Source organism: Ziziphus jujuba, chromosome 9, assembly GCF_031755915.1.
Source record: "Ziziphus jujuba cultivar Dongzao chromosome 9, ASM3175591v1".
Taxonomy (NCBI): Eukaryota; Viridiplantae; Streptophyta; class Magnoliopsida; order Rosales; family Rhamnaceae; genus Ziziphus; species Ziziphus jujuba.
In genome coordinates this window covers 9,008,108-9,152,286 of record NC_083387.1, presented here as the reverse complement: position 1 = coordinate 9,152,286, position 144,179 = coordinate 9,008,108, and the positions used below count along the sequence as shown (strand labels likewise).

At 30.9% G+C, this 144,179-nt stretch overlaps 9 protein-coding genes and 1 pseudogene across 35 annotated transcripts; 6 read left to right on the top strand and 4 right to left on the bottom strand.

Annotated features, from left to right (window-relative positions):
- The first annotated feature begins 49,238 nt into the window (after positions 1–49,238).
- LOC107405870 (uncharacterized) lies at positions 49,239–50,560 on the top strand. Its single transcript, XM_016012965.4, has one exon. The coding sequence runs from the start codon at positions 49,637–49,639 to the stop codon at positions 50,402–50,404; it is 768 nt and encodes a 255-aa protein (XP_015868451.3). The 5' UTR covers positions 49,239–49,636; the 3' UTR covers positions 50,405–50,560.
- Positions 50,561–57,385: 6,825 nt separating this feature from the next.
- Positions 57,386–60,267, top strand: LOC107405868 (S-adenosyl-L-methionine:benzoic acid/salicylic acid carboxyl methyltransferase 1). 2 transcript variants are annotated; one of them, XM_016012962.4, is made up of 4 exons: positions 57,386–57,578; positions 58,528–58,731; positions 59,014–59,277; positions 59,685–60,267. In XM_016012962.4, exons 1-4 carry the CDS (start codon positions 57,504–57,506, stop codon positions 60,042–60,044), a joined length of 903 nt encoding a protein of 300 aa, XP_015868448.3. In that variant the 5' UTR covers positions 57,386–57,503; the 3' UTR covers positions 60,045–60,267. The 2 variants fall into 2 exon arrangements, with proteins under 2 accessions (XP_015868448.3, XP_015868447.3); XM_016012961.4 differs by having other exon boundaries at positions 57,387–57,578; positions 58,330–58,731.
- A 4,445-nt stretch (positions 60,268–64,712) lies between these two features.
- LOC125424166 (probable jasmonic acid carboxyl methyltransferase 2) lies at positions 64,713–66,564 on the top strand (annotated as a pseudogene).
- A 15,348-nt stretch (positions 66,565–81,912) lies between these two features.
- On the top strand, positions 81,913–84,660 carry LOC107405871 (probable caffeine synthase MTL2). Its single transcript, XM_016012966.4, has 4 exons — positions 81,913–82,048; positions 82,161–82,568; positions 83,698–83,958; positions 84,049–84,660. The coding sequence occupies exons 1-4, from the start codon at positions 81,974–81,976 to the stop codon at positions 84,421–84,423; spliced, it is 1,119 nt and encodes a 372-aa protein (XP_015868452.1). The 5' UTR covers positions 81,913–81,973; the 3' UTR covers positions 84,424–84,660.
- A 4,905-nt stretch (positions 84,661–89,565) lies between these two features.
- Positions 89,566–92,117, top strand: LOC107408462 (AAA-ATPase At3g50940). Its single transcript, XM_016012968.4, has 2 exons — positions 89,566–90,934; positions 91,048–92,117. The coding sequence occupies exons 1-2, from the start codon at positions 89,744–89,746 to the stop codon at positions 91,423–91,425; spliced, it is 1,569 nt and encodes a 522-aa protein (XP_015868454.3). The 5' UTR covers positions 89,566–89,743; the 3' UTR covers positions 91,426–92,117.
- Positions 92,118–92,523: 406 nt separating this feature from the next.
- LOC107405872 (bifunctional dihydrofolate reductase-thymidylate synthase) lies at positions 92,524–97,470 on the bottom strand. The gene is made up of 12 exons (XM_048480939.2): positions 97,028–97,470; positions 95,912–96,358; positions 95,412–95,811; positions 95,262–95,306; positions 95,040–95,105; positions 94,603–94,664; positions 94,438–94,512; positions 94,184–94,349; positions 93,957–94,080; positions 93,324–93,430; positions 93,013–93,199; positions 92,524–92,568 (listed from the first exon to the last, which is right to left on the bottom strand). The coding sequence occupies exons 2-11, from the start codon at positions 96,334–96,336 to the stop codon at positions 93,089–93,091; spliced, it is 1,581 nt and encodes a 526-aa protein (XP_048336896.1). The 5' UTR covers positions 96,337–96,358; positions 97,028–97,470; the 3' UTR covers positions 92,524–92,568; positions 93,013–93,088.
- Positions 97,471–104,085: 6,615 nt separating this feature from the next.
- LOC107409593 (diaminopimelate decarboxylase 2, chloroplastic) lies at positions 104,086–108,453 on the bottom strand. The gene is made up of 8 exons (XM_048481617.2): positions 107,792–108,453; positions 107,400–107,574; positions 106,535–106,684; positions 106,074–106,235; positions 105,396–105,581; positions 104,995–105,117; positions 104,713–104,802; positions 104,086–104,370 (listed from the first exon to the last, which is right to left on the bottom strand). Exons 1-8 carry the CDS (start codon positions 108,280–108,282, stop codon positions 104,290–104,292), a joined length of 1,458 nt encoding a protein of 485 aa, XP_048337574.1. The 5' UTR covers positions 108,283–108,453; the 3' UTR covers positions 104,086–104,289.
- A 2,558-nt stretch (positions 108,454–111,011) lies between these two features.
- On the top strand, positions 111,012–115,541 carry LOC107426532 (phosphatidylinositol/phosphatidylcholine transfer protein SFH3). Its single transcript, XM_048481162.2, has 15 exons — positions 111,012–111,263; positions 111,499–111,670; positions 111,972–112,221; positions 112,332–112,431; positions 112,540–112,806; positions 113,064–113,141; positions 113,268–113,369; positions 113,469–113,518; positions 113,674–113,773; positions 113,874–113,954; positions 114,076–114,168; positions 114,335–114,446; positions 114,585–114,979; positions 115,073–115,147; positions 115,244–115,541. Exons 2-15 carry the CDS (start codon positions 111,625–111,627, stop codon positions 115,259–115,261), a joined length of 1,767 nt encoding a protein of 588 aa, XP_048337119.1. The 5' UTR covers positions 111,012–111,263; positions 111,499–111,624; the 3' UTR covers positions 115,262–115,541.
- Positions 115,542–116,489: 948 nt separating this feature from the next.
- Positions 116,490–123,656, bottom strand: LOC112490398 (phosphatidylinositol/phosphatidylcholine transfer protein SFH8). Of its 4 annotated transcripts, none has more exons than XM_048481160.2 (15): positions 123,413–123,656; positions 123,141–123,270; positions 122,084–122,387; positions 121,479–121,578; positions 121,136–121,402; positions 120,959–121,036; positions 120,749–120,850; positions 120,044–120,093; positions 119,774–119,873; positions 119,548–119,646; positions 119,334–119,450; positions 118,634–118,766; positions 117,853–118,256; positions 117,071–117,145; positions 116,490–116,763 (listed from the first exon to the last, which is right to left on the bottom strand). In XM_048481160.2, exons 2-15 carry the CDS (start codon positions 123,172–123,174, stop codon positions 116,743–116,745), a joined length of 1,884 nt encoding a protein of 627 aa, XP_048337117.2. In that variant the 5' UTR covers positions 123,175–123,270; positions 123,413–123,656; the 3' UTR covers positions 116,490–116,742. The 4 variants fall into 4 exon arrangements, with proteins under 4 accessions (XP_048337117.2, XP_048337118.2, XP_048337115.2 ...); XM_048481161.2 differs by having other exon boundaries at positions 119,334–119,447; XM_048481158.2 differs by having other exon boundaries at positions 117,853–118,262; positions 123,413–123,655.
- Positions 123,657–126,515: 2,859 nt separating this feature from the next.
- Positions 126,516–138,683, bottom strand: LOC107426769 (uncharacterized). 23 transcript variants are annotated; one of them, XM_060820252.1, is made up of 19 exons: positions 138,382–138,683; positions 133,662–133,751; positions 133,237–133,345; positions 132,721–133,139; positions 132,570–132,636; positions 132,359–132,492; positions 132,211–132,277; positions 131,734–132,116; positions 131,589–131,655; positions 131,203–131,504; positions 131,057–131,120; positions 130,643–130,965; positions 130,119–130,509; positions 129,936–130,036; positions 129,740–129,783; positions 128,803–128,998; positions 127,363–127,507; positions 127,112–127,251; positions 126,516–126,988 (listed from the first exon to the last, which is right to left on the bottom strand). In XM_060820252.1, exons 3-19 carry the CDS (start codon positions 133,280–133,282, stop codon positions 126,860–126,862), a joined length of 3,018 nt encoding a protein of 1,005 aa, XP_060676235.1. In that variant the 5' UTR covers positions 133,283–133,345; positions 133,662–133,751; positions 138,382–138,683; the 3' UTR covers positions 126,516–126,859. The 23 variants fall into 23 exon arrangements, 20 of the variants coding, with proteins under 20 accessions (XP_060676235.1, XP_060676236.1, XP_060676232.1 ...); XM_060820253.1 differs by having other exon boundaries at positions 133,665–133,751; XM_060820249.1 differs by lacking the exons at positions 133,662–133,751; positions 138,382–138,683 and adding exons at positions 134,297–134,358; positions 134,674–135,115.
- Positions 138,684–144,179: the final 5,496 nt, after the last annotated feature.

Sequence of the window (144,179 nt, the reverse complement as noted above, 5' to 3'; positions counted from 1 at the left end):
TAGGAGGAGAATCATAAGTAATATGGTGGGTAATGAGTCCAGTAAAAGACTTTGCCGCCGTTTTCTAATTGTGCAGTTCAATTTAGTCTTGGAAATGCAATTGAGGATGGTGATGAAGAAGTACAACCCCTTGACTTGTACACTGATCTAAATTTAAAAAAAAAAAAAAAAAAAAAAAAAACTAAAACGTGACCTATTTGTAACATTTTTATCTAATTTGCACTGGGTTGATTAATGGCTATTCATGCATTAATGTTAATTGTATTAGAGAGATAATTATGTATATTGGTATGTGTGCTGTTGATATACATTTTTTGATTCATTTAGGCTAATTTGTGGTAACTTTGACACATTGAGCTGAGAAAAATAACTTACGGTTTTAGGGTACTAGGCGTTCTAAATTTAGAAAATATTGAAGACCAAGTGTAGTTTTCAATTTCTTGACTAGTCAATGAACCTCTCACACTTGGAATGGGTTATCCATGTAGCAACTCTGTTTTTGCCAAGGTGGCCTTAGACGGAGGGTGAATGGGCTGTTTGGAAGATATAAAAATAATATAGATCCAAAAGTTTACTTAAAAAGATTTTTGACAGAATGTCTCAAGTAGTTCTACTTGTTTAATTTCACTCTCTACGTCAAATTAGGCCTAATAGAGTAATAGTAAAATCCACTTAAAATATAGAGTAATAGTAAAATCCACTTAAAATACACCCCAGCACCTGTCCAGGCCTGACCGAAATCTCCCCTCTTCCATATGTTAAAAAGTATAAAAACAGCTGGTTTTCTAAGCACTACAGTACATAATTCTTTTTTTTGGTAATATATATATATATATATTGAGAAAGAACTTGATTACATATATGAGAATGAAAATATATAATTTTGTACAGAAGGATAGAAGATAGTCTCATAAATTGAGAATTATTTACAGAAGTTATCTTTGCACGGGAATTTTAGGCCCAACTTCGTCTCCCTTACATATTATGAATTAGTTGTACTTGTTCTCAAGCTTTAGATCAGTAGTGAGGCCCATTTGTGTGTGTATATATATATATATCATCGTTATTATTTTATTTTTGAAAACTTTGATAACGATTTTTATTGGCTGCTTCAACAAAAAAAAAAAAAAAAGGTTTATAAAAATAAAAGAAAATGTTATTTCTCACAGTTGGCAACATATTATGTTAGTATTTCAGTAAATTATATATGTTTATATTATAGTAGTAATATGTGATAAATCCGGTAGCCAAAAAAAAAAAAAAAAAAAAAATCTCAAAAAAAGAAAAAAAGAAAATGTAAGATATCTTTTGTAAATCAATCGGTTTTTTTTTTTTTATCTAATTATGCATAATTTGTTTAGCTTAAATTTTTTTAGTCTTAGGATTTTTTATTTTTTATTTTATAAGCGTGATGTAACTACAAAGTTTAAGTAAGAAAAAAAAAACCATAAATATCAAAGTAAATATAATTTCAAATTGTGTTGGTTTTTTTATTTTAGTTTTTTTATTATTTTTTTTTTATAGTTATTTGAGAAGTTTAATAAATTTTAATTATAATTAATTAATATTTAACGTTAACAAATATTTGAGATAAACAAATTACAAATAATTTTTATATATATATATATATATAAGAATAAAAAAATAAACAATGGCTAATTTATCATATTACTGAATTCATTGATAACCTCTAAACGGTTTAATAGTGAAAATTATTATTAACTTAATGATGTTAGGATGTGTTTCAATGATTTAAACAGTTTCAGTTGCTCTTTTGCTGCTAGGGAGAGACAGATGAAGAAGCTCTTGCTAAATAATTTTTTCCAGTCTTGGAATAACGTAGGACCGGCTGGATTGGCCTCTGCAAAACATCTGGTCAGATTTATGCATTGAGTTTTCTAGTTGATAAAACTTTTGAGTTTTATTTACAAAAATAAATAATAATAATAATAATAATAATAAAGTAATAACCACTAAACCGCATAATATTTCTTGTTAATTCCTTACCACTTATAAGGAACGGGAGAGAAAATATAAATTAAAGCCTAATGTGCAATTGGCTTTCCTTTATTAAATTTAAATAGTTCCGAGGAGTCAAAAACAAATATATATAAACTCAAGCGGTTCTTTAATTAACTAGATCGAATGCTACATACTCAATTAAAGAATGTTAAAAAGATAACAAAAAAATGGTTTTGATTAAAGAATTAATACATGCCTGCCGGCCATAATTAATTTTGCATATAATTTCTCCATCCTTCACCATAAAACCCAGAAACATCATCAATGGCAGGCAAGGAAATTAAGCTCTTCCTCATGGTCTGTTCAACCCCCCATTGATGTTGTCCCAAAATAGCTTAGTTTTGGAATGTCGGAACACGAACAGAGATCAGACATTATGTGACCGAGACCTAGCTACTTGGCTTTCACAGTTACATCAGAATTTGCTGCCTTAGCGAAGTCCTTGATTAATTTTCTTGATCATCCGTTCAAACGAGAAGTGAGATCGATGAAAACATGTTCACTGCAAGGAATGGTAAGGACCTCCCACTGCATGATTATATCCAAATTCTTCTTGAGCTTTACTTAGCAAATCTTGGAATTCTGGATCCTTCAAGTACGAGATTGGAACCACAAACCTTTTCTTTTGGCTCTGGTCTCCTACATATACTCCACAGTAACCCTTTGGAACATCTCCTGGAATCACCCAAGAAGACCTTCTGAGGAATTGCTTTGCATGACTAACAGCAAGCAAACGAATACCCATTATTATTTGGTTCTCTAGATCTATAATAAGCTCTAACGAAGATAGATCACAAAGAGAAAGTATAAAAATGATGTCAAGTAAAACTTTGACGGAGTGAGAGGCTCATGTTATGTTGGTGAATAGTAATAGAGATAAACCAACCTCTGTTTCATAACTCTATCTACTTGCTTGTTTGTATTTTAAATATTACACGTGTATATAGATTTAGTTACTAGTTGCTTATCTTTAACAAATTATCTTGTACTGTAACGTGTATTTAAAGACTCCTTCTCATGAATGGAAAATAGCTTTCCACTGTTATTGCTTTTCTTCACAATATTCATTTCTGCTTTCTTTCATGGTATCAGAGCACTTGCTCTAAAGAGTTTTTTTTTTTTACGATTCTGTCTTCTGCGCATATATATATATATATATATATATATTTTTTTTTTTTTCCTTTGCTCTCATTTGCTATCATGGCTGATTCATCCTCCACCTCTGTAACCGATACCCAGAATTTTGATTTTGCCAATTTAGTTTTTCTCAATGTTGCTACTCAAGCACCTATTCGCCTTACCTCTGACAATTTTTTCACATGGAAAGCTCAGTGGGATGCTCTTCTCTATGGATATGCACTCACCGGTTATGTTGATGGTTCTTTAGTGTGTCCACCCTCCTCCTCTAATCTGGCTTATATGTATTGGACCCGTCAAGATCAACTTTTGTTTGGATCCTTATTGGCTTCCTTGTCCCGTGAGCTTGCTCCCATGGTTGCTACAGCCAAGACTTCCCGTGACCTTTGGAATAAACTCTCTGTCACCTATGCTAAACCATCAAGAGCACGCATTATCCGGCTCCGGGAGAGGCTTGTTAAACCTCAAGGATCTCGAAATATCACAAACTACATGTTTGATATTAAAGGGGCAGCAGATGAACTTGCTTTGCTTAATGCACCACTCAAAGATGAGGAAATAACCATCTATGTTATCAATGGTCTAAATTCTGATCTAAAAGAAATTTCTGCAGCTATTCGTTCAAGAGATACTGAAATTTCCTTTGAAGATCTACATGAGCGGCTGTTGGAATATGAGGCATACCTACATAAGACAGATTCTCAGATCCATGATGATTCCCTTGCTGTTGCTCATGTTGCCAACCGAAACATCAACTCTTCTAATTTTGGTCGTACTTTTTCCAAGAAACCAGGTACTAAGTCCTTCCACTCATCTTCCAATTATTCTCGCAGCAACCAATCCTTGGTTTCTTTTAGAAATTACCGTGGAAAATGTCAGTTTTGTGACCAGCTTGGTCATTCTGCAAAGTTTTGCCCTCAACTGAAGCAACAATGGACTCCCATGCATCAACAAGGTTTGCTTCCCACTCCAAAATTTGGTCCGAGGCCTCATGCTTTTTATTCAGCACCACCAGCTTCTCCGTCTCCCTCTCCAATTTCTTCTCAGTCATCTTGGTTGCTCGATTCTGGCGCTTCACATCATGTCACCAATGATCTACATAACCTGTCTTCTCACTCTGATTATGATGGTACTGACGAGATCATGGTTGGTAATGGTAATGGTTTAAAAATAACTCATGTTGGCTCCACTTATATTCCTGCTTCTAATCATTCCTTTCTTTTAAATGGTGTGCTATGTGTTCCAAACATGACACGGAACTTAATTTCTGTTTCAAAATTTTGCCAACAACATAATGCCAAAATAGAGTTCTCACCACATGATTTTGTTGTGAAGGATATCTCAACGGGGGTGACTCTACTTCAAGGACCAAATAATGGAGGGATATATGAGTGGCACTCTTCCATAGCACCTACTGCTTTGCAGCCTGTTTCATTCTCCAGTGTCAAGACTTCTAGTCAGAATTGGCATAGTCGTTTAGGACATCCTTCAAATAAAATTTTAAGTCATTTAATTTCTACTTTTTCATTACCAGTGTCCTCTGTCAACTCTTTTAATTGTAATCCCTGCAAATGCAATAAAGCTCATAAACTTCCCTTTCATGTTTCTTCTATGACTAGCTCCCAACCTTTACAACTAATCTACTCAGATGTTTGGGGTCCTGCACCCATACTGTCTATTGATGGGTACAAATATTATGTGATATTTGTTGACCATTACACTAAGTATGTCTGGTGGTTTCCAATGCAGCAAAAATCTGATGTTTCCTCTATTTTTCTCAAATTCAAAGCTAATGTTGAAAAATTTTTTCAAAAACAAATCATCTCTTTTTACTCTGATAATGGAGGTGAATTCATTAAACTTAAATCCTATTTTGAGAAATTTGGGATAACTCATTTTTTAGCACCTCCTTATACCCCAGAACATAATGGGTATGCAGAAAGACGTCATAGACATATTAGGGAGACTGGTTTAGCTTTACTATCTCAGGCAGGTTTGCCATTAAAATTTTGGACCTATAGTTTCCAAACAGCTGTCTATCTAATAAATAGATTGCCAACTCCAACTCTCAGTTTTCATTCTCCTTATGAAATTCTTTTTCGAAAATTGCCAAATTATCATCATTTGAAAATTTTTGGCTGTCTTTGTTATCCTTGGCTTAAACCTTATTCTAATCATAAATTAGAGCCTAAGTCTACACCATGTTTGTTTCTGGGATATCAAAAAAATCAAAGTGCCTATAAATGTTATGATTTTTCAAATGATAAATTTTTTATCTCTCGTCATGTTACCTTTGTGGAGTCTAACTTTCCATATAAACAATTTCCTTCTTCTCACCCGGTCACTATTGATGAGTCCTTGTCACCATGGAATACTTCTCCTCCCATCACGTGTTCCCCTCACAAAACAATTCCTTTTTCTTCCAATAGTTTCAACTCACCTAACCCACCTACCTCACCTACCCACCTACCCCATCACATGTCTTCCAATCCTATTCACACTTCTACTCCTAATTCAACACCATCACGTGAAATATCTCAAACTTCTCCTCCATCTAGTCACCCAACTCATCACATGTCTTCCACTCCTATTCACATTCCTACTCTTACTCCAACACTGTCACGTGAAATATCTCAAAATTCTTCTCTTCCTCATCCATATCCTGACAGCCCTCATATATCTGCTCCTTCTAATTTGCAGGAAGCAACGGTTCCCCCTCTTGATATCTCCTCCACATCACCTTCTTTTCAATGTGAGAACTCGCCACGGCCGGTCCAACAGTTGACAAATAGAACACATACTATGCGCACCAGATCCATGAATAACATCTTTAAGCCAAAATCATTTACCAACTTCTTTGCTGCCACTGCTAGTGATCATGAAACAGAACCACGATCGGTCGCTCAAGCTTTGAAGAGTGCCGAATGGACAAAGGCAATGTCCTCTGAATTTGATGCTTTAATTCAGAATGGTACTTGGGAGTTAGTACCCTCTCATCCGAAATATAATCTTGTTGGTAGCAAATGGGTGTTTCGAATTAAACGCAATCCTGATGGTTCAATAAATCGATACAAGGCTCGTTTGGTCGCGAAAGGGTACAATCAGAGACCGGGTATTGATTACTCTGAAACATTTAGCCCGGTCATTAAGCCAGCAACAATACGTCTGATCTTGTCCATTGCTTTGTCTAGAAATTGGTGTCTTCGACAGTTGGACATTAACAATGCTTTTCTTCACGGTCAGTTGAATGAAGAGGTCTATATGTCTCAACCTCAAGGCTTCATTGATCACAGTAAGCCATCTCATGTTTGCAAGTTGAAGAAAGCAATTTATGGCTTAAAACAGGCACCTCGGGCATGGTATATGGAGCTGAAATCGTTTCTTCTCTCCTATGGGTTTGTAAACTCTCTTTCAGACACCTCATTGTTCATCTTTAATAGTTCGGGTACGATAATTTATTTATTGATATATGTTGATGATATTATTTTAACGGGTAATAATGATCCTGCTCTTTCGGATTTCGTTCAAGCTCTATCAAATAAATTCTCTCTTAAGGACCTTGGCCCGTTGAATTATTTTTTGGGTGTTGAAGTTCATTCAACTCATTCTGGTCTCCTTCTCACTCAAACCAAATATATTGAAGATATACTTGAGTATACAGGTATGACTGAAGCTAAGGTTGTCACCACTCCAATGGCCTCCTCCACTAATCTTATGCTACAAGATGGCACAAACTTGACCAATGCTACCATGTATCGTCAAGTGGTCGGTCGTTTGCAGTATCTCTCTTTAACTAGACCCGATATTTCTTATTCTGTCAACAAGCTGTCTCAATTTATGCACAAGCCAACTGAGACTCATTGGGCAGCAGTTAAAAGGGTTCTTCGCTACCTTAAAGGTACAAGCAGTTATGGTCTTTTTCTTCGGCGTGGTTCTTCTCTTTCTCTTCATGCCTACAGTGATGCTGATTGGGCGGGTAACAAAGATGACAGTACCTCCACATCTGCTTTTGTTTTATTTCTTGGCTCTAATCCTATTTCTTGGATGTCTAAGAAACAAAGAACCGTGTCTCGATCTTCAACAGAAGCGGAGTATCGTTCTGTAGCAGCAACAACGTCTGAGTTATGCTGGCTTCGTTCCTTACTACATGAACTTCAAGTTTCTCTTCCAAGTATTCCCGTTATCTATTGTGATAATGTTGGTGCTACGTATATTTGTGTCAATCCTGTTCTTCATTCCAAGATGAAGCATGTCAAGGTAGATTTTCATTTTGTTCGTGAAAAAGTTACGAATGGTGAATTGCGAGTATGCCATGTGTCCAGCAAAGAACAGCTAGCTGATGCCCTCACAAAGCCGCTGTCCACGCAACGACTTCAATTTCTTAGACCCAAGCTTAGTGTTCTTTCCAATACCACCAGCTTGAGGGGGCATAATAGAGATAAACCAACCTCTGTTTCATAACTCTATCTACTTGCTTGTTTGTATTTTAAATATTACACGTGTATATAGATTTAGTTACTAGTTGCTTATCTTTAACAAATTATCTTGTACTGTAACGTGTATTTAAAGACTCCTTCTCATGAATGGAAAATAGCTTTCCACTGTTATTGCTTTTCTTCACAATATTCATTTCTGCTTTCTTTCAAATAGTGAGACTTATGTTGATCATGATGAGCAAACTAATAATATATATATATATATGGATTGGTATGTGGAAATGATATAGGATGTACGAAATTAACGTGTTCCGAATAGTGGTGAGTCAATGGGAAGAGATGATGAATTTTGAGGTAGGTTTCTAGAATTTGGATCATTAGCTGTTCACGAATCGGATTGAGCTTATCTTTCCAACTCATCATATATCAAGTAGCGCATAAGAGTTGATAGTGAGAAATATATCATGCCCTACATTTGTTGGAAATTATTTATCAAACTTTTTTTTTAACCATCATGAGCCCACTTGTAAGATATTTAAATTTTGTAAAAACCTCCATTTAAAAAAAAAAAAAAAAAAAAAAAAGCTTACCCCAAAGACAGATGTTTTTGCTTTGATATCTTAAGGATATATTTGCATATATATAAAAGGCACCGGCGCTGAAGCTGAAGCACCTGAAGCAGAAACCAGCGATTGATTTTATTTTATTTTCCATCTAAAGCTTGCAATAGTTGGAAGATGGGGTTTTGCATATGAGATTTCGGGATGTGAAACCGTGAGATAGAAGAGGAGAGGAGCCCAAAACTCATTGTTTCGTGAGGTTGAAGAGGAGAGGAGTTTTGGTATTCAAAACTTGCCATTTTATTTAAAAAGATATGTTTAGTTTATAGAATGATTGTTTCTATTGAAATGAGAATAGCTATTTATAAGAATAAAAAAAACTGAATGATGACTCTTATTTATATGTTTGGTAATAATAAAAAATTGAATCAAAATTTAAATTTTGCTATTTATTATTATTTTTGGTGATGATTAGCATCGTATATGTAAATTTTAAATGGGATATTTAATTCATTATTTTTATTCTAAAACTTTAAAAGTAAATTTAACCATTTAAATTATCATTTGACATATAGGTTATATCGGTGATAATTCATCAGTGGTGATAAATAGTATTTTTCTGAAAGTTTAACTTTTAAAAATATCAAATTTTGCTATAATTAATAAAGAACAAACTTTTATATTTATTTATATATTTTTTAAAATATGATAAACAACCTAAATTTAAATTTATCGTAAATATATAAGATATTTAAAGCTTAGTTAGATAAAAATATATGAATAACAATTTTAAGCTTTTAAAAAAGAATAACGAATTAAGCTTTTAAAAAGGAACAACTATTTCTTCAAGTGAGAGTTTGTTTATTCATTTAGAATAGCTATTTTTTTAATTGAAAATGTATCAAATATAGAAAAAATAAATACAATTTAAGCTTTTAAAAAAGAATAACTATTAAACTTTTAAAAATGAATAGCTATTTCTTCAAATAAAGGATTATTCTATTCCTTTAAAATAACTATTCTTTTAATTACAAATGTATCAAACATAGAAAAAATAAATATATTGGAATGACTATTCTATTTCCACATTCATTCTATACATTAAATATGTCCTAAGTAAAATGAAGCTAAAAAAGAGGAAAGAAAAACATTCTTTTCGTAAATTCCGGTTAGGCTGTGTTCTATAAGACAATGCACAATGCTTTTTATAGTACCGCCACATATATATTTATATATATATGTAAAATTATGGTGTGGACCGTCGGCATGTAGATCGTCCACATAGGTACAGCACCAAAGCTGATATTTAAAAAAAAAAAAAAACATCGGATTTGCTGTTAGGTACACAGAGCAAAGCCGATGCTTTTTCTTAAAAACGTCGGCTTTGGTACAGATCCACATGTAGACAGACCTCATCATAAAACTACTATATATATATATATATAGTCTCATTCTATTAAATTTAGCCACCCTAATTGTGTTGGCCAATTGCGTCCTATTACCAGTAACATACCGCATTATATATACATAAAGCTTAAAATTTACTAGTTAGATTAATAAAGGGAACAAAAGTTAACAAAGTAGATGTTAATTAATTTGCACCATATATCCCAACTTTAAAAATGATTACAAAGTAAAAACATTTGAAATTAGGAAAATTTGTAACACCTCATCCTGAAGTACATCGAAAATTTCTCAAGTTGACCGGGTTTGACCGTCGTTGACCGAGAATGGTCAAACTTTGACTTTTTGACTCTTCAAGAATTCTAGGTTGACCAAGGCATCGTTGCGAAGTACGCATCGACCCAAGTTCGTAGACTAGTAGCACGTCGAAATTGAAGCTATGGTTTGAAAGTTATGGGCAAAACAAGTGAAGATCCAAACTGTCCGAGGGTGCCGAAGTTGATTTTTTATTTTGTAAAATTGAATTTTGACTTATATATGGTTGTGAAGTAATCATTGATATGAGTTCATAGACTAGTGGCATGTCTAATTTGGACATTTCGTTGAAAAGTTATGGACCTGCAAAGTTTTTCAAATACCGTAATATTTTAATATTATTTTTGAATATGTGAACAGTGCGTATGCCATGTGTCAAAATCTGGCCAACCTGTGACTGTACAATGACACCCATGGGAGGCATTTTGATTGGGCGAATGGTTGTGTGGGGCATGTGAGGAGTTAGGTGGAGGAGAGAGAAAGAGGAGGGAGAAAGAGATGAAAGAGAGTCACCAACCGGCCACTGCCATATCTTCCATTATGGATGCCATTTTCGTACACGTGCCACCCCACCACCTCCGCCTCCTCATTTCAGGCCATCCCACCAAATTCCACAGCCAGTCGACTGCCGACGCGCTCAGATCGAGGCTTTTTCCCGCGGCGGCGCCGATTGCTTCAAACTTAGATTTCTCTCTCTTCCGGCATCCGTTTGCCTCACCACTGGCCCCATCCATTCACCCGTCTTCCAATCTACATTTCTTCCAAAAATATGGCCAGTGGCTATTGCACGTGCCGTCGGTAGTGATGGTTTTTCGTGATCACGGCGGCTAGTTGGAAAACTTAATTCCAGTGAGTTCCCGATCACACCGCCCACCTTTTCCCACTGATCCAAACCCCCTGAACCCAAATCCGAGGTCAGTTTCCTCCAATTCACGGTGGTTTGTGAGATCTAAGGACCTAAAGATTGAAACCTTCTCGGCGAGATCCGGCCACCTCAGGTCCGATCTCCGAAAGGTAAGGGTCAATCTTTAATCCTCATATTGTAAGCTTTGTTTGGGTATATTATTTGTGAATTTTGGTTAACGTTTGTGTTAAATTCTCCAGATAATCGTGTATAATTTATCTGAATAAGATATTAATTTATTTGATTTCGCGTAATATTGTTGTTCTAGGAGCATGTGTGAGTCGTAGGATTGATCCTATGGAGGATCTTAGTTGAATTGCATACTCGAGGTAAGTGACCACCTTCAAAATTATTTTGGGTTGATAAATTGTATATATTTTTGTGTTGATTATATATGTGGAAATTATATTTTATGTGTTAAATATTTAGTAAATTTATATTTGGAATTTTGATGCCAAAATTGAATGAATTATAATTATTTGTGCATTAATAAATATTTTGATTTCAAGAATTTTATGGATATGTGATTTGGTTAATCATTGTTAAATTTCATTGGTATTGCTGTTGGTAGCTGTTGGAAGGTATTGCTGCTGTTGTGTGTAAAAATAGTCAACAGGAAGAGTCACGGGTACAAAGAGGCAAGAGAATAAATAAAGAGATGTGTAAGTTTTTTTAATAAAAAAACAACATTGTTCAAAGGTCTCTTCAAACTATTATTTTCATCAAAGCTATCCCTCATCTCCCCTTTTGCAAACATATAAATGACATTTCTGCAACTGTGACTTTGAATTTGTTAAGGACTTGGCCAATATATATAAATGGGTTTGGCGTCTAATTTCTCCGACGAAGAGATTTGAAGCCTTCACGAACTGGATCTTCATTTTCCGACCAAAGCTTCTGTCGGTCCGGCAGATCTTCTGGCTTATTTCCTATGTTTGACGGTGACTATTATTTCTTCTTTAATTTCTCATCCCTTTTTCCTTTTTTTAACTATTATTGATTTAGCTTTTGGCTATTTTATGATTATGATCAATCAAGGTTTTCTTTTTATTGCTGTAGAACTTTATTTTATTTGAAAAAATTATCAATTGAACTGTAAATGGTTAAAAATTACTAGAGAAAGTAATTTGTGCTGCCAGAAATCTATAACTTGAAAAATAAAGTAAAAAATTGATGGGTTCTGTGTTTGAAGAGTATGTGTTTGTGAAATTGTCTTAGTGAACAAGGAAATGGATTTTAGTGTTTGTTGTGAATTGTTTTATTTGTCAACCAACAATTTAACAAACTACATGAACCATAATTGTAAACCAACCTGAGAACTGCCTCTTCCAATTTTCCGAGGGTCAAAGGACATTTGATTGTTATTATTACTCTTTTTCTTTCGACAAATTAAGCTCTACTCGGGAGCTAATTCAAATAGATACATATAAAGAAATTAGTAAAATAATCACTTTTTTTTTAAATTTTTTTTTATATATATAATTGGAAAAGATTATTAGTTTAAGACTTGAAGTAGCCAAAAAACTAGCTGCCTGATAATTTAGTGAATTGGGCAACAAGTTGACCCACTACACCAGATGCATCTAATATGAACACCTTTTCTCCTTTCTTAAGATTAAACTCCTTGGAGAATCCAACATGAGCAGACAAGCTGGGCATACCTATATATATACTAGTAATCCATAATGTATATTATATATTAATAGCTAATTGATTTGGAAAACTAAATAATTAATAATTAATGAATGGAAATGGAAGAAATTGAGCATGTACCAAGAATTTCAAGAATTCCAGCAAAGTAAGAAAGAGGCACATTAGTATGGTGGATCTTGATGAGGTTTTCAAGTCTCTTGATAAGGCTATATTCTTCCCACCTTGTTGTTCCCTGAAATAAGTCACCATCTTTGTAATCTGGATGTCCAGCATCCAACACTCTAGACACTTAGAACCCACTTAACAGCTGCATATGCATATATGTGCAATGATTAAGTAGTTTTCAATATTAATTAATATTATCAAAATTAAACTATTATGTCTCCAAATATATATGTGTATATATATATATGTAAAATAAATAATCGTAACATTATTGTTTAAATTTAATAATTGGTAATATATAGCTTGAACATGTAAGAAAGAAAATAAAAATAAAAATAGGTAAACATACAAAGGCAGGGGTATAATCTGGTCTTCCATCTGTTGGCTTTGCATGATAAGTCGCTGAAAGGGATTATAGGACAAGTAGAGGTTCTTCACAAGAACGTCAATGTAAGCATGTGGAAGCTTAAGCTTAAAGTAGCTTCAGAGGTCACATGCATATAATCTTACTTAGGAAACCCGCCCTCCATATAGTTCTTGAGAATCACTTGTTTATTTTTAACCTCTACCTTGCCGTCTTTCATTGTATTCTCTCTCTTAAAAGATTCACTGAATTGCATATGTATGCAACTTAGACAGCCTTGCGTTAGTTCATGGCCCACAGAAGCAATAATATATATGCGTGTAGTATGAATTCTCCTGTTATTATGTCCCCTATTGATGTCTCCATACTTATCTCCCCTGGTAAATGATATGTTATTTAAAACATTTTAAAATAAAATATTATTATTTATAATTATTGATGAATATTATCAATGAAACTATGAATATTATCAATGAAATTTTTGCTGATGTGTTAAAATGGTAATTGGTTATATTTAAATAAATTTTAACTTTTAAAAAAAATAAATCTTTACATGAAAAATTGAAACACCAATTAATAACTGAGACATTTACATAGATTCTACTAACCATATCCATTAGTGGTCAGAAATATCATTTTTCTTCAAAGCAAAAAGCAAAAAGCAAAAAGCAAAAAGAGTCTAACCTCGGTTAATTTCTTTCCATTCTCTGTTTGTTTGGCCAAGTGTAACTGCGGTTTGCTGTTATTACGCCAACTCCTTCTATCGAATCGCACCGCACTGCCGTGCCACCATGCCTTTCATCACAATCTATCATTGATGCACATAGATCTCACCAACCACGGTACGGATTTCGTTCGGGAAATTAACATGAAGGGACAGTACGGATTTCGTTCAGGAAATTAACAATAAAAATGTTGGGCCATTTCTAACATTTCTTTTATTTTTTGTCTTCTATGAAATTCAAACCGTCGGTTTGGTTTTAATCCGAATCATAATCATTCGAATGATGTTTATTTGGCTCAATCTGATCCCACTATCATTCATGAGAAGAATAAATTAGATTAAGCTAGCAATAAAATAATTCAACGACAATCAAATATTGGAGAAAAACATATATAATAAAAAATATATGTATATAATTCTTGTACTAGTGATATTATGGTGCAATATTAATGTACTATTCATAATTGAACATTTCATAATTATTTTATAAGGTTTTACAAAAACAAATAATTTTTTTGTAAGGTCGATTTAAAATCCACATGCTTTACATGCATTACTTTGAAGATGCACAAGGTTATAGAGTGCAAACACTATTTTGCTGAACTTTCCTATGATTATTCTGATTAAATGGATATAAAATCAGAAAGATAGAAGCTAGGTAACAGTAAATAGGGCACACATATGGTAGGAAAACTCTAGAGTCTGCACTTTGCTCTCGGTTGGTCATCTGGACACATATGGAATGCCCGACTCCTTGTTAATTGTCCGCCAATCGGATCATTCTGAAGTGTTGGTCAGATTGAAACTTTAATATTGCATCGAGTTTAGTTGGTTAATAGGCCTATTTAATTGATCATGTCATTTGGCCCTTTGACTTGTCACTCGAAACATATTTGGTTGGGCTTGTCAAATTGCAAGCTTCAGTATTAGCCTATTTATTCATGGTATACTCTTCCTATGTTTGACCGAATCATTAAGGTTTGACCGAAACGTTGAAGGTGGATGATCGGGAAAATTTTCTTAGTCTGATTCTTTTATGTTCCAAAAGGAACATAACTAATGGTAAAAAATACCCTAATAGTATTTTCTTTTTTTTCTTTTTTTCTGCTGCTTTTCCTTAGCCCCACCACATCCAATAGATTCGAGGTACGCTCTATTGGCATGGATTACATTATATATTATGAATGATTCTTACATGGATAATGTGGGGTTTTGATGACTAAAATAGATTAATGAGTTTGCTTTTCTAAATGTTCTTTGTATAGTATAGGTTTACAGGGATGAGTTTTTGCTTCTATTTTTGCTTCTGTTTTTTAAAGATGCTTTTTGAAAAATTTATTTTTATTTTCTTTAGTTAGATATACTTCTAAAAACTGAAGCATTCCAATATTTTTAAAAACTGTTTTTGAGTTTTAAAAAATATTTTTTATTTCTCAGAAATTATGCTACAGGACTTCAAAGATGAAATTAACAGCAAAGGTTTGCTATTAAAATAGTAGTAACGTGTGGTAAATCCGGTGGCGATTACTGCAATAAAAATGATAACCCAAAAAACAAAAAATTGTAAATATGATTACTGCCTCTCGTACTAGTGGACAAACAACACTCCTAAATATAATTGTTAATGGATAAAAACACAGCCACATAATATTTCCTGCCAATCGGCTGGCATCTATTTGCCTTAATTTCTTGATTAAAAAAATAACAGAAACAGAAATAAAAAGAGCTGATTCAATGGGTACTTTGCCTACTACCATAGAAAAAGTCCCTTACTTCCTTCAACTATTATGAATGTTATTATTATTTTTTTTTTTGGGTGATAAGGTTATTTGGGTTTTATATATAGCATATGAGTATATTAGTTTATTCGGGGGCAATATCTATATATGTGCTATATGATATAACCATATCATATGTATAATTAATTTTCAATTTTTTTTCTGGGTAAATTTTCTCCGTTTGCACTGTTATTCTTTGATATGCAAGGAACGAAGGAGAAATAGATGAAGATTTAAGCCTGATGTACAATTGGCTTTGCATTATTAAAAATTACAAAATTCTGAGGAGCCAAAATGGACAAATATATAAATGGCAACTAATCTCAAGCTCTTCTTCAATTAAATGGACCGACTGCTATATACTCATCAATTAAAGAATGTTAAAAAAATAACAAAAATTGGTTTCTAATTAAAGAATTAATACATGCCCGCTGGCCATATTTAATTTTGCATATAATATCTCCATCCTTCCTCATAAAACCCAGAAACATCATCAATGGCAAGCAAGGAAATTAAGCTCTTCCTCATGGTTTTTAACCCAGATCGATGTTGCCCCAAAATAGCTAGTTTTGGAATGTCCAAAGACGAACAGAGATCAGGCATTGTATGACCGAGACCTGTGGCGCTTTGCATTCATCGAACTGCTTTATCAAATTTCTTGATTAATTTTCTTGATCATCATCCGTTCAAACGAGAAGTGAGATTGATGAAAATATGTTCACTGCAAGGAATCGTTAGACCCCCCGTTGCATGATTATATCCAAATTCTTCTTGAGCTTTACTTAGCAAATCTTGGAATTCTGGATCCTTCAAGTACGAGATTGGAATCACAAACCTTTTCTTTTGGCTCTGATCTCCTATATAGACTCCAAAATAGCCCTTTGGAACATCTCCTGGAATCACCCAAGAAGGCCTTCTGAGGAATTGCTTTGCATGAAAAGCAGCAAGCAAACGAGTACCCATTATTAATTATTTGTTGGATATGAAATATCTCTAATAAGCTCTAAAAAAGATCACAAAGAAAAAGTATAAAAATGCTCTTAAGTAGTACTTTGAGGGAGTGAGAGGCTTATGTTTTCTTTGTGAAGAGTGAGAGGCTTGTGTTGATCATGATGAGCAAACCAATCATATATATATATATATATGGAAATGAGAGGATGATGTGAGTGATTGTGAGGAGATGATGAATTTCGAGGTAAGCTGCCAGAATTTGGATCATTAGCTGTTTAGGCATCTGATCAGATTGAGTTTATCTTTCCAACTCATCTTCAAGTAGTACAAGGGTCATGACAGTTCATACATAAAGGAGAAACATGTTATGGCCTACATTTGTCTATATCTCACTTTTTTTACACCATGATGAACCCACTTCCAAGATATTTAAATTTTGTGAAAGCCTCCTTTCCTTTTCTTTTTATTTTTTTTTTTAATTTTTTAATTTTTATATAAATAATAATAATATTAATAATTGCTGACTAATGACAAAGTTATTTTTCTTTCGACATGCTAAAGCATTCAAAGCAACTCTTCAAAATAGAAAAAATATATATTTTCTATGATAAAAAACATCTTTTGATATGAAGATTGAAGTTTTAAAAAGACTTTCCAATAAAATTTTTTTATTTATATTATTTTATAAATATTTATTGCTGTATTTATAACTTTTTTTTATTTTTATATGAATTATTTCTTAAATATTATATTAGTGGTATAGAAATATATACCACATTAAATTACATCAACATAATATTAAAATAAAAAATGGATTGAATTTTTTATATTTGGAGAGTCAAACTAACTTTTTATATTAAAAATGTTAAAATAGAAAATCCTTGAAACTCTTTTTTAAGACTTGACTTTTTAAAATAAGGAGCAAAATACATTTAAGAAATCTTTTAGAAATTGTCTAAAGATATATATATATATATATATACACGCACCCATATTGTAATAACCAATGTGGGTGGCATAAGAGGTACTGATTGACTATTTGATATCCAATATCATATATATGGAATATGGGATGATTTAAATGTAATTAACTTTTCTGAATAATTGATTTCAGAATTCAAAAGAACTTTACAGTTAAGCATTGTTCAATAATATGATGGATGACCTTTTGGAAAAGCACGACAATATCAACAAAAACAGTGACAAATCTAGCAATGCAGGCATGGCATTACACATATACATAATCCCTTTCTTCTAAGCGAAATTAACCATTTTACATTGGTTGATTGTGTGTTATTACCAAATATATACATAGAGTTTAAAATTTACTAGTTATATAATAAAAGAAACAAAAGTTCACAAAGTCGATGTTAAATAATTTGCACCATATACCCCAAATTTAAAGCTATTCAAAACATTTGAGATCAATTATATGTAAAATTTTCAAGGCCAGCATCTAACCTCAAGCGGATTTTTAATCGTGAAAGGACTACCATCTTTTTCATCTTAACTTGAGGAAGATCACATGGTTTTGTCTTCCTCACAATATTAAGATATTTAGTTTTGTGACAAAACGTGTATGGTTTTCACATCAAATGTATGCATGCCAGATTATAAATAATCCACTATCTGATTACCCATAAAAAATATAGCCCATTACATTTAATCACACGTTTTATAATATATATATATATATCTATATATAATGTTATAGACTTCAATTAAAAAATATATATATATATATATATATATACAATATTATTATATTATATTATATATATATATATTATGCTTTTTAAGTTGAAAATAAATAAGTTAATTCCTTTAAAACCATTAGATTACAAGACACATCAAATATATTTAATTGATCAAAATGATATCTTTTGAGACCCTCATCATTTTCTCAAGATATCTTTTTAAAAAGTTTAGTAATAGAATCTATAACTTTTTCAACCTACATACCTTCAACTTAAAAAGCACACAACCACTCCTATATATATTAAATAATTCTTTTATGAGTGAATATCTAATTTAATTAAATTAAAGATGTTTATATTGTAAAAGTTTAACCATTGAATAAAATAAATATTAATATTTAAATTCAAATTTAAAAATTTATAATTTAATAAATTCCAAATAATTGTATATAATAATATGATAGACATCCTTACACCTATATGCCTTGCATGAATTATATCATGGCCCAACAGAAGCTATAATATAGATGTAGCACATGTACCCTGAAAGCGTCCATGACCTGATAACATGGGCAAAAAGATTTACCACCTACCTACCCACCCAACATAGAGGGACTGTACGGTTTCACCAAAGAAAAAATATCGGGACGTACGGATGTTCGTTCAGGAAACAATAAACAAGTAGGTCACCACATTATGAGTTTATGTAATTTTTAGAGGGTCATCTGCATAAATATGAAAGTTTGATCAGATTTTAAAGAAAACATATGCACAGAGATAATATCTTTAGTATCTGATATATATATATATATATATATTAATATAAGACCTTAATCGAATACACCACGGATCAATCTGGTGCAGTTTTTCATTTCATCAATTTGGTCAACTATAGTACTCACTTTTGATAGGCACCACATCTCCAAAATCAGAGTTGATTATTATTCACGTTCCGTTGAGTAGCAGAACTTGTTGTCCATCTATACGTACGAGCACGTACTAGTGTTATAGCAGTCCGTGGATCAATGAGACTTTTTTTCTTTTTTGCTTTTAGCAATGATTTTTAGACTTGATCATAGAAGGACATGTAGTTTTAATATCTTATTGTAAGTGCTAAGACTGTTCTAGATATTATCATATTGAAATCAATGTTTCTACTACACAAACTTGTATGAGGTGGACAAATAATGACTTATATATACAATGACGTATCAGAATTGCTCTGTAGTTTGTATGGTGAGATGTCTTTATCTTATCTTTAAAAAGAGAATCCTCCACATGTACACGTATATATGCTTTTCATGCCCATCTTGCACTTTTTTTTTTTTTTTTTTTTTTTCACTCTCTTTTTAACTTTACAAACTATATGTTCCAAACACATAACTATACATCAACCTACTTAACAGGCTTTCAAGTGTTCTAAAAACAAAGTAAACCAACAAGGGATGCTAAGAGAGCTCTGTTTTTCTACAACACTTGCAAATCTGAAATTCCAAAGGAAAAGTCTGATTTTAGCAATTTTCTGAAAAAGAATATTGTTTTGACATAAGATGGACCAAGTTGATTATTAAAAATGCTGATATATATATATATATATTTTTTTTTTTTTGGGTATGCTTTTCAACAAGACTTTAACATGTAAATGGTGGGGTTTATGTTTCAAGTGGTATAGACTAACCACTCGCCTTCTGAAAATCAGTCGGGGAACGTAAACATGCGAATTGTACTACCTTCCATTATTGATCTTTAATTCTATTTTTATAATTATATACATACATTCATTCATTCATACATACATACATACATACATACATACATACATATATATATATATATATATATTCTTAAACTTAATCAAAGGACAACTTAGGTAGGTATTATCATCCTGCTTCTGTGGTTAGCTAGGAATATCACTAAACGGAGAATGCATAGGTATAAGACTGGTGTGAGTAATCTAATAATCAAAGGATCTCTAGCAATTTCTAAGCAATAAATAATGTCCCAAATTACCTACTTTTGTTTTTTTTTTTTTTTTTTTTTTTTTGTTTCTTTTTTGGGGTGAGAAGTGAGCAGAAAAAAAGAGATTCATTATGCCAATTTTGTATATGAAACACTGATGCTTGTTAGACTACTTTATGTTACAGCAAACAAGAATTGGATTGAGTTTTCCAATTGTGGGTCTGATCGATATTCCATGAACCAAGGAGGCTTTCATTAATCTCAGTATGATATCACTCTGTTAAGTTTTGTTTAGACAATAGTTCAAACTAGTCATTTTGTAGTTGTTACGAATTATTCTAGTAGCTTAATTATTCTGAAAACGGATTCTGAGTTGTGTTTGAATTGAACAGAGTACTCCTTAACCATGGCTTTCAAAGCTGAAGCTCAAGATTACAAGAAATGCGAGTCCAGAATTATTTATAATATTTTTAATTAAGAACCTCTATCTATAGTATGTAGTACAAAGAAATACCATGTACAAATGGACTGTACTGATAAATTGGTTCATTTGCAACTTCATGCTAATAATTTATTAATCTTCTTATGATTGATAAGATAATGTCCCTCGGAGTGGCCCAGTGAATATTATTGTAATTAAAAAGTTTAAAATTTAAAATGTACCACTTCATGGTTTACCAAATTAGACCTTGTTTACAAGGGCAGATCTATAAACTTTTCTAAGGATGGGCTAATTTATGAAGTAAAAGTTTTCGAGCACTATTTCTCAAATGTGCTAGATTTAAACACATAATTAATAGTCAAAAAGGAAAATCTCTGATTAAGGTTGTAAAATAGTAGAAATGCATATTTGATATGGACCCATTTTATTATTATTTATTTTATTTTATCAGTAGTGTTCCATGATACATATCATGTAGGGGTAGGTATCTTGTTATCATGATACATATGGTGTTCTGTGTTATGCGTTGGTAGTGGCAAGCTATATTGTAGTGTTTTTAAAATACGAGGTAGTTGTATTGGAGAGAGTTATTAATGAAGAAATATCCCAAACTCTATCTTGTCTTTTTCTCCTTCTTTCTTTCCTCTTCTCGTCCTTTTTATCTAGGAGAACCAGGTACATATCAATATTCTCATAATATTAGTAAAGTTCAAATCATAAGAAACAATAATGCCCAAAAATTTAATTATTTGTTACCAATAAGTATATATCCATATGTTACATATGTAACATTTTTTTTTTTTTTGGCTCCTGTGTTTGAAAACGATTAAAGTTCAATACTTTTAAGTGTATAACATATATATATACATATAACAAATACTACAATTTCTTTTTATTTTGACTAGCACTAGAGTAAAATTTTCTTTAATACTAAATGGTATAAGAGCAATATATTTACAATTAATAACAAATAAGGAAAATAAAAGAATCAGAGATTGTTAATTTTTTTTTTTTGGTTCATTTCACTATTTCTTTTATATTTCCTATTTCACAATTAGATGCATTATTATTATTGGATATTAGAAAGAAAAAAGGCATTTTAAACTTATTTTGTTAAAGTAACTAGTAGATATAAAAAATTTGTTAAAGTAACTATTAGATATAAAAAAACTGAGTAGTAAGGTTTTATATTACAAAAGAATGCCAATTGTCAATTTATGATTAGGTCGGTAACATACTTAAGTGAAAACAATGTAGTTTTAGCAAAATCATATTTAATTTGTGGAGTCCACAATTCAATAAAGTATACCTATCATGTACAAAATTAAGATATATATATATATATATATATATTTTTTTTCCAAATTTCACACATACTAGTAAAGGCGTTTCAGAAATTTTGGAGGGCCATTGCCACTACTGATGACAGGATCCACCTTGGAGATCCTTCCAGGATCTTCCAGGTTGTCCCATTTGGTAAAGTTTCACTGGACAATCCGTACATGATAACCAATGAAACCCTACTGTAAGACATGGACAACCCAACACATGCAATATCAATATACCTCAATATATAGATATAAACCACAACAGTACAAAGTCCACAACTATGGCCCACAATCAACCTATAGTATTACAAGCCATAGCTACACACATAAATACTATGGTCTCTATTGAGTCCCATAATTAAAACCAGAGCATTCTAAAAGTGTCAATAAAGTCTAGAAGTACAAATAAGTAATAAATAAGTCCAGAAGATAACAATAGATAAAGGAAGGATAAATACGGTTGATGTCGTGGAAGGAACAAAGCGATAAGCTGTGCGCGAAGTAGACTGCTACTAGCTGCATGGCCTAGGGGAACGAATTTAAAACACTAAAATGTGAGATAAGGAAATCTAGATGAGTGGTATAGTATAATATGAAAATAATAATTTATTTCTGCAAAAATCTTTCTCTCAAGACTTCTTGTTCCATTTTTTTGAAAAGTTTTCCGTTTAAAAGTCATTTCACAAAACCCAAACTTGTATCCCAATTCCATCTCATAAAAATTCGATGCTCAAAGGAACAAAATGAACGATCAATACAATATTACAAAATACCATGAATATGATGTAATTTACGAGCATAAAATTTTATAACCACAGTTCCACGAGATAAATATAAAAATGCAGAAATCACCATAATATTTGTAAATCAACAATATATTCAAACGTATATAATGTACCAAACTGTAAACCGTGATATATCCCCACCTCACGACCCTCAATATCCAAAAGGTATCGTGGAAATAGTAAACCGTCGGATAAACCCAACCTCAAGGTTCGTGGCAATAATATTCTATGGGCTGAGCCCAACCTCATGGTACCATGGCAATAATAACCTGTGGGATCATCCCAACCTCACGGTCCGTGACAATAATATCCAGTGGGCTGAACCCAACCTTATGGTACCTTGGCAAAACCCAACGCGCTATAATATAATATAATATAATACTGATCCAAGATATTGGCACTACATGGTACATCAATTTAAAAATAACCAATACAGTATACTTAAAACTTTCTTGTAAAATCATATATATTTTTCCCAAATGATATTATATCATAAATCATAATTTAATATTTAAATTCCACCGCTTATTTAAATATTTGAAAATTTTCAAATCATCATTTCATGCTAAAATCAGAAATACCATAGTGAAATATATTCACCATAAACTGATTTTAAGCACCTAAAAAATTTACAAAATATTTAAACATGCTTAAAATCATATAAATTTTCAATTTGTCTCTCAAATAAATTATTTTCCAAAATAATTTAAAATCTCAAATCAAATACCAGGATATTTAATTAACATAATCCACAAGTTCACTATGAACTCATCAAAATTAAAAATCAATAAAAATCTTATTAAAATCCATATAAAATGATAACTCATATAAGTGAAAATAGATATTATATATGTACAAAGCAATCCTTTCAATCAATTTGTATATACGTAAAATATTCAACCACACATATATATTATTCTATATACTCAAAACATTTTAAAAATAATAATCACTCACTGTACGGCAGATGCTCACTCCTGCTCCTCTGTAGGATCACCTCCAAGTTCAACTCGAGGACCTGTAATATACTAAAATATTCCTCAGGCTCTAAATAACTAAATCAAAGACACTTGTATGATCCAAATATCTTAATATAATTTATGCTACTATAAAATTATATAAATTGGACATCGAACAGTCCAATTATACCTCGAACCCTTAAGACCCAGTATCCAAAATCGGAGATTTTCATCCGAGCCTAATCTTTTGAAATTGAACCACCTAATGGGTCTTAATAATATCCAATTTCACTAATCCAACTCCAACTTTAACCAATTTGACCAATTTTGTCCAAACACAGTCCCAATTTATCCGAAAATTAACTAATTGACCCAAAAATAGAAAAATTATCAAACGACCTCCAAAATTTACAAACTTTATATTGACGGAAAGCCCAAGAGACAAGGAACCCACCAGTATGCTCAATTTGGTCCAAAGTTTCCTCTGATGGCTGGAAGACTCGGTTGAAGCTTCGGCCGAACTTCAAGTCGTCGTATCTCCTAAACGGTGAGGAATTTAGGAAAAATAACCACGAGAATGAGCTCAAAGGGGTCTACAATAGTGGAAAAGGTGTTTGGATTGGCCTAAAACGGTCAAAAATTGAGAAAATTCGATGACCCACCTCGCCTGCCGCTGAGGACTTCGCTGGCCCGATCTGGGGGTGTCCAGCCGCTTCTCGCCATGAAATTTCACGGCTGAGCCCACCTTTAAGTGACCTTTCTACTTGGATGGCACATGTAAGTGGTGGTTGAATGAAAATGGGCAAAATGGTGGTGACCCGGTTCGACAGTAAACGGGTTGAAACGATCCAGTTCGAACCCACAAGTCTGGGGGGAGAATATCTCTTGTTTTGGAGATGAAATGGGTATTTTGGGCTTATATAGAGCCTTGGGTCACTAACAGACAAAACTAGGGACTGGTTTAGACACCGATATAAAATTTATGCTTAAAACTTCTCATAACCATAACTTTGTATTTGTAACGTGGAATTTGACGTACTGCTAGTCTATGAACTCGTATCAACGAGATCTACACAATGGTACCTTAGTTAAACCAAAAATATTAACCATTGAAAAAGTCAATTTTAACTACCTGTTAAAAAGAATAATATTAATTGTAAGTTTAAAGTTATTGATCAAAACCAATAGGGGAAAAAAAAGAATAATATTAATTGTAAGTTCAAAGTTATTGATAAAATCCAATAGGAAAAAAAAAAAGATTTATCTGTTAGGACCCGTCCAAGATTTTTTACCGGAACCCTAGATAAGCCTTGATCCCAGGAAAATCCTACTGGACCCTCCAATGGAAAATCCGGTATAACCTCCCCTAAGGGTTGGACTTACCACAATTCTCTGCACTGAAAACACACTTCTATATATACTGCCTTATTCCTCCACCTTACTACAATTTAATTCCACAATAATCAGCACTTCAAATGAATAACAGAGAATCAGTGTATAATTAAATATATAAACGTCCAAAACAGTATATAAAGCTTTATCAAGATACAATTAAACATGAAATTTAATACAACAAAGGATAAAAGAAACAATACAAGATAGCGAAAAAAAGTAAGTAGGGCTCCTTGAACTTCAGCAACCAACAAGACATCAAACTCCCCTTCGGACGATCAACGTCTAGTAACCTGAATCTAGGGGAACATAATTTAAGAACATGAGATGCTAATCATTTCAGTGAGTGATCCTATCTACTATACAATTATAATAGCAATGATAGTCATAGTACACTTGAATAATTAAGAATAAATAAGCAATTAAACAATAAGTAATTGAAAATAATATTTTCTCTCAAAACCCTCACCATTCACTCCGTTGGAAAAGTTTCCCTTTTTAAAATATTTTCGCAAAACCCAATCTTTTATTGCCCCAAAAATCAAGGAATAATTAATTTAATAAATAATTAAATAATCTAAATACGAATAAAAGATAATAAAATAATTTAAAATACTTGCATTAAAGAAATATAACATAAAAGTGAATTTCAATATATAATTCGTAAAATTTAATTTAATAAATCAAAATAAACAATGTCAAAAATATAATTTAAATAATTACAAACAATCATGTATAATAAGCAGTAAAAATATTATAAAATTCATTTTGAAATATTCAACCAATCTATATAATAAAAATATGCAAGATGAATTTTAGAAACATTGATTTAAAATAAGTGACATAAAATATGAATAAATACATTTTAGAAAATATTAGATTGCAATAAGCAATAAAACAAAATTAAATACGTTTAATTTTAAACACGATTTTAAAACTTTAGGATTTGAAATTTATATATGAAAATAATACTTGACGCACCACAATATATACCAATGATGCCCTACGATACCCAGCGTCTTGAGCATCTTCCGGTGTGAGGTTAAAGAAAGAAACTTTCATACGGTCGCTTTGGCGTCCCGACAATGCCGCTGCTTAAACCGTCATCCCGGCCATGGAGGGGGGCGGCTTATGGCCAATATCAAACTTGCCTGCTCTCGGTCTGATGGCAACTCATGGAAAACATTATAACTTGTGCGCTTATCCACATATATAGCACAGAACACCAATACTGTATGAGTGCGTCTAAAACAAATAACCATACTATTTTAAAAATAACAATTTTTCCAAAACTCACCGTGAGAATTACACCATTTTTCAAATTCACAATCCTACATTTTTCAAATTCACAATCCTACATTTTTCTTTAATCCTCATCATAAATCCATCACTTTAAAATCTGTCAATTTCAAATCTATCCATTTAAATATAACAATTTTCAACACCATGAAAACCTGATCCATAAATAATAAAACATATAAATACGGATTTTGAACTCAATACTTTAATACAATTATTTTTCTCAAAATCTTAAAATCAATTCATATCAAAATCACATAAATTTCATATTTGCTTAAATCTACATAAGTAAATTTATTATACGAAATAAATTCCATAATATAAATTTAATAATAATCGATCATAATTTAAATCCATAACTTCTTTAAAACCAAATATATGAATTCCATGCAATATATGCTTAAATCAATAAACTTTTGGCATCATAAATTCAAAAATAAATTTAATAATAATTTAAAACATAATTTATTGAAAAATCCAAAATATAATTTTTGATGCAATACGTGCACTAAGTCAACATAAATCATCATCATAAGCTCAAATAACAATCTCTTAAATATTAAACATATATAGCACATTTTTCATAAATTCAATTAGCACCATATATATATATATATATATATATATATATATTTTCACAATCCCAAAATATAGTTCAGTGACATTACATTTATTAATTAATCATAATCTGACATTATAAATTTTAAATATCAATTCCTTTCAATATCAAACACATTTATTTTTCATAATTTCAAATAACACAAAATATATATTTTTAATAGTCCCCAAAATAGTTTTGAAGGTGGGTCACTCACCTCGAGCATGCAATTATACCAAGATCCTCCGTAGGATCAATTCTACAATTCACACGTGCTCTTAAAACATCAACAATATACAAACCGATTAAAATAATATTTTAATTGGATAAATTATACACATTTATCCGGAGGGTTTAATACAAACGTTAACCAAAATTCACAAATGAGGTGCCTATAGCAAGCTAATAAGACGAGGAACACATTTCTAACCTCCATTGACCACAAACCTGCCGGTGGTGGTCGGAATTTGATCGGGAAGCTTCGGTCGAGCTCCTGCTCTGCATATCTCATAATTTGTTTCGAAATTGAACAAATGGAGGCCATTTTTGAGATCACAGAACCCAAAATAGGGGGGATAGAGTATAAATTTGACTGCGTATGTCAGAAAATGGCGAAATGGTCGAAAAAGGAATTTGTGCCACCACCGGCTTTACCTGCTGATTTGGGCATGTCGCTAGTTGTTCGGCTACCAAACTTGGCAGCCGAGCTCATCGGCGACTGGGCTTCGACGGTGGCTGGCACATGTGGCCTTCCGACGGTCGAAAATGGAGAAACCAAGGTGGGGCTGAGAGGGAGAAGGAGAGAAGGAAGAAGAAGAAGAAAGAACAAGGAAGAAGAAGAAGAAAAAGCCCGTGGGGCATTTCCCCACGTGGGGGAGAAAAAAAAAGAAAAAAAATAAATATATAGACAATAAGATTAAAATAATAATATAATATAAAATAATAATAATAATAATATAAAATAACATAGTATTTAATATGGCTGACATGTGGCATTTTCTTGTCTTGACACATGGCACATTTCATAATATTACACGTGGTGCAAACTGTTCACACGTTTAAAAATAATATTAAAATAATATGGTATTTAAACAAAATTTGCAAGTCCATAAGTTCTCACCGAAATGTCCAAATCAGGCATGTTGCTAGTCTATGAACTTATATCGACGAGTACTTTACCACCGTACATGAGTCAAAGCTTATTTCTACAAAAATAAAAAGTCAACTTTGACACCTTCGGACAGTTTGGACCTCAACTTGTTTTGTTCATAACTTTCAAACCGTAGCTCCATTTTCAACCTACTAGTAGTCTACGAACTCGGGACGACAAGTACTCCACAATGGTACCTCAGCCAATGCAAAATTCCATCCAAAACAAAAAGTCAAAATTTTGATCCACTCGATCAACGGTCAACCTCGATCCATGTGCAAAAATTCTGATGTACTTTGGGAAGGGGTGTTACATAAATCTCTAGGTATATTTGCCACAGCCATCCTCATCTCTATTGATCTTCTAACAAATCATGGTGAACAATGTATACACACAAGCTATTTTCCAATTGCATGTTTCCTTTAATTTTCATTTTTTCAAATAATTTTTATGCATTAAATATTAAGGTTGGTCTCTCTCTCTCTCTCTCTTTGTATATATATATATTCTATGGTGTGGATGTTCGCATTTTATTATAGTTCGTATCTTCTCAAAGATGACATTTTTTGAACCATTGTCTTTGAATATAATATTGATTGTCATCTTTATGTATTGACGACTGTTTCTTAAAAAAGATGACAACATTCCCATTTTACTATAATCTGGACCTCCTCTAAGATGAATTTTTTTGAGTCATCGTCTTTGTATATAATATTGACTATCATCTTTGTATATTGATGATGATTTTTTCAAAAAACTATCAACTCTAAAAAAGTCCACATAATAACAAAATACAGACGTCCACACAATAAAATGGCCTATATATATATATATATATATTTTTATGCAGCTGCAATTGGTGGATCAATGGGGGATGTGATGGTGGCCAGGTGGCGTTGGGGGCGGCATTTGAGCGGAACATGGACGCACCATCGTAACACACAATGCAGATGCAGAGTGAAAGCCAAATATTTATGAAGCATGTCAAGGCTTCAAACATTCTCATTGCTATATGATTGCCCCACTAATTCAAACACTCCATTTTTACAAAATTCTCTCTAATAAACTCTCTTTCATCTACTTCTACAATTATATAAATCTAATTATTAATTAGCGAAAGCTATTAATCATTAATGTTGTTAATTTCTTGTGCTAATTGAATCGTGTTCTATATCTATCGTTGGATTATTATTTTTATTTGAATAGGGCTGGAACTGGCGTAATAATACGTGTTTCTTGATTTCTATTATTATAACTTTCAATCGGTCTTCCTTTTTTTTTTTTTTAAATAATTTTTTTTTCTTGTTAGGCCTTATGTATGATTGTTTTTCCATTGTCCCCTCTGTTTCTGTCCAGACACTGCTTTCGCACTAGCTCTCATATAAAAATTGATGCATAAATTAATCCTACGAATATAACCTTCTGTACAATGCCATAACAAACTTTGCTACCGGGTTAAGTGGACAAAGAAATTAAAACGAAAGTGGATAGAAAATTAATAGAAAATAGAGTTTTTTCTTGCTATACATATAATTTTAGTGTTTAAATTAATTAAAATTAAAATTATGATTTGTTAAAATTGTTATCTGAATCTGTGGTCGGTGAGTAGCAGATATAAACGGAGAATCTCAGGAAATCAAGGGAGTGAGTTTAGGAACACCATAAATTAATTCTACTTAAGAGGTACATATAAGAACTTGACAAAATGTTCAATTTCCCAAAGACCTGAGTTTTTTTTTAATTTCTTTTTTTTTCTTTTTCTCTGTTTTGGGTGTGGCACCAGGGAATATGAGTTTGGTACTTCTTCTGCTAAGCTGCATGGGACGCTGCCGACCAGAGCAGAACAAATATGGGATTCGGAGAGAAGAAGCGTGGAAGAAGAGAAAAGAGGAGAGAAAGGAGAAGCGCTACGAGAGGCCGATGAGCGACCAAAGCACCATATATAGAGGAGGATGAGAAAGCTTACGGACAAGTGTTTGTATGGTGACGGATTGAATTACATGTTGCTTTTAAATACGAAAAGTTAGTCAAGAGATGCAAGCCCTTTAGAAGGTGGTCCAATGGCAAAGTCATTTTAATTTTATAAGAAAAATATTTAAAAAAAAAAGAGACACAAATTTATATCTTCAATTAAATTAAATAAAGTAATGGTATGAAACATGAAATACAAAACATTAATCTCAACTCTAATGAATAAAAGAATACATGGTTAATACGCATGGCTATTAGATTGTTGTAAACGTCATGGGCATCATACATATATATATATGTACTTTTGGTAAAGCATTAAACTTGGAGGTAATCCCCATTATGTATATGCTATAACCCGATAATTAATGATTATTTATAAGAATCTCATAAGCACAATTAGTTAAGAAGGAAGGTTTGGCCATGGGTTGGACATCCAAGTTTATTCGCATCCTTACTATTGCCATCATCTTTGTTCTTTTTGTAAATATGGGTGAATACTTAGTCCAAGACTTATAATTATATGACCCCTGCCTAGATATATATGTATATATATATATATATACACACACACACAAATAGTACTGTTCTAACTAATTTGAATTGCATGTATGTGTTTCTCTTACATATTTGCGTATCTAGAAACAGTTGTTAGAGGGTAGATGTAGAACATGGTCAGAGGCTCATAAGAGCAAGCAATTGTATGGGCGTTTAAGTAGAAAATGGCATAGAAGGTGTAATTTCCCGTTGAATTGTGACAGCCATTGCATAAAAAAAGAAAATGCAATTGGCGGGGCATGTCTCCACCTTTGGCATAGACATTGCTGTTGTTACCAAAAGTGCTCGCTATCTTAATTATGTAGCTCACATTGTAATATTTTAGGTAACTCACCTTCAGGTGTGCTACATAAAAGTAGAATTGGCAAATTATGAATTTCATTGTTCATTTGCGACCTTTACTCTTGTTTTATAAGTATAAAAAATTAATATAAGGAAATGAACCATTTAATATTTATTGAATACTTTAGTATTTACCAACTAAATTTCTTTAAGTTGGAAAATATATTGCAAACTCTATTCATGTATTATTTTGTACATATATAGGATAAATATATTTATTATTATTGTTGTTAATCTTAAGATAATTCGATCAATTAGCAGCAAAATATATATCAGCAAGCTTCTTTTTTGCTCCAACTGGAACAAGAAAATCAGAAGCGAGATGCATGCAGATGTACCTAAATTATGACTAAAATATTATGTCTTTGGAACCTTTTTGGTCTGGACTCTGGACGTTTGAGAGATCAAATTAAGTATATATCAAATTACCAACCACAACAAAGTAGATAAATAAAATTATATAGACAGTCAAGTTCAAATGCCTATATTTTTATTCAAATTCTTACTTAATCTGAATTTTATTATTTAATTAGAAATTCAATAATCGTAAAAGATGGATCCTATTATTATTATTATTATTATTATTATTATAATATGTTTTGGTCATGTGGATCCTAGTTTAAAGCAAGTGAAGATGCATGGAAAGTAAAATAAAAAATATTGCTGATACCGATAGAAGACAAAGCCATTTGGCAATACATGATCGGAGCCGACTTGTGAATTCCTCGAATTGGGCCTAAAAACTAAGACGGTCTAATGGGCCTAAAAATAAGAAGAAGCTCTCTGGCCGAGATGGCAGTTGTTTGGCATATATGTCTTTTACAGTCTAATCTGAAAACATGCATTAATTAATTAATTAATTAATCTTTTAAACAATGAGTCAATGACAATGTACTTGCTACATGGTCAATGATTAACTAGATGGTCCATTCTGCTCCCGACAAGAAGGAAAAACGTAAACATAAAATCTTTTCAGGCTTCCTATGGTCGGCCTAATGCTTCTTCCTTAAGTCTTTCAGTTTAATTTTATATGGAGCTGTGCTATATATATATATATATATATATAGAAAAATTACATTCCTTAGGAGGGTCAAATAGCCATGATGTTTATCCTCCACCCAAACTATAGTTTCAATACGAGATAAAGTATATTTTGCAATTAAATGTGCTGCATGATTAGCGGTGGTTTTTTTTTTTTTTTTTTCTTTTCTTTTCTTAATTGGGTTATTGTTCGAATAAACAATGATTTTAACCATTGAACCGTTCCCACATGATTAGCGATTTAAAATTGAATAAATGACAGACCTCAAAACACAATCAACCTATGAATCCTCAATCATAAAGCAATCTTCAGAAAATGAAACATCCAATATTCAACTGATAGAATGGTAGCACTTTGCATTTATAATCACCATTTTCTAAGCAGAGAGATTAATTAAAGGAGTGCAAATTAATTAGAAAGCCATCAAGTTCACATTATTGCACCAAATATAAAAAATTAAAATTTTTTAAGTGCATGATAATGATTCCCTATGTTCTCATTGAACGAATTATATCGGTACGAGGAATTTTATTTGGTAATTTTAATTAATAATTTGTTTATTATTCTCACTATTTTTTTTTTTTTGTGGGAGCAATTTATAATTCATTTTTTTTATATACTTTATTTTTTTGAAGACTATTATTCACAAGTTATATGAAAAAAAAAAAAATATATATATATATATATATATACATAAAATGAAAGGACTATACATAAATAGTAAGCTAGTGGAATCCGTGTCAAAAATATTGGAATCCAACGTGTTTGGTATGTGGCAAATTGAGCAAATAGGGAGCAGAATTCTTTGGAAAATTATAACTAATACATATATATACAAATATATAATTCTATAAATACTATAATATAAAAATTTATGACGAATCAGTTTCTTCTATGTCATGGAATCGTATCCCATTTGAGAAAAGAAAAACTGAAAAATAATAATAATAATTATTTTGGAAATTAAAAGAAAAGGAAACTTGTAATTTAAAGATAAACTAAATGAAAAGAGAAATAATACGAGCGAGTAAATATTCTTTCCTCAATTAGTCTGTATTTTCTTGCTATGTTTACAGCCAATATATATAAGTTTAGAGTTTATAACTCATACAATAATAAATGTAATAAAAACTTCTTTAACATTCATATTTATACTACTAATAAATTCTTATAAACCTTTAAAAGTTAATGGTGGTAATCCATTTATAACGTACTTATTCATAACAAATTAAGAATATAAAAGGGGCCGGAAAAACAAAGTTGATTAGAAAGGGTTCCATCTGATGTTACAAAAGAACTAATAAATTAAAACGTCATTAAATTAAACATATAGCAGTTAGCTTTTGTGTGTTTTGCAAACTGCAAGCCTTATCTACTTGGAAATCTTTATAAGCAAGAAAAGTTGTATAAACAATTATTCATCACTTAAAAGAATCAAACTTTGAGTCAACAGTTGATTCGCAAAAATTCACCAAAAAAGAAAAAAAGTTGGATTCTCAAATTATTGAATATATAATTGTGGACTGGTTAGGTTTAATACATAAATGGAATCTCAACCATGAATCAGTTAGGCTCTAAATACATATGTCTCTCTGTGGGTTGGATAATCTAAATTATGGAGATCTAACCCGTTTGGGGTTAAAGCCGCACACCATGAAAAATAGATCAATTATTAATAAAAATTTGTCTGCCAGGTGGGTCTGGTTTCCTTTATAAATTGGTTGAATTTATTAAGACTTTGATTGTTAATATGTTGCTTTTGGATGGACGAATATATATATATATATATATATATAGAATCGACTTATTGAAAATTATCTTCTAATTCATTAAATATGATAATATGAACAATAAAAATTAAATTTATATTGGTCAATGAATTTGTTCTGATATGCTAATCCATTAACTATTTTCAGTTTTTAAAACTAAAAACCTAATATTGAAGAATATGTGACTATTGTTTATCAATACCTACATCAACATATTTTTTAGGATAAGTTTGAAGATTATTTTTGAAGATCAATTCTAGTGTATATATATATATATTATAAATATAGATAGATATAATTTTTTCTTTGGTGAAATATATTTTGGAATGTTGCTCTTGAATTAGCTACTAACATGCATATTCAAAGCTAAACGTAGGGGAAAAAAATAAAAATAAATGAAGACATCCATTTTAATTGACAACCTTTATTTTTTTTTTATAATTTTAAAAATTTAATATGGAAAAATAAACCCTTTAATATTCATTAAACAGTTTAGTATTAATATATTAAATTTTTTTATATTTGAAAAGATATAGCAAATTCTATGTATGTATTAAATTGTGCGTACATCGGACATGATATTTTATTATTATTGTTCATCTTAAGATTAATTTGATCAAACTTTCAGCTGAGGGAATCATAAATTGTCCGCAAAATATCAGCAAGCGTCTTTATTTGCTCCCACTGGAATAAGAAAATCAGAAGTAAGATGCACGCAGATGTAGCTCAATTAAGACTAAAATATTATGTCTTTGGAACCTTTTTGGTCTCGACTCTTGACTTTTGAGAGAACAAATCAAGTATATACAAGTTATCAACCACAATAAAGTAGATAAATAAAATTATACATACAACGAAGTTCAAATGCCTTTATTGTTATTGGAATTCTCAATTAAGCTGGATTTCATTATTTAATTGGAAATTCAATATTCATTAAAGGTAGATTCTACAATTTTTTAAAAAAAAATTTTGGTCTAGTGGATCCTATTTTAAAAAAAATAAAGATAATAAAGTTTTTAAATGCAGATTTGTTGATCAAGATATCATTATCAAGATATCACTATCAGATAATATATTACCTGAGAAATATTTTAAATAATATATTATTTAATTGGTATTGATATTATTAAAATTATAATATCCTTAAAAAAAATAAAGAAATAAAAAATGGATTATATATATATATATATAAAAAAAGTAGTTTTACGTTACGAATCATACCAAAATCAATAATTTAAAAAAACAAAAAAAAAACATCAATAATTTAAAAAAACAAAAAAAAAAACCACCAATTTTTTTATGTACGCTACATACATATATACACCAAAATCAATATTTTTTACCATAAAAATTCCTTTTATATATATATATATATATATATATTACATATATACTGCTGATACTAATGTTTGGAAAAAGTCATGGGGCAACATATGATCTGAGCCAACTAATTAATTAATATTCTACAATACTCTAAGATGATCTCCTACACTATTTTTTTATTTTAAAAATTATAATATTTAAAATAAAGAGCATTTTGAAAAATCTAATCCAATAAAGAGTTAACTTTTTGTCAACTCCAATAACAATCTTTATTATTACTTTTTATTTTTTATTTTTTAATTAATAATTACTCTTTATCATTATAATATCCAATATTATATATATATATATATGAGAATTATAAAATTAAATAAAATTATAAAATTGTCCCTTGAAAATTATAAATGCAATAAATAAATATATTAAAAATCTGATATAAAGTAAATTTGGTTTTCTATATTTGAAGAGTTATATTCTTTTCTATTTTAGCTTTTGAAATTAGAGGGCCCGTTGGAGTTTTTGAAACTAGAACTTCTTGGAGTTTTTAAAAATAGATGTGGCTCTAAAAAGAAGAATTAAGGTATTTAAGGAGCTTGTTAGAAATACTCTAAAGAGTAATGATTATTCCAAGTTTTCAACTCCACCCTTTCATTTATTCTAACAAATAACTCCATCTGCTCATTAATTATAATCTATTACTTTTCATATATTTTGAAACATATCCTTAATTGTAGCAGATTGAGTTTACCCCAAAAATAAAAATAAAAATGTGGCAGATTGAAAAACTGCCTGCATATTTTTTTTTTTTGGCAAATTTAAAATTATATATTTATCAATATACCTTGAGAATACGTGTATATATATATATATATAAATACAAATTAATTGAAACAATTATCAAATTTTTTCTTATGAGGGTAAGATTAATTAATTAATTCCATCTTGATAATCAAGATGTGCTAGCTAAGTAGTCAATGATTAATCACATGGTCCATTCTGCCCGCGACAAGAAGGGAAAAGGCAAGCATAAACATCTTTTTAGGTTTCCTATGGGTCGGCCTAATTATTTTGTCTTAAGTCTTTCAATTTAATTGGATAAAACAATTGTAACATGCAATCAAGCATACATAATCATATTGATATAATTTAGAATTTAACAACTCTTAACCAAGTCAAAGAAGAAGGAATTAACTTGCAGATAAAGTGGTGAATTATATACTTATACAAAATTGTAGATATCCAGATACATGTATGTAAGTTTGGTTTTTGCGGTTAAAAGAACGTTGGTACAATTAACCCTTTATGTACCAGAAAAGGAAATTAATTGCAGTCTATATAATTTATGTTTCTCTAACATTGATAAATTTGACCCATTATTTTTATATATATCTCTGTTTCTTGCTTTTTATTTCGTTTGTCTTTTTCATATAATACTCGGTCACATCTTATGACAATATCTGACTTGCTCACTAGCATATGAAGTTTTGTCGAGAATTCTTCTATATTGTTAATTATTTGATGTTATATAATTCTACACATGGCGAATGTTAATAAATCAAACCAAACCAAAAATAAAAATAAATAAATAAATAAATAAATAAAATAAAAAAATAAGAAGAGTGATTACATTACATTGTGCTTATTCTATCTTTTTATTATTAGTATTATTATTTTCTTAATTATCTAAAATAATATCGTAAAATAATCAAGGATGACTGATATTACATATGTATAGCTATTAGCTTTACCATATCGTTGCTTAACTCTTGATGCTGGCAAAAACATTATTAGAGAGTAGAACATTTCTTAATTTCTTGTATTTGTTTATATCTATCTATATATGTGTATATATATATATATATATATGCTATAAATCCAAAATTCATACTCTCTCATCGAGCTAGCTAGAAAAATAATCTCAGTTGACCTAACTTAGGGTGGGATTCGTATATATGTTCACATACTTACTACTGTTTCCGTCATACTTGTTCATTTTGTAAATACAGGTGAGTTATTAATTTTAACACTATACTATTTATTCTAATTTCTAACAAATTAAATCATATAACTATATAAGAATTATCTGCATTGCATATTAGGATTTTTTTTAAAGTATTTTGATATTGAATGTCAGGATCCGTCCAGAATTCTTCCCCGGAATCCTAGACAAGCCCTGATCCCAGGAAAATACCACCGAACCTTCCAACGAAAAATCCGGCAGCACCTCCCCTAAGGGTAGGACTTACCAAAAATTACCTGCACTGAAAACACACTTCTATAATCATCCCTTTATTCCTCCCACAAACTACAAGTTGATTCCACAATTTTACAGCACTTCACAGGAATAACAATAATCCAGTGCATAAATAAAACATAAGTGTCCAAAATAGTATACAGAGCTTCATGAAGTGCTATTTAATAGAAAATACAAAAAAATTAAAGAAATATTGCAACTGAATTGAACGAGTACAAAGGTACTTCTCGAACTACGATAGCGGCGGAGATTTGGTTCGCGCCGGAAGAACGCCTACGACCCCTTGCACCTAAGGGAACGGAATTTAAAAACGTGAGATGCTAATCATCTCAGTGAGCGACCCTAGCTACTGAACACTTTTAATAATAATAATATAACAAATAAAGGAATTTAATTAATACCGGCAATTAAATAGGTAAATAAATAATAACAGTTGAAATAACAATTTCTCTCAAAACTCTCACTAATCACTTCGTTGGAAATGTTCCCTTTTTAAAACATTTTCACAAAACCCGATATTCATATTTCCTGAAAACCAAGGGATCAAACAATTTAATAAACAATAAATAAATACCCCAAATGTAATTAAAATGTAAATACATATAATAAATAATTTTTAAACACTTTGGGGTTTAAAATTTTATCTGAAAATTTACACTTGATGCACCACACCATATACCAGTGATGCCCTCCGATACTCAGCGTCCCGAGCACCGACTGGCGGGGAGATTAAAGAGAGAAACTTGCAAACGGCACTTCGGCGTCCCAACAGTACCGCTACTGAAACCGTCATCCCGGCCAAGGAGGGGGGCGGCTGTGGCCAATATCAAACTTGCTTGCCCACGGTCCAATGGCAACTCTCGGGAGACATAATACTTGCGCGCTAACTTTATATATACACCAGAACACCAATACTGTATGAATGCGTCTAAAATAATTATTAAATTAATTATAACCATACTTACACATTTACCGTGGAAAATATACCAATTTACACATTTACCATCCCACATACTTTCCTTTAACAACCCGGTACGAAAACTTCAATAACAGTAAAACAATAATTTTTCTCGTAATACGAGGTTCAACAAACAATATGCCATGGGCATAATTATAAAAATTTAAACTTCCACTTTAAACAAATATTTTCCTTAAAATATTTAAACCAATTATGCCCGAAAAATAATATTAAAACCACATATGATTATTACTGAAATATACCCTGCTCATGCATAATAAATAAATTAAATCACAATAAAATCATAATTAAATTGCACCACATGAGCATAATTCAAATATCAATTAAACACCAATTCAATATAATTAATTGCCCCAAAATATTTTTAAAGGTGGATCACTCACCTTAAGCGCGTATATCAGCTAAGATCCTCCACAAGATCAACTCCACTACTCGCACGCGCACCTAAAACATCCACAGTACACCAACCAAATATATTAATATTTTAATCGGATAACTCCCAAATGGGTACCCGGGGAGCGAACACAAACGACAACTAAAAATTACGAGTGATATACCGAATCGAAGCTTGAGTGATGAGGATCACGGATTCGGTTTTACTTTCCGGAGATCGGACCTGAGGTGGCCAGAATCTCGCCGGAAAGCTTTCGGGATTCGACTCCTCAATTCTCCCAAACCGTCGCGAATTGGAGGAAAAGGATGCCGAATTTGGATTCAAGAGGTCAGAATTAGTGGACAGGGACTAACAATGCAACTGGGTACTCACCGGAACAGTGATATCCGGCAAGCCGCCGCGGTCACCGGCAATCGTCGCCGGCGGTGGCGCGTGCGGTGGCCATTGGCTGAGATTTTTGGGGGTTTTGTAGATCGAGGGGATAGGATTCCAACGGAACCGGCGGTGAGGTAAACAGAGGCGGGACGGCGAAGAGATCGGGGTTTGAAGATTTTCGGCGCCTCGCCGGAAAATGCTCCGATCCCGACGCGTCGGAGGTCCGGTGGCCATAAACTTTGGTGGGTAGGCCAGAATTGCCACGGGTGAGGGACCAGTCAGGTGCATGTGGCTTAAAAGTGGCCGGAAACGGGTCAACGGTGGTGGAGGGGAAAAATCGCCACCGAGCTTCGCCGGCTCGGTCTGGGCTCGTTCGGCGACCGACGGTGGTGAAATTTCAGGGTTCGGCCAGAAATGGGAAGGCGCTCCCATCTGGCCGGCGCGCGTAGCAAGGATCAGCCGGAAAAAATTTGACGATTTCCGGCGGCCGGTCGTTTCTCTCTCCCTCTCTCTCTCTTTCTCTCTCCTCCCCGTCGTTTTTGCCAAATAAAAGCCACCGTGGGTGACACTGTTCACCCACGTGGACCAATCAGGTGACGACACGTGGAATTACTGTGCATTTAAGCCAGATATAATAAAATATTACAGTATCCGGCGAACTTCACACGTCCATAACTTTTTAACCAGATGTCCAATTTAAGCGTGCCACTAGTCTATGAACTCGTATCGACGAGTACTTTACAACCATACAAAAGTTAAAACAAAATTACACAACAATGAAAAGTCAACTCCCGGCACCTTTTGGACAGTTTGCACTTCGACTTGTTTTGCCCATAACTTTCAAACTATAGCTCCGTTTTCTACGTGCTACTAGTCTACGAACTCGGGGCATCATACACTTCGCCATGGTACCATGGTCAACTAGAAATTTCAACTAGAACAAAAAGTCAACTTTTAACCCACTCGGTCATCGGTCAACCTCGATCAACGTGAACGAATTCCGATGTGGTTTGGATCGGGGTGTTATATTGAAAATGGAAGGATTCAAACTAATTACACCTGTTTATCTAGCAAATAATGGACTTTGCCGCTAAAATTTCTGTGAAATGGCATTATGATCTATTCTCATGATAATTAAATTAACACAACACATAGTAATGATGGCAGTGGTGACAAGAGGTACCTACCATGGCGATGGAGATGGCCGGGGGAGCTAACATGTGGTCACCTGAGTAGGAAATGGCATTGGAGGTCACATTCATCATTTGTGTGTAAGAAGTGTTTATATAAAGAGAATGCAATGGGTGGAAGATGTCCCCACCTTGGGAGAGGCTTTGCTACCGAGACCATGCCTTAATTTTTAAAACTACTTAGTAATATATATTTTTACAGTTAATTTCATATCAGATTAATTCAATAATTTTATATATGAATATTTTTTATTAATTATTAAATTTTTTTAAAGGTTAAATTTAAATATGTATTTTTAATTTACTCGAATTCCTACCAAATTTATTTTTTTAAAATTGATTTTAATACATATGACATTAAATTTATTTTAATCATTAATGAATTTTTAAATTTTAATAATTAAAGTGATTTTAAAGTTAATAACAAAAAACTTGATAATAAAATCATCAGATTGAGATAATGTAAATCTAATTCTATTTTTACACACACACACACACACACACACATATATATATATATATACACACAATAGAACATCATTGAGAACGCTTTTTCAGTTTCAAAACTTAAGGATTATTTACATGGATGACTCAAATATTTTGGCCATTTATTACTTTTCCTCAAAAACCTACTTTTACATTTAAAATTTTTAACTAAAATTAATAAATGTTAAAAAATAAAACTTCCAAAACCCCTAAACTCCTAATACTGGATCTAAAGAGTAAAGCCTTCACTCCAGAACAACAAACGAAGAACACGAAGGCCATTGATGAAAAAACAGGATGGAAGAAGGATGGCGACGACAGACAAACGACGGACGGATAAGTTAAAACACAGATCGGTCGTTCTGAATTTTGGGAGGGCTGAAGAATGGCGTCAAACTGTCAAGGTTGGGTCCATCAGTCAATTTTGTCTGGCTGACCGTCAGTCAGTTTAGATGGTCTGTTCTTCGTTTGTTCTTTGTTGTTCGTTTTAGATCAAAGGCGGGGTTCTTCTGATTGGGTTTCTTAATTTCGTGTTTTATTTATTTATTTATTTATAAGATTGTTAAAATATAAAAATTGGTTTTTGATAATAAAGAAAAGTAATAAATTTTAAAAAATATCAGTCATCCATGTCATGCTCACTTAATCTTAACATTGAATGTTTTAAAATTAAAAAATATCAAATATGAATCTAATGATATATTAAAATATATTTATAAAGTTAAGTGATTTTATTGGAATCCAATAATTAATAAATATAATTTTAATTTTTAATTTTTGATATAATTTAAAAGTTGAAAAATAAAATATTAATGTTAATTTTAATATTAAGAAACTGATTTGAATATTATTGTGTGTGTATATATATATATATATATATATTCATTCCATGCCTCAGCTTTATTTTATTTCAAATTAACAACATTTATATATGTTGCTTAGCTAATGATATTACAAATTATATCTTTACATAGTAAAACTTCTTTTATAACAATACCTTGTAATGGAATGATCTCTATCTAGTTATAAAAAAATTTTATTTAAACTCAAAGCAGTTTTAAATAAAAATAAATTTCACATTGTAATAAATTATAAATTTTTAAAATCATATATTAATGATTTTTGCGTTCACATAATAATAATTATTTGTATATTGCAAATAATATATAATATGTTTACATTAAACATTTAACATAATATAAAATATTTATGTAAAGCTGTTTGTTTAGGACAATGACTTATTTTCAAAGTTATTATAACATCCACAAACTAGCGGGTATATAATTACTTATCAACATAGATATCTTTTTTGTTGAAATCAAAATTTTTCTAACTTCTCAAACATGTTTAAAGCTTTTCGACATAAATTTTTTTGTATTTTCATGTTATTATTTTTAAGATTATATTTAAATATCAAATTAAACTATTTGCGAACTTTTTCTTTATAAAGAAAATGTATAATTTGACTGATTGAGTATTATATGGGATGTGTTAGACAGTAAAATTTTTAATTATATTTGCTCTAAGTTATAATATTTTATGATTATAAAATTAGTTTGATCCTAATAATATAATTATAGAGAGGTTTAACTGTAATTTATATAAATATAATAATTAATAATTTTTTTGTTTGTTTGTTTTTTTGTGGGCGGGTGGATGGAGGAAGCAGTTTCCTTCTTTAAAAAGAGAACTAATTAAAGTCGAGAACATTCGCCGAATTATCGTCTAACATTTGGTTGTGGAATAGAAAGAGGTACTTTAATTGAAAATAAAGGGATTCCAATTTAGTTAGAGAAAATAGTGATTCTGATAGTGCTATCAGCTTGTTATTTGGGCTTAAAAAATGAAACACCTTTAAAAAATAATATATATATATATATATATATAAGGAATAAATCACATCCTTAGGAGGTTATCAGATAGCCATTCTGGCTTATCCTCCACCCAAACTATAGTCTCAATACAAGATAAAGCAAACTTAATTGGCAATTAAATGTTGTGCATGATTAGCATTCGTTTTTTTTTTTTTTTTTTTTTTTAATAATTGGATATAGGGTGTTTGAACTCGGATTATTAATTGTTCAAATAAATGATGACTTTAACTATTGAATTGTTGCACATGATTAGCAATTTAAATGAATATAAGTGACAGACCTTAAAATAGCGATGAGCCTCTGAGATCTCAACCAGTAACCAATCTTCAGAAGAAGAAACATCAATTGATAGGTGGGTGGCACTTCGCATTTAACTTGATCATTTTGTAAGCAGAGAGATTAATTAAAGTAGTGCAAATTAATTGGAGAGCCATCCAATTAACATCATTACACCAAATATAAAATAATGATGATATAATGATAATAATAATAATAAGTGCATGATAATGATTCTCTATGTTCCCCACCACATAATGAACGAATTATATACGTACGGGGAATTTTATTTGGTATAATTTTAACCAATAATTTGTTTATTGTTCTCATTATTTTTTTTTTGAAGCAATTTATTATTCTTTTTTATGTACTTTTTTTTTTAAGAAAATTATTCTCTCTATTCTTATAGGAAAAAAAAATTATAAAAAAAAAAAATGAAAGGAATAAACATAAATAGCTAGTGGAGTCCGTGTCAAAAATATTGGAATCCAACGTGTTTGGTTCGTGACAAAGTAAGCAAATAGGGATCAAAATTCTCAGAAAGAATTATAACTAACACATATATACATATAAATAATTCTATAAATACTATAATATAAAAATTTATGGTGAATCAGTTCCTTCTATGTCATGGAATCCTATCCGATTTGAGAAAAGAAAAATGAACAAATAATAATAACAATTAAGAATATAAAGGAGAGAAAAAAAAAAACAAAGTTGATTAGAAAGGGTTGGATCGGATGTTACAAAGGAATTAATGAATTAAAAATTTCGCAGTTGGCTTTTGTGTGTTCTGCAAACTGCATGCCTTATCTGCTTGGAAGTCTTTACAAGCAAGAAAAGTGGTTTAAACAATTATTCTTTACTTAAAAGAATCAAACTTTGAATCAACAGTTGATTCGCAAAAATTCACCAGAAAAAGAAAAGAGTTGGATTCGCAAATTATTGTATGTATTATTGTGGACGTGTTTGATTTTATACATAGATGGAATTTCAACCGTGAATTAGTTTGGTTCTAAACACATATGCTCGCTGTGGGTTGGATAATCTAAATTATGAAGAAAATGGAGCCCAGAGATCTAACCCATTTTGAGTTTAAAGCCGCCCACCATGAAAAAGATCAATCATTCATAAAAATTTGTCTGCCAAGTGGGTCTGGTTTCTTTTATAAATTGGTTGAATTTATTAAGACTTCGAATTTTATTCTCTTAATATCATTTTATGCCAACACATAACGTTATTGTTTAATTTGTTTTGATTTATTATTATCTGTCATGTCTCATGTGGTTTCTGTCTAGGCATGCAGATCTTTTATTAGTTCTTTTCTTTTATTTTTTCTTTCCCTTTCTCTTCTTCTTTTAGTTTTTTTTTTTTTTTTTTTTTTCTCTTACACACACACACACAAAAAAAAAGGGTTTTTGAAGGAGGGGGTTAAGTTAGAAATCAGCTTTCAGGATTTTCATTTTTCATTTTGATCAGTTCTCCTGATTCAATATTCTTTTATATTACAAATAAATCGCTTTGCAACATGCATATAAATTTTTTTTTTTCTGTTTTATTTTGGCATCCTTTGATTTTTTTTTTTTTAATAAAGATTCTAATATATTTTAAATTAAAAAGGACAATGATTTCATCTAATTTTGATTTTAAACTCAGGATTGAATGTGTATTCTTAATAGTTTTTACTAATAAATCAAGTCTATGAATATGCATCCTTTTGATTGTGTGTACGTTGCTCTTGCATGGACGGAATACAAATTTAGAATTGGCATTCTAGAAATTATCTTCCAATTTATCAATCATGGTGATGCAACAATAGACATAAATTTATATTTGTTAATGGATTTGGTGTGATATGCTAATCCATTAATTATTTTTATTTTTTAAAACTAAAGACCTAGCATGGAAAACAAACTCAATTTAATTATGAGTTGATTTATATGGACCTCTATGGTTTACCTCTATTTCAAAAGGTACAATTTCGAGCATTTTAAAAACACCCTTTATTGTTAATTATTTTCGTTGAATTTAACTGAAAATGATAAATTAAAAATCATTTAATGTCTAAAAAGATTATTTTTTTAAATGCAATATATTATATATAAAAATAAATAAAATTGTATTTTAAACAAATTAATAATTATTATTTCAAAAAAATAAATCAATAATAATTATATTTTATAATATGAGAAAAAAAATCATGTTGATCTTTTGAACCGAGCGCCCTTCTTCTTCTTCTTTGAACCCCATGACCGAGATATTGCCACCGATCACATAAGGAGAGAGCTTGACATCCCAAGAAAGCACAACTAGTTCATCTTATATCTGTTAACCCTTTGCCACACTTCTTCTTCTTCTTCGTTTTCTTTTGTTTGCGCCTAAATCCCCAAATCTTTTTCCCAGCTCTCAAAAATTTTCCGTAGATTTTCTTGACGGCAAGACTTTTGCTCAAGAACCCTAACCCTCAAACCCAGTCATTGGTTATTCCAAGAGCTCTTGGCCTTCCTATTCATTTCATATGTTCAATCAGATGAGGCTGAATTACATAGAGCCAGATGAGTTTATACTCGCATTCTTGCTGAGATTGCTGGCTTCTTCTTGTTGTTGTTGCAGATCATTTGGGAGGAGCTTTTAAGTTGTAATCCTCTGTTTGAAAACCTCTTTTTAGTGTTTTAATGGATTTTCTTTTACCCCAAAAAAAAAAAAAAAAAGACTTAGGGTTAAAGTGGGGTTAGGATTTACTCAGTTCCATTTGATTAATACGTTAGTAGGATTTTTTTTTTTCTAATATAATTTTTAAATTTTCTCTTAAAAATATACATAATTTTTACCGACTAAAAAAATAGTAAATTTATTAATTTATTTCATAAAGTTAAAGGAACAGATTTTTTTAAGAAAACATAGTAAATTAAATTTAATATTTTTAAATATGTAGATACATCACAGAAAATGAACAATAATAAATAATAAATATGTGATAAAATATTTTAGTGATAAAGTTATATATATATATATATATATATATATAAAGTAAAAGAAAGTAAAAATAAATTGAAAGAAGGAGAATACAAAAACAAAAACAAAAATAATAATAATAATAATAATAATAACAGATTTAAGTTGTGAAAATTTTAAAATGTAGAATTTTTTTTCCATTTTTATATAGCAAAAAATGGAAATTACGTATTAAAAATTTCAAATAATATAATAAAATATGAGAATACTAAATTAATAAAATTAAATATGTAATATTTTTTATTGTAATGATATTTGCTAAAATATTAATAAATAAAAGTGTTGATATTAAATATATAACTATTTATTTTTTTAATTACATGGATATTTAAATCATTTTAAAATGTCATGTACGAGAGAAAAAAAAATTTTATTAGATATTCTCATGCAATAAGGTTTTTTTTTTTTTTTTTTTGGGTGGGTTAAACCTCATGCAATAAGTTATGTCATATATTTTAATCCTAATCATGGAGACAGATTTTATGTCAAATATAATATTATAATAATAAAAATATATATTTTGAATACAATCAATAAAAAATAAAAAAATTTATGTTTTTGAATGGCTGTTTCAGTTTATACTAATTAATATTTTGATATGAAAATAAATAATAAAAAGAAGGGAATATGATTTTTATTTTTTTGATGATTTTAAAAGGAATTTTAAAAAATATAATGATAACACGTGATATTTACTATTTTATTTTTATATATTATATAGTTATATTTATATATAGAGAGAGAGAAAAAGAGAGTATAAACACATATACACCTTGAGTTTTACCACATTTAATGAACATTATAATCCAAGTGCTTCATTTTATTTATATAAAAATGTTACAAATTAATTATTTTTCTACTTACTGAATGAGATTCATCCAGCTAATATATCATTTTCATCCATATTTGGAGACCGTTATTTTGAAATTTGAAAATAAAGATAAATTGTCTTAAATGATAAAAAAATTATTAATCTTTATTGGGGTTAAGAAAGCTTATTATGAGGGGTTTTCATTTTTTTATTTTTTATTTTAATGAAAGGTTTATTATGACGTTGAGAACCAGTGGTGTAATTTACTTTCACCGTCCATTTACATGTACCTTATGGCTTCGCTCTCTATTATTATTAACTTCTTTTTTTTTTTTTTTTTAAATTTTTGGGTTAAGCAGGCTTATTATGAAGTTAAGAAATAGTACTGTAATTTTTTTTTTTTTAACTTTTTGGCTGAGATAGTACGGTAATTTTCTTTCATTATCCATCTATATGTACCAGATGGCTTTAAGATAATATCTAATGGTACAAGTGTCCCTCCAACTCTTAACTTCTAGTCATCTATCGTTGTTAACTTTTACCTGGCATTTTATTGTTGCTGCATGAATAACAATATCAAGAATAGTTTATATAAAGTAATTTAATTAAAATTAAGCTTTGTAACCCTCCACTATACCAAGGACCAAAATAAAGAAAAAGAAGTACTTTTAATTTTTTTTTTTTCAGATTTTAAATTAATATTTATTATTAAATATATTTCATATAGTACGGTAGTAGATAAAATATTTTTTTATCAGTTTATCAAATTCATCACCGGCAAAACAAGCGATATTAATTCAACTTAATATAGATATTATTCGTTAAACACTTTAAAAAGAGCAAAACAATTAATCAGAGACCAACACAATTAATCATGGGCCAAGATCCATGATTGGTGGAGCCGAAATATGAGGTGGACACGTAGCATCTGGTCCAAAAAGTAGCAAAGGCATTGGTGGGCCGCGTGGGCCATTTCAGTCTCAGAAACACTAGCCCAACGGGACGTCAAGTAAAACAAAATAAAAAGGAAATTTTGATGAAGAGAAAGTTAGTTACGACTACGTGGCATTTTCTTAGTGATTAAGAAATTGAAACTCCAAGTCCGCAAGTCAAATTTAAAAAAAAAAAAAAAAAAAAAAAAAAGGTTTGTAATGCAAACCAAATTGACAATGGTGTTCACTTTATGTCTCAGATTGATACTTGGCAAGCCATGATAACTTCTAGAAAAACTTTCTTTCTTGCTTGCTTTCCTTTGTAAAATTGGAGGGAAATAAAAATAAATAAAATCTTTTAGTGCTCTAACTCACTTACAGAAAAGTTAAGTAGCATTAGGGCTTTTTAGAGTTCTAGAAACTTGTTTTCTTTCCCAAAACATTTTCATGGAAACATGTTATACAATTATCTTAGTGTATGATATTTTGCTTATTAATTGGTATCTATTATATACATAGTTAAATAAAAAATAAAATAATAAATTTGAATAATACCATTTAGGGTGATGGATTTGCGACACATCCCTCTCTCTCTATATTTAAAATTGCTTTATGGTAAAAAAAATAAAAAAAAGTTATAAGAAGAAGAAGGGGAAGTAGAAAAACAAAAACAAAAACAAAAAAAAAGTGAATTTTATTTTATCACTCATAATATTTGACTTTAAAATACAATTTAAACATTTCTATTTAAAACTATTATTATTTTTCTCTACAGTTTCCTCCCTTATTGTTTTACTCATAACCATTTGATTAATATCATTTCCACTCTTTGTATTATGTGATTTATGAGATTAAATTTTGATAAAAGTAAATTTTAGAGGGTTTAAATGGAACTTACCGAGAAAATGAAAAACAATTTATTGTTTTTTTAACTTCAACTATTATTTCAATATTCATTTTTTACAGAAGTAATTTCTATAATTCCCCTTCCATTATCCTCCCATTTCTCTTGTTTTTTTTTTTTTTTCAATTGAATAATTTATCTAATTTATAAACTATTTAAAATCTTTTCTTTTAAAATTTAAATTTATATTTTCATAGATACAAATGAAAATGTTCTACTATTGGAGCTACCTGCTTCGTCTCCCACTTCTCTGCTTCGTCTCCCACTTCTCTTGGTAAACAAGAATTTAATACATCTTTCAAATCCTCATTCTCTCTCTACCCTCTTAATGTTTTTTTTTTCATATCAAAGGTACCCTTGCTTTAAAGTTTAGTGGGATTAAACGTGGATATTTCGCGTATGTTGTTAGATTTTTTTTTTTCCTAACTGTATATATATAAAAATTTTGATATAAAATATATATAACTTTAGCATAATATTTATTGCATTATGTGTCGCTATCACTGTCAAAGAATTAGTACAAAGACTTGTTCCAGTAATAACCCTCAACTTGTAAACCTAAAATAAAGTAAATCAACGGAACATAACATAAAGAAAAAGCTGTTTGTCCTTAAAAAATAATAATAATAATAAATCATTAATAATAACAATAAAGAAAAAGAAAAAATAAAAGAAAAAAAGTTATATATTCCACGCTATAAATACTGGTGATCCTGCACAACGTAAAGTCTAAGACCAACATATCCTTCTGCAAAAGCCAAAGAAAAAAAGAGAGGAAAGGAGGAAAAAAAAAAGTGTCCCAGAAACACACAGAGCTCCCTCTATATATTATTCACTCTGTTTCATCTTCTTTGCCAGTCGTTTTTGTTTTTTTTTTTTTCCTCTTCTTGTTCCCATGCTTATCATCAAATTCTGCACCAACTCTACTATTTTGACAGTAGTTTCTCTCTTCTCTTTATTGGGAGATATGGTATCGTCTCAAACTTTATCCCAAATCCAAAACACTTTCGAGTAAGAGAACCAGAAAACAAAAAACAAAAAACAAAAACAAAACAGAAACTCTGTTTTTCTCTGTTTTTTTTTCTTTTTTTTCTTTTTTTTTTCGAACCCAAATATACAAAAATGGATTCCTTCAACTTCTACAACATCAAAGCTGAGAAGGCAAATGCGATCCAGAGGTACCAACAGCGTAGGAAGATCGCAAACATGTTTCGTTTCGTCGAGGTTTTTGTTGTTCTGGTTTTGATCTCCAGGTTTTCTCTGCAACTCCCACATGCTGTAAAGAATTCCGGTGGGTATTTCCGAGATTTATCGGTTGTCCTGGTTAGTCCCCGCTTTGTTTTTGTAGTCGGGAACGTCATAGTCATCATCCTTTTCGCAAAGTCCGGGCAGTTTTCGGGCAGAGATTCCGGTAAAGGTAATTTTTCTGGAGATGATCTTTACGATGAATTCGTCAAAAACAGCGAAAAGAACCACAAAGCTTTCCGAGAGGAAGCTCACTGGTATAACGGAAAACAGAGCATCGATGAGAAAAACATCGTTGTTGCTGATGAAGCAGTGAATCGGAAAGCTTTTCATGAAAGAGCTGATCAATACAGGGGAAAACAGAGCACCATTGATAAAAACATAATTGTTGCTGAAGGAGCAGTGAATGGTAGTACTTCATGGGAAATCAAGAAATATGTGAGGAGCAACTCTGAGAACTTGGAAAAGCAGAAGAAATCTCACCGACAAGTGCTGCGACGATCGGAGACCGAGAAGATTGTTGGTGAAAATATTGATCAGAATCTGCGCAAAGAGGATTATATGAGTAACGATGAGTTCCGGCTAAAAGTCGAGGCTTTCATCGCCCGGCAACAGAGTGATTGGAAGAATAATACTGTGATCTAAGACTATAGGTGATGGATAAGAGAATCTAAAATCTATGTGCCTTTTTGTTGTTTGAAAGTGACTAAAATATAATATATTATATATATATATATATATATTTGTACATTGCCATATCAAAAATCATATATATAAATTTTCCTTCTTTTTCTACTGTAAGTATTAGTGTCTGCCCCTTTTTTTGTTATTATTATTATTATTTTTTTTTTTATAATTTAAGGTAATAGGAAAAAATAGTTGGAAGTAGTGAATTGAATCCAGAAATTATCTATAATTTTGATAATTTTTTAGAGTCAAAAAATAAAAAAATTACTGGATAAATAAGTTTGTCATTTATGTAATTTTCATTGCATGGTCCATCTTTATTTGAAATTGGAATCTTTGAGAATAAATTAAAAGGCAGAAAAAAGTTATTGGAGTTTAATTTTAACTGTTTAATTAATAAAATATGTTTATGTAAATATGAACAACAGACCGTATATATTCTTCATATACCCCAAAAAAAAAAAAAACCACTGTTTAGTGTAGAATATATATTACATAAATATGAACAACACAAACCGTATATATTCTTCGTATACAAAAAAAAAAAAGAAAAAAAAAGTATATATTCTTATATTTTTAGAATATTTGAGAATTCTAATTTATTTAAAAATTTGTTTCCATTAATAGATTTTATTTATTTATTTATTTTGGACATATGTGGAATTGGAGGGGATTTTTTGAGGCTTTATAAAACCACCCAGGACTAATTGTGGCTGTTTGAAAGGGACAAATAGATTCTTAACTTGAAACATAAGATTGCAAACGTACATGTTCACTCCTCTTAGCACATGGTTTATGCAGCATCAACAATTATACTTCTCAATTAAACCTTCTAAAAGTTTCCTTCATGCTGCCCAAAAATTACAAAAATGGAATATTTCCATGAACATCCTTTAAGGTTACATCTAATTACAAATTCATCCCTGTGGTTAAAAAAAAAAAAAAAAAATCAAAATCAAACACATCACCTGCTATTACACTGTTAAAATCTGTTACTCTTATCCCATGTGGAATTTTTACTTACCAATTTATGTCATTGATAATTAATTATAAATTAATTTGTCCAATAAATATAAATAGAGATGTTAAAAATATAATAAAAAGGTTTAAAGAAGTGATAATGTAATAGTGAGAACTTTGGCGATATGTTAAAATTTTTTTTATATTTTTTATAAACCGTTCAGTTTATGGAACCGATAATCTCTATCTAAACTTCAATTTTAGTGTCTCTTTCCCTTCAACGCTTACAAATAGAAGTGTTCCAAAAATTGATGAATGAGTAAATATAGGTGATTCAAATCAACCAAAGAAAATAAAAAATTCCAATTAATCTGTTTATTTTTCGTTCCATTGAAGCTTTGTGCACTTCGCCATATTATGCAACTATTATTCTTCATCTTGTGTTGATTTTCTGAGGAAAAGAAATTGCGCCTAGGTTTGCTGCTTGTTAGACATGAAAAAAAAAAAAAAAAAAAAAAAAAAGGAGAAAACCCATTCCTGAAATCTTTCAAAAGAACCTCCCAAATTGAAGAAATCTCTAAATCTGTAGTTGCAGAGAAACAATCGAGGGTTTTTGAAAATCCTAATCCTAATTTTGGGTCTGACAAAGGTTAGATAGGCAGGGTTAGAAAGAAAAAATGAGAACATAGAAGATTTTCACTTAAAAATAAATAAAAAACCAAACAATGAACTGGCCAAGTTTTCAACAGGTGGCATTGAAAAGTAAAAGAAAGTGGAAAATCGCTGATTTCTCTTTTATCAGATAATTTTAAGGAAAATACATGAGGCTGAGTGTCAAATTCTCAAAAATGTCTCAGCAAAAAAGTTAGGCAAAAATGATGTATTGTAAAATTTATAAACCTGAACAATACGAGGTAAATATATATATATATATATATATATATCAAACAATATAATAGGTAAGATTGTGACCATTAAAAGTGAATCACTATAGAACCGTAAAAACGTAAAAATAAGGATGAGCAGATTATTAACAAAAACTATAGATGATTAATTTTATACCGTCTAAATATGAAATAGCAATAATACAATTATAAAATCTATACTTTTTTAACAATTAAAGTATTTTCAAAACAATTAACTTCAAATCCATCAAAATTTTGAAATTAAGAGCGATAAATAAATAAAGGTTGATGAAATAAAATGCCATATCGTCTAAAACACAGTGAGGGAAGTCGATGAAACAAAGAGGGTGAGGGCGCTGCAAGTGTTTGATTTTTTCTATAGGGATGCATTTGGTATTATATGAAATATCAGAGGGTGTTGATAGAAATTTGCTTAAGAAAATTGAAAACCTTTGCATGGCAGCAGGAACGCTGTGTAATAAATCATATCAAGATCTACTTTAAGGATCATTTTTTCTGGTAGGGTCTAGTTTAGGGGACCCTTTTTTTTTTTTTTTGGTTAAATTATTCCGTTTGCATATGACAAAATAAGCCACTAAACATGACCCACATGTCTAAATAAACACCAAATTATCAATAATGTCATCAGATGCCAAGATTTCCAACTACCCAAAAAGAAAATTCGTTATTCAAAACATTTTCAGATTGTGGGATTTTGTAGCAGGTAAATTTATAGATAAAGAGAATTTCCAGATGGGTTTTCCACTAAGCTCTGTAATGTGGGGTGAAACAGTCGGCAAGGATGGATTCTAAGTTCTGTTTGCATGGGTATTATATGCTTTTGATGCCAATTATTCAGATTGAACTTATAGGCATGTTTGGGGAGCCACATTGAAGAAAGCCTGCCAAACATAGAAGTTCCATATTTGACAAAATTCTATACACTCCACCACTTCGTGCAGGTGAGCATCATTTTTATTTATTTATTTATTTATAAATCTCTATTCCAATTTCCACAACATAGAAACAGAATAAAAGAGACATGGGTTATAATACAGCCCCTCTTAAGTAACTACATTGATTGGCTTGGCCTCCACTCACTCAATACCACCATCCTTTTTTCTTCTTCAACTACCAGCACCAATATTTGCCTATATAATATATTTACTAATAATCTTATTCTCTTTTATCTTTTATGACCCAAAAATTATTATTATTATTATTATTATTTTTTTTTTGAGGAAACTGAGAAGCATATTATTCCTCTTTCTCTCTCTCTCTCTCTCTCTCTCTTAGAAAAAATCCAGTTCACTTGGCAAATTCACATTTAATTATTCCCTTTATATAAATATAACAAGTACAGAAAAAGGCTAAAGGAAACTCACTTCCTGGAATGGGATGGGTTGGGCTAAACTTTATAAGGCATGCTTAGACCCATACACTTATTTGATATTTCAGGGTCTAAAGTTTTATTACATATATATGCTCATTGGAGGATTATTATTTATTAATATAAAGATCATTTGCTAATTACCTTTCAAACAATAATAGTTTTCTGCTTTTTTGATTGTCTTGTTGTTGATTACTTTTCCTTGATTTTCTTTTTTAAGTGAATTTCAGCTTTATTTTCTTGTTCAGCAGGAATATCATTGAAGTTAAGCTGTAAGGCAGATCTCTTCTACCAAAAAAAAAAAAAAAAAGAGGTAGAGAAAGACCAGCTCTCTGTCCCAAAAAGAATAAAAAAGAAAAAGCAGAAAGTCTACTTGAATATTTAACCCTAGGATTGAAATTACGACCAACACATATAAATTGGACCGACCTTTTAGATCTGTTTAGCCAAGAGGGGGGGAGGTTAGTTTTAGTTTTATTAACATCCATTCATCAATTCAATTAAGTGATTATTTATTTTTATTTTTGCATCTAATCCATTTCAAAGTGCATGAACAAAATACACTTAAATCAAAATGACTTGGTTTTTTTAATACGCGTAATTAGATTTGATTTTGAAAAATGGATATTCCATTTTTAAAATTATTCCAAGGACTACAAAACGTTTTTAGGTGGGAATCTTCAGCCGTTCTGGAACTTGTATTATGAACTCCGATGTGCATAGCATGGTTATTCTCATTAATAAAGTTCTTTTTATTTTTACTTTTTTAATGTTGTTAAAAAAATAAATAAAATCGACCGAATCAGTATATGGCCCACAATGAAATTTGAGCCATTAAACTGGAGGGCTGTAAGCCACCTAAGTTAAAAAAGTTGGGCCGTTTAGGTTATAAAAAGTAGAAGAGCGAACATTTGGGCCAAAAGAAATGGGCCTTAACATATATATATAAAGATTTTCAAAAGGTGTGGAAGTCTGTCGTTGAAGATGATTTTATTAAAAAAAAAATTTATAATTTTTACAGATATTTACATGATAAAAATGTTAGAATGTCGACATCATAAACAGATTATATATATATATATATATATATATATATGTATATGCATAATCAATATTATTATTGCTAAGGTCTGAGAGAGACAAAAACTTGTGGTGATTTATGCGTGAGGTTAACAAGAGCATTTAAACCAATTAAGTTCATTGGTTGAGCTGATATATAGGGTACCTAATTGATAGCTCAAATCTAATTAATAGCCTAACTCTACAAACCAAAATATGTTATCTATTCATTCATTAGAGTTTTATAACTTTTAAATACACCCAGAAGATAATACAAAACTATTCAGTATTCATCGACTTTTTACTCTTATTTCATAAGCAAAAATTTCAATAAGCTTCCACAGAATAATAATAATAATTAAAAAAAAAAAAACATTTCTCCCTAATAGTAATTGACACAGGTAATTTTATTTTATTTTTTATTTTGATTATTATTTTTTTATGAGGGAAACATCAATTATATAAAGAAGAAAAGGATACATCATTAAGAAAAAGAGAATTGAGCCGCAGAAGGCCTCTCTTCCAGCCAAACACTACAGATTTACTAGGTAGCTCAAATCGAGCCTAAGCATGGGCAACTTTAATTGAGACGGGTAATTAGGTTCATTGTAATTAATATTAATCGACAGAAATATTCAATGATTTGATTTTTTCCATAGAGATTAAATTAATTTTTAAAAGTCAAGATTTAAAAATAATTACAATTTACAATTGTCTTATAAAGTGATGATATCATCATCGATGATAAAAAATAACTGGCATAAGAAAATTATTTCATATATATCTTTGTTATAAGGCCAAAGAACAAAAGGAAAAAAAAAAAAAAATTATTGTCTTTCGTAGAGAATTATTTGAAAATTTGGAAGTACGAACAAATATGAAATCAATCACAGTAATTATGCAAGAGACAAACCAGTGGTTAAGGTCATCTAACCTTCAAAATTAGAATCATATCAAATTTAAGTCTTCATATATATATATATATATATATATTTGAGAATTTATTTATTTGAAGCTCAATAAAATATGAAAAAATTTTCAGGACTTAATGTACAAACATCATGTATTCATAACTCATGGCTTTTTGTTTTTTGTATTTTTTTGTATTTTTTCACTTACATTTTAATTGGCCCCTTTTGCTTCCCCTTACTCTCCATTTCTCTTCTTTGTTTGCAAAAGCCTTCGGCTTGTCTGGCAAGGTCAAGAAAACCATCAACAATATGCCGAGTGATATCGAAGTTTGAGCGGTTAGCATTGAAGATCATTCCTTTCATTCCTATGACATCTCAGTTTCTTATAAAATATTAATACACAACAAGCTCAGTTTTTTTTTTTTTTTTTTTTTTTTTTTTTTTTTTTTTTTTTAAGGTAATTCATACACAATTAAATAGAAAAACCAAAAATCAAAATTAAAAAAAAAAAAAGAAAAAAAAAAAAGAGCTAACGTGAGGACACCTAATTTCTTTGTATTAGATGGGTAGCCATGTTCTCTCGTTGGTTCCACATCCTTCTCAAACATTGCAGTTGAAATGACATAAAGCAATAAATTATCTATTTTGTTTTTTTATTTTTGGCTAAAAATTATATATTTTATTTATGAACACAATAAACAGACCAAATCATCTTGTTGATCGACCAATATATATATATATATATATTTATATATAAATGCATCAATGATAATTTGAAAATATATTTAGCATCAACAAATTAAGAGAGAGAAATTGTGCTGTCAAGTCTCCCAATCAGGTTTCAATGAATAAACTTTGTTAACATGGAGACCCACTGTTACTTGCGGATGAATATGTGGCACATTCTCTATATGGATGAAACAAACTGCATAGATAACTTAGAGGATTATGTATTCAATCTTAATTATGTCAATCTTTTCGCATAAATATGATTTCATTTCATTTTAAATATTAGTAAATTATTAAAATAAATGAATATGAAAAAGTAATTATATTTTCTCAAAAGTGGCTGAAATTATGAAACAAAAGATTTTCATCTGAGCATTATTGGATTATTAAAAGGCATCTTTTATATATCAATAAATCATAATAGAAAAAAAAATCATAATAGCTAAAAAGGAAGCATATATATATAAGGTCCTAACTTTCAGGGCAAATTCGAGTATTTCAGGTTAGACCCATTAAACATATTTATTTATTTATTATTATTATTAGCATAAATATGTACAAAACATTCATAAGAAGATTATGTTTCAGATTACTTGATAGTGCATAATATAAACCTAAACACATGCGAAATATGGATCATCTTTCTTTTCAGTCTGCTTGTATTTTTTTCCTATGAAATACCAGGCAAATGCAACACAGGCTTCCCCTGTACTTACTCAAATATTTCTTATTTACTTAAGTCAGTTTTCCCTTTTGCTCAACCATATCCGCAATACTTATATTCCTTTTATAGCTTTCTTCCAACCCAATTACAACTTTTGAACAATGTGCTTAATTTCTCAAATGTTTGGCCTGAATTTTTCACACATATAGATCTGTAAAATAATGAGACATGGTACATGGTGCAATGAATCAATAATTTCCATTATGTTGAAGGGGTATATCTATATAAAAGTACACCTATACGGTTTTACACGATAATGATAAATCACTTATCTTAACAGATTCTGATCACCTATATATAAATATGTGACGGTGTCTATATAGACATAATAACTTGGTGAAGCGGAAGAAATTAGAGTTTTGAGAGCAGAAATTAATTGATGGATGCAGATCAAGTCCTTCATATGAATGGCGGAGAGGGAATGATAAGCTATTCAAACAACTCTCTTCATCAAGTTTGATTTCTCTTATCATTGCCTTGGTTTTTAATTTCTTTTATTATGTTATGTTACTCATATTTTTAAGCCTCATCTGTATTTATTTTAAGGGTTAATTGTATATTAATACTCGCAATTTAAGTTTTGTAATTTAAATTTTTTAATTTTTCAATTTATTGCAATTTGAGCATTTTTATTAATGGGACATATGATTAATATTAATTGTATCAAATTTCAAATTAGAAGTTACTAAAATGTAAAATTTTAAAAACTTGCATTTTTAGGATTTTTAATTTGAAATTTCACACAATTTAATCACAATAAGGTGGCTTGCATTGATTTTTTTTTTAAAAAAAATAATGGACACCAAAATGTAAAATTTTATAAATAGATTTAATATTTTGCATTTTAATATTTTCTAGTTTGAAAATTATATAGTTTAATACCATATAAAGTAAAAATTAAACTTTATAATCAAAAGTCAAATAAAATCCAAATTATTATAAATTAAAAATTAAAAAATTTAAATTGCTGAATTTTGAAAAGTTAAGGATTTAAATTGTAAAACACTTAAAACACTAAAATTTAATAATACTAAAATTGAATTAATCTTTATTTTAATTTTTAAAAGTTGATCTATGTAATAAAGAGAAAGAAAAATGGAAAAGCCTCAAAGGGGAATCAAATTTTCAACGTTTTTATTTTCTTAATAACGCCAACATTATATTATGTATGACGCATTATTAATTATTATGTTTGGTGATTTCAGAAAACAATAATATCAATGGTAAAACCAACAGTACAAGAAACAGTAGAGGAGCTCTATTGCACCCTTTTGCCAGAATGTTTGAAAATAGCAGACTTAGGATGCTCTTTTGCATCCAATACACTTTTAGTTGTATCCGACATCATAGAAAGCATCCAAAATACAAGCCAAAGATTGAATCGGCGACCACCCTCGTTTCAGGTGTTCTTAAACGATCTTCCCGGGAACGATTTCAACACGTTGTTCAAGTCATATAAGAAACTTGAGGAAGAAAAGGGAGGACAAGATCAAGGTTTCGGAAAATGTTTCATTTCAACAGTGCCTGGATCTTTCTATGGGAGGCTCTTCCCCTCCAACTCCCTCCACTTTGTTCACTCTTCTTATTCTCTCATGTGGCTCTCCAAGGTACGCTGTGTTTTGTAATTAATTATTGTTCAGATTGATCATGATTCTCAAATTAAACCCATCAACAAATAGAAATGCTATAGTGGGCTTGCATGGCCATGTATTATAAATTTCATTTTGTAAGAACTATTTTTCAATTTATAACAAGAGATATTATGCCAATACAAATACAAAATATCTATCACATTTATCTATTAAATTTTAATTTTAAATCATTAATTGAGATGTCATACATATATGACTTTTCATGTCATTGTGTCTACTTTCTACCCTATATAACAGGTCCCAAAAAGTTTGGTTAGTGCAAGTGGACAAGGGGTGGTGAACAAAGGGAACGTCTGCGTGGCAAAAACAAGCCCTCCTGCAGTGCACAAAGCGTATTTAGAAGAATTTCAAAGCGGTTTTACAAAGTTTCTCAAGTTTCGTGCACAAGAGTTGGTCCCTGGTGGTAGCATGGTCCTCACAACCATGGGCAGCATCAAGAGTGACGATCCCCTCAGCATTTGGGAATGTGTTGGGTTGAACCTCAATGACATGGTTTCTGAGGTAATTAATTTCATATATATATATATATATATATATTTTTATTTTTTTTTTAAATTCTCAACCCAATCACATGTTTTAGTTTATTTTAGTGATGATAATAATTAAGATGATATAAAAACACATAATTTTTAAGCTTACACTTTTATGAATTACGTCGATTGATTTTGATATTAGAGTTTACAAAATTACATCTCCAAAAAGGAAACAAAATGTAAAGAGTAAAGACCTAAATAAATGAGGCTAAAAGACGACCAATTTGGATCTACAAGTGAAAGGGAAGCATTAAAATAATATATAAACACTTTTTTTTTTTTTAAAAGTGATAATTCAATTAATAATATTAATAACTAAGGGTCAATAAAATATAGAGTATGAGAATTAATTTAATTAATTAATTTAAATAACAGGGGTTGATTGAAGAGGAGAAATTGGACGTCTTGAATTTGCCATATTATGCAGCAAGCAAAGAGGAAGTACAGAAATTGATTGAAGAGGAAGGATCATTTGAATTGAAGAACCTTGAAGTCTTCAAAATGGATTGGGACACTTACTTAAAGAAAGCTAACAGTAAGCTTGATGAGCAACAAAGGGCAGCCATAATCACCAGTCACATTAGGGCGGTTGGAGAGCCTTTTCTTGCTGCCCATTTCGGAGAAGCTGCCATGGATGAGTTGTTTTCTAGGTTTAAAGACAATGTCCTCCATCACATGGTGTGGGAGACATGTGAGTACGTTAATCTTGTTATCTCATTAACCAAAAAGCTTTAAATGTGTATATATAGATGAGCGTGGGTGATATATACATATCACACACACACACACACACACACACACACATATATATATATATATGAGATAAAACATGTATAACATTTATACATTTGTACGCATATATATTCATGTGTGCATATGTTGTATTTGGTAGCGTATTAATTTTCAGTGTCATTATATGGTTTGGAATATGATGAATAAAGCAGTAATATTGCAATAATTTTTTTTTTATCATTACAATAATCTTTCTTTTTATTTCAGTGTCTCGAATCAAAATTTTTTATGTGATAGGTGATTTTGAAAATTAAATAATTTTAATCCTATTTCATATTATAGTTTACTTCTAACCATATAACTGTTTTCTTCAATAATAATAATAATAAAAAAATCATATAATTGTTTGCGACTTTCTTTCTCTTTTTTTAATTTTTTATAATTTACTTGATAACCTTGCACAATTAGATCAAAGTTAGAATTTAACCTACTAAAATTATGTAAGAGGATGGACTAGGCCAATCTTAGGGTCAATGATAATGGACTGTGTCATAGGCCCCGCCTAATTTACGACAGCCCTAGGCGTACCCAACTTATGATTGGGCCATTCATAAGGCAGTTAAACCTTTTCTAAAACTGAGTTCTGTAGTCACTTGGAGTGGATTATATATGTTACCATGCCTTGATGGAATCATACCTAAGTCTAATAATGCCTAGCTTTAGTAAAGCCTAAATGTGAGTCAAGAAACACGCTGCAAACTTTATTTATGCAACAACCTTTTCTTTCCTAGAAAAACGAGTTCATTCCTTTATTAGGCTATCTTAATATAACACAATCAAAAGGAAGATTGTTTTGATGCAAAATGAGAGTTGGGGAGGAATCTCTTCAGAGAAATGATCAAGGCTCTCGTCTCCCAATTTAATGCTTCTCATTTTGTCCTTTGACTAATTTGGCGTAAAACAATGTTTTAAACTAAAATGGTCCGTTAAATTCAAATGAGGTTTTACTAAAAGAGATTGTTTAAGTCTAAAGACCAAAAAACCTTTTTAGGTGTAGCACCTGATAGGTAATATACCATAGGAAGATCAAAGGTAGATAGTGTGGCTGTTTTTAAAGAGGAGCTATTCTCATTGAAAAAAGGGGAGAAGAATACGTCCATTTATGATCCATGCAACAACTCCAGCATATTAGAAAATCACATTTTATGATCCATTTTATAAATAAAGACTAATACTAAGAAATAGCTCATGTTGAATGAGCTTAAAATATTTTTTTTTTCTTTTAGAATCTATACGAGAGCAAAATGCAAGAATAAGATTAACAAAACTAAATTAAATTTTCAAACGCAGTCCTTGGCAACAACTCCGAAAATTTGTTGCGCAAATTTTAACAGTTGCTTACACATGAGTCTATTGGCTTATAGACTAATAAGTAACAAGGTTGAATCCACGGAGACTGTCAAAGAATCTAATCTAATTCAATTAATTTAATTTCAGTTTAAATTAAAACAAAATTTGGTATAGAGAAATTCATGATCCATCACTATTCAATTTAAGAATTCCCAAACTATCAATTAATTCCCACAATTAACGCAACAACTCAAAATCAATCTATATGATCTCATCGATATATTCAGTCCAGGTTAAATAAATCATAAATAGATTCTTCTTTTTCCAATTCAAGTAGTATACCTATGCATTCAATATATCAAAATCAACAAAAAGAAAATATTAAAGCAAAGGAATATCAATTGACATTAAATAATTCTAACTATAAAAAATACTTGATAAAGTTGATGAAAGTAATTTATGATTAACTATATTTAAAAGAGAACCACAAACATTGAAGAACTCATGGGGGGATATAAATCAATAGAATGAAAATTCCAAATTAAATAGGGTTTCATCCTTAAACTTACTACAAGAAAATTAGAAAGATACAAAAGAGGAGAAGGCAATCAACACCAAAGATTGGCCATGTAGAGAAATGTGCAATCAAGTCTTTTTCCTTCCTCTTTTCTATGGATAACTGCTACCCTGTGGCTCTCTGCTTCCAAATTAACCTCTATGTGCTGATTTTCTTCCAAAAACCTTTCTCTGTGTTGCTGTCGTCGGTCCTCCCCAAAAGCCTCTCTGCTTCTCCCTTTTATTCTTTTCATTTTTCGTGGAGTATGCCCCTTTAATTAATGGACTTAGTAAAGTATTATCCAAAATAATACCTTTCATTTTCATATAAAAAATAATATTTTCAAAATCATGAATTTAATCAAAACAAATTTATTATTAACCATATGAAAGTAAAGCCATTTTTCAATAGAATATCTTTTAAAATGAAGTTCCTCAATCCTATATTTTTGCTCCAAAACATCCCACAATTCAAAAATAGATTTACTAGAACAAAAAATATGATAAATATTTTCAAGACATTATAATCTCTACTTTTTTTCTTTTACCTAATACCAAAACAAAAACTAATACTCAATAATCGATTAAAATTTAATGTTATAAAAAATCAAAATAAACATAAAGAAAAAGATACAATGTATATAAAATAAACGGTTATCAACGATTAATTGATTTTTAAATTTTTATTTTTTAAGCGATTTAAGAGTTAATAAAAGAATAACCATTAATTAGTTTTTAAATTTTTATTTTTAAAGCTATTTAAGGGTTAATAAAAGAATATTTTATACTAAAACCATCATATTAACCTGACGTAAACTTGACTATGTATATTAAATCACATTTATATTTTAGATTAAATTTTAATATAATCTTAATTAAGCTTTATATATATATGCAACAGGTTCAAGATCATCTGATAGTTTTAATATTAATTATTTTTTTATTTTTTTTATTTTTTATTTTTTATTTTTATTTTTTTTCACTCAAAGGATGATCAATGAGTGCAAATTCATTGGCTGCTTTCTTAACATCATTCAGATAATTAAGGATGGCTCGAGAACCTTGAGAACGAATAAGATGTTCTCATAAGTGCATCAACATGGGTTTGGATGGTTTGGCAAACGTGAGGGCTAATTTTCCCCAAGCCTCACGTGATGTGTCGATAGAGGATGCAACTCAGTACACATCCTTTGATAGAGAGAAAAGGATTGCACTAGGGAGAAGTGAATCCTGACGAAGCAAGAATGTGTAATCCAGGTTTGGGGATTTATCTTTGTCAAATAACATTGGTGATAGGCATGAAAGAGTTCCATCAATAAATCGATATAATTTATAGCCAATAAATAGCGCATCAAACTATTTCTTCCATGGAAGATACATTGTCTTATAATTTAAGAGTAGCTTGTGTTGCCACATTGATGACAACCAGAGCTCGGCTTGCGAAAATTGCTTCATTGGTGACAGTGAGGATGGAGGAAGAAGACTGAGCAGGGGAGGAAGCCATTAAGAAGAAAAAAGAAAGACTCATTTGAGTACTTAGGGCTCTGATACCGTAAAAGAGTTATAGATGATTGGTAAAACCTCTTAATATTATTCATGAGAAAAACCAGAACTTAAATACAAGTTACAAGACCTTATTGTTAAATCAGGTAGGTATGACTCCTAAGAACCTGATATATACACGTAAGATAATACATATAACAACTTAAGATATATAATATAACTAATATCTAATTACATTGGTCTATCAGAAACAAACTGCAGAGATAACTTAAAGGATTGTGTATTCCATCTTAATTATGTAACCTTCTTCACTATTGTATTTGTCTATAAATATGATATTAGCTCATTTAAATATTAACATACAAATTAAAATAAATAAGTTTTAAAAAAAATAGTTACTTTTTTTAAAAAATGAAATTGAATTTTATCACCAGTCAAACAAAAATAGAAGCAAAAGATTTTCATTTGAGCATTATTGGTTTAAAGGATAAATCACAATTCATTTCAATGGGCATCTTCTATATATCAATAAATCATAATAGGAAAAAAAAAAAATCATAACACCTGAAAAGGAAGCCTATATAAGGTTCTTACTTTTAGGACATTTTTCTTTCTTTCTTTCTTTCTTTCTTTCATTATTATTATTATTATTATTATTATTATTATTATTATTACTACTATTTATAGCATAAATACGTACAAACACTCATAAGAAGATGATGTTTCAGATTACTTGATAGTACCTAATGTACGCGTAACACATGCAAATATGTATCATCTATCCTTTCACTCTGCTTGTATATTTGCCCCTATGAAGGGCCAAACAAATACAGCAGAGTCTTCCCCTGTACTTCCTCAAATATTTCTTATTTACTTAACTCAATTTTCTCTTTTCCTCAAACCACACCTCCATGAAGACATTAATACTTACTTTATTACTCTTATTGGCCAATTACAACTATTAAACAATGTGCTTCATTTCTCAAATGTTTGGCCCAAATTTTTCCACATATATAGGTTCTGTAAAATACTGAGAACAGTATGTGGTGCAATGAATCAATAATTTCCATTATGTTGAAGAGGTATATCTATATACAATTACAGTCACACGGTTTTACAACATAATGATAAACCACTTATCTTAACAGACTCTAATAAGCTATATATATATATATATGTGTGTGTGTGTGTGACAGTGTCTATTTGTACATAATAATTTGGTCAAGCGGAAGAAATTGGAGGTTTGATAGCAGAAATTAATTAATGGACGCAGATCAAGTCCTTCACATGAATGGCGAAGAGGGAAAGATAAGCTATTCAAACAACTCTCTTCATCAAGCTCGATTTCTCTTATCTTTGCCTTAGTTTTTAATTTCTTTTATTATGTTATGTTGCTCATATTTTTTAGCCTGGTTTTATTTTAAGTGTTAATTGTATTTTTATATTATTGACTTTCAAAATTTTGCATTTTAAATCTTTAGCTTTACAATTGCCAATTTAAACTTTTGAATTTAATTTTATTGCAATTTGAGTCTTTTTGATTGACATGGACCGTCTAATGCAATCAATATTAAATTCTATCAAATTTCAGATTAAAAAAATTAAAATGTAAAATATTAAAATTGGCATTAAAATTCTGTATTTTTAATAATTTCTAATTTGAAACTTGATATAGTGAAATAACAGTAAGATGGCTTGCATGGGCTATTTTTAAAATTTTTTACCAAAGGATGAAATTAATAAATAGAATTTAATATTTTACACTTTCATATCTTTTAGTTTGAAAATGATACAATTTAATACCAATCATTGATATGAAAACTAAATCTTATAGTTAAAAGTTAAATAAAATCCAAATTATAACAAATTGAAAAATTGAGAGTTGAGAAGTTAAGAACTTAAATTATAAAACTTTGAAAATTAAAAATATAAAAGTTTAGGTAACCCTTATTTTGATTTTGAGAAGTTGATCTATATAATAAAAATAAAGAAAAATGGAAAGCCTAGAGGGGAAGCAAATTTTCAACGTTTTCATTTTCTTAATAACGCTAACATTATGTAGTATGTATTATCAATTATTATGTATGATGATTTCAGAGAACAGTAATATCAATGGCAAAACCAATGGTACAAGAAACGGTACAGGAGCTGTATTGCACCCTTTTGCTGAAATATTTGAAAATAGCTGACATAGGATGCTCTTTTGTATCCAATACACTTTTAGTTGTATCCGACATCATAGAAAGCATCCAAAATACAAACCAAAGATTGAACCGACAACCTCCCTCGTTTCAAGTGTTCTTAAACGATCTTCCCGAGAACGATTTCAACTTGTTCAAGTCATATAAGAAACTTGAGGAAGAAAAGGGAGGACAGATCAAGATTTTGGGAAATGTTTCATTTCAGGAATGCCTGGATCTTTTTATGGAAGGCTCTTCCCCACCAACTCCCTCCACTTTGTTCACTCTTCTTATTTTCTCATGTGGCTTTCCAAGGTAGTTTGCTTTTTGTATTTAATTATTGATAATATTGATCATGATTATCAAATAAAACCCATCAACAAATAAAAATGCTATCATAGGTTTACATGACTATGGTATTATGGATGGACCGGCCCAATTCACTGAACAAAATTTTATAAATAAATTTGATTTTGTAAAGATTGTCTTTCAATTTATAATGATTTCATGTCATTGTGTCTGCTTTGTACCCTATATAACACGTCCCAAAAGGCTTGGTGAGTGAAAGTGGACAAGGGGTGATGAACAAAGGGAACAAAAACAAGCCCTCCTGCAGTGCGCAACGCAAAGCGTATTTAGAGAATTTCAAATCAAGTTTCGTGCACAAGAGTTGGTTCCTGGTGGTGGCATGATCCTCACAACCATGGGCAGCATCAAAAGTGACGATCCCCTCAGCATTTGGGAATGTGTTGGGTTGAACCTCGATGACATGGTCTCTGAGGTAATTAATTTCATATATATATATATATATATATATTTTTTTTTTTTTCTAAATTCCCAACTATTAACATGCTTTAATTTATTTTAGAGATGATAATTATTAAGATAATATAAAAATACATAATTTTTTAAGCTTACACTTTTAGGGAGAATAGTAATTTATTTTAGTGTCAGAACCTTCAAAATTACATCTCCTAAAAAAAATATAAAAACCCAATCGATTAAGTCTAAAAAGGCCATCAATTTAAATCTTCATTCAAGGAGTGTCAAAATATATAAACAAAACTTGCTTTTGGAAAAAAAAAATGACTATTCAACTAATAATACTATTAGGGTTAATAAAATATGTAGTATTAGGATCAAATCATTAGAATTGAAGCTTGAAGTTTTCAAAATGGATTGGGATGCTTATTTAAAGGAAGCTAACAGTAATCTTGATGAGCAATAGAGGGCAGCCATAATCGCTGAAAAAGGTTGTTGTTGACTGATAAAGGAAAGTTATTTTTTTATTGAATAAGAAACTAATATTTATATACAGTTACAGGTACAGTTGGTGTAGATGATTACAAATGAGTAATGATAAAAACTATTTACAACAGATAAGGGAATCTTGAAGATAGACTCACGTGAACTACTAATCTCTATCATGCCCCCTCAAGCTAAGTGTGGAACGAACACTTAGGTTGGGTCGAAGAAACTGTAACCTTTGTTTGGACAGTGGCTTGGTGAGAGCATCAGCAATTTGCTCTTTGCTGGAAATGTGACACACACGTAGATCACCTTGAGACACCTTTTCACGGACAAAGTGGAAGTCAACCTTAATATGTTTCATCTTAGAGTGAAGAACAGGGTTGGCACAAATGTACATAGCACTCACATTATCACAATAGATGACTGGAACTTGAGGTATAGCTAATTTTAACTCAGATAACAAAGATCGAAGCCAGCATAATTCAGATGTAGCAGTAGCAACCGAGCGGTACTCAGCTTCAGTAGAGGAATGAGAGACCATATGTTGCTTCTTGGACATCCAAGAAATTGGGTTGGAACCAAGATACATGACATATGCAGAGGTTGAAGTACTGTCATCCTTATTACCGGCCCAATCAGTATCGCAAAAGGCATGAAGAGAGGTGGAAGAGTTACGTATAAGAAATAAACCAAAGAAACTTATACCTTTAAGATACCGAAGAAGTCTTTTGATAGCAGCCCAGTGAGTTTCAATAGGCTTATGCATAAATTGAAACAATTTATTGACAGCAAACGAAATATCAAGACTAGTCAGAGATAGGTATTGAACACTTCCAACAACCTGGCAATACTAAGTGGCATCGGTCAGATTAGTTCCATCCATGAGAGTTAGAGTAGCAGAGGTTGACATTGGCGTGGAAATTTCTTTTCCATCTAGCATATGTGTCTTAGCCAAGAGATCATGAATGTATTTTCTTTGTGTCAAAAGTAGGCCATCTGTACGTGAAGTTACTCAACTCCAAGAAAAAAATTGAAACCACCAAGATCTTTAAGAGAGAAGGCATTCGAAAGAGCTTTAACAAAGGTAGAGAGCACAGAAGAATTATTTCCAATCAAAAGAATATCATCCACATATACCAGCAGATAAAGAATGATATCTGAATGGTGAAAAGTAAATAGAGAAGCATCAGATATAGAATTGACAAACCCATATGAGAGAAGGAAGTTCTTCAATTCTGTCTACCATGCTCGAGGGGCTTGCTTTAACCGGTATATTGCTTTCTTGAGCTTGCAGACATGGTTCGGCCGAGTGGAAGCAATGAACCCTTGAGGTTGCTTCATATATACCTCTTCAGTTAGATGACCATGGAGAAAAGCATTGTTAATGTCAAGTTGCCTCAATGGCCAGTTTTTAGTTAAAGTAATTGACAAAACAATTCGGATGGTTGCTGGCTTTATGACTGGACTAAATGTTTCTGAGTAATCAACGCCTGGTTGCTGATGAAACCCCTTTGTAACAAAGCGAGCCTTATACCTGTTTATGGTACCATCTGAATTTCTTTTAATTCTGAACACCCATTTACTACCCACCAGATTATATTTGGAATTAGGAGGAACCAATTCCCATGTACCATTTTGAACTAATGCATTAAACTCATCAGACATTGCAACACGCCAGTTTTCATCTTTGAAGGCCTTGGAGACAGTTTGGGGCTCAATCTCTGAAAGCTGTGAGTGAGAGGTTGCCATATAGAAATCAGAGAAGAGCTTGGGCTTAAAAATATTATTAAGAGACCTGGTTCGCATGGCATGTGTGCGATCAGTGAATTTTTTTCTTAGTGAGCTCGGTGGGTTCAGAGGAAGATGTGATGACATGTGAGGAGATATACCATGAGAAAGACCTACTGCTTCCTGTGGACCAAACAACGGAGGCACTGATTGAGTGGCATGCTATGACAGAGTAGGTGGAGATGGAGAAGGTGACTTAGAAGAAGGAATATCACGTGGGGATAGCTTTTGATAAGAACTAGTGGGATTAGGTGAAGAAAGAGAATTTGATGTAGAAAAGGAAGCATCACGTGGGGATAGATGAGAAGAAGAAGTTTTAGTGGGATTAGGTGGAGAAAGAGAAGTTAATTTAGAAAAGGAGTCATCACGTGGGGTTAGGTGGGGAGAAGAATTCCTAGTGGGAATAGATGGAGAAAGAGAGGTTGACTTAGAAAGGGAAGGTTCACATGGGAGTCGACTGTGAGAAGATATAGGAGAGATAAAGGTAACTGTTGTGTGCGAGTCACACATAGAAGGAATAGATAAATCCCAAGTATTAATATTTTTGGAATTATGGGGATAGACCGACTGAGAGTTATATGGGAATATGGATCTACAAAGGTAACATGCCTACAAATATAATATTTATTTAGAGATAAATCATAGCATTTATAGGCACTTTGATTAGGTTGATATCCTAAGAACACATAGGGCGTGGATGTGGCTTCTAATTTGTGTCTGTTATATGGTTTGATCCAAGGATAACAGAGACAACCTAAAACCTTTAGATGATGATAATTGGGTGGCTTTTGAAAAAGAATTTCAAATGGGGATTTTAGATGAAGAGTAGGAGTAGATAACCTATTAATTAAATAGACTGCAGTTTGAAAACTATACGATCAAAATTTTAATGGTAATCCAGCATGAGATAATATTGCTAAACCAGTTTCCCGAACATGTCTATGACATCTTTCTGCATAATCATTATGCTCTGGTATATGGGGTGGGGATAAAAAATGAGTTATACCAGTTTGTTCAAAAAAAGATTTTAATTTAATGAATTCACCACCATCATCTAAGTAAAAAGATATAATATTCGTGTCAAAAAAATTTTCCACATTAGTTTTGAATTTTACAAAAACAGAATAAACCTCAAACTTTTGTTTTAATGGATAAAACTATATATACTTAGTGAAATGGTCAACAAAAATGACATAATATTTAAATCCATCAATTGCGGTTATAGGTGCAGGACCCCATACATCAGAGTATAATAATTGTAAAGGTTTAGAACTGGTCATAGAAGAAATATGAAAAGGAAGCTTATGAGCTTTATTACATTTGCATGGATTACAAATAAAAATTTTTGAGGATGAAACAGGTAAAGAAAATGAAGAAATTAAATGATTTAAAATTTTATTAGAGGGATGGCCCAAACGAAGATGCCAATCCTTGTAGGAAGTCTTGACACTAGAAAAAGAGATAAACAATGGAGGAACAATAGAATGGGGAGGAGAAGGCCACTCATAGATACCTCCTTTATTTGGTCCTTGAAGCAGATTCATTCCCGTTGGTATATCCTTCACAATAAAACCAGTGGGTGAGAATTCAATTGTGGCATTGTTATTATGGCAAAATTTAGAAATAGACACTAAATTTCGAGTCATTTTTGGCACACAAAGAACATTTAACAGTAGAAAAAATGTATTATGAGCAGGAATATTAGTTGTACCAATATGAGTAATATTTAAAACATTACCATTGCCAACCATAATTGCATCTGTTCCATCATAGTCAGAATGGGCATTCAGATTGTGGAGATCATTAGTGACATGGTGAGAGGCACCTGAGTCAAGAAGCCAAGATGTTTGAGGTGGGTTCTGGATAGGAATTGAGTGATCCTGCTGACTAGAGTAATAGGCTTGCGGCATTTTGTGAATTCGAGGGGTGGGTAGAAGACCAGGCTGGGGACTATAAGTCCACTGCTGTTTCAATTGTGGACAAAATTTGGCGGAATGACCCTATTGACCACACAACTAACAGCGCCCTCGATAGCCTCCAAAGGTAGAAGAAAAGGAAAAAGTACGAGTGGAATGAGATCTGGTACCAAACTTCTTTTGAAGATTGCGAGGGAAGGTGTTAGGTCCATTATTTTTATTAGCAATATGAGCAATCATGGGAGAGTCTTCAGAAGTGGAAATATTTGACTTTTGAATGTAGGCTTCATATTCTAGCAAACGTTCATGGAGATCTTCAAATGAGATTTCTGTATCCCTTGATCTCAAGGCAGCAGAGATTTCTTTTAGATCATGATTTAAGCCATTAAGTACATAAATTGTTATCTCTTCATCTTTGAGTGGTTCATTAAGTAAGGCTAATTCGTCTGCTGCTGCTTTGATTTCAAACATATAAGTTGTGATACTACGTGATCCTTGTGGTCGAACAAGCTCCGAAGTCTAATGATGCATGATTGAGATGGCTTGGCATAAGTGAGACATAGCTTGCTCCATAACTCACGTGATGTTTTAGCTAAAGCCAACATTGATGCAAGGTCAGAAGACAGAGGCAAGGAGAGATCCAAAAAGAAGCTGATCTTGCTGAGTCCAAAATAAATATGGCTGGTTGGAGGATTGGGAAGGACAAGGTAGAGAGCCATCAACATAACCGGTAAATGTGTAACCATAAAGGAGAGCATCCCATTGTGCTTTCCAAGTGAAGAAGTTAACTGGGGTGAGTCGAATTGGTGCTTGTGTAGCAACGTTAATGAAGACCAGATTAGCAAAGTCATAGGTAGGAGTATCAATCAGAGAAGAGTAAGAAGTAGAAGAGATGGGTGTGTAGTTAGCCATAGCAAAGAAAAAAAAAAAAAAAGGAAGAAAAAAAATAATGAAAAACTCGACACAGATTAGATCGGAAAAAAACTCTGTTAGAGCTTTTAATGCTCTAATACCATGAAAAAGGTTGTTGTTGACTGATAAAGTAAAGTTATTTTTTTATTGAATAAGAAACTAATATTTATATACAGGTATAGTTGGTGTAGATGACTAAAAATGGGTAATGATAAAAACTATTTATAATAGATAAAGGAATCTTGAAGATAGACTCACGGGAACTACTAATCTCTATCAATCACCACTCATATCAGGACGGTCGAAGAGCCTTTTTGCGGTGCCTATTTTGGAAAAGCTGCCATAGATGAGTTGTTTTCTAGGTTTGAAAAGAATGTCCTCCATTACATGGTGTGGGAGACCTGTGAGTACGTTAACCTTGTTATCTCATTAACCAAAAATCTTTAGATGTGTATATACATGTGTGTGCATGATATATGCATATTACATATATATAATGAAATATGTATAACATTTATACATTTTGTACGCATACGTACTCATGTATGCATGTGTTGTATTTAGCAACGTATTAAATTTCAATGCCATTATATTGTCTTTGAAATACAATGAGTAAAGCAACAATATTGCAATAATTTTAATTATGAGAAACAGAAAACATGATTTTGGAAATTAAATAATTTTAATTTAATTCTCTATTATAGTTTACTTCTAATCATATATAATTGTTTGAGACTGTTTTTTTTTTTTTTTAATTTGCTTAATAACTTCGCACAATTGGATCAAAGTTAGAATTTAATAGACTAACTTTAGGACTGGGCCATTCTTTGGGCCGGTGATAATTACCTTATTGGCCTTGCCTAACATACGACTGGGCCACGCATAAGGTAGTTCAACCTTTTCCCAAAGAACCTTTTTGGAGTGGATTATACACATCCATTTAAATAAAAATAAAATAAAATCTTAATTATACACTTTATATTATATACTTACATATATATATATATATATATATTAGATAAGGGTATTATTATTGAAACAATGGCTTTGCCTCCTAGTTGTCTCGCAGAACTAATATTTCTGTTGTCATGGTGCGGATTATGGTGGCAAATTGGATTTTAGATGTTAATGTTTCAAAAAGCGATTAATGAAAGTATACGACTGGATTACAAAAACATTTGGGCATTGATAGTGGGAAAATAACGTTTTAGTTTTAATTTGTTTTTGGCTTTCACACTATTAGGAGCCAGCAAATGTGGTTGAGTATCTTTCCAAATAGACATATATGATTTAATACGGAAACCCAAGTTTAACTATAACTTCTATCTACTTAAAAAGAAAAAAGGTTAGCATGTAAATTATGGTAAATTTATATATCATTGCAGATTTTGGGTAGTCCTATATTTTGTGGTTTTATTCTAGAATTATGAATAATTATATTTTAATACCATTAACTTTTAAGATTTTATAGTTTAAATTTTTAATTTTTCAATTTAATAATTTATATCCTTGATTTTTCAATTTATTACAATTTAAATTTTTTTAACTTTTGGCTAACAAAGTTTCATAATGATTTTACATAATTGATATTAAACTGTATTAAATTTTAAAATAGAAGTTAATAAAGTTAAAAATTTTAAAACTAATTTTAAAAATCAATATTCTTAGTATTTTCTAATTTAAATATTGATACAGTTTAGTAGCAGTTATGTAACCTGTACCAATCTCTTTTTAAAAATAAACGCTAATAAAGTGTGAAATTTTAAAAATTAATTTTTATATTTTGCATGTTAGTATTTTTTAATTTACAAATTGATATCAATAATGTGAAATAACTAAAAAATCGGTAGTCTAAAATTAAACAAGATTTGTACAACAAATTTAAAAATTAAATACTAAATTGTTGAATTAAAAAATTAATAATTTGCAGTGTAAAACTTTAAAAATTAATGATACCAAAATCAAATTAATCTTTAAAATTATCAAACAGAAATGAGAAATTTGCTCAAAAGTGACTGATTCGTTTTTGTTCATAATCGATAAAAGTAGTGCTAGCCAGCTTTGGAAATGATGTATGGATGCAAACGTGACTGATGATGATTGCATGCAAAAAGAAGGGATCTTTTATTTATTTATTATTATTTTATTTTAAAATTAGTTAGCAGTTCCTTTTTTTTTTTTTTCTTTTTTGTATAAAGTTAGTGGTTGTGATTATAATTTATTATTATTTTATTTTTAATAGCTAGCAGTGTTTTTTTTATTAGTTTTTTTATTTTTATTTTTATTTTTTGGTATAAAGTTAGTGGTTGTGCCTGTGAACATAAGTGGTTTTATGGGGCCAGTAAATGAGTGCTCTGTATAAAGAATAAATAAGACACTGTCATTGGGCCTGAAAACGGCTAGCGATCGGCCGGCTCCATTATTGGTTTTTAAATAAGTTTTTTAAAAGATAATAATAAAAAACAGAAAATGACATCATAGTTACTAATTTACTAATTTGTTTTTAAACAAGAGGAGTCGATAGAAAAATCCTAGTTTACGAAATTTTGTTAAAACAAATAAACATGTATATATAATTATATATAGTCAATTTTTGATTAGTACGTTCTAATATATTCTTCATTAAAATTTCATTTATTAACTTTTAAATTTTTTTAAAAATTTAAATTTAAAGATAAATTTAGAATTTATATAAGTTGTGATAATATTCACTTTATCCTTTTATAGTTTTAATATTTCATTAAACTTATATAAAATTTCAAATTTATTTATAAATATCAATCTTTGAAATAATTCAAATACTAATAAACAAGTTCTGATAGATTTTTCATTATTACATCTTAATAAGAGACTATATATATATATACATATATATATATATATATTTAACTAGGTTTACATCTATCAATATGATGACTTCAAAATCAGACATATTTTATTACACTACTACTATATTGTTAAATCTAAACATTAACAAATTTAAAAGTTGATAGAAGGGGTGTTGATTGAAAAATCATTATATACATCCGCACAATTTGAGTTAATTTCTATATCCAGATCACTTTATACAAAATTCAACAATATCCATCCTAGACCATATATGCGCAGTAAAACAATATATATTTTTTAAAAATTTGAAAGCAAATGGTATATTAATTAAAACTCTAGGAAGTTTAGCCCTCCATTATGGTACTTAAAGGCAAACAGAATGCTTTGGGTGAAAGGATGGGGAATGTGGACTGTAGAACAATATAACTGATATCACCTATTATTCATCAATATCTATATCTATATCGATATATATATATATATATATATATATATATATGTCATCTACTGCAATTAAAATAAATTTAATAAAAATATTCTAGATTCAATATATAGAAATATCCACGAAAATATTGAAAATTATCTACTATTGATAAAAACTCATAAAAAATGATAGAAATTGATGGAAATAATTTATTTTAAAAATGAATTTTTTTATTGAAACTTTAATATTAGTTTATTGAATTAACTAATTATCAAATTAACTATAAAAATATAAAAATATTTCATGGATATTATATTAATCAATTGATTTATAGTAAACGTTAATGGTTATAAATATATTATAATTAATAAAAAAATATGCAAACGATACATATTTAATAAAATTATTTATTAATTAAGATATATAAAATAATTATTACAATTATATTATATTTCATAAATATTATTTATATCTGCTTCATTCTCATATTAATATATGAAATGTAAAAAGTAATTATTAAAAGATGTATTTATTTAATAATTTGCTTGTAACTATTAATATGCCATTGATATGATTATTTGATAGTTAAGTTTGTAGAAAATATGTTCCCTATATATCTTTCAATTTTTATGTAGGTTCTAATTTTATCTACTTAATAATATTTATATAAATATTAAATTTATTATTGTAAAAAAAAATAATTGGTAGGTAAATTTTTAATTTGTGATATTAATTTTTTCTAAGAATATAATAGGTAGACTTGTCTAGTACAATTTTAAGCATTATTTATTAAATATGAATTTTTTTTATATTCTTAATAATTGGAAGGTAATTAAAAGATAAAAAAAACCTATTAGTAACGTTAATTTTGCAAAAATTTTTACTAAACATCAATAATATTTATAAAATTTTTTGATAAAAAAATTTTATAAAAAATTCATAGATATTTCTAAAATTTTTATGAAAATTTTAAATTTTTTAATCAAATTGTGAAAGATTTAATACAAATATTATAATAAAAATTTCTATGACAATTATTAAAAAAAATAAAAATTTTGATAGATATTATAGAAATTATATCCATTTTAACAGCTAAATTTTTTTATATATTTAAAAAATAAAAAATTCACAAAAAAAAATTGATATTTTAAACTATGAAAGAGTTGGCCCTTGATCATTGTGCCACATATTGCTATTAAAATAAAACTAAAATAACAAATCAACTCAATTCATATTCACAATTCTAAGTTTGTACTTTATGACTCCAATAATTGAAAGCAACTCACCCTTTTTTGGAGACATTAAAATATATAATGCAACCAAAATAACAACGCAATGGAGGTGACGTACCATATGCTGACCAAATAATGTTGCATCATTCATTCATTCCGCTCATAATGCACGGTCTAAGCTATATATATATATATAGTACAAAGTGGTTACCATTAATTTCTTGTATATTTTACCCCTTTAATAATTAAAAACGGATGAATAAGTTATTCATTTCCAAGTTTTCCGATATACCTTAGAGGAAAAACCGAGTCTCGATTTGTTTGGTTGGTTTATTGGGCATATATATCCTCTGTCTGACGAACATTCAATATTACAGTCGCAGTACATTAATCTTGCTCTTTTGTTTTTTAGATTGATTAAGGTTAATCTTTATCTTAGTTACCTCAATCAATTATGTCTTTCACATGGAAGGGTTATTAGTTAAAACTTATTTTAATGAAAGTGTATAACATGGGAAAGATTCAAACTTCTTCATGAAAAAAATTATTAGTAGTTTTTATTCCTCTAAAGAAAGAAACTTATTAGGTACTTCAAGCTCGTGACCTAGGTTATATAGCAAAATGTTGTAAACTTTGATTAATACTCATACCTATTTTTATTTTTTAAAAACATAGTTCTTACCTTGTATTGGAAATTTATTGAAGTGATAAATGTTAACGGTTATAAATTACCTAATTAGGTTTTTGGTTCTAAATTTAAGAAGTGATACCTTGGCACTTAATACTTCTAAATGTTATTTTATATTGAAAATATATTTTTAATAGAAAAAAATATTATTTATTACCACTAATGAATGATTTCCAGTAGAACCTATATATCATACGACAATTTAAATAACATCATTAAATGACTTGCTTTTAGGATTTTAGTATTTAAAAAATAATAGAATCAAATATCTCAATTAAAATTTGTTACATAAGATAGTAATAATTACCGGTGATGATAAATAGCAAAACTCTTTTTGACAAATTGTTCTATGTGTATATATATATGTATATTTTTTTTTTCTTCACTAGTTGTATATACACACATATACACACACACACACATAAAATATATGTCAAAATTTTCTCACCTTATATTAAAAACATATTTTTGATAGATTATAACTATATATATAGTCAAGCTTAAATAAAGCTTTAATATGAAAACTAACATGAAGTCTTTTTTTTTCAACTTTTAAATCGTATCAAAGACTTAGACTTAAATTACAATTACTAATCACCGAATTTCGATATAGTTCATTTTTTCTAAGTAGGATTTATTATATCACTAAATTCATATTTGATCACATTTTAAATTTTAAATCAATATGATCTAATGGTTATCAATGATAAACCTTAATTTAATAAAATAAGATGAACCTTACTTAAGACAGGATTCACTTTTCTTAAATATGATTTTAGTATGTCATTAAAGCTATATTTAACCACTTTTTTACATTTTAAATCTCAATATTTAATGTGATCGAATGATTATTAATAGTAAACCTTAGTTTAATAAAGTAAAATGAATTTTACTTGAAATTGACTCAATATGTATATATATATATATATACATATATATATATATACATATATATATATATATATATAATCTCCTATCAAAACGCCTTGATGGTTTTTCCATAAGAATTTTACTTATTAACCTTTAGAATATTTCAAGGGTTAAAATATAAAGATATAGTTAGGATTTAAATAATATCCAAACAATGTTCTGCTCTCTCAGGGTTTTGAAAAGTATACTAGCAAACTCATATAGCCCATCAAAATATGTTTAAATTTTAACTCTTGAAGTAATCTAAAGGTTAATAATAAATTTTTTGATCAAAACGTCCTGATAAGAGACTACTTGTATATACGGAGAGTAATTCTTATTGAGGAATCCCTAATTTACACAATGTTTGGATTGAATGGAGAAAAGAGAAAGAAAGTATCCATTAATAATTATTATTTAGATGATTAGTAAATAAAAAGAAAAGGAAATAATATGAAACGTTAAAAGTATTTTCATACAATAATAATACGGGTAATTTTAAAATATTAAAAAAATGAGATCCACTTTGATTATTCTATTGTTATTTATTATTATTATTATTATTATTGGTTATATGTTGTGAATAGAAAGAATAGAAGGGAAAAGAAAAGAAAATATTTAAATCTCTTGTTTTGACCGTTAAAATAGGATGAAAAGAAAAGGAACATGAAGGAAATAGAGAAAATTGGTTTTTTTATTTTAACAAGTTTACCATCCATCCAAAATTAAGAGAAAAATAAAAGAAAGAAAAATACTTTAATATTTTTTTTTATATTCCAACATTACCCATATTACTATTCTATATTTAGTTTGTTAAACATGTGCGTTGAGAGTAATTTTGTAACCAATTCATTTTTGTTTTATTTCCCTCCGTTTCCATTTACTAATTATTCAAGTAACAATTATTATTATATACTATCATTTCCTTCTTTTTTTTTTCTTTTTTTTTTTTCTTTTCTTCATCAAATCATTTCTTCTCTTTTCATCATTCCAATCCAAACATAAATATATAGGATCTTTTAAAGTAATAGTTTTTAATACTAAAATTTAAAATTGAAATGTGAACCTTAAAAGTAAGCATTAAACTTTTAATAGGATAATGTGAATCCCACTTTTAATCTGTATATATTCTAAGATAAACTAGGAGATACACTTACTTTTGTACATCAATTAAAAAACAAAAAAAGTACTGTTAGTACATGCCAATGGTACTGCAACTTCTCCACAAGGTATGTAAATTCTGTGACAAATGTAAAATGGTAAATCGTAAATGGATAAAGGAGGCTTCCATTGCTTTATTGGTGTTTCCATTTACAACCAGCAGGCGTATTTAATTGTCCCTAATTATTTCTTAATGGTTTATTAATGCGCAGTCTAATCATCCCTCCTTTCTTTCAACTGTCAAGCAAGCATGGGAATATCCGAGTTGAGAGCAAACCCATCTTCAAAGTGGTCCAAAAGCTTAAAGCGGTCAAAGCAGCGCCGAAAAGTTAGAACGTTACCACCTTTGGCAAAATAGATGAAAGAAGCAGGCTACACAAAGACTCTCTAGGAATGGACAAAAGAGGCTACGGGGATTAGCACACTAGCAGGGCCAATCAGCTAGACTTTTACACAAGGAATTGACTGAATAGGACACGAATGGGTTCTTTCAAGCCTATATGACCATTGCACCTATGCTGACTTCACTCAAAACACTTTCAAAGAAGCAAGGAAATTTTTTTTTTTTTTAATCATTTAGAATTATAGTTCTTTCAACTACCACTTTCCCGATTTCGAAATCATGTGTAAATGGATTAATAACTTAGCTCAATTTACTTGATGTGATTATTTGAAGTTTAATCTTGTTGATTTAACTATAATTAAATTTAATTGGGGTAGGATAATTCTTTGAATTCAAAATTTAAAATTATTTTCGATGGTCATCACCAACTCAACTATTAAAAAGGGATAATTGGATCAAATTTAAAAATAATGCAATTTAATATATATTAGTTAGCTAGTTTTGCATTTCATTGTTATGTCTCTAAAATGGTATAGACGAATTGTTAATGTTTATTTCTATCATATGAATTTTATGAGATTTGATTCGAGGACAATATGTGTGAATGTTGGATAATAATATCGACCAATATCAAAATGCTTGTCTATTTAACGTTGAATAATAACATTAATCAATGTCAAAATGCCTGCCTATTTTTGAGGATATTCTTTTCACTTTAATTAGTTGGTGTGTTTATATATATATATATATATATATATATAGAGTCATGCTAAAATAAGGTCTTTAATATGAGATTAATATAGGTTTTCTTTTTTTAGTTTTTAAATCATATTAAAAATTAAAATTTAAAATTAAATAAATAAATTTATCAATCATTGAATTTTCGTAATCATTTTCTCTAAATAAGATTTTAATATGTCACTAAATTCATACTTAATCAATTTTTAAATTTTAAATATTAGCCCTTATTTTAATTTAATGGTCATTAAAGATGAACTTTAGTTTAATAAAATAAATAAACTTTACTTGAAATTGAATATATATATAGATATATATATTTATATATTTACTTATACTTTATTAATTATATTAGAGTTATTAAAATGCTAATCAAATTTGTTTATAAAATGACACAATAATTTGTTTTCTTTATTTACTTGTCCACTAAAAAATTTACTTATCTATGTTTAAGATGTATGACTAATTTAATTGACAATACATTGACACATAAAAAAGAAAAAAAATTAAACTAATAGCTTAAGATGATAGGAGATTAACTATTGTTTTGTTATTCTCTTTCTCTGTGGGATGTATTCAATTTAGAGTTTGATGGATTTAAAATGAAAAATAGATTTTAAAGGATTTGATGGATTGTTATGGAATTTTACAGAGTCCATAAAAATTTTATAAGAATCCAACGAAATCTTTGGATTTAAGGCTAGATTTCATATTGATAATTTTCTTCACAATTTCACTGTTAAAAACCTTTCAAATACATTAAAATCCCTCATTTTTTAAAGTCTTTTAAAATCAATGACTTTTTGAATACCACCATATTTTAAAAAAAATTCTACAAAGTTGTAATTGAATATATCTAAATTTTAATGAACTTTTATAAAATTCATCAAGATCTGAATTGAATATCATTATACTTGTATGGACTCTTTTAAAATCTAAATCAAATACCTCTAAAATCATTTAAATTCTAAATTGAATACACCCCCCTAAGACTCCTGTTTATATATAGGTTCGCCTCCCCCTGACATGTAGGCTCATCTCTTATTCTTTTTCTTTAACACTTACCTTTATATGTAGGTTGGCCTCTAACCTCAATATGTATGCTTATCTCTTTGAGATTTTTTTGGATCCTTATATGTATTTTTGTTTTTGTTATTTAATAGAGTGTTTAAATTTTAAATCAATGACTTCTTGAATACCAAGCTCTGATACAAAATCGAATTATTACTTCTTTCAAAAATTTAAAAGTTCAAACTGATAGAAGATAAACTATTAATTTTTTTTTTTTTTAAACTCTAACAATATATGCATAGTCATTATAGTTTCACCATAAGCCTTTTTTATAAGCATTTGGATTACTTCAATTGCTAGTATTTAAAACTCAATTAAAGGTCTCGTATTGATTTAGTTTTATAAGGAAAATGAACCTTTTAGGGGTCTAATAAACAATAATATATTTTTAAATATCGATCATTGAAATGATCAATAGCTGATTTGATGTAAACTTTTATATATATATATATATATATTATAGCTTATATCAGTTTATATATAATTAGACTCATAATAGTTTAGCCTGATAATAAACCAATTAAATCTTATTTTATTAAGCATAAGACTACTTATAAAAAATCCTTAGAAATTCTTTTATTAACCATTAAATGGCTTAAAAGAACCAAAATTAAAAAAATATATTTACAGTTTGACTTTAATATGTCATTAAATATATATTATATTATTATTTGATTTTTAATTTTAATTTTTATAATTATTTAAAAAATAATAAAAAAATATTTGATGTTAGAGCATCTCAAAGTGAGTCCAACTTTGTATATGTAATTATATACAATTTAATAATAAATAATGTTAGATGGAATCCTTCACCTACCCCATACAGAATGTCACATCTTTTTTTCAGAAAAATACGAAATAAAATAGCTGCATTTTGGTGACTGAAAAGTGAATTGTTAATAATAATAATAAAATAATAATAATAATAATAATGTAAAGTGAAACTCTGCTAACCAACATATCACGCTCTGCCTATAAATATACCTCACATCAGCATAACCAAGACATCAAAAGGTGGCAAATCAGCAGGATAACTCCTCTGAAAACCAAAAAATAAATAAAAATTTCCGCATCCAAACACAATGGAAGTAGAGCGAGTCCTCCACATGAAAGGCGGCATTGGAGAAACTAGCTATGCCAGCAATTCTTCACTCCAAGTCTCTCTCTCTTCTCTCTCTCTCTCTCTCTCTCTCTCTCTCTCACAGACCCATTCATATGTTTTCAACATTATTTATAATTTTTGTGTTTTTTCTTTTATTAACTTTGCAGAGACTTGTAATAACCAAAGTGAAGCCCATACTAGAAGAAAGTGTTATAGGGGTTTATTACAGTGTAACCCCTGAGTGTTTGAGAATTGCAGATTTGGGTTGCTCTTCAGGACCCAATACACTTCTTGTGGCATCAGAAATTATGGATATTATAGATGCAGCATCACAATGCTTGAATAATCATCAGGCTCCTGCTTTCCAAGTTTTCCTTAATGATCTTCCTGGAAATGATTTCAATACCATTTTTGAATCACTTCCAAGTTTTTATAAGAGGTTGGAGAAAGAGAAGGGAAGCAAGTTTGGACCATGTTTCATTTCTGGGATGCCTGGGAGTTTCTATGGAAGGCTTTTCCCTAGAAATTTCTTGCACTTTATTCATTCTTCTTACAGTTTGCATTTTCTCTCTCAGGTCTCTTCAACTTTTTATGCCCTATATTATATATTACTATCTTTCTTTTAGATGCTTAGTTAATTAATTACTCTAATCTCCTAAAACCAAATATTCACTGAGCGCTTTACCAGAAAAAGTAATAATAAAGAAAAGTTTTGTGGGTAGAACATGAATATGTGTAGTTGCATTTTGTTGGATGATGTCATCCAACTTATTATACTTTGGGTTCAAATTAGATGAAATTCGATATTAGATATATTAAATCAAAAAAAAAGAAAAAGAAAAAGTCTGATATTAGATATATCAAAAATATATAAGTTGGACGAAATGCTTAATAAAATAAAATTAAATGTATATGTAACATAAATTTGTGATTTGCATAAAATAAAATACACAAACATATACATACATACATATATATATATATATGTATATATTCCCCTTTTGGTGCACACAAAATATTAGTTGTCTAAGCAGTACTAGTACTGTGTTTGAGAAAAAGTCTGTTGGTAGGAAGTAAGGTTTTTTATTCTTTTGCTGTAAAAGTACTGTCATTTTATATTCGATTAGTCACCATTATTTATATATATTGCAATTTGTAATAGAAGCATTATATAATTTTTTTTACGGTGCAAAATGTTTTAACTTTTATATCACATGATATATTATCCGAAAAGTATAAGAAAACATGTTCTCTAATATGTACCTATAAGTTTTATCGAATGATTGAGTACATATATATATATATATATATATACATACAGAAATAATATGATAAAAGTTTTATGAAAAAGCACTGTGAGGAATAACATTCATAATTATTACATCTACATAATTTTTGTAATCTGAATGGTTTTTGTGATTTAATAATTATGAATAACCGTTTCATAATTTTTTTTTATAAATCATTTATCATATCAAAGCTATATATATATATATATGTATACATATGTGCATATTGGTACTTTCTAATAACCACATTCAAAATTAATTTACCAAAATAACAGTCCAGAAATAATCAGTATATGCACACAAAAAAAAAAAAAAAAAAAAAAGGATTGCCCTGCTTTGCAAAAATAAATAAATAAAATATTTGCAAATCCCATAAATGTATTTTGATTGATACAGATTTTATATAAATTTTCAGCCACCAAAAGGTTTGAGGACGGAAGAAGGAGAAGCACTGAATAAAGGCAACATTTACATAGCAAAAACAAGCCCTCCTGAGGTTTTTAAAGCATATTTCAATCAATTTGAAAAAGATTTCACTTTGTTCTTGAGGTCTCGTTCTGAGGAGATAGTCCCTGGTGGTGGTATGCTATTAACAACCATGGGAAGTATTCAAAGTGATGATCCTCGAAATATTTGGGAGGTCGTCGGGACAACACTACACGACATGGTTTTAGAAGTAAGTATTTAATCTGCATTTTCTTTTATTTTAGTTTTTACAATAAGTGCTAGAGTCACCAAATTATTTTCGCTGAATTTTATTTTGCAGGGTTTAATTGAAAAAGAAAACCTTGACTATTTCGATTTACCATATTATGCACCAACATCAAAGGAAGTTGAAATGGTGATTGAAGCAGAAGGATCATTCTCTCTTCATGGATTGAAAATCTTTGAAATGGATTGGGATGCAAATTTGAAAGAAGAAAACGATAACAGTGTTATTGCAATTGATGAGAAAACAAGAGGACAATTCGTCTCCAATTACATGAGAGCAGTTGCAGAACCTATTCTCAGCAAGCAATTTGGAGAAGCAATTATAGATGGCTTTTTCAAAAGGTTCACAGACAAGGTTATTCATCTCATGGCCAAGGAAAAATGCCAATACGTAAACTTGGTTATTTCCTTGACAAGGAAGCGGGTTTAGTTTATTTTGTGAACCAAAATTATATTTCTGTGATTTTTCAAGAAATGTCTTATGTTGATGGAAATAAAATAATAATAATTTGTACTTTGTTTAGTGTTGCAGAAAGATCCTTTTGTGTGTGTTTGTTTCTTTACTGTCAAATGGAATAGTGTATCTTTTTTAAAAGAATAAAAGCATTGTTGAAAGAATATTGTGGGCTACCAAAGCAAATACCACTTAGAGAAGAATTTATTAGTAGTTTTTTCTCTCATGTTTATTTATCAATAGTTTTTTCTTTATAATTGTGGTAAAACGACGGTAGATGAGTCTGCTTTTATAAACCATTTACTATATCATTTTCGTATAATTATTTATATAAATAATATCCTTTTAAATTATGGCAAATAGCACTTTCAAATTAGTCTGTCAAGTGAGTTTGATAAACTATTTATACCAACAATTGAAATGTTATGGGTTCAAGAGACTTGGTGATAAGAAAAAATTATTGTAAATGATCCAAAAAAAAAAAAAAAAAAGCCTGGTTATATAACACATAAGGTTAGGATCCTCAAATAGATTTTCAATCAACACCTAGGCAAAATGAACCTGTCTAAACTCATATAAACCCCTACTATATTATTAAATTTTAACTGTAGAATAGATTTAAAGACAAATAAGGGAGATTTTAATGGAAAATCCATCAAGTTTTTCTAATGAGAGATAACTATAATATATATATATATATATATATATATGTATGTATGTATGAGAAATTTAACATCACAACCATCCTGATAGAAAACCATTAGGACCTTCTTAAAGCATTTAGATCTATTTAAAAATTAAGATTTTAAAGATATATTTGAGGTTTGAATGAGTTTTACCTTAATGCATCTAATTCTCAACCCTTAAATAAAACAATCAAATGGCTATTTGCTATAAATAAATGTCATAATAAAAAATTATCATGACATTTTGATGGGATTTGTCATAATAAAAAATTATCATGACATTTTAATAGGAGACTATAATAAAATTGATCACATAGTATACATCTACTTGCATTAATTAATAAAAATTTTCTTGAAATTAAATGATTCATTATCTATTATATCAATCAATTTTTAGTATAAAAAAACTCTATTTAAACTAAATTTTGTGTCACCCTCATACTAATAATTGGTAAGACCCTTGAATTCTTACATAAAGGTAGAAGTGAAGGCTCGTTTATATATTTGACACACACATATCTCTACATAGATTATCCAAAATAGCACTTTAAACTATGAAGAGTGTGATAGACAATCTACAATCTAAAAATCTCTACATATTTTCTCTTATATATATATATTTATCTATACACATATATTTGTTATATTGGCTTCTCCATCAAGCATAGGGGGAGTGTAATAAAGTTGCAGATGGTTTGCAAATATTACTTACAATTTTAATCTAGTTCTTCATGTTTGTGATACTGCTCCTAAGGGTATTGATTACCTTGTATTTCTTCTCTTGATTGTATGGGAACTTTATCTTCCCGAGACATTTTAGTGTAATCTCTGGGTAACCCTTTTAATCAAAATAAATAAATTGATTAAAATACATAAAAATGTCACCAATCACAATATTTCTAATAAAAAGAAAAGGCGAGCTTTCTCCATTGACTTTCAAAAAACTGGAACGTATTTGACTAATTGATGATAAAAGTATAATACGTATGTATAAAATTTAACTACAAGTTCAATTCACAGTTCACACTAATATATACGAGTAAATATTATGTTGTCCTTTTCCACGTCTTTTATCAGCCTCTTTCATGAGCCTGGAGTTGATGTTCAAGGCTTGATAAGGTTATTATTGCTTTGGATAATTTTATACTACAATAGATACCGTAAAAAAAAATATATATATATATATACATATACATATATATATATATATATATATATATATATATGGGAGCCGGCCACTGCACTGAAGATGTGGCATTCTTTTACTTCTACTTTCACTGTTTTTCGAAATAATTTTTGTGAAACATCATAAACCTATCAATTTTGAATTTAGGAGAACGATCGAAAAGTTATCATGGTTCGAATCTGGCAAGTTATTGTAGTCAAAGCTGCAACTCTATCGTTAACAGTTCTAGAGGAAAAAAACAAAGAAAAATTCTTAAAAACACGCATAATTAATGGTGTGATTATAGTCTGATCTGAAAAGTTTATTATGGTAGTGATATGAATCTGAAAAGCTGATACTTATGATGGCGTTTCACATGCATTTTGTCATGTTTTGCTGTCTGGCCATACGGTATTGGTTGGCTGCCTGCCTGTCTGCCTTTAACTAGGATAAATATATGTTTCACCAAAAATACCATTACCATATGTATATATAAATTGCAAGGAATTGTCCTTTTTACCCAAAAAACAAAACAAAACAAAACAAAGGGAATCTTTGATGTCCCACCCATTGTTTGTATTGACTATATCTCCCTACAGTATATTTATAAGATCGAGACCACCACCATTATTATTATTATTATTATTATTAAAATGCCAACAATTTATTTTAATGGATCATTATCCACATCAACTTTTTCAATATATTACTTCCAGAATGATCAGGACTATACTATATTCTTAAAAGTTGGGATTTGTTAATTTGTTACCAACTTTCCATCGATAGAGTTAAAGACACCAAGTTATTTAAAAAAAAAATGATGTGGTAAAAATGGAATATTATATTAAATATAAATAGATCAATTCTTCGAGATAAATGAAACTAATATGAACCAATAAAATGATATCTCATTTTGCTAGACTATTGATAAACAACTTGGTTCCCTAACATATTGTTGTAACCACATAAAAGATAAAAACCAATTTTATGTTTTGTGAAACTAATCATTATATATATGTATCATTGGAGATTATTAATATATAATAAGTATATAGAAACAATATTATATAACATTCTATCGTATTGAATATAAAGTTAATCTAAGCACTTAGTAAATCCCATAGGACAATATTGCATAGCCAGGATATTATTTTAGAATCTAATTAAGGATTAAAAATACACACACAAAAAAGCTTATAAATATGTTTTTTGCGTTTTTGTTTTGGCTTTAAATATTGCTTTTAATGATTCCACTTTCAGATACAGAATGGCCTGGTAAGATATGATTTCATTAATTTAGAGACCGTATTAGGTAGGAAGACATCTCTAAAGGTTGTCTCCCAGATAAAGAATTTGGTTTTTCGACTTGATTGTGGCTTCAGGAAAGAAATTATGGAGGCATATGCAGCACGCATCTTCTAGCTACTTCCATGAGGACCTTTCCTGATCTATCATTTCCATCCGCTTATATTAAAATAATAAGTTATATAATAATAAAACAAATAAATCAATAAATAAAAAATTGGACAAAAAGAATTATGAAGGAACTAGATGGGGGAATTGGGCCACATGTTTGAGTAATATTATGATTATGAAGTAACATGCCAAGCCATTTCCACTCTATTTGTATTTGTTCTTGTAATCTTTATAATATCTAATTTAGATGAAGAAAGATTTGTTTCTTTTTTTTTTTTTTTTTGGGTAATGATAAATGTCTAGTGCTGGGCTGTGTCATGATCATGTAGAATAAAATATATCTTACTGTCTCACTAATTAATTTAGATCAATAATTTTTTCAAAAAAGTAAAGGACAGACACTAATTTTAGAATTGATATTGTAAACATAGGATCACTACTGAAAAATTAATATACAGTAATTTAAATGGAAAGAGATCGAAGTGAATTTAAAATTTAATAACCCATGTGAATCAATTTAGAGTTTGATTAATTACTGGGAAAGTGGTGTGAAAATCCATTCATATCTAGTGGGGGATTGTCGGCTGTTTGAAACCTCACCATAAGAAAAGGAATCCAATAAGTGTATCTGTATAAAAATGGTTTTCCTCATTTTGGCACATTTCTATCCTAGAACAATTATGTGTAAATTAAGGTGTGGTTTGATAATGTGTTGGTTTTATCTTTTGTTATCTAATCATGTTAGATTGTTTTTTTTGCTTCCAAAAAAATAACTTATGTGTAATTTGTTTAGTTCAAATATTTGTTATTGTTATTGGTAGTTAAAATTTATCAAACATCTTAGTTAATATAAACTTGATAGGAAAATAAAATTAAGTGAAGCAATATTATAAAAATTAGGTAGAACAATTTTTATTTTTTATTTTTTTTTTTAAAACACATTTGTTGTTAACAAGCGACACCATATAGCACAAGTTAGCTTTCAGCCTAGCAGTAGTTTACTTTCAGTCATCACTTGGACTGTTTTCACAAAGTGTTTGATAATTGAAGCTTATATTATATATTGGATAATAATTGATGAAATTTCGATGATTCTGAATATTTGATTAAGATTATTAGATGCATGTTTATGATGTGTTTTGCAGACTGTGGCTTCTCTTCTCTTCAGGAACTAAAAGGCTTCTATTTGGTTTACTGAGATATTAATGGATGCCATACATGTTTACAAGCTAATGCCTGAAGCACAAGGATCATGTCTTCCTTGTAGGAATGCCAAGAACGAGCATGGTTGTGAAAGCAATTTTAGTTTTTAAGAATAATGAGAATCAAGGCTTTGATACAACGTTATTGTAAACTCAAAATTCTCCTTGCCCTATTCGTTTCTTTTGCCATCCTCAAGTTGTGTATATATGGTCTCTTTTTAGTACATTTTTCCATGAAAATTGTATTTGAATCCGGGGGTTAATAGAAGAAGAACAAGCCTAGGAATGTATTCAAACAACATACAAGGGTCTTTTAGTATCCAAAACAAAGTCATTTTGCCATAAAGATTGAGGAATACTTGGAGGTTGAGAAAGGGAAGGTGTTTATTTATGCATAGTAATTTCCATGAAAAAAAAAAAAGGATAAAATACTCTTTTTCTTTCCTTTTAAAAAAAAAATTAAAAAAAAAATACCAAAGTAAAGTTTTAAAAGGAGACTCATGACTTGGACTTTAGATAAAAAAATTTTTTATTGATTTCATATATTTCTCTTATTAAATAAATCAAGAGTCTGTAACAGAAAAAGAGCATAGAAAAACAAGAAGAAAATCAAATCTATGTAAACAATAAGAAACGCAAGAGCTCATGCTTGATAATGAAATTTTGTATTTAATTTCTTATTTTTCTCTCAGTTTGTTTTCCCTGTTCCTTTCTATTAACAGAGTAAAATATGTAAATAATTAATTAACATCAGTCAACAAGCCAGAAAAGTCAAAGTCTCTGCAACTATTCGTTGATTTGAAGTTAGTAGACACAAAAGAAATTCCATGGAAGCTTCAGAGCTCCGTGATTTACGATCAACCACTCAAAACTTCCTTCACAACAATTGTGTTAGTCAATCAACGTGTAGATTACGAAGAACCAACGATTTGGCCATCAAGAATTTCTCCAAAAGAACCAAAAATTGCCCCCATTCACCCAAAAAACCAGTATCATATCCAATAATGACTAGCCTCCAAATGCCATCAACCAAGACGATGATCTCCACCGCCGCCTCCATCGCCACCACCGTCATGCTCATCCGCTCCGTCGCTCGTGACTATCTACCTCGAGAGCTCCAACACTATATGTTCTTGAAAATCGCAAGCTTATCGAGTTATTTCTCCAACCAACTCACCCTGGTTATAGACGAGTTCGAGGGTCTCAACCATAACCATCTCTTCAAAGCAGCTCAGGTCTTTCTCCGACCCACCGTCTCTCCCAATGCAAAAACGTTTAGAGTCACAATGCCCGCTAAAGAAAACAAGATTTCAATCTCCATGGAAAGAAACCAAGAGCTTACCGATTCTTTCAAAGGGGTCGTCCTCAATTGGAAATTGGTTTCCAAGCAAGTCCCTTCAAAGTATGTCTCTGGCCCTGACCATGATCCCTACAACCCTGCTCCTCAATCCGAACTCCGCTACTTCGAGTTAAGCTTCAACAGGAAGCATAAAGAAATGGTTTTGAGTTCTTATCTTCCATATGTAATTGAGAAATCTAAGGAAGTGAAGGAAGAGACAAAGACACTGAAGCTTCACACTTTGAAGTATGACCGCGTGATACGAGGGAGAGGTGAACCTTGGCAATCCGTGAATCTTGATCATCCGGCAACGTTCGATTCATTGGCGATGGATTCGGAGGCCAAGATGGCCATCATGGAGGATCTTGAAAGGTTTGTGGAGAGGAAGGAGTACTATAGGAAGGTGGGGAAGGCATGGAAACGTGGATACTTGTTGTTTGGACCTCCAGGGACAGGTAAGTCAAGCTTGATTGCAGCAATGGCAAATTATCTAAATTTCGATGTCTATGATTTGGAGTTAACCGATGTAAGAAGCAATTCTCAGCTGAGAAAGTTGTTGATTACGACGGAAAATAGATCCATTCTTGTTGTGGAGGATATAGATTGCTCCATTGAACTGCAGAACAGGCTTGCAGAAGCCAGAGCTAGAAACCACCATGGTCGTAGTGCAAGAACAGAGGCAAGACTCTGCTTTTCTGTCTCTGTTCTTTTCCCATTTCTTTCAATGTTTTGCCGAAATGCTATCACGTCCTATTAATAAAACCGCTCACATTTTCTCTGTATATTTTTCAGGTGACTCTATCAGGATTGCTCAACTTCATAGATGGATTGTGGTCAAGCTGTGGGGATGAAAGGATCATAGTGTTCACAACCAATCACAAAGACAGACTAGACCCTGCTTTGCTGCGGCCGGGTCGAATGGACGTTCACATCCACATGTCATTTTGCACACCTTCTGGGTTCAGAATGCTCTCCTCCACTTATCTTGGAATTACAGACCACTTTCTGTTCTCAGATATTGAAAAGTTGTTAGAGACACTCACGGTTACTCCTGCAGAAATAGGGGAGCAGTTGCTGAAGAATGAGGATCCCGAAACTTCACTGAGAGGCCTAATCGAGTTACTTGAAAAGAAGAAAGGGGAAAGCAATCAAGAAAATAAAAATGGTTAACCAGAACCTGAAGCTGAAGGAATGGATGAGACTGAGAGGATCAAGACCCAGACAGAGGGAAAGGAAAGTCGAGAGGAGACAAGCGAGAGCAGCAAGAAAATAGATGCTTAACAATTTTACTTTTGTTTCTATTTCTTTGTGGTGGAACTGTTAAATAGAGAAACATATACTTGATCTGCTCTGGAACGAAGGAAAAGTTAATATGAAGGTGATGATACTTCGATGAACAAGATGGTTGTAACCGTTATTTTAGACAAAATTTATATATATATATATATATATATATATATATGTATACAATTGTTGTTTTAACATGTTAAAGTCTTGCAGTTTCAACAATACCGGAAAGTTATTATAAATAAGGAAAACAACTCAATTAAGAGAGCAACAGTGGTCATGACCCATCACCCCAAAAACACTGGCCATGACCCGACCTATATAGACATCACCACCCCTATTTTCTTTTCATGAACGTGAAGATAATTTGGACAATCTGAAATTTAAAAAGGCTTACAGTAAATTTAATACTGATTCATAATCATCCCATGCATAAACCTGTATTTTGCTATCGATATAAGATAACATACAAGGGCCTTTCAAAACAAATTCTACCAAAACTAAAAACAAACAAGTTCTGCCAAAGTAACAATAAAAAAGGCCCGAGAAGCTTTTTTTTTTTTTTTTTTTTCAAATGAAACGGTCTTCAATTCAGTATCTTTTTCTTTTTCCATGACAGTTTTACATTCGATTCTCCAGCTTCCTACATTCGTATTACCTAATACTGCCATACACCACCCACATGAACTGCCATGCAATTCATCTTCACATTATAATTAGGTCCAACTTTAAATAAGGACCTAATCTACCGCTGCCAGATAATTCTAAATAGATTCTATTTTTTTGTAACAAACAATACACAAAAGATTTGTAAGAAGTAAAAAAAGCTCCATGAACAGGAAAAAAGACAAACTCAAAAAGCATCAAAAGCACGATTCCTAAATCACCTTAGAACCACCAAGGGTGTGGAAGTAAAGGATTCTCACTACAAATGCAAAAAGCTTTAAGTATATCCAACTTGCAGTTGTTTATTTGTACGACATTTGTACGACACACTACATCAAGATAAAACTCCACTTGCTATTCCTGAAAATTAAGAAGATGAAGATTTAGTCTCAGAACTTTAATTCAAAATTTTTTAAAAGCAAAGCAACAAGCATAAAGTTCCCTTATTTAACAGAAATTATGGTTTGAACTTATGGAAAGATTAAGTAGCTTTCTTTATGATCATATCTATTATAAAGATTGCTTGTTTTACTTGTTTTTCTTTACTAATAGTCTTTCCTTTCAAAAGCAATGTATTGCGTAGATAAGTCATTCTGACCAAAACCCTAGAAAAGAAACACATCTTCTTTAAGTGCATTATGAGGTTGCATGCAGTATACTAATTCCCAGGGGCAACAAAATACACATTTTATTGACTACAGGCAACAAGCAGAAGCCACCCATTTTTTTGCATGTAAAAAATGTTGTGCTCTAAATGCAAATGCTGCAATATAAATCAGAATAGAAAATAGCAGTTATACTTGCCTCAAAACTAGAGCAAGTTTTGCCTGAAAAGAGGGGGTAGTCTCAGAGCTCTCTTTACCCAACAACTGAGAGAGCTTTATACCGCCATTTTCATTTCTATCTTCTCATGAGGATCGTAACCTATGAGTTTGAAATCAGCAGCAACAAAAGAATCTATATTCTTCTTCTCAGGATTGATCTTCAGAACCTGAATCAAAAGGAGGCAGTTAGACATCAAAAAACAGTGAACTAATAGGTTTTATTTTAATATTTTCTTTCTCCAGTGGGGAGAGGTGTCAAGATAAGTTCTATTAAAACATTATTTCACTCACCGGAAAAGGCTTTGGCTGTTTCTGAAGCTGCTCCTGCAGAGGCCTCACATGATTGCGGTAAACATGAGCATCCCCAATAACATGGACAAAATCACCTGGAACAAGATCTGCACACCACAAATAGCTATTAGAGACAGACTCTCAAGATGCATAACATAAAACCATAGTAAGTTTTAGAATCAGAGAGGAAAGAAAGAGAATCAAAGAGGAGAGCAAGATCCTGTCTCATTGTTGCTGTCCATTTTCCAAAGTTTCTTGCTATTTATGTAGTACTTAACCAGATCTTTCATTTACACGGATCCTATTGTAAATAGTATAACCTACCTGCATGATGCAACACAACATTTGAATGCAGTGATTTCTAAATAAAAATACGAGGTTACGGGGTTCATCAACTTTCTGCTTCCTTCTTATTCTTCTGCTTCCTTTTGATAAGAAAAGAATTCGCTTGAACTCTAGGGGATAAAATAATAAGTTTGCAAAAACACAAACCAGCAAAAAGCACCAGTTCTTGTAGGTGGCAAAGAAACAATTAAGAGTGGGGAAGCAGAAACCATCAACCTGTGCATTTATATATATAACATTGCAGCCAATCCACAAGTTTAAATTTGATAGGTTTTGTAGAATGTATACCACAAACATGAGCAATCATGCATGTCAAAAGTGCGTAAGAAGCAATGTTAAATGGCACTCCCAGGCCCATGTCAGCAGAACGCTGATACATCTGACATGACAACTCCCCATTGGCTATATAGAACTGCAGAGATATAATAAACGAATATGTTCAAAGATGAAGAGAAAAACATAAATAAAGAGGGGAAAAAAACCAAAAAAAAAAAGAGGCACCTTTCAAGACAAACCTGAGAAAACATGTGGCAAGGTGGAAGTGCCATTAATTTAAGATCAGCAGGATTCCATGCTGAGAGTATTATTCTTCGGTCATTTGGATTATTTTTAATCTTATCAATAACATCTAACAACTGATCAAATCCTTGACCAGTGTAGTCAGCATGCATGTCAGTATATCTGCAAAATGTTAGAAGATGGACAGAAGACGTTACAAATTAGTACATAAAGTATAAACACATCAGTTAAAGGAAGTAGCAATACCAACCTAGCACCGAAGTGTCTCCACTGGAATCCATAAACAGGTCCCAAGTCACCCTCTTCCCTGTCTTTCAAACCGATTCTGAAATGGCAGGAATCATTAAAAAAAAAAAAAATTCAATAAAACTCAACGCAACATATAAATAACTGTACATTAATATGCAATACATACCCATCTAGGTAATCTCTAGATGCATTGCCATCCCATATATGAATGCCCTTCTCCTGAAGAACCTGCCAGTGATATCAAATTTTAAGAATGTAATTTGCCATAAGACCATCCCATTCCCACCAAACTCATAAGAACTCCAAGAGTAACACATAAACCTCAAATCAATCTGCTTAGTTTACGATGGCATTTAAGATTGGACTAGAATAAAAATGAACCGGCATAAATAATGAAGACAAACATAAAATATCTAACATATAAAATCTTTGAAAAAACTGCAACTAAATATACCCATTTCACCTTCAAAACAACATAGAGGATCCATATGCATGAAAGTACAAATTGCTGATTCATTCATACAAAAATATAAGATAGACTAAAATCCTTAGTAAGTACCCCATGTACATATCACCAAAGTTTTTCAATACAAATATCATTACCTTGGCATTTGTTGAACCACTGATGAACCAAAGAAGTTCTTCAACAACCCCTCGCCAGAATACTTTCTATGGAAAAAGATTATAATAGAAGTTAACCTACATATTGAAACAAATAAAAGATCTCTCTGTTTCCAAATATTTTAACCTCACTAAAAGAGGAAAAAGTATAAACATAAACTAATTAAGCAGCAAGGAGAAAAGCTCAAAAGAGAAACTATAAACCTTAGTTGTAAGAAGCGGGAAAGTTCTGCGCAGATTGTACCGCATCTAGAGTAAGACAGGAAAAAGAGAATAATGAATACCAACCAGGTTTCAAAATCTTAAATGGAAGAATAACAAGACTCCAATTATTCTGACATTGGGATTGATTACCTGGCAACCAAATTTGGATACAGTACCAGTCCCTGTCCTGTCATCCTTAGTGTTGCCATCTGAGATGATATCTTGAACCAGTCTCAGATACTGGTGCTCCTCGTGTCTCTCAAATATCATCTTTGGGAGGAATGAGAACTTCTGTATATCAAATTTCATGGAGCCTGACTTACCATCAGCAATCAGACCATTGTTTTGACCAAGGGATTGAACTTCAGAACTCCTTACACGGACATAGGTTGTAAAGGAATAACGAATGTTATTCTCCACAATGGGAAACGACGAATACCATGGTTGAAATACAGAAGTATCAACAGAAGGGATAAATGTATCACATTCTATACTGGCCTCAATTTCTGTAATGTGGATAGCCTCGCATCCAGGCCCATTGAGAGCATCCCTGTTAGTAGGGATTTGAACACAATGAAAAAAGAGAAAGAGATAAACAAAGGGAAAAAAAAAAAAAAAAAGCAACATTAAACTGAACGTCAAAACCTCACTTTAATATTTCGCCACCCCCTAAAACAAACACTTTCTCAATTGATAGACAGTATGGAGAACCAGCTAATAATTCCAAAGCGGAATCCATGCTTCCACATATTACAACATTCTCGGCGGTGGCTATATCAAAACTCCCAGAACGAGTCAGAACAACATTCAGTCTACCAGGTAGAGGCCGAATTTTGGGAGGAGTGCTCTCCCATGTTTTCCTACCCATTACAACCGCATTCTTTTTCCCAGGATCCGAAGTGGTCTCAGTGAGGTCCATAAAGAATTTGAATTCATTAGGTAACGTCCAAGGCAGGTCTCCATCCTTGCCAATACCCATGTCCCGGGTTGCAGCCACAACAACTTGGTAAGTCCTCCGCGGAGGAGGCTGCGTGTTGCCATTCCCATTTGCACTCACCAAAGATTCACTAGCCATGAGTGAAGCCAAAGACCTCAAACTAAAGAGGAAAGCTTAATTAAAACAAGGACCGCACAGACAATTTTGCTAGAAGTGATATACATTGAAATCCTTCAAGAATTACTAGACTTTTAATAGACATTTATAGGTGCCGAAATGAGAATACAATTATACACAGAAAAATACTTAAACCCAAAATATATATATATATATATATATATATAAACAAAACAAACAAACAAAAAGAAATTAGTAAGACATAAGAATTCACGCCCAAAAAGACATTGAGAAGCACGACAGTTATTCAGACTATGCATAATGCATGTAATAAGCATTTTATTTTTTTAATCTAAATTCAATAAATTTCGAACCTCCATATAATTGGTTTATTCAACATAAAAACATAGAATGCCTTGAACAATTAAAATCATACATTAAATTCACATGCAATGTCAAAATTAATAAAATCCAAACTCAGAGAGAATAAAAAAATAAAAATAAAAAATACAGTAACTTTTTAAAATTTGCAATGGTAAACATAGATCAGAATAATAGTAAAAGAAAAAAATATATATCCATCTCATATGACATTCAAAATAAAACAACTAAAACTAACACCACACTAAAAGAAGAACCCCAAAAAAATAAATAAATAAATAAATAAATAACGAAGTAAGGGATAAAAATTGAAATGCGAAAGGTCACCAACCGATCTGAAAGCGGAGCAGAAATTGCCTGGATGAGTCGAAGCCCTAGTCGTCAGCTAGTTGAAGACCGAAATCGGAGCGAGGTTAAAAAAAAATAAAAAACGAGGGGGATTTTTCAAACAGTGTTAGTGAAAAAGAGAGTCAGAAATATAGAGTTAAAAAAGAAATGAGAAAAAACAGCAGGGCGAGTGTGTGAGAGAGAGCAAAGAACTGAGCCAAAAAAAACCGCTTTCTTCGGTTTCAATCCGAGAAAAAAAGAAAAGAACAAAAAAATAAAGAGTGAGAAAAAAGTGTGTTTGGGAAGAGAGAAAACGAAAATGGAAAGAGAGAGAAAAAAAAAGTCTCAGAGTCTCTGACACGCTTAAATGAAAAATCCAAAAGCACGGTTGACGCGGAGTGCCGCCGAGGTGTGAGTGTGAGACTGCGGGGTCGGTGTAGGTGTCCAAATATCTCCATCTTCGACATTATGGTCTCATTTCTTTTATCAACTTTCCCATTATGCCCCTGTTTCACTCCATATTTTACTGTCTTGCTTTTTTCCTTTTTCTTTTTCTTTTAAGAATTATGATTATTTATTTATTTATTTGGAGAACAAGATATGTGATTTGAGGACATACTTCCTTTTTAGAAATATATATATATATATAAAATATACGTAAAGAGTATAGAGTAATACTTAGGGAATGTGTCACCATGTTAGTTGACTACTATTGCTTTGAAATGTAGTTTCGATTTTGTATTCTTTTCATGGAAATATTATTAAACTTATAATTCTTGGTTGATTGATAAAATAGTGTAAAGTTTTTTTTTATTATTTTCTTTTTTAAAATTCAAACTAGCATCATGAAATTCTTGACAAGATGAAAAGAGTTTTAAAAATTTGATAATTTATTTATTTGTTTGGAAAATAAGATGTACGATTTGAGGGGAGACTTCCCTCTATATGTATATAGATTGGTTTGAAATTTAGTTTCAATTTTGTATTTTTTTTTTTAGTGAAATATTATTAAACATACACTCATCCCTTATTGAAAGTTTGAAGTAGTGTAAAGTTTTATCCTTGAGATAACTATATTTTATCCCTTTTAGTTATACTTTCTTCTTTTTTCTTTTTTTCTTTTTTCTCTTTGCATTTTGCCCTTTTTACTAAAAAACAAATCATATTTTCCAATGAACCATTATTTTTATTTGTCAAATAAATTCATGATCGTATTTTGATGGATGATTTTGATAAAATTAAATATATAAAACTCATGTAACTCTGTTTAAAAATTATTTTATTCCGTTTCATTTTTATCTATTTATTTAAAAAAAAGTTATAATTAAATTAAACCAATAGAAAATAAGAAATATAACCATTTTTATAATTTGGAGGTCAAATATAAAAGAAAATATGGTTGAAAGGATAAAATATAGCTACCCTTATTATTTTTTCATTTTATCTTTACAATAATTTTCCTTTTATTTAGTATCTTAAATCTACAGCTTTATTGTCATAGTCATAAATATGAATATTTTATTAATTAAGCTTATATCATTCAACTATTTTCATTATTTATTTATTTATTTAAAGTTTATGTTTTTTTTTTCTTTACATTATTTTCGTTCTCAAACATATATGTATGTATATAAATATATATATATATTTTCAGAGCTGCTTATTTAATGTAAAACCTGCATTTAATATTTACTGAATGGGTTCATTTCCTTTTAGCAAAAAAAAATAAAAATAAAAATAATAAAAGAATGGGTTCATTTCCATCCATTGTTGACCTAAAAATAGGAAAAAGAGTACAGGACAACAATATTAAATTTGTTATTAGGGAACCAATGGAGGGTAGTTTGGGTATTGAAGTTGGTAAGCATGAAACTAAATTCTAATAGAGAGAGAGAGAGAGTGGGGCACAGCCAAAACCATCACTGAAAAAAACCATAGCCGTCTGCTAGGCCTGAAAGGCGGGAAATCCACATCCAGCCAATATGCCAACACCACGTTTCAACAGCAGATCTAAATGTTTTCGTACAAAATCTTGACCGTCCACTTGGCAATCGTGTGGTAAGTCCCAGTCAGCTTCTAATGGGGCTTTTTTTATGGTAATTAAATGTAATTGGTATTGCTTGAACGTCTTTAATCAATTTATAGAAGGATAATTACGCCATCCAAAGCGATTCAATCTCAGCCGTCCATGTCACTGTCTTCTCCATAATAATATATAATCCTTAATTTTATATATATATATATATACTGGATTTTTTTTTTCTTTTTAAGAAAAAATTAAGGTTTCTAAATATGCAAAATTTTAGAAATTTTCTCAAATTCATGTGAAATTAAAAAAACGAAATTAAAGAGTGTAATAAGCTGGTCAAAAACTTATTTTTGTTTTAATTCTTTCTTAATTCATTAACAATTCATTCCTAATGGATATATACTCATGTTCATCTTTTTTATAAGATAAATTAAATAAATTAGTCAGTTTCAAACTTTCAAGAACAGATAATCTCGAATCGCCATTGACTCATCCAATTTATTTATTTAATTTTGCAAGACATCCAATATAAATTTTAAAAGATTAGGATTCCAATTCCGCGTTACAATAATTTATTATGACTAAGGATATGTCTGCCACTTTAAAGCAATGAGCACTTATTGACTAATTAAACTTTTTTCTTTTGTTAATTGACCTACCGATCCTATTTTAGTGTAGCAAAAATGAAATAAAGATAGATGGTTTTATAATAAATTGAAATCTGATGGTATTATTCCGGGCAAAAGAATTTAAATTAGAAGATATGTTATCTACCTTATAATATTTTATAAAATTATTGTCTTTTTATCAATATAAAATTTATCGTTTCCTTATCATCATATAAATTATTGTATTATTATCAATGTGAGAGAGAAGAATATAAAATCATATTCAAAGAGGATATGACAATTTATCAACAAAAATAAAAAATAAAAATGAAAAAGAAGAAAATGATGCCCTAGCAATTCCATTATGAGAGAACTAGTCCTGATTATGAGAGAACTAGTCATGGAATATGTTTTTGGTGCATGATTGAAACATAATGGCCATAGCCATCTCATTTTTAGTCAATAATTGTGAGCTTGAAGGAATAATTAAATGGACCAATTTTTATTTATTTATTTATTTATTTTTTTGGGTACACTATCCAAGTATTTTTGGGTGGTGAGAAATGAGAAATATTGATGAATGCTTTGTTTAGCTTGTTGATTGCCTTTGCCAACACAACGTCAATCCTAGTTTGCTTGCAAATTGGGGAACATGCTAATAATCACCATAAAACACTTTTTTCCTAACCACCCAAGTTACTAAATTCTACCTTCGTATTTATATGATATCGTATACTTCTGTATTATTCATGCATATACATATATACATATATATATATATATATATATATATATTTTTTTTTTTTTGCTTTAGTATATATATGTATATATATATATATATATGTATATATACCATAACAAATTCGTTGATCGTATGTGTTCAATTTTTTGAGTGTTTGGATGTGTATTATTAAGTTAATCATAATTTTTTCAATATATATATATATATATATATATATAATTATAACACTATAATATTCCCTTCATAATATCGATTTTTATATTTGACAATCCCTAGCAATACTTGGGTTATCGAGTAGTTTGTTTAGGTTAAAAGAAAGTATTACATTAGTCATAAACTATATTGCAATATAACATATTAAGTAAGTTGGTTTTAAAACTCAAAGCTTAAACTTTTTTTTTGGTAAATAAACCTGCATTAAGCACAAAAAGAGAGGGCAACCAAGAAACAGATTACCCCAACATACAATCTCCAGTTTCCTCAGAAAGGATTTGGGCCAAAATATTGGCAGGACAAGAACAAAGGTTGACATTAGAGCAAAATAAAGTTTTGTTATCACTGATAGCATATTTAGAAGCAACATCAACACACTTGTTTGCTTGCCTTGAGGTCTAGGAAACTTTCCAGTTATTTCTCTTCAGTTTAGCTTTGAGAGAGCTAACTAAAGCCCATGACTCCCATTCACACGGCTCTGAATAATCATTAAGCTGTTTAACAACAGACTTTGCATCACAAAAGTCAATCCACATTCTTCCAACCAAACTCTTCAGCCAAAGTCGAAGCCCACTCAATAGCTTTAAGCTTAGCAATCTCAGCTTTCAAAAGGCTCAAGGGTTTGGCTGCAAGCAATAGGAACTTTACCTTGGTCATTCCTGACGATCAGTGCAATCGCTGAGTTACCTGGAATACTCTCAGCATCAGTGTTGATGCATATTCTCCCTCTATGGGGGTTTGCCAGAAAACTTTCCTAACTGAAGTAGATGTTGTACTCCTTTTCGAAGCCGCCAAATTGAATTCTTCAACTAACATCTCCTATCTTGCAGTTGGAAGTAAATCCTCATGTCCCTTCTTCTTTCATCTTTTCTCTACGTGATCTGTTAATTCCACAGTAACTCAAAGCTTAACTTGTTAACTATTTTTTAAGTAGATTCAAATAATTACAAATAATACCATAGTCTAATTAGGATCTATGCTCAAAGAAGTGCATAGACAGTAGACTATTGATATGCATACAAGTCCCAAATGAATGACATTAGAATTTAGAAATGCACCAACTGCTAATTTGTTTTGGTGAAAATTTTTTGAAGACAAAATTGATATGATTTTCAAAAATGTCTATAACTATTTATATCTATATGTTGGCAAGGCATCAGAAGGACCACAAAAAGAATGTCCACAATCAAAATTATATACACAGAAAGTAGTATGATTAATGATAGTTTTCTTGAGCATCCTATATTTCAAACAATTAAGTGTCAAGGCATCCAACTTTTGTAGCATTGGCAAGGATCATATGTCTTTTCCTTATGTGAATCCTAAACGTTGCAATAGCAGGGCTTCAATTGCCTAAATCAAAATGTATACATATACAAAATCAATCTTCTAGAAAACATCTCTCAATTTATCCTACGACATATAAAAATTTAGACAACAAAAATGAGATCCTTTTTAACTAATCCATTTAATTTTGCACATTAACACTTTAAAATATATATATATATATATAAGTTTTTTAATATTAAAAACCTAAAACCTTTAAGAATAAGTATTTAAATTTTTTATCGGAACGTGGGTCCATTTTTAATGCTGCATCAACATGTCTCCCATCTCAAAGTAAGTTGGAAAATAGTTTCTAGAAAAAATATTTTTATACTTTTATATATTATATATATAAGATATTTACAAAACATCTTAGTTTTGATTGGATAAATATTTGAAAAGTTATAAATAGATAATTGTTGTCTTCATAAATAGTTAAAATATACATTTAATAAATTTATTCATATTTTTGCATGGAACCTTCCTTTTTTTTGTGGGATGTTTGATAAAATGGAAAGTATTGAAGGAAATTGGTTTTTGAGAATTAATTTTTTGAGATTTAGTTTCCAAAAAATGTGTTTCTTTAGGATTCTTTTTATAGTGTTTGGTTAATTATAGAAGAAGATAAGATTTATAAATAATTAAATAAATTTATATAGTTAAATTAAAGGTTAAAATTGTATTTAAAAAAATATATAAAATTAATTTTGAGTCTTAAAATGATACATTTTTTGGAGGATTCACTTTTTCTCTAACTTTCTCACGATTTATTTTCTGCTGGGATCTACAAATTTCTCATTTTGAAAACTATCCAAACAATAAAAATTTTCGCTTTCCAAGAAAATTTTAGATTCCCACTATCCGAACATCCTATTAATTTATTTTGGAAAATATGATATTGTGGATAATAAAAATGAAGTCCACATTGACAAATCGGAATTTGGATCTTGTTTCCTCTTTTTCTTCATACATAATACAACATTACATCATTTAATAACATTTGAAAATAAATAAATAAAGAAAAATGTGAGTGAAAAAAAAATAATTGCTTTAATGAGACTCTATCACTTGTTATAATTGAATAAATGCTAATCTTTGAAATTTTTTTATATTTTTTTTCAAAACAAAAAAGCTAATATACGAAGAGTAGCCCTTTAAATTATGATATTACCACCAAAAAAAAAAAAATAAATGAGAGCTAATGGATTTCAATTATCAGTGTCACAGCACCATATCTTCGAGGATAAGTTAGAATATAGTTTCCACAAGATCTCAAGACTTTTTAATCTTCATTGATAATTTAGTGAATTAACTAAATATAAATAAGGTAAATTGTCTTTCTAAGTTGTAAAGCACCAAATCCATAGAATTAATTAATTACAACTCGGAATAGTTTACAAAAATAATAAGATAAAATCACAAGACAATTATATATATGTAACTTAAAAAAGAATAAAAAATTGTTTTGCTTTATTTTCCTTGGACTGACCGACACATATATATATCTACCTTTTTCTTCGTCTTCTTCTTCTTCTTCTTACCTTTTTATTTTTTATTTATTTATTTATTTTTTGTCTCTATCACAGAGAGCGACTTTTCAATGAGGGGTTGGTTATCTCCAGAAAAAATTTGCTAGCTCAAAGAATTATGGGTTAAAGGGTTGCCATCATAGCCCTCACATCTCTCTTTGCTTCCCATTTTTATACGCGTCTTTGTCCTCTTGGAACTTACTATAACACCGACAAATATAAAGAATTCAAAACGGCAATACCCTTTCAAATTATGGATCATATTATAAAAAATTCCATATCATATCTAAATATTAAGATTATAAAACCAGTATATATATTTTTTATACTGTGAATTTGCAATTTAATGCATTTTAAAGTATCTCGAAAAACAAGAAGCTTTTTTCAATTTACACTTGGCAAGCTTTTTTCAATTTACACTTGGCAAGTAATGAGGGAATGAACGGAGTTGTTCCGAGTTTTAAGCTGCTATTTTGCACAAAATTTTAACATTATAATAGCAATCGAAGCAATTTGTGTACAACTCGTTTACTTGCATTTTATCTACTTCGTGACTTCTAAACCAAGAAACTAGTTAAAATGAGTTCTCACAGTGATTTTCTAGTTTCCAGTCTGTAAACCAAAAATGAAAAGAGTGTTTCATTAACTGATGAAATGAGTTATAAGCAGTACACCAGAGTCTCTAAGCATCATCAATCAAAGACCCTCGAAAAATTGTATATGATCTTTGAATGTCTCCCGGTGTCAGATTTTGGCAACAGATAATTAACTGATGAAATGAGTTATCAGCAGTACACCAAATTCTTTAAGCATCATCAATCAAAGACCCTCAAAAAATCGTATATGATCTTCGAATGTCTCCCCGTGTCGGATTTTGGCCACGGATCCACCCTCTTCAACCTATCAGCATTACACCAAATTATAAAGATTTAGTTACCAAGAAGTATTTCAAACATGTAAACAGCAGCTGAAGTAATTATAAGATATTCTAAATTATTTAGGCTACAACATTTCATGATGAATTTTTTGACTTCGACATGCATCATTTCCACTGGGATAAGAATTCATAAAATATCACAAGCATGATATCAATTTGGGAAGGCACATAGTCTCTGTAAGTCACATAGACTACCTCTAGCAGTGCTCAATGGATATTTTCCTTTTTTATTTTATTTTATTTTTTAAAAAATAAACAACAGAGTTACATGTCAGGATTGAACAATTAGGGCAACAATTCTATACCCAATATTCAGGAGGGCGCATCTTGAGATTATAAGTTGATGCCATGCTCATGCAGTAGGCACCAGCATCATGAACAACCAGACCAGTCCCCTGCAAAGCGAAACTCCACATCAGAAGAGCAGAAAAAGGAAGACACACAAGCATATCATCTAAAATTTATGAAGATTGTAACTCATTTTTCTTCTCATTATCATAAAGAGGGGACCAATAGTTTTGATGCCAGAAAATGAGAGAATCATAGCTGAAACTGAAAACCGAATCCCCATGCAGCCTACGCTTTACCTTGGCAGGAGTTGGAAGCTTTCTTTCCTTTCCCAAGAAGTCAGCAGACTCACAGACAGGGCCCACCACATCAAAAGTTTCAACCTCAGCATCGGGTGGTGCTGGAGAAACCAGCTCTATGTGCTGCAGCCAAATGGCAGCTTGTTAATGCAACTAAAAATGAAAGGTACAACCTGTCCAGAGCCACAAGCTATAAATAATCGACACTGCACCAGATGTAATAAGGTTACTTATTCGAGTTCTAAATGAGGCACCGGATTCTAAAGTTTTCATTCAAATACTTGTATATATAGATTTTTTATTTTTTTTTAAAATAGAAACAAAAGAAATTGTCTACTACCCCATTCAACGCTTATGAATTAGACAGCAACATAGCTGCTAACTATACTTGGAATGCTTACCTGATAAGCGTCGTAGAGACTAGGACGAATAAGTTCAGCCATACTCCCATCAATCACAATGAAATTTTTTGTTCCATTAGTCTTAACACCAGTTACCCGATTAACCAAGCAGCAAGTATTTGCAATAAGTGATCTCCCAGGTTCAATGATGAGCTTAAGATTCCTTGAAAGTACCAACTCTCGAACCTACACCAATCATCAAAACTGAAAATATTAAATGCAACTTATTATGGTCAAAGGAGGAACAATATGCTTTATTTTCTCTTCCTTACAAACCCACTAGGAGGCAAGGCCTGATTCTTATGTGGGAAATCCATTCAATCCTAGGTAAAGCCAAAAATTTATATTCAAGAAAATGATCGATGGGATTTTAGTTTAATATTTTTAAATGGCCCATAGTCGCTTATAATGACACAGAAAAAACAACAAATCCATTCCATAACGGTTCTCAAAACACACTAAAGACATTCCTGTGGCAGGGGCGGGGTGTAATTTCTGCTTAATACGTTTAAGTATATTGTCACTATCCAGATTTCTTATTTCCTATGAAATATTTTCTAGAGATCTTTTAATAAACAAGTGAGGGAAAAGTTCCCATTCTCCATTTTCCTACACTACATCAAATCAGCCACATGGAGATAAACAGTGGCTGGAGCTATATTCAGATATGATACTTACAGTATTAATGAGATCTTTAGGTGTGGGAAGGATATCACCAGAATGTTTATAATCTATCCCAAGTCCACCGCCAATGTTTAAGTAATCAATTTCAAAACCTTGAGATCGAATTTCATCAATATAGTTAACCATAAGAACTGCAGCATCCCTGAATATGTCCACCTGGAAACATTAAATAAAAGAGCTAAAATACAAGCAAAAATAATTTTTTATGCATTTTCTTACAAGATCAAGATATGAATAAATTGACAGAAAGTCAGGAATTATTTTTCTATTCATTTCAATGTTTCCACAAGCAACAGCTGAACTAGAATTAAGGAACCTAGTAGTTCGAGAAAAAATTAAAATCTTTGAGATACATAACGAATGATCTTATATTGGAAATATATGATACATGTTCAGATTGCAAAACAACCTTGAATCATGTAGATCAGATGACAAACGCAGTATTGTTAACATACCTTGGTAATGGTGGATCCAAGATGGCAGTGAGCCCCAACAAGCTTCAGCTCATCAGGATGTGCTTTCACAGCATCAAGAAACCATTGCAGCTTCTCATTTCTAATACCAAATTTGGAATTCTTATTCCCGGTGGCAACGTATGCATGAACCTAAGAGAAAAATAGAAAAACAAGTATTGGAATGATCATTATAGAGATGAAGACATCAATGCAAATATAATGTCATAATATGGAAAGATAGGATGGAGTAACAGTGTAGAAATGGTATTGTCCTGGTCTATAACCCTAGATCCAAGATTATGCAATGAGATATTGTAGTTACACAAAAATATGGAAATGCATTATATGCCATTGTTATAGTGATGATGCTGAAAAACTGACAGGCACTGGTCGTTTTGTACTGTAAGAGAGACTGCCATGGTGATTATTGTGTATATACACAAAAAAGCTAAATGCAATTGCATTATGATTTTATCAGTTAATCTAGACTTGTTATCAATTTCACTTAAGAAAGTTAAATGTAACTATTTAAGAGGGAACATGAATTTGGAACAAAAAAAGATATTTTGACCAAACGCCCAACAGTAAGAGTATGATTTTAGAAACGACTGACTATTGGGCCAAATATAAGATTGTAACTGATCAAAAATATACAAGCAAATAAGAATATCAAGCTTGTGCTAGCTCAAAAGGTACCAGAGAGCTTGCTTTCAACGAGTATTATCACAGGCATAACAATGACCAAATAAAGACAGGAAGTCCTTAGCTTTATTACACTACTTTCTTTGGACCGCACATTAACCAAACACATGCCTAAGTTCTCTAGTTAGATGAGCACCCCATTGTGACAGTAGCAACTCCATACCTGAGGGTCTACATCAGGGTTGATCCGAAGTAGGACATTAACCCTCTTTCCGGCAATTCTAGCAGCAGCTACAATATTTTCCAAGTCGAATTCACTATCAATATTGATAAATACACCTTCTTGTGCAGCTAGAACCAAATCCTCCAACAATTTTCCGTTACCATTAAATATACACCTGCCCAAACGAAGGAAAGCACATTAACAAACAAGCTCAGAAGAATAAAAATCTACTCTTTATGAACAAAAATCAAAACAGGGTCAAGTTACATCTCGAAGTGACATAACATTCCTAATAAATGATTGGCAAAAAATAATTTAATTCGCATCTCTGCCTGCACTAACACATAAACATCTCCACCAGCCAAACACATGAAGTTACACATATTCTTTACCTGGTAGGATCAAAACCCGCACGAAGAGCTAACTTCAACTCATTCCCACTGACCAGCACAGCACCGCAGCCCATTTGCCTCAAATGCTCCAAAATCTTCAAATTGTTATTGGCCTTTATAGCATACCCAATAATGGACTCCAAGCCTTCCAATGCGCTCTTATAGGCCTCGACATTCCTGGTTATCTGGGGCTTACTATACAGATAGAAAGGTCTTCTCTCAGTAGACTCCATGACGTCCTGAATTTTAACTCCCTCACAGTAGAGAAACCCATCTGAGGATTTGGTGAAGCAATGCTTGAATGGGGTCGTTCCGGGGTTCTGGGCTGCTACTTTGGTGGGGTTTTGGGAGAGGACGGCTCTAAGAGTCAAGGGTTTAGGGGATGATTTGAGGGATAGAAGCTGGATATTGGAAAATGGGTTTTGATTAAGAGGGTGAGTTAGGGTTTTGGAGATAGATGAGGAGTGAGAGAAGAGATGTGTAGCCGCCATGGATGGAAAAAATGAGAGCTTGATCGACACAGTTTTTGAGTCAGAAAGACAGCAGACCCTAGAAAAGGCAACCTTTCCCGGATAGAGTACTGGTAAAATCACTTTTTCTCCAATGTGTTGACCAGTGTTTTGGATTTTTTTTTTTTTTTCTTTTTTTGGGTACTACCAGTGTTTTGGATTTGGTTATCAACTTTAATATGATTATATAATGAAGTGTATGTAAATGTAATTTTTTTTTTTAAAAAAAAAAAGTTATGTAGGTGAATTTTATAATTCCTCTAAATCCAATTTACAATTAAGACTCTATGGTTTAATGTACATGTAATTGAGGATTCCAATCTTATTATGTATTTTGTGTGTGTGTGTATATATATATATATATATATACTCTCAAACTTAAAAGGTCTATATAAACAGACAATACTACCACATATTATATTGTAAATAAAGATGAAAACTCATAAAAATACCAACATTTCAGACTCTCATATGCCAATTATATGGAATTTTATTATTTTGCAACCATCGCTGAAGTAGAGATCCCACCTACATTAATTTTAATTTTGGCCAAAAAAATTTTTAAGTGTTTTTTTTTTTTTTTAACCCAAAAAGGTGGAAAATCTTTCATTTGATTAGTACTTTTAGTTCTTTTAGCCACTGAATTTGTAATTTAGCTGGAAATAAATCTAGTGGATTGATGAGCAAGAAAAATGGAAAAGATAATAAAAAAAATATACAATTAGATTAGAACCCTTAATTTGCAATTTAGCTGAAAATAAATGTTGTAGATTGATTATATTTGCTTCCGCCCAAAAGACTGATCTACGTATTACTCAAAAACACAAATTGGAAAATCTTTCCATTCCTTCTCACATGTGAGCCGAGTATTATGGTGATAGAGTAAATTTAACATATATTACCATGACAATGCTATAATACTCGTTTTCACACGTACATCCAGTTTTTTTTTTTTTTTTTTTTTGAGTTAATTTGGACCTTTATATGTATTGAATTATATTTTTAAAATTTAATAAAAATTAAACTTTAACAGATATTTTTAAAATTTTATAAAAAAATTATAAGGGAAAATTTTGGAAATATCAACATATATCATGTAAATTTTGACCAAATTGTGAAAAAAATTCACAACAGCATGTTGGACAATTTTTTTTTCTTCTGTTTCCTTCGTGTAGTGGAAAAAGGCTTTCGTGAATGAAAAATGTATAGAAAAAGAATATTAGAATTGCTATTGTAGTGTTTTATATGCACAATCAACTTTGAAATTTCCATATCTTTTACGGCCATTTGATTTTCACATCCATACTGGTAATTAGAATATCACCTACTCTATATACTTCTATAGTAGTTTCTTATTTATTGAGCCTTGATTCAACTTATTAAATACATTTTTAACTGCAGATCAGCATGAAAATTTTTGAGCAAGATCAAAACACAATTCTTACTCAATTTCAATCTTTATATGGGTTTAACGATATTTTCAAAATTTAATGGATATTTTTAAAATTCTTAATACCAAAATTTGACCATTTCATATGTCAATTATATGGATTTTTTATTATTTTGCACGGTGGCAGATTCGCCATTGGTGAAGTATAGTGCCCATCAACATTAATTTTGATTATACTTTGGTTATGGTTAAATGTTTTAGGCCAAAACTTTTTTAAGTTTTCCTTTTTTCTTTTTTCTTTTTTCTTTTTCTTTTTTTTTTTTTTCCTAACCAGGTGGAAAATCTTTCCTTTGATTAGTACTTTTAATGACAAGATTCTGTTCTTTCAACCACTGAATTTGTAATTTAGCTGAAAATTAATTATAGCAGATTGATGAGCAAGAAAAATGGAAAACGATAAGAGGGAATGGACAATACCACCCACAGGAAATGGATTGAATTGAAGCATGGCTAGCTTCTAATTAGAAAATTTTGCATCTTCTTTTAGCTCGTTGGAACGGAATATGCACATATATTTAATTTGTTTTATTAAAACAAATAAAAATACTCAATATTGAGTCTTTCATATACAAGTTGAAGAAATCAGTTTACAAAAAAATAAAAACTTGAAGAAATCTTCCAAATTCCTATTATTATATACAAATCAGCAGGCCCACAAACTTATCGTGGAGCACCACAAACACAAGTATTAACCGACTTCATCATATTTGAAAAGAAATAAAATAATAATAATATATTCCTCATCAACTTCTCTCTAACCTTCAACAACCACCTTACTACAACACATATATCAAACTCTATATCATTTTTAAAAGAATTAGTACACCATATATACAAACCAAACGCAAGTAAAGTGAGCCTACTTCTATGAATCCATATATATTTCCTTCATACTTCAATTAAACTTAAAGCTGGAGAAGTTTATTTTTAAGAAATCCTAGTCTTTAAGTACTTAAAAAGAGAATTATTTTAATCCACGTAAAACTACTTAATAACATACAATTATCTTCATTTAGATTATACAACTCTGTATTTATTATGTTATGTGCAGGTTAAATATGATTATAGGATACATACATATATATATATATATATAGATAGATAGATATATAAAAACGTGGCATAACTATATTCTTATTTATGGCAAAAAAGAAAAAAAGGTGACAAATAGCTGTTAGAGATATGTAGCAGGGAAAAAAAAAAAAAAAAGAAGTAGATGGAGTTGGTTAATTAGTTGTGGAAAAAGAAAGAAATTTTAGTAATGGAACGGAGTGGCTTGCATTTCGCACGCTCTTTTCTAAAACAGGTCCTTTTTTTCCCTTCAGAATCAGTCAAAGACAAAGGAGAAAAAAACAACAAAAAAATCCTGGTTGTCTCAATCTTTTTCATTCTCTAAATCAGACATCTCATCCTCGTTGTCTCTTTGGCACTGAAATTCCAGAGATTAATCCGGGGTTCATATATATTTCCGGCCTTTTTCTCTATTCATCTTCCCCTACATTCTTGAGAAAAGGTATTAGTTTCCTATACCAATCAACTTCTCTCTTTTTGTCCCTTTTTTTTTTTTTTTTTTTTTTTTTTTTTTTTGGGGACCCTTCTTAGCTGCTAAAGTTACATTTCTATGATCATATATAGATTTCTTGGGGTTAATTTATATGCATGCTAGAAGGGTTTGGTTTGTTTTCTTGTTTCTTGAATATTTTTTTTTTTTCTTTTTGATGTTTTCCTTTTTTCTGATTGCATTGCAGGTGTAGGTGTAATATATTGTAGTGAGGGCCGTAGTTTGATCATCTATTGTTGTATTATATGAATGCTTGATCCTCCTGCCCTTTTGGTCTCATATTTATTGAGCAACCTTTCGAGAAATATTAATCATGTGTGACACAATGTCTGGACATCTTGACAAACACTTTAAACCCGGTAAGCCCTGTCGCAATCCATTGTTTTTTTCTTTTTCCATGCATTTCACAAATCTCTGACCTGAAATATTATTCTGTTATAACAAGAGCTCATATGTTAAACAACTTGACTGCCTGTATATGATCTTTTAGTTCATACTTGGTATTCTTAGTTATTCCACATTTGGTTCTGAGATTTTCTTTTTGTTCTTGTAGAGCTTATATGGAAACTTGGTTTATAGGAAATACTGATTAAAAGAATTAAAATTGGTTTATCCGTTTACTTTTAGCATTTGGATAATTTTGAAATATTAATATTGCAGTTCTTGATGAAACCTCTGAGGATGAGAGGAAGACAAGACTTGGATCTCTTAAGAAGAAGGCAATCAATGCCTCAACCAAGTTTAAGCATTCTTTCACAAAGAGAGGAAGAAAAAACAGCAGGGTAATGTCGGTTGCTATTGAGGATAATATCAACGCAGAGGAATTGCAAGCAGTGGATGCATTTCGCCAAGCACTTATCTTGGAAGAGCTACTGCCCTCAAAACATGATGATCACCATATGATGCTAAGGTTATTTTCTAGTATTTCATATGAGATTAACAACTTGAAAATTGCAAATGAATGGTTATCCATCTTTCTATATCACTGAGAAATTAACCTCCTGTTTGATAACGTAACAGGTTTTTGAAGGCCAGGAAATTTGACATTGAGAAGACAAAGCAAATGTGGTCCGACATGCTCCAGTGGAGGAAGGAAGTCGGCGCTGACACTATCATGGAGGTATTTTCTATTGTTCTATTAAGTATGGTGGATATCCTTAGTTTGAGTTTTGACTACTTTGTATGAATCCAAAAACAATTTTTTTTTTCCTTGGTTATTTTGTTCAAGGACTTCGAATTCAAGGAAATCGACGAAGTCCTAAAATACTATCCACAAGGACATCATGGAGTTGATAAGGAGGGGCGTCCTGTTTACATTGAAAAGCTTGGACAAGTTGATTCTAATAAACTTATGCAAGTTACAACATTGGACCGATATGTAAAGTACCATATCCGTGAGTTTGAGAGGACTTTTGCTGTTAAGTTCACTGCCTGCTCCATTGCAGCAAAGAAGCACATCGATCAGAGCACTACTATTTTGGATGTGCAAGGAGTGGTATGTTTCAGGAGTTTTGATTTTTGGTTTAGGTTCATTGATTGATAACCTCAATATTTGTTGTATATAAATGCTGTAAAAAAACAAGTTTTAAGTATTAGAGGAAAGGAAACCAGTTTCATGAACCTTGTTAGTGACATCAAACAAGTGGGTTTTAGACATCATGATGGTTGCTTTAACAAGAAACAATTTTTTTCTTATCCATTTTGAATTTAGATGTTTTAGTTTGATTTAACTTGAGTTATGCTCTTTCGCAGGGGCTTAAAAGCTTCAACAAAGCTGCAAGGGAACTACTCACCCGCCTCCAGAAGATTGATGGTGACAATTATCCTGAGGTACTACTCTGTTGGATTATTTTATGCCTAATTTAGCTTCTTAATTTTCCTTTTTGTGTATTCATTCATTATGTTGAACTTTTCTATTTCCATATCTGTAATTGAATCTCTTGTTTTTAACATTAGACCTTGAACCGCATGTTCATCATCAATGCCGGTTCTGGATTTAGGCTCTTATGGAACACTGTTAAATCCTTCCTTGACCCCAAGACCACCGCAAAAATCCATGTAAGTATTTTTCCATCTGTTTATTAACTAAGCTGATTTTGACATTGTTATGGCACTAAGCCATGATTTTTTTATTTTTATTTTTTTTTAATTAACCAGGTTCTGGGTAACAAATACCAGAGCAAGTTGCTTGAAATCATTGATGCTGAGTAAGTTAATCCCTGGATAGCATGTTTATTCAAATTCATTTTCCTACCCAATCACAGTCAATACTAATATGCTGATAATCTACTTTGATTTTGGTTGCATAATATGGGTAACTATTTTAAATTTCCTTCCCCTAACATGTTTTACTATTGTCCAGTCAATTGCCAGAGTTTTTGGGTGGTTCTTGTACTTGTTCCGACAAAGGGGGCTGCATGCATTCCGACAAGGGCCCATGGAATGATCCTGATATATTGAAGGTATTTACCATTAATTCCAACGAACTTGTTATTCCTTCTTCATGTTCTTCCCTATGAGATATAGATAGAAAATCATGAAATACTATTTGTGGTGAGCCAGATGGTTCAAAATGGTGAAGGCAAATGCATAAGAAGATCTTTATCAGATATTGAAGAGAAGACAATCTCTGAGGATGAGAAGGTTTTTGGAATAAGCTTGTCTTTTATAATTTGTCTGTTCATGGCCTCTCTGTATATGCAATTTTTCATTTTGTCTATTCCCTAACTTTGTATGTTTGTCATCTTTGTTTGCATGATAAAAGACATGCAAATCTATCATCTCGGATACAATTCCAGAGCCAACAGATGTGAAATGTCTCTCTGCACAACCAAAACTCTCTTCTGTTCCTGAAGAAGTAAGCTTCATATCAAATTCTAGATTCAAAGAATTATCTCCTCTAGATTAATTTCATTAAGGCAAACAAACTAAGAATAATTACAGAGCTGAAAACATGGACCGATCACTTAACACTGACCCCTGTGCCTCCTCACACGTCACAAGTTATTGTGTTTATTCTCCAGGTTCTTATAGCCAAAACTTGCAACCCAAGCAAGTACGACAACTTTGTTCCCATGGTTGATAAGGTTGTGGATGCATCTTGGCCTCATAATGATAAGTTTGCCGTCTCTAAAGGTATATATATTGATCTTTCTCAATACGAAAATTATTCATAGAAATTTTTCAGTACTTGAAAAAAATTAAAAAAGAAAAAAGAAAAAGAAGATTAACTGCTAATAGTAATTGCTAATTGTATTTCTTTATATTACATAGCTGCAGATTGTTATTCCATGGACTACACAACTAAGGCTTCCGAAGGTGTAAGCAGTCAGATAGTTGGTGGTGTCATGGCCTTTGTCATGGGTATTATTACAATGGTCCGCTTAACCCGAAACATGCCGAGGAAAATGACTGAAGCTGCACTCTATGGCAATCCAGTTTACTATAATGGCATGATGATTAACAAAGGCCAAGGCCATCAGTTGCCTGCACCGACCATCTCCACCACAGACTACTTGACCATGGTGAAGCGCATGACGGAACTCGAAGAGAAAGTGAATGTACTCGAATCCAAAGCACCCGTCATGCCACCTGAGAAGGAACAGATGCTGAATGATGCTCTCAACAAGGTTGACACCCTTCAGCAGGAACTAGCAGCGGCCAAGAAAGTAAGGAGCTCTGGTTTTTGTCTCTCTTGAGTTCTGTTTAAGAAAATTTTTGAAGATTTTGATGTTTATTCTTCTTGGTACGTCTATATATAGGCTCTTGAGGACTCCCTTGCCAAACAGCAGGAGCTTGTAGCCTATGTTGAGAAGAAGAAGAAGAAGAAGAAGATGGTAAGTTACTATTATGTCCTATTATTAGTACTCAGAATTTTGAGTGGTATTCGAAAGTGTTTTTCTCATTCTTGATTTTTGGAATGTAATTTGCAGCGCCTGTTCCGCTGGTAAATGTGTTATGTAGAAGAGTGGATAGTATTTGGCTGCAACGAAATAATAAAAACAGTTTGGGAAACCGGTTGCAGTTGGTGGCGTTGTTGATTTTTTCAGCCCCTCCACGGATGCTTTCTTATATATGTGTATTTTTTAGTATTATGTTTGTTTTTGTTTAATACTCAAAATGTCAAATGCTGTGTATATTATTGTTTATACAATGTGCCATTCCTCAACATTTGTGAATATTTTTAATAATTTGGGCACCATTTTATGTTGACAAAAATTTCGTTTTTTCCTTCTTTCTGAACACCAAATTATCTTGTCCTGATCCTGATCATCAAAGGTTGGTGGAAGTATTGGCAATATGAAAATACCAAGTTACCTGCCAAAATATTTGATATTATTATTATTTTGTTGAATGATTCCGATATTATTATTTTATATATATGAATATGACAAATAGGATATTGTAAAATTCAAGGAAAACAAATTGACTATCCAACAAAAATTTTTTTTAGCAGCGCCTGTTAAAAGCAACCTCCTACTAATCAAAAGCAACTTTCTCAAATACATAAAAATTTCATTAGTCTGGGTGTTATGCAAAAGTAGAAACAATGCCTAGCTAAGAATGCTCCATCACATCTTTAGTTCTTTAAAGATTGAGAGAGTCAACAAATTTTGAGAGTGCGTTTTTTTTTTTTTTTTTTTTTTTTTTTTGCTGCAGAGTAAATTGAGGTTAATGTGTTCCTCGTCATTCATCCAGTAAATTAATCTTTCAAACGAATTGCTCTCCATTTTCACCTTTCTGAAACTTGAAAGAGCAGAGCAATGCAATGTGTTAAAAGAAGATTTTTTTATAGTTAAAGCTTATTCCGGTAATTCACACATTCGTCATTATAGCTTTGAAAGTGCAGAGGAATACGAGGTTAGAATACGAATATTTGTAGTTAAAGCTTATTCATGTAGTTCACACATTCATCATTATATTTATTTTCTAAGAGACTCAAGTTCCTATAGTTATTTCAGATAAATTGTTTTAATTCTTGAGAAAACTAATCCCATAAATTTGTTGACTCCCCCAAAACCTTTGCCTAAGGGTTAAATAATAAAATTTCATCACAAAAAAGATAATAGATTTAATGACATTTTCATTTACCAAACACACCATTGTCACAAGCAGCTTTTCTTCGTTTTTTTCATCTCATTCAAGACCCTCTCTCCTATAGACTACATTTTTCGACAATTAAGATAATAAATAATTATCGACATTCCTTTAAATAAGTGTAACAGCCACAGAGGACTTTCTTCAGAGTTAAACAATTTCACTATATTCAAAACAAAGAAAGAAAGATAATTAAAATATATCGTTAACATCAATCTGTTCATGTTATCGAATTTAGAAACACTGTATAATTAGAAAACCTCACTTTTTCTTTCTCGCCTAATACCATAAATAAAGTTGAGACGCTCCTGTCTCCTTCCATCAGCAAAACACTTCACCAGCAAAACTTCTTTTTCTGACCACAAAAAGTAAAATGTCAGTCATAAACTTCATTAATTGTTTTAAGACAGAGAGAGAGAGAGAGAGAGAGACAGAGAGAGAGAGAGGAATATATGTATGTAGGGGAGTATTCCATGTAGCAAAGTATTTGATAAAAACTAACAATGTTTGATACATGGAATGGGCCTCATACATATATAATATTTCTCTCAGTAGGGAATCCTGGCCAAATTTCTCATTTAAAAAAATTTACACATTCTGGACAAAAATTTGGCCAGGATTCACTGATATATGAGGGAGAGACTTTTAAATTGTCAAACTACCCGTAGATTTGCTTCTTCTTGTCTGTCTATATAAGCAAGCAGTTCTTCTTGTCTCATTAGAGCATCATGAAGAGCCTGCTCCAGAAGAAACAATATAATCAACATACATGCATAGCACAGAAAATGCAGTCAAGTGAAGTAATTAATAAGACATGCTGTTTTGCGATAATAAAAGTCCCACATGCACCATCATGAATATTAAGACGGTGTATAGATGCCAGTCAAGCTAAAAACACCAGAGTATGGATTGTGTCAAATGAAAATGCGAAGAAGTCATGTTTACAGGCAACTGAATTCATTAAGCATGTACGGTTACTAATAAGCAATGCTCACACTATCCTTTTCACCAGCCCCCTTTCATTATTTGTTTACTAATAACTCATTAAACTAGTCTCAAAGGCCTATCGCTTCATGAACATGCTGTACGGAGATTTTAATTGACAAACATCAAAGGAGAGCATGTCATATCTGCAGCAGATCAAACTAATAAATTATTTTTTCAATCATTTAAATTGAAATCTAAAGGATGTAAAAGAACAAAAACACACTTCCAAGATGAGGATTATAACAAATTACATCAGAAACTGAAAGCAGATATTGCATCTGCTGTTGAACGAAAATGACAATTGAAATCAATGCATCCTGACAGAGTTATTAAATGCAAGCCAAGTTGAGAATGTCCATAGCAAATACATATTTAAACAGGTGAAAGCGCTCCTATTTTGACAAGTTTTTTCCCTGAAAAAAAAAAAAAAAAAAAAATCCAAGCAAGGTGTTGATACCTTTTTTGTAGCAATAAGCTCTGCTTCCAAGGCATCCACCCGACAAACAGCAGCATTCAGCAATTCCTCTTTCTCATAGGGCATCTCAGTTGGCTTTGCTCTGAGAGTATCAACCTTCTCCTCAAGCTCCACAAGCCTTTTAAGTACAGAGGAAAGAACATCTGAATCTGTAAATGATGTTGTTGGTGAAGGGGGACGATTCTCTTCCTTGTGTGTTCCATCAAAAGTTTGCTCACAAATGTTTTGATCATGATTGGTCAAGGTGTCAGGAAACTTTCTAGTTACACGATATGCCACTGACCGTAAGAAAGTTAAAAGAGTCATGAAGAAGGCCATAAGCACAACCAAAATCCGAGCGTGAATTCCTTCCGGATTTTTTGTTGTGTCAGGTACAGGAGGTGTTCCTGAAACTGGAAAAGTTTACTTCAGTGATGGGGCTTAATTGTATTAACAAACAAAGACTGCTGGTACTCAAAGGACACAATATTGCGAGAAGAAGCTTTTCTGACTTCTTTAAGTCAATGACCCATGACACCGAACTCTTAACATACAGAACAACTCATATTCTTTTCATTCGCATGTTTATGCTTCCTAGCTTCTGATGCAAAAACATAATATTGTCCATGCAGCATAATAAGCAACGTCAGTGTAAGAAATATGCAAAATTAAACTCATCTCTTGGCAGATGGTAAAGAAAGTATAACAGAAAGTTTAACAATGATCAGAACATAGAGTGCATAGACAAATTCAAATAACATGTTATGCAAAGCCGCCATAAAACCTTTTGAAGGATGTGGTTTTTGAATCAAAGCTTGCTTCTTCCAACAAGCATCAACGGCTTTGTCAACCATGGGCACATACTCATCATAACCCAAGAAGCTACCAGCATAGCTTGCCTTTCCGACTACCTTCACCTGCATATTCATTAAAACAGATTAAAGAATGAATAATTGAAAAACCATGAACAATATTCCAACCCTCAGACACAATCATTTCCAGATTTCATGCTTAGGTGCATATCTTAACTTTCACCAATATATTTGAGTATTCCTTTGCATACCATATCTAAAAGAAAAATGTTATTTGCAATCACCTATGATGAAATATCAGCAGTGTCGCAACCGATGTAGTGGTAAATCCCACATCAAAACTCAATTAAAATCATGCAAAGTCTACCTTATAAGTTGTCATATAACAGGCACCAATCACCAATTATCATTGGTTATAAATAACATTGCTCTGCCCAAAAATTTCATTCATAAGAGGATTATTCCAGATTTTGCAACCAGTTCAAAGAAAAACCAACAACCAATAACACATTCTCTTTCCAAACAAGACCACTTGCCATATAACCATTGTCAATTAATTCACATAGAACAAACTTTTAAAGATCCAACAATTTATATACTGATTCCAAAGAAATAGAAAAAGGCAAAAGAAACATTCGCATTTCTCAATGACATATATAAAAATAAACCTACTTCTTCACGAACAGGAGTCAACCGAAGATGTGAATAACTCTTTATTGCTTTTGGGGAAGCAATCTCTTCGGCTTCAGAGCCTGACTCAGCAGTAGATGTATCACTTCCTTTCACCTGCTTGAAAATAACCAAATATAACCATATAAGCGAAAACGGAAACAACGAGTCTTGCCCCACATAAATAACAAATTAATGATATTTATCAAGCTTTTACCATTGGGTAGTGTGGCTTAGCGTAAGCAATAATCTTCCCCTCACTGTTTAGAACTTTTACAACCTGCCTAGCACGTCGTGCTTCACCATTAAGAACCATCTGAAACAAAGTAAATACATAAGCATTGTGTTTAAATAAAAAACATGGAACATAACACTGGTCTTAAACAGACAAACCATAACAAATTTACATCGCAAAAAAGATACTGCGATGAGTATACAATAACCTTCAATATTTCAGGGTTTTTCCAAGGGCCCTTATCAGAACGAAGGCATCCCCCCAGATCTGCACAGGTACAGCTACCACCCAGAAATTCTGGCAACTCACTACAAAATTGAAAGAAGATTTTTGAACTTTAAAGGGACAAGCATATTATCAAATGGAACAAGAAAAAGGAACAATGATAAAACAAAATATCAAAAATCGGCAAATTAAGAAAAAGTAAAAGATAGCATAATGTAGCATATGTAGTGCAAGTATAGCTTAACACCATTACCTGGCATCAATAATCTCAAGTAATTTGTTCTGGTATTTGTTTCCAAGAACCTATAAAGTTCCACAGAGAATTAACCACAAGAAAAGAAAAAAAAAAGAAAAAGAAAAAGAGTTAAGTATGAAATAAAGTACATTGAAATCCCCACCAAGTTGGTTTGTTTAAGAAGCTAAGAAAGTATATACCATATTATATGATATTGTACAGTATCGATATTAAGAAGCTCTAATTAATCAAGAAGCTAAATAAACTACATCGAAGTCCCAGCAAAGTGGGTTTCTTTTTTGGCCTCTGCTGCTTTAATATTGCGAAGATTCTGACTACCGATAACTTGACACTTTAGTGTAGATAATGTATCATGGTTTTGTGAATTGGTACCATGTATAAACCCCCCTTACCCCATACCCTATGCATTTTTTTTGCACTTTGTGAAAAGAATGGTATAGCAGAGTTGCAAAGATGTTGAAATGATTCTTGTGGCTTTAAAGCATGAATTTGTTCTGTGTTGTTTTGCTTAACAGGAAATCATTTTATGGCTTTTGGTCCTATGCTAAGCTTTTAGGTGGTCCAATGATTTTGGCCTTAAGGTCAGAGTCTTTAGTGTTTTCTTTTTGTTTTGTGGGTTGAACCACTTTAGCGCATCTGTTTTTTTTTTTAATAACCATTGTGAATAAAAAGATGATGGCAAGACACAGAAGAAGTACGTACATGAATCTTGGATGTTGTTTTGGGATCTAGAAAACTCTTTACAGTGTTCCATAGCAGCCTAAATCCAGGACCAGCATTGATGATAAACATTTGGCAAAGAGTCTGCATCAATTAAAAGATGTAAACATTTTAAAGTAGTTACATGATTTATATGAAATTTCTGTATGGATAACCATACTAGAAAGTTCTAAGAAAATCAAGATTAAATACCTCAGGATAATTGTCACCATCAATCTTCTGCAGCCGCATAATTAGATCTCTAGCAGACTTTGTAAAGTTCTTGAAGCCCTAATCAACCAAAAACAAGAAAACATGCTTTAAAATTACAATCATACTAAATGTGACCAGGAATTATAGGAACAGAACATATGTTTGTTGGAAGTATACCACGCCTTGAACATCTAGTATCGTAGTGCTTGAATCTATGTGCCTCTTTGCAGCAATAGTACAAGCTGGAAATTTTATCGCAAAGCTTTTCTCAAACTCTTGAACATGGTATTTCACATACCGGTCCATGGTAGTAACTTGCATTAGTTTGACAGGATCAACTTTTCCCAGTCTTTCAATGTAAACAGGTCTTCCCTCCTTATCCACACCATGATGCCCATGGGGGTAGTACTTTACAACTTCATTCACCTCTTTAAATTCGAAATCCTGACAAGAAAGTTACAGTGAGAACAAATAGTTAACAAGTACTGAAAACTTAGGTACTTTATTCAGCTAGAGTTACCTCCATAATGGTGTCAGCACCAAAGTCCTTCCTCCATTGCAGCATCTCAGCCCACATACACTTTGCTTTTTCAATATCAAACTTCCTTGCTTTCAAGAACCTGCAAGTTATGGAATATTAAGAACAACTCAGACCATATGTGAAAATAAAGATGGAACTTATCATATATATTAAGAGATCATCAAACTACATAAAACTAAGACAACGTTGTGAGATTATCAGATTATGTCAGACTAATAGTAAGGAACAGCATGGGAACAAGTCCTACGCAAGCTAAAAACACATTTGAAGTGGCATCAATTAAAACTAATGCTGAAGAATATACTTTATCGAATCTATGATGGTACCAATCCACTTTTTCCAACCAATACGAAGTCTACCCCAAATCTATTGAAAGGACAGATGTAGATTGATTGGACCGTCAGTTCCACTGATTCATATATCTGAACATGAAGCAAGAATCAACCCAAATAGCAAAGCACATTTTTAATTCAGTCAAACAACACAATTATTTTGTATTAAAATAGTCTACAAAGAGATATAGATATCTGGAAAGATTAGTATGGATGAGAATAAAAAGTCAAACAAGATGAAACATTAAGTACCTCAACATCATATGATAATCATCATGTTTCTCAGGAAGCAATTCATCCAACATAAGCGCTTGTCTAAATGCATCAACAGCATGTTGTTCTTCAACATCTCTAACATCCTCAATGGAAACAGAGCTGACTCGCCCATCGCTTTTCCGTCTACTACTCTTTTTCTTGAGAGAATGCTTAAATTTGGTAGAAGCATTTATTGCTTTCTTTTTCAAAGACCCAATTCTCGTTCTCCTCTCATCTTCAGAATTTTCAAAATCGGACTTCCTTTCTCTTCTCTCATCACTGCCAGAGAAACCTTCAAAGCCTGCCAAAAACAACATTGTTGAGTGATAAATTTATACATGACTTATATGAAAGTCTGACAATGGTACGTTAAAATACTTCACTAAACATCCATACCCTTGGTTATTAAATAATGAACTTGCCAGGTCTAACTTAAAGCTTATAATTTTTACAACTTCATGTATAATTAGAAAATAGAATGGAACCTCAAAACTTTATAGGAAATAGGGTAACTTTTTTTAGCATCTCCCAATGCTGTATCAAGATAGAGGGACTATTTCAGTTTCACTCTCCCAAAAGATCTGAAGTCCACCATTTTTAATTCTATGGAACTCATTTCAAAACCCAACTCTTACACAGAGCAACTCATGAAATAACAACCATCAACACAATATGTGATGGAAACTTCATGTAACCAATCCATACCACAATTACAATGAAGAAGAGCATCTTACAGCTAAAAAACACAATATCCCCCCAAAACTAGGCAACATTATCAAGACAATTTAACATATAATCAAATATTTTTTTAAATACCACAAAACTCGCAAGGAATCAACTTCATAGTAACAGTAATTAGCAAACAGCCACAAAAAAGGGGGTTTTCTTTTTCTTTTTCTCATCTGCTCAGTTCTATCGGCACTTTAGGAAAAAAAAAAAAAACCACCGCAGTGAAACCCTAGAACAAGCAAATGAAGCACAAAACCTAGTCACTGAAACACCAGCACAGCAACAAGAAAGAAAATAATCGTTAAGAAGACTGTTAAGAACTCACATGGCCTTGCGAACCGGTCCAGTGGTCCCGACATTATCTGCTCCGACACACAACAGAGAAAGTCCGAGTAAAAAAATATCTCCCTCCCGATCAGAAACGCATCAAACAAAAATGCAAGACTCTCGTGCACCTGCCAGAACCACCCACATTCCGATCAAAATTCTCAGAAACCAAATCTAAACCCTCCAAAAATCCCACCACAAATCACGGGGGGAAAAAATCAACACAAAAAAATAATAATAATAATAAAATAAAAATAAAAAAATGCGTACCTTCTCGTTGCGAATCACGAGGAATACCGTACGGAAATTAATGCGCAAACCGATCTAAAATAACGGATCGCTGAATTCGAAGAAGGAATTATTACTAATAAAAACACACACCGAACTCAAATTCGAAATGTCTTTCGCCGATTGACAATGGCGGAGAGAGCACAGGAAGAAAGAGAAAAACTAAAGAGAGAGAAAGAGGGAGAGAGAGAGAAGGTGGGGTAGAAGGAGGTGGTCAGAAAGTGGGAGTGGTGTGATAATAGCTGTACAAGCTGCTGGGCTGAGGAGAGATGTGGGACCCGGTTGGTTTTTTTTTGTTTTTTTTTTTTTTTTAAAGAAGAAGAAGGAAACAAAACAAATGGTGGATGGACACGTGGCGGGAGGGAAAGATGGGAATGAATTGAAATAGGAATGTTAACGGCGGTAGTTGAATGAAAACGAATACTGGTAAAATTGGCAGCAGTGGAGGTTTGAATAGTAATTGTGCAATGATTTTGTCACTGCTAAAGCTGACGTGTCCACTGTATATTATTTATGGCGAGAATTTATTAATTTGCCTTTTTTTTTTTTTTGGTTATCTTTCTTGTTGATTTGCACGTGCTGAGTTGGAGCAAGCTAACAATTATTAACTTTTTTTTTAATTATTTTTTTTAATCTACTATAATTGCAAAATGGAAATCATACTTTAACTTTAATCCCGTGTTTGGTTGGTACGAAATTAGATATTTAACATTTATTTTTTTTCTTGAAAATGGAATTTATTCAAGGGAAGGTTCTTGAGAATGAATCATTTCCAAAAGTACTTGTCATGGTGCCAATTGGCAATAAGTTTTTTTTTTTTTTTCTTCTTCTTCTTTCTTTCATCTTTAATTGTGAATTGCTAATTTGTCAAAATTAAATTATTTCCAACAAATTCATTTTTTTTGTTGATCATTTTCCTTATATTATACACCATTGTTGGGAAATTTATAATTTTGGATTATTGATGGAACTAAAGTCTTTTTTTTTTTTTTCCTCATTGTTTGGAGTTTGTCTTTTAATTTTGATTTTGGAAGTTGAATCATAATTTGGATTGTAGGAGATTATGAGTGTAATACAAAAAAGAAAGCTAAACTCGGGGCGCATAAAAGGGAATTAAAGTAGTAAAAAAGCTTTTGTTTTGAGACCCACCATCGGCTTTTGACTTTTTGCTTTTGAATCACCATATTTGACCTCTCTATGATTTCTAACATGCCAGGCCAATTTTATAGGACTATAAGCAAAAAAAATTTGTTTCATTTGGAATGGGCAACTTTATTATTTGTAGCCGTCCAAAAAATACTTTATTATTTCTCTTTCTTATCATTTTCTTTTAATAAAATTTATTAAAAAAAAAAAAAAAAACTAATAGCAGAGCATAATGGGTATTTGAGGAGAGTGATTTTAAGCCATTTAAGCCATCCTAAATGTACAAGGATCCTTTCCATCTCTTTTCAAGTGGAGGATCTCCATCTAGATTAACCAAATTATGCCATATCATTTTTTAGATCCAGTAATTGTAGTTATTCTATATCATCACTATGAATTTTAGAAACAGTTTTATTAGTAATTAATTGATGTTAATTTATTCACATAATTTAGAATTAATGAAATATGTCTATTCAAAATTAAATGACTAATTAATTACAATTAAGGAAAAATCAATAATAAAATATTTTTACGGATTTAAATGCGCAAGACTACAAGATTGTAATATATGGATGAATCCTCAAAATTATGAGACTATAAATTTTTCCTATATTTACCAAAATGCTACACAATGAATATGAACATGGATAAACCTAGTAAATGATTGATTTTGGTGTGATGAAGATGGTGCTTCATTTTCTGTTTCGTTTTTTTTTTTTAATGCTTTTAAATTGTTTATATGTGTTTGTTATCTAAGAACCTGTGGAAGTTTTGAGTATTATGTTTTGTTTTTACTACTTGAATTTAAAATATTTATAAGTTATTGTTTTTATTTTAATATAAACATTATTAAAAGAAAACTATCACAGAAATAGATGATGTATTACTTTGATCATATTTTGTAGAAATATTATTTTTGATAAACATTTTATTAATTTATTTTTAATTATAAATTATGTAAGGAAATTAGCACTAATCAATGATAAAATAGATTGTTTCCATATTAACTGTAATGAAATGGAATAACTTGTTATTCGATATTGAAATCCTTCGTTTTGAGGGAAATGAAAAGGATCTTTGTCCCAAAATGATAAAGCTGTAAAAAGTAATATTATTATTATTTTATTTTATTTTTGTGAAAATATTAGATATGTTTTTGGCTTTCATATAAAATAATGTAAGAAATATTACAATAACTAATTATTAAGTATAAAATGATATGTCAGAATACCATAATGAAAAATATCATATCACCCGGTAATGATATTAACTTATGTTTATTTAATTGACATCTTATACTAACTTGCATTTTAAATATTCAAATTAAATGTAATCAGTATACCTAAAAATAAGAGGGTTGAATAATTCAAACTTATATGTTTAGATTCAAGCCCCCATTCTATTTTATCCTTTGAAAAAAAAAAAAAAAAAATCCAGAGTCTATAAAGCACACATTTCATCATTATCTTATTCTTTTTCTTTTTCTTTTTTTTTCAAACTACTACTTTTATTCCAGTTGTAATTTAAATCTGCAGGATTTATTTCCATTTATAATTGGCGGTGCATCCCATTCGCAGACGCCGGTGATGTCCAATAAAAGCACCAGATTCCCCATTTTGTCAAAGGTGGGTTGTTCATTTTTATATCAAACTTTGGCCAGCCATCAAAAAGTTACCTATTTGAGCACCTCTCATATCTAAGCATCAAACATTTTTATAGGAGGCTGACCAAACGACAGATCACAAATTGACCCAAAAATAAATAAATAAATAAATAACCAAAATTTTTGACAAGCAATGACCTTTTCTTATGTGCCCCAGAGCTAAAATACAACTGGTAATACAAATTTAATAATTAGGCATTTTTCTTTCTGCATTGCATATTATGTTTCCTGAATTGTATTAAAAGTTTTTCCTGGGGATAAGGGGAAGAATAGAGATGTACAACCTATTTCCATTCACATGTGATCAACTACTACAACTTCCATGGAGGACTGATATTTGTAATAATGCCTAGTCTTGGTTTAAGTAAAATTATTTACAGTGGAGAAGGTGTAAATGCACGGAGAGAGAGAGAGAGAGAGAGAGACAGAGGTGTTTAAAGGAAACATACAAAAATTTAAGATGAGCATGATAAATTACACTTGCAAATATATGAGAAAATTCCACCATGAGTGGACGGAGGGGGGAAAAAAAATAAATAAATAAAGACTTCTCAATTTTACCTATTTTTCTTTCTTAAACTAGGACCTCATTCAGTGTCAGAAATCAGAATGCCAGCTCGTTAATAATCATAATCAAACCATCTATCTGAGTCATCACTTTTGTCAGACTTTGCAGGACTATGAACTTCAACATCTGCTTCCTGAACTTTAACAACATTATCACCCAACTCAGATTTTGTTGCTCCTGCCTGTGAGCACACAAATATTCATTAGGATTCTGATCAAGAATACTTCCACCACAGGAAGGAGCAACAATAAATATTTAGATCTAGCATTACAGCATAAGAGAATAGTAAAGAGAAAGTACATACACTTGCGTCATGAATTGGCCCCTCTGCCACCTCGGCCTCTTTCCCTGCCACACCAATTGAGTCATCTCTATCATACTCCTGTTTTGCATGAGAAGCATCTTGTTGCAGCCGCTCGATAACTGATTCGAAGTGGGAATGATCTGTGCATGCAGAGGTTATATTATTATTCCACACACCATTTATTCCAAGCACAGCAACTAAAAAAGAGAAAGCATCAAGAAGGATGTAAAAGAAAAATGAAAAAGAATCACCTTTTGCCCGATTAGTCACAGCTTCTGAAAGCCTTAAAGGATATTGGCGTTCTTCTTTCTTAAACTTCAACTTGATTTGATGTCGTGTTCGATCAGGAAAAAGTTGTTGTATCATGGAAAAATCTGTTCCAAACTGCCGAACAGCCTACAAGATATTTCAAGGCCAGGTATTAGTTAGTACAATTTCAAGTGCAAAAAATAGGGAAGAAATAGCAATCAAATTAACTCAACCATGAAATAAGCCACCTTCATTTGTTACTTTTTTTTTTTTTTCTTTTTTTTCTTTTTTATAATAGCAATCAAATTAACTCAACCATGAAATAAGCCACCTTCATTTGTTTCCCTTTTTTTTTTTCTTTTTTTTTTCTTTTTTTTTTTTTTGAAGGGAAGAAGTTCAATTTGAAATTGAACTCCAAGGCAATTGGCCAAGGGTGCTCCCAAACTCATAAAATTACAAATATTATTACCCTACTTGTTCCAATCCTCTCACCTCAATCCTTCGACTCATAACTCTTAATTTTAAATAAAATTCATCTTCTCTTCAAGCTTTGCCATGTTTACAATGCAATAGACACTTTCAATTCAAACTAGAGAAGGAATAAAACCACCATTCAGTGCATCAAAGAGGGAACCGAGAATCAAGAAGGGATTCTGATAATTTTAGCAAGAGAAGGTACGAATAATGTTAAAAAATTATGATGCAACTAAAACTAATACCATATAGAGTCCCAAGAATGTTCGACATATCATGTGGCATTCCAAAAGTTTCTTACAGCATCAAAAAATGTTGTCAAAAGGTTGGTTCGGTAGAAAGGTTACTGGTGGATGCAACAGCCAACTAGTCAGTCGGACCCATAACCAACCAGAAAACAGAGCAGTTACAAGGGAATATAGCAACCAAACAAAGAGATCATCCAAGAGGATGTGCCTTGGAATCTGCCAACTTTCAATGACCCTAGTCCAGTGGCAAAGGGAACAGTCAATATCTGAGGCATGTAAAGCGTCAACCTAGCAAATCTGCTCCTCATTAGTAGAAATGAAATCTTAAGATATCTGTGGCCTACCTAATCTTGTGATAGTTCTCTTTACCGTCCAACATAGCCTTCAGCTTCATCAACATTTGAGCTTCAACAGTTGCCGTTTGCAGAATGTTATATTTAGAGGTTTCTATGCAAATTTTTATCCTTCCAGTCAAATTATCTTCCTTCCTAACATTCTCACAGTAATCATGAAATTCATATGGAATACAAGTTGGCCAGTTTAACTCAGTATCTATAACTTCTAAGACAAATTGGTAACACTCAAGGTACATAAAATACATACAAAAACTAAACCTGATACTCTTATCTGCTTTTCTGCTAGTCATATACTAGGAATAGTTTGGATTCAAATGGAATCATGGGAATCAGTAAAACGGAGGCAATGGTACTGCTCGATTACCTGATAAAAAAGTTCTGTATCTTGTTTTGACCATCTTGTAGTGGGTGTTCTGTTCATGAATGACTGGTAATTGATGTACGAGGAACTTGGCTTAATGCCACAACTTTCTTGGCCATCTTCGGAGTATCTGTCGTGTTCCGAAGCAAAGCTATCCTCTTCATTGTGAGAAGCTTCTTTGTTAAGGAAATTTTCAGAACTGCAAAGAAAGAAATTTAAAATCAAGCTAGATCACCAGCCCTTATTTTGTATGTGTGGCCAACTGAAAGACATATCATGTCATACCACTTAAAATGTCAAATTGTTTAAAACCAATAAAAACACGAAGTTTCTCCAAATTTCTTCATAAGCTAGATATACCAATTCATGGAAACTCAAAATTTTCCCCATGAGGCCACCATCGTCCAATCCTGAAAGATTAATTTTATTAAACAGGGCATGTCCATCATGTGTACATTGTTAGCTTCATTTCTTCGATAAATAATAGTTATCTTCATTTTATCACGACATGAGTAACCAAACCATGGACGCTATTTAACTTAGTATTATAACGTTGTACTTTTACAACCATAATGTTTACAGGATTCAAGCACCAATTATGCATACCAAATCAATAAACTTAAGGTAGGACTTTAGGAGAATGTCAACAGCATCCCTATACTATCCTTGCCATTTCTTTCTTCAATCAATAAAGTTGTCTCGATTAATAAATTAAATGTTTTTACACTTCATTGCATAAAAATGCCAGATGGATTTGAAAATACCTCCAATTTTTACAATCAAAGTCTATGCATTATTATAACTAGGCATCCATACATTTTCCACTCAAAAAATCTATCTGTACATCGAAATAATTTTTTTAGAAATATGCTACGTGATAAAGATGAAGCAACAGTAAATAAAGATTTAGTTAAATGTGTTCCTGCTTAAAATCAAATACCTTTGATTGGCTTGAGTTGTGTTAGACTTTGATGCCTCTTTAATCTGAATAAGTTGACAAAAGAATAAGGCAGTGTTACTAATAGCAATCATAGGACAGATATACCTTTGAATTGCCATGAAGTGAAAAAGAATAATTATCAAAATTACTTTCTTCTATGAAGATATAGGCATAAAAACTATAAAAGCATATATACCGCTAGGCGCTCCCTATGCTCTGCGAGGAGAATGAGATCCTTGATAGATAATTTTTGGGGGTCAATTTCATCCTCTGGCATGTCAAGCAAATCCTTGTTCACTGAAAAGAGAAATTTAATCAAAACTCATTCATTACAGAAATAAATATCTCACAATGTTGGACACCAAAAAAATCCATTTACCATGCCTTCTGTTTCGGCGAGTTGAATGGGAGAACTTTTTAGGAGGTACTTTGGTTGACTGATCAGGTGCTTCATTTGCTTTTGTACGCTTACGGACTGGTTTATCACTTTCAGGTAAAGGTTTTTTAGGCTTTCTTGGAGTCTTTTTCTTCTGAGATGGTCTATTTTCTCTATATTCATCATCATCATCCTCATCTACATCTGTATTAGAAATACTGGGAGGTTCACAAGCTTCATCTACTGGCTCATCAACAAGCTGTTGAGCTGATCGCTTCCTTAGCTCCCTAGATGACTTCTCACCTTCAATTCCCTCACTATTAGTGGAAGATGTTTTGTGCTTCCTCAGTGGAATTGATTCTGTAAAAGCTTTTTGAGTTCCGCTCTTATTAATCTGAGCAGCAAATTGGGAAAAAAATAATAAGATATATAGTAATAATAATAAACCAAGCTAATACCAGACTAACATGATGAAGCAAAGCATGTTATAAGCAAGGAAGGCAAACTAGTATAGTTGACAAAGTTACCACTTCTTCAGGCATATCAGGAGCATCCTCTGAATTCATGACATCCCCCAAAATGTCATCACCTGAACGGGTAATTTCTGCAACATTTTTTGGTTCTGAATTGCCTTGGATTTCAGAGGTTGAACCCAAAGCAACTGAATCACCAAATCTTGCAGATGTGTCATCAAGAACTTCTAAGTGAGGAATTGAACCCTCACGCATGCATCGAGTTTCAAAAGAAACCAAATGTTCAGCTTGCACATGTCTAGCAGACTCAACTCCCAAAGGTTTCTCTTTCCCCTTTTTCAATTTGGGCTTGGGTTGAAATTTGGCAGCACGTTTTCCTAACCAATTCCAGCCTCTAATGTTTTAAAAATATTCATAGTAAAACTTACAAGTACAAATAGATAAAGCAGAAAGCTGAACTGCACATACCAGATGCCATAGTGTCCTCAGATATAGCATCTAGAGTTTCAAAGTCGAACAAGGATCCAGTTACCTGAAATAAATCAATAATATCACATTACTGACTTGTCCATAAAGTGCATTGAAGGGGGGGGGGGAAGAAAATACATCTTTACCTTTGTCATTGACCTTCCATTACCAATCTGAGCTTCATCATATTTATCGGAGACAAGAGCTCCATTACAGGACACTGGATCTTGGGTAGTGTCATAATCAGAACAAGTTTGAGATTGTGCAGCATCACATACCACAATGGATCCATGTGCTGGAGCACAAGAATTTTCCTCTGAAAGAGTTTCCACTTCTGAGTGTGAAATAGAATCTTTACCATCATTATTGACACAAAAAGATGTTGAGAACTTGTTTTTGTGCTGGATATCCATATCTACCTTACAATGGGACTTGATAGCATCCCTTGCTGCCAACATAACACATCGAGCGCTTGACAATAATAAAAATAACGAAATATATCATATGGCTCATAACAATTTATATAACTCACCCATTCCACTTGTAGGTTGAGTAAGAAAATCATCAAGACATTCAAGTCCAGAAAAGAAGTCTGCATTCTGAAAAATAAATGAACTCATCAACTGTCAAGAGAAGTAAAGAAAGCTAACAAAAAGAAATATTCAATTTTTTTTTACCTCTCCCACAGGTTTTCCAAAGCTAGAATGCCAATCTCCACTTCCATCAAGAACTGGAACCTCCGGTTGCAGAGCATCCACAGGAAGTGATTGAGAAGAGTCACCTAATAACAAGCTTCTGCTGGTATCGGACAATAAAACACTTGAACATGGATCCTCAATACTTTTCAATGGCTCTTTCCTCCCAAGGATCTCTGACGTAGCTAAAGACGATTCACCTTGATCAGCTAATCTACCCTTTCCAACATCAACAGACTGAACAGACTGTACAGTATCTAAGTTGGGACTTCCCATCACACTTGGCAGAGTTGAAGCAACTGCTGTAGGTGATCCCTTTCTAGGCTGTGGCTTTGGCTTGGGTCGAAACTTGTGACTAGTGCAAGCTGAAATGAAGTTGAAACCAGTCACATTTCCCTTGAAGCAAGATGGAGTTTCAGAAATAATTAGTTGAAAATTTGCTTCTTGTGAAACGCTTACTGTTGCTTGTGGCAGGCTCAAAGAGAATATCACCAAAAGGGTCCGAATCGAACTGTACAGAATCTACCTAAACCACAAAAGTCATAAATAATCAATTTCAAGCATCATATAAATGATATATGCCAGTATGAGAACATAAAAATCCCACCTTCTTTGCTGATTTTCCAACATCACCATGTTGAGAAAATTCCAAACTGTCCAAGCCAACTGGCTCTTCCTCTATTGTATCAGGAAGAGTTGAAGGGATTGATGGAAAAGTTTCCTGTTCGCTACCTGCCCTAACTTCCACAGAGAGTTAGCCACTATTTATGAACAGGATGTCAGATACAAGTGAAAGGGGCACGAATAGACAAACTTACGGTTACTTGCATCTGGCTCCACATTATTGTCAGTGAAAGGATCGACGTTAAGGTGCAAAAGGTCAGCCTGAAACAAAGATATGTTTAGACAACAAAATTTAAGTACTTAAATAGCACCAATTACCAGCAAGAAAAAGACACAATGTTTTACCTCACTTTCAGGTTTTCTAAATCCAGAATGCTCATTGACACCTATGTTGGATGCTGCAACCTCCTGATGGGAACCATCAACAAAACCAAGATGCCAATTAGGGGCAACAACATCGGTTGAGTCGTTTTTTGTTTCTGTTATATCCTTTAGACCACTTGATAAGAAATCTTCACAATTTTCTAGTGCCTCTGTAGTCCCATTAGCAGCTGTGATAGCTAAACAAGAACCATGTGGGATTTCCAATCCATCATCCACCACACCAACAGGCAGAGTGGATTTTGTCGTTTCTGAGCTAGTAGCACAAAGTATTTCAACCTTTCCCTTTGTATCACTAGTTACCACCAAAGGAACAGATGCAGATGTTTCTTTTCTAGGCCGAGGTTTGGCCTTGGGTTTAAACTTTTGACCCACCCGAGCTGCTAAAAGAATTAAAATCATTAAATAACCCCTACCTCATAATGAAATACAGCCATCAAAATATGGTAAGTTAACAGAGATTCCATCGGCACGACTTACCAACAGTGGCAGAAGGCTCAGAAAATAAATCTTCAAAAGGATCCATTTTTGTACTTAAATCCCACAATGGAAGTCTAGATATTCAGTAGAAATCTAGTTGTCAATGAATCTGAGAAAATGAATGAAGTAACAAATAACAAACTGAGTTTCAATAAAAAAGTAAGTAATTAAAGTAAAATACACTTTTTAAAAAATACATTATGATGGATTTTCCTCATTAACTATGCCTTAGAAACTTGGCTATTTAAAAGTATTTTCTTACAGAAAAGACAGAACATTGATCAAATTTATGCGGAATAAATACCCCTAGTCACAATATAACACTTAAAGAGTTTTCCATTATAGCTTAGCATTGGAAAAAAACTCCGTAAATAAAAATTAAAATCAAAAAAAAAAAAAAAGGTATAAATGCGCAATGTAATCACAACTTAGTCTTCAGTTGGCCAGTCATCTAACATTCATCCCTAACCATTTTGAGAACCGATATCTGAGCCTCTCATTTTGTGACAAAAGCACTGCAATAAAAAGCCTCTGCTTGAAATAAATAACCACAAGAAAAGGAAATTCAACAAGCCCTGAAATTGTAGATTTGTTAAAAAGAACGAATATTAAATCCAATACAAAGACTCTAACTGCATTAAAAATCGAATTTTTATACAAAACCCATATTTCTTTTCTTGCCTCTCCAGTGGTACATGTTTTCCTGGAAATCCAAACAAACCATACGAGAAAGCTATTCAAATTGAAAATAAAATGTAAATTTAACCTAACCCAAACAGACCATAAGTGCAAGCTATTAAAGGAAGATACATACTAGGAGCAAAAGATACAGCTAGGAATAAGAAATGGTATTATTGCTCATAGCTGCAATGTCTCATAAATAACAGCATGAGAAAAAGAAACTAGAACCTCATAATTCTTCGTAAGATCAAGAGCAAAATTTGGTTAATCACTAGAACTAATGCCATACATTTATCATAAATATAAAACTAAGATGAATCGATAAAAGCACAGAGCCACAAGCATTGTTCAACCGAGTTAAAAATAAAGGCAAACCAACCGCTCTTAACTGCTGCCGTACATTATCCCCCAAACACATGCATGCTTCAAAAATGTCACATACTGTAATAAGATTGCAAATGAATGTCAACGTTCATAATTATCACTTTTAAATTCCATTTTCGAAACAAGAACTCGTTTAATTTCTTGTTTTTTGTAAATTGTTTGCAAACAGCAAATTTTCAATACAGACAAACCATCATTTAACTATCAAACTCTGGCTAAATTCACAAATAGCAGATGACTTTCACTTCACAATTCAGTGGTCAGCAAGAAAATTGAACAAAATAGATAAAGACAATTGAGCAGGGCTGCACAGATAGATGAAACTGACAACAAAAAAGAAAGAATTTCAGACAGAAAAATCAAAATAATTACCGGGTAGGTCAATGTAGAACACTGCTGAAGTTGATTCCGTTAGATTCGGACAGAAACAGACAGAGAAGATAGATTTGCAGATAGAGAATTCAGAGATTGTGTTTTGATATGTCAAAGCAAATGGAGTTCCAATTCCGAAATAGCACAAACAACACCGTTCCTCGCAGCCGGTTGGTCTTCGCCGGCGGCGGTGTGGCTCTCGGAGTCGTAGGAGAAGAATGGACAGTGCGTCGTAGAGGCGTTAGGGTTAGGGTTTAAGATTCTAGGGTTTGATGATGAAGGAGACGAACAGGATAGACCAGAGACGTCAATGTTCAATGTTTACAAATACCGTATCACACTCAAAACTCCACAAAATATAAGCGGATCAGTTGGAAACTAAAACCAACGAAATTTATTCACATAATAAGGTCAAGGGTTCGATTTACGAGAAACACAGTTATTAAATACAATAAAATTTTATCTTTTAATTGGGGAAAAAAACTGAAACGCTGCGTTTTTCTTGTTTGAGAGCGTCCTTTTAAACAAATATAAAATAAAATAAATGTCACCCCAAACTTGTTTGGCCATATTTTTTATTTGAAATTATCAGATCATTTTTTTTTCCCAAAATAGAGAATAATAAAATATAATTTCTTTTTAAAAATATACTTTCTCTGAAGATAAAGGGTGCTAGGCAAATTATTTTTGAAAAATGAATAATATAATTGGGCACAAAAGAATTATGTCCTTTTTTAAAATAATTCTTTTTATTTTGAAAGCCCATAATTTGAAATTCAGATATCTTTTTTTTTTCATTTTGAAAAAACTAATTTCAAATTCTCACCAAATCCAACTAGAGCACAAAGATCATCTGCTTACTAATTTAATAACTTTATAGTTAAGTTTGGGTCCAGAATTTTTCTCATCCCTCACTTTGGCGCCCAATGGACTGACCTGATACATAGCCCGGTAGAAATTTTTTATGTATTTTATTTTCAATAATACTAGAGTGATCTAATTCTTCACCAAATTAGTTTATCAAAAATATGGCAAATAATGTGATAGATATATTTCATTATTATTTGGTTTTTTTTATTTACCTATCCATAATTAGATAATATTAATATGCCTACCAATATATTATTTAGTAAATTTTTTTAGTAAACAACGTGGTAATTTTAGTACTATTGTTTAATTTTTCATTTATAAATATTTATGTTTTTATTTTTGTTTTTATTTTAACATTACTATGATTTTTAACATTGGTTCTGATTGCTCCACTTGATTTTGCACATATACATTAACTGAGTCAAAAGTATTTTTCTTAGATGATACATATAATATATATATATATATATTGTGATTGTGGTTCTAACTAAAAATAAGAAGATCAATTAAAATTATATAATAGAACATCAATACTACAAATATAAATACAATTCAAACGACAAACTACTATGAATTACAAACATCATAATTCCATAACTAACTTATAGGAATTACTAACATTATCTCCCACATTTCCAGACAACAATATCCAACTACAATCATCTATAGTACAAATATAACTACAATCAAACAACGAACTTCTTCAAATTGCTAACACAATATTCTACATTAGTTATGAAATATGAACTCCTCGAAGGACCAGCAAAAATGGTGGAGCAATTTGTACAAAAGGATTATGAGAACTAACTCAGCTAGTTTCAATCAATTTAGAACGTGAAATTCCCCAATAAATTAAACTAAGAAAGTTAAAAATCTAAAAATTCACATGTCATTTAGAAACAGATTAAATTAGATTTACTCATTGTAATTAGATTTACTCATTTATCGAGCTTGACCAATTAAATAAAATGAATAATTAATAGAAACAAATTACTAAAGTTTTTTTTTTATTATTATTATTAATAAAGATAGGGGTTGAGTTATTAAACATTTCGATGTATTTTATTTTATTCCATTTTACTCCCGACAATCCTTTTTAAGCCTCTCTTTTTCTTCAAAGAATGAATTACTTCATTAGCTAGAATAAAATTCTCCTGTATTCATCATCCGAGTACAAAAGCAGCTTGGTAAGGCGATACCATTCGAATACTCATTCTTAGTAGTACTAAAATAACAAGAGAGGAATACATAAAATAAATAAAATAAAATAAAATAAAAAACAACTAAAAATGTATATATATATATATATATATAAATTTGTATAGGCATGTACATTGGGAAAGAAGAACCTATCCATCTATAATCTTTTTAACCAAACTGGTAAAGGCCTATCAACGTTATCATATACAAAAAGGGACCTCTAAGGTTTTGAATCCAAGTGAATGTATTGCAAAGAGAATATCAATCATGAATGCAAGACCTAGTAATTAAGGTTTTAAATCAAGTTTCTGAAGTGAAGAAAACTCAATATCCATCATATACCAAAGAAATTTAAAGAATTTATTGATCTTTTTCACCTTAGTTTTGGTAAAAGAAGAGGGATCAAAATATTAAGAACCGAAAAACAAAACACCACTAAGCTAGAACTTAGTTAATCTTCACATCCTAATAGAAAGTAACCCAATACCTATCAAATAAAAAAGGCAATGTAGCATCTATCATCAAAAACAAATAAAGGCAGGTAACCGTACACATGGGATGACAGAAATCAAGAAAAATGACCATATATACGTACAGCAAGAAATATATAAAGTATCAAGAATTGACATGCCATAGAAAACAAGAAATATATAAGGGAACAAGAAGACAGGAGATGGAAAGACAATATAGAAACATATGTAGCATCACACGGTGAATTACTTTTTCAATCTGGAACTTCCTGCGTGTGCCAACATTACATGATTGCAAAGATGAAAATGGATTCAACTTTATCCAACTGATAAATTCCCCAAATATTAGGGGGGAAAAAAAGACTTTTATAATTATTTCCACAATAAACCAGATAAACTAGTTTTATGTGTGGATTAGAAAACCATGTTACAATCTCTAGAAAACCCATTCAATTGGCAAAAAAATCAGAACAACCATTTCTTTGTCCCAAATAAAAGTTGGGAAATGCATCAAATGCTATTACATCGGCCAAGCATTTGATCCTATATTGTCTGGCTTTTAAAAATACTGAAAACCCACTTCATAGGCATTTGCAAGCTCTTAAGAATTAATGATAATGCAAACCATGTCCAAGTAACAAAATAAGAAGCATAAGATAAAATTATGGAGAAAAGGCAAACAAACATGCACATATTTGTGGCCCTGGGCTAGCAAATAGAAGTTATAGCCAATGGACTAGCAAATAGAAGTGAATTTTGGACACAATCACACAAAAAAATTAACATGGTTAACTGCGAGAGAAATACAGCAAAAGAAAGCATCCAACTACCCACTTGAGCATAGCATTGCAATCCATTTCATGACAGATGAAACACAAAACCACGCATTCTGAAAACTAACATTCCTTTGTAAACAGCTAGAGACGAATTGATTAGGCTCTAATTAAAACCAACCACATATATACTGATCTCTAATAAAAGTATAACGTACATTGAGTTTGATTGTTTTTTTTTTTTTTTTTTTTTTTTTTTGGGAAGAATTTTCCAAGCTCACAAATCCAAAATATAAAAATTTATCACATTTATCAAATACCCATAACAAATTCAAACCCAAAACTCAAATAATTTATATCAACAAACAGAACAAAGATTGTAGAAGCTCACTGACCTTGCCGTCGCTAGTGAACCCTTGCCGTTGCCGGTGAATCGTGACGTCACTTTCTCCAGTGAATCCTTACCGTTGCCGTCGCAAGTTCTAAAAGAGTTAGGGATTTGAGACTGAGAATCGGGAAAATTTTAAGAAATCTTTCAGAATAATCTAATTTGTTTTATAGGAAATTTTATTTGAAAATTAATTAGGAAATTTCCTTTGAAAATTAAAGGGTTCGGAATTACCCGAACCGAAACCAAAACCCGTTTTGATGCCATTTTTATCCTCCATACCCATCCCAAACAAAATGGTTACTCAAACCGGACCGGTTAGTACTCTTCCTTTTTTTTTTTTTTTTTTTAACAAATTACTTAATTTACTACCTATCTAAAATCCTACGTGGCACAAACAAAAATGTTAAACCTATCCGTTTTGTCAACCGATTATTTACTCATTTGACAGCAGTAATTAAGTAACCACATTTGTAAGAATAATTAAGTCGGATAACTCAAAAAGAAACAAAAAAAAAAAACTTTTTTTAAACTAAATATTTGGGATTTTTTTTTTTTTGGGTGTTAAAAGGAAAAATAAACCGTGTAAATAATAACAAATATGCCTAAAGAATTTCCATTAAATTTATCTCCTTAGTTCACAACAATTAAGGTGCCAGGGAAGGGATTTATGTAAACTCCTGAAACTCTCCTCCCATAAAACTATATAAATTGAAAACTATCTTTTTCAATGCAAAGTATCCAAAAATGGTTTATATGCTTTTTCTAAAATTCAAAAGCTGTTTTGGAAACTTTACCTCTCAAATATTCCAGCATGTGCATCAAATATCCGAAAACAAAAATTGCATGCATCTTCTTATCAATTTGGAATTAATGGAACTAAACCGAAGGAAAAAAAGAAAAACAAAAAAACAAAATCACCATCATCATATACAAAAATTTGATTTAAGAAAAAAAAAAAAAAGTTTGTAAATATATATTTTGGAGATTCACTGAAAAGGAATTTCATGTATCAAGTGGCCCAAAATCGAGCAGGGCCCGCATGCAGAGCCTGCCCAACCCCCAGTTTAATTTATTTTTTGTTTCTCTTTTTTTGTAATTTATTTAATTTCAAACTCTCTATGTTTGTTTTTAATTCTTCCTTCTTCTTTTTTTTCCTTTAGAATTCCACATTTTAATTTTTTTAATAATTCTACGTTTTATATTTTTTCAGATAAAAGCTAAAAATTTTAAACATTTTATAATAAATTGCTGGTATATTTTTTTGTTGGTGAAAATAAATTGCTGCTATTCATTCAATGCTGCAGAGCTCATCACTAATGGCACTGCACATGTTAGTAGTACTAAATATAGTCACTGCAAAACACAAAAAAATCTTGAAAGGAAGAGAGATTTTAAACCCCCAGTATTAAATTTCAGTACAGCCACTATTTTTTTTTTTTTTTTCTGGTCCAAAAAAGCACAACACAACCACACCCGAAGATAATACAAGCCAAAGATGAAAAGGCTATATCAATGTATGCCAATCTGATCTAGAGTTTCACTTTGTATTTTAGCCTGCCAATCTACATTGAGTACTTCAACCATGCCCCTTGCAATCGCTTTCAAATTTCTGTGCCCACTGATTCTTTGCTTCACTGCGAAGGCATGCAAGTTGCAATCTCACTTAAAATAAAAAAATAAAAAAAGGAAAAAAGATTTAATTCATTGCACCAAACCCAGATTGTCCATTTTTACCTATTTGACAATGATGCTTTTGTAAGACCATCCTTGCATGCTCATTTTTTCCAAAAATGGATGACCACTAATTGCTTCTTATCCTTCTTCTTCTTTTTCTATAATTCTGTTTTTTTTTTTTTTTTTTTTTTTTTTTTTTTTGGTAATCTAGAATGAAAGCAATTGAATTCAAAATTATTATGGGAAAAAAAAAAAAAAAAGGGGCTTTGTTATTGTTAATGTTTTTTAAGGGACCTTGTTCTTTTTTAATGACTAGTGGTTTTGAGAGGTACAATATATAACATGAAAAGTATGAATTAATTCACGTCAAAGATTACAAGTGGCAGCTAACCCTTTTACAATAAATCAAACTACATAGAAAAATAAAAATAAAAAACTAAGCCCCTTTTTTTACTTTATTTTCTTTTTTAATTAATAAAGAAGAAAGTAACAATTGTGAGTTCATATTTTTGACCATGTGAGTAGTCTATTCCAGTCTTCTTATGACTATCTACATGCATACAATTTCCAACTTTTTCTCTGAAGAATTTATCCTAAAAGTAGTGAAATCGTTTAAAACATGGGCGGCCTAACTAGTAATTTTTATTTATTTATTTTTTGGTAAAACTTCCCAACTATTAACTATTATATATATAGATGAGAATTTTACAGTACATATCACTTTTAAAGCTGAAGCTTTACGAATGAAAATGTCGATTTTGTTGTGTCCTGTATATATTAAAATAGATGTTTTTATCCGAAAAATATTAATTTTGGATATGATAAGCATAAGAACCGTTTGTATTGTAGAAAAATTCTATATATATGTATCTACTTTTTTTCTCCTTCATGTAAGTAATATAAAATTGGGATGCTCATACATATAGCCAACCTTTGGTTTCAATTTCTTTAAGCAAATGTTAATTTGTATCATGTCCAAAAAATATCTTTGGTTACCTTTCTTGCAAATACTTGCTCAACTGTTAAATGTCTTTAATTTCAAGTGCCTGGAGATTTGGCACAATTTTGACTTATATGTTTCCTTAACCATGGAGTAATGGAAAAAGGAATGTGAGAAAAAGAAGATACATATTTTTCCCGATATGAAAGAAATGGAAGAAGAAAACTCTTTCCTTCTAGATCTAGGCCCTCTGTTTTTCTACAACCATTGGAAGAATTTCTTTTTGTACTAAATTTTTTTTATTTATTTTTTAAATGTTAAAGTGTATTAATAAGATTTTTTTAAACAAACTTCCACAGAAATTTTCAAACATAAAATTATTAAATATTAATAAATAATAAAGTAAAGAAAAGTATAAAAAGAAACACACATGCTAAGATGACTTTCCGTGCCACTTTATTTTCCTTTTTTTTTTTCTTTCGTTTTTTTTTACTACTATTTCTTTACCTTTGATTTTACTTCCATCCATTGTGGAACAAACACACACACGCTAGACTACTATTGCAACTGCACGGCTGCACTGTACTTACTGTGGGATTCCACCTATTATATCCAACGACCAAAGCAGTATACCGGGGAAGGAATCTAACTATTCAATTTTATATGACGAAATCACCCTTATTAACCTATAATTGTTATGAGAAATACATGGTCAATTCGGACATTTCGCAGCTCCAATGATCAAGACCTAGATGTTGGGGTCCCATACTCCAAAAAGAAAAAAATAAAATAATTAATTAGGGTTACCTACATCCCTAGATTTTGTATATTTCCAAAATGACTCGTGTCAGAACATCATCTGTGGACCTAAATAACGTACCAAAGGATTCATTATTATAGATGCCTAAAATATTTTGTGTAAGCTATTTTTCACAAAAAAATCCAAAATTATATATATATATATGCATACACGCGGTGTGTATCCAATTCCGACTTCCGCCTCCTTTGTTTGTTTTTTTTTTTTTTTCTTTTTTTTTTTTTGTAAATTATCTGTAAATAATAATATTTTCAGACTATAATTTTTAAAAAAATTACCATCTAAAATGTCTTTTACATTTAAAAAAATTTAAACGTTCGCAATGAAGACACTATATATGAATTGGAATTCATACAGTTGGATTATGCAATTATGATGATTGTATATTGATCCTTTAAAATTTACACCAATTATAATTAATTTTTAAAAAATTTTAAAATCGTATTAACATCATTACAAGAAGTATGAACGGAACAATAAAAAAAAAAAAAATCATAACTTTTTGAAATAGAAATTGGTAATGTTTTTAAAACCTGAATAATTAAATTATGTTTATATCAAACTTAGAAAAAGTATATGAAATTCGAACTTTTCAAAATGATATATTATTATTTGATTGATATATATTTTATTTTAATTATCTATTTAAAATTTATTTGTTTATATATATTTTAAAAAAAATTAGGAAAGTGAATTTTGTCACATTAGATTTTTAATCTTGAATCTAGAATTTCAAAGTTATCATAGGACTATTCATATTTAATGTTATATTAACTTTTTATAATAATAATAAAATATTAATATATTCATTAAATTTATATAATAAATAATACATATTAAAATATTATTGGTTGACATATTCATACAATCTAAATATATTAAATCTTTAAATAAATAAATAAATTAAAAAATTAAATATTAATATATCATCTATGAAATTATTTAATAAATAAATTTTATACAAATTTTAATAACTCTAACATTATTCAATTGTTTTTATATTTCACAATTTACACATCGGTGAATAAACAAATCATTACTTTGTGGCACTACTGTTTCGAAAATAACATATGAAAATGAATAGCTCTAGATAATTCAACAAGAAATGAGTACGGTATCGTTGTTCTTCTGGTCCGAACCTTTAATTCTCACCTTGGAGGCTCAGAATATGTCCTTTACTGATAATTTGGTAGAAAAAAGAAAAAAAAAAAACAATTAAAAAGAAGAAGATGGGAATAATCCTGAAAGTTTTATCTGTTTTATATTTTATTAATGTACAGAATAAAAACACTTTTGAATTTTTTTGGAAGTGTTTTCGTTAGGATAGTTATATAATCACTAAAATAAGAATCACTTTATCTAATATATTCAAAAGAATTAAAGGGAGAATATTTTTTTGGGTTAGAAAAATATTCTTTTGTTCTCTTTCTACAGAAGAAATATTGTTTGATAACGAAACATAATTATTTTAAGTTATACAAATATCGGTTAAAGACATCGACCATATATTCCGAGCTAGATTTGTGATGACAAGGAATAAGACTATACACTCTGCCATAGCCTCTTGCTTTTGTTTGTTATTATTATACCTATTATTATTATTATCATTTTGAAACTCATTTTATGAAGTTTAAAACATAATTACTAATTAAAAGACCCAAAATGCAAATGAATAATTACCAATTATGGCGGAATGTAAAACACAATTGCTTTTCTATTGGACAACTTCAAAAGTTTTTAATGTTGCTTGATTATCGCCTAATTATAAATAATCCACGTTAAATATCTTCAATATTTGTCTATGCATATTTTGAAGTTTTATGTAGAATGTTAAAAATGGTATAATATTTTATTGTAAAACATATATTTACTTCAAAATATGCTGGATTATTCAATCTAGATATGCATAAGTAATAAATTTCTCCAATATAGAGAATTCTAACTTCATGCAATATGTCTTATTCATTGGCTCTAATTGATGTTTTATCAAATTTTCATATTAACTTATTAATGGTTTTTTAATATTATTTTTTTAGCGAAGTTTGTTTTTAATGTTTATATTCTTAAAAACATAAAACTTATATAGAAAAAAATAAATGAATGTAAATTGTTCCAAGATGGTAAGAAATTTAATTCATTAAGCTGTAGTAGACGAGCAAATCCTGTACATCCATGACTATTAGCTGTTTGTACCATAAAAGGGACCCTCCTTATTAATTGAACCATCCTTCACAAATTATAATTCTTTTTGTATATATATATATATATATAATTTTTTTTTGGGACATATATAACGAGATTTCTAGAAAAGTGAAATATAACATTATAAAAAAAATATTTTTCAATAAATTATCCCCAAAAAAAGAGTGAT

What these genes read in the sequence shown, in the direction of transcription:
- LOC107426769 (XM_060820252.1), bottom strand. Translation starts at nt 133,282, where the DNA reads ATGGATCCTTTTGAAGATTTATTTTCTGAGCCTTCTGCCACTGTTG. An exon ending in TGAGGACACTATGGCATCTG is followed by an intron (nt 130,966 to 131,056) that starts GTATGTGCAGTT and finishes GGAATTGGTTAG; the next exon opens with GAAAACGTGCTGCCAAATTT. An exon ending in AGCATAGGGAGCGCCTAGCG is followed by an intron (nt 129,784 to 129,935) that starts GTATATATGCTT and finishes CAACTTATTCAG; the next exon opens with ATTAAAGAGGCATCAAAGTC.
- LOC107405872 (XM_048480939.2), bottom strand. Translation starts at nt 96,336, where the DNA reads ATGGCTAGTGAATCTTTGGTGAGTGCAAATGGGAATGGCAACACGCAG. An exon ending in TCCCGCTTCTTACAACTAAG is followed by an intron (nt 95,106 to 95,261) that starts GTTTATAGTTTC and finishes CTTTTTCCATAG; the next exon opens with AAAGTATTCTGGCGAGGGGT. An exon ending in GTGGTTCAACAAATGCCAAG is followed by an intron (nt 94,665 to 95,039) that starts GTAATGATATTT and finishes TATCACTGGCAG; the next exon opens with GTTCTTCAGGAGAAGGGCAT.
- LOC107409593 (XM_048481617.2), bottom strand. Translation starts at nt 108,282, where the DNA reads ATGGCGGCTACACATCTCTTCTCTCACTCCTCATCTATCTCCAAAACC. An exon ending in ACCCTGATGTAGACCCTCAG is followed by an intron (nt 106,685 to 107,399) that starts GTATGGAGTTGC and finishes TTTTTCTCTTAG; the next exon opens with GTTCATGCATACGTTGCCAC. An exon ending in TGCGCCCTCCTGAATATTGG is followed by an intron (nt 104,371 to 104,712) that starts GTATAGAATTGT and finishes TAATGCTGATAG; the next exon opens with GTTGAAGAGGGTGGATCCGT.
- LOC107405868 (XM_016012961.4), top strand. Translation starts at nt 57,504, where the DNA reads ATGGATGCAGATCAAGTCCTTCATATGAATGGCGGAGAGGGAATGATA. An exon ending in CTCTCATGTGGCTCTCCAAG is followed by an intron (nt 58,732 to 59,013) that starts GTACGCTGTGTT and finishes CCTATATAACAG; the next exon opens with GTCCCAAAAAGTTTGGTTAG. An exon ending in TCAATGACATGGTTTCTGAG is followed by an intron (nt 59,278 to 59,684) that starts GTAATTAATTTC and finishes TTTAAATAACAG; the next exon opens with GGGTTGATTGAAGAGGAGAA.
- LOC107405870 (XM_016012965.4), top strand. Translation starts at nt 49,637, where the DNA reads ATGGATTCCTTCAACTTCTACAACATCAAAGCTGAGAAGGCAAATGCG.
- LOC107408462 (XM_016012968.4), top strand. Translation starts at nt 89,744, where the DNA reads ATGGAAGCTTCAGAGCTCCGTGATTTACGATCAACCACTCAAAACTTC. An exon ending in GTCGTAGTGCAAGAACAGAG is followed by an intron (nt 90,935 to 91,047) that starts GCAAGACTCTGC and finishes TATATTTTTCAG; the next exon opens with GTGACTCTATCAGGATTGCT.
- LOC107426532 (XM_048481162.2), top strand. Translation starts at nt 111,625, where the DNA reads ATGTGTGACACAATGTCTGGACATCTTGACAAACACTTTAAACCCG. An exon ending in ATGGTGACAATTATCCTGAG is followed by an intron (nt 113,142 to 113,267) that starts GTACTACTCTGT and finishes TTTTAACATTAG; the next exon opens with ACCTTGAACCGCATGTTCAT. An exon ending in TCTCTTCTGTTCCTGAAGAA is followed by an intron (nt 114,169 to 114,334) that starts GTAAGCTTCATA and finishes TTTATTCTCCAG; the next exon opens with GTTCTTATAGCCAAAACTTG.
- LOC112490398 (XM_048481158.2), bottom strand. Translation starts at nt 123,174, where the DNA reads ATGTCGGGACCACTGGACCGGTTCGCAAGGCCAT. An exon ending in GGACCGGTTCGCAAGGCCAT is followed by an intron (nt 122,388 to 123,140) that starts GTGAGTTCTTAA and finishes TGTTTTTGGCAG; the next exon opens with GCTTTGAAGGTTTCTCTGGC. An exon ending in AAAACCCTGAAATATTGAAG is followed by an intron (nt 119,647 to 119,773) that starts GTTATTGTATAC and finishes ACTTTGTTTCAG; the next exon opens with ATGGTTCTTAATGGTGAAGC.
- LOC107405871 (XM_016012966.4), top strand. Translation starts at nt 81,974, where the DNA reads ATGGAAGTAGAGCGAGTCCTCCACATGAAAGGCGGCATTGGAGAAACT. An exon ending in CCAGCAATTCTTCACTCCAA is followed by an intron (nt 82,049 to 82,160) that starts GTCTCTCTCTCT and finishes TTAACTTTGCAG; the next exon opens with AGACTTGTAATAACCAAAGT. An exon ending in TACACGACATGGTTTTAGAA is followed by an intron (nt 83,959 to 84,048) that starts GTAAGTATTTAA and finishes TTTATTTTGCAG; the next exon opens with GGTTTAATTGAAAAAGAAAA.